The sequence below is a fragment of the Pelecanus crispus genome, chromosome 1 (genome assembly GCF_030463565.1).
Source record: "Pelecanus crispus isolate bPelCri1 chromosome 1, bPelCri1.pri, whole genome shotgun sequence".
Lineage (NCBI taxonomy): Eukaryota > Metazoa > Chordata > Aves > Pelecaniformes > Pelecanidae > Pelecanus > Pelecanus crispus.
This window is the reverse complement of record NC_134643.1, coordinates 67938171-68082349: the sequence shown is the minus strand read 5'-3', so window position 1 is coordinate 68082349 and position 144179 is coordinate 67938171. Positions and strand designations below refer to the sequence as shown.

At 39.5% G+C, this 144179-nt stretch overlaps 3 protein-coding genes across 6 annotated transcripts; 2 read left to right on the top strand and 1 right to left on the bottom strand.

The window, feature by feature from the left end:
- Positions 1 to 33192: 33192 nt before the first annotated feature.
- On the top strand, positions 33193 to 65076 carry FGD4 (FYVE, RhoGEF and PH domain containing 4). 2 transcript variants are annotated; one of them, XM_009493607.2, is made up of 16 exons: positions 33193 to 33299; positions 36248 to 36734; positions 43802 to 43891; positions 45997 to 46142; positions 50687 to 50843; positions 51991 to 52129; positions 53042 to 53100; positions 53741 to 53887; positions 55398 to 55570; positions 58407 to 58437; positions 58596 to 58691; positions 59100 to 59225; positions 61139 to 61279; positions 62928 to 63068; positions 63252 to 63429; positions 64919 to 65076. In XM_009493607.2, exons 1-16 carry the CDS (start codon positions 33208 to 33210, stop codon positions 65074 to 65076), a joined length of 2361 nt encoding a protein of 786 aa, XP_009491882.2. In that variant the 5' UTR covers positions 33193 to 33207. The 2 variants fall into 2 exon arrangements, with proteins under 2 accessions (XP_009491882.2, XP_075571585.1); XM_075715470.1 differs by lacking the exon at positions 64919 to 65076 and having other exon boundaries at positions 36263 to 36734; positions 63252 to 63509.
- Positions 65077 to 78225: 13149 nt separating this feature from the next.
- Positions 78226 to 119053, top strand: DNM1L (dynamin 1 like). 3 transcript variants are annotated; one of them, XM_075728078.1, is made up of 20 exons: positions 78226 to 78364; positions 89884 to 90031; positions 97226 to 97264; positions 98465 to 98511; positions 99623 to 99694; positions 100269 to 100355; positions 101152 to 101314; positions 103279 to 103399; positions 103989 to 104120; positions 104423 to 104629; positions 104829 to 104949; positions 106319 to 106474; positions 106597 to 106686; positions 107671 to 107763; positions 109341 to 109397; positions 110610 to 110687; positions 112999 to 113166; positions 113837 to 113946; positions 116455 to 116614; positions 118173 to 119053. In XM_075728078.1, exons 1-20 carry the CDS (start codon positions 78263 to 78265, stop codon positions 118227 to 118229), a joined length of 2208 nt encoding a protein of 735 aa, XP_075584193.1. In that variant the 5' UTR covers positions 78226 to 78262; the 3' UTR covers positions 118230 to 119053. The 3 variants fall into 3 exon arrangements, with proteins under 3 accessions (XP_075584193.1, XP_075584192.1, XP_075584194.1); XM_075728077.1 differs by lacking the exon at positions 97226 to 97264; XM_075728079.1 differs by lacking the exons at positions 97226 to 97264; positions 110610 to 110687.
- Positions 119054 to 124849: 5796 nt separating this feature from the next.
- Positions 124850 to 131739, bottom strand: YARS2 (tyrosyl-tRNA synthetase 2). The gene is made up of 5 exons (XM_075725019.1): positions 130922 to 131739; positions 129777 to 129944; positions 126018 to 126173; positions 125514 to 125684; positions 124850 to 125019 (listed from the first exon to the last, which is right to left on the bottom strand). The coding sequence occupies exons 1-5, from the start codon at positions 131722 to 131724 to the stop codon at positions 124860 to 124862; spliced, it is 1458 nt and encodes a 485-aa protein (XP_075581134.1). The 5' UTR covers positions 131725 to 131739; the 3' UTR covers positions 124850 to 124859.
- Between the last annotated feature and the right edge of the window lie 12440 nt (positions 131740 to 144179).

Genomic DNA, 144179 nt, shown 5'->3' with positions numbered 1-144179 from the left:
ACACCCCAAGTGAATTTTCAGACTTTTTTTTTACCTTGTTATAGAAGTATATGTTCAAAACTACAGTGAATAGTATTTAGCAAGTTGTGTGCTTTGGAATTTTTTTTTTTAAAGGTATGGTTTATATCCAGCCTTTTTCATAAAATAACTTCTTATTGATTTTAGACTACCCCAAGAATCATGAAAAGGGCAGCATATGGAAGGTCTGACAGAAGTGGAAGTCAGTTTTGGACGAGGGTGTGTGGTGTCTCGGCAGCTAATCCTATAGCACTAAGAATAGCTGGGAGCCAAACTGATTGAACCCCTCTGCAGACTGCTGCTGGGCTTTTGAGAGAGGCTTTTACAGCACCTCAGAAACTATTTTGGGATAAGGAGAAAGCATACTCTTATTTTTTTCCCAGGACCAAACTGCTGTGCTTCTGAAGTACTGGGATGTACAGGAGAAGGAAAGGGGGTAGATAACAGTGTGAGTCAACCATACCATAAGGGAGCCCTGTGAAAGGTGCCTTTTTAGTTGTTGTGGTTTTATGTCTCTCTTGGACTTATTGAAATGTCTAAAGATCTCTCACAGGGGAAAAAAAAGCTAGGGGTTTCTTTCATGCAGAGCACTGATATACTGGAATTCAGAAGTGTTCGTGCTGTGTTCTGTGCTAGGGCAACATGTCTGTTACTGATCCTTTGGATGGGACAAAAATCACTTTTTCTCCATCAATGCCTTGCAGAAACTTCATATCCTGTCCTGATGCAGCATCCTCCATAAACCTCTTTGAACACTTTGTGCCTGAAGTGAGTCTGCAGTAACGAGGAGCCAGCTGAAGACAGCCATACTGAATGCTAGGCTGTGATTCACTGTCACATGAGATAATTTGTTTTTTGGGGTGGGGGGTGGGTGTGTCAGTGTGGCATGCTGCCCAGGTAGCTCTGTAATCCTTAGTTCAGCTTTCCAGGTTTCCTAACAGTAGTTGTATTCATGTGACTTCATTCTTAACTCCAGCTTAATCACATGAAGAATATTCAAATGGGTCAGGTACATAATTTGAGCCCCCTTATCTGCAAAATAGGGGAAGTACTGAGAGACAGGTTGTGATGTTTAGCTTGAAAAGTGCACAGTGGTGGTGAACAAAGTGAGTGCAGTGTACTTACTGCAAGACATTTATAAAAACATTTAATTACTGGAGTGATGAAGTCATATGATAAGCCAATAATTTTGATTTGAGATAACTTAGTTTCATAAAACTTACCTAGTCTGCTGTGCAAGTCTCTGGACTAAGAACATGTTGGTTTTAGTTTGAATAGCTCTCTTATTCATACTAAATGACAGCAACTACTTGTCTTAGTAGTACAACTTTACCCACTAATGAGAATGTTTTATTTAACTAGTTGTTCTCCATGCCTCTTCATCTGCTTTTTAAGATAAATTTAATAAAACTAACTTTATTTTTTAATTAACTTGTCTTTAAAGTTCACAGGCATGTTCTCATGATAGGGAAGACATAGCTGTACCTCTTGATGAGTTTTCAACTAATACTTGCCAATATAGCTTTAATGCGCAGTTTGTACTTTGCACAATTCTGCTGTTAGAGTAAGCAAAGTTAGCTATAAAGCTCAGTGAAACTAGGGGAATAGGTTAATGAGATGTCCTCATTGTATCAGTTTTAATCTCTCCCAAATCCCCTTATCTGCTAGCTAATCAAATAGAGATAAAACAATTAATCTTTTACCTTTTTTTAAAAAGGAGGAGTTAAGCATGTGTTTTGAAGGTGGGCTTTGGAGACATCTTTATACTTGTTTTAATGTTGCTCTTTCTGGAAATGAAATAAAATAGAATCCAATTTCCTTCAGGTTTGTAAGATTCCTTCTCTCTCCTTGAGCAGTAGCGGAGCTGCAGTTACTTTCTGTGGGCTGTTGCAAGCCAGGGGATTGCCTGCATGGCCCAAGGTGAACCTTTTGGCGCTGGTCAGAGCTCTGACCTCTCGCCTGTTCTCTGTGTTGTCCCCTGCGGCAGGGACGGAAGGAGACCAGAGTCTGGTAGCTCAAATGTCATCCCTCCCACACGTCACATTACAAAGTTTGTAACAGTTACTGTGTAAGTTTCCCCAAAAGGAGGCTTGGTTACTCATCTGGCCCCTACTTTTCCTTGTGTAACCCCTTCCCTTTGCTTACTATGGTTGTGTAGATGCTTATCTGAACTAATTGCTTCTTCTATTTATTATTTTGTAGCTGTTTGTCTTACAGTTTTCCAACCTACTATGTTGCTTGTGTGAAAATTGAAAACTTTATTGCTGATCCCGTCTGAATTTAAAATGTCACTTGTATGACAGGCATTATCAGTGTTTTTTTTCTGGGTTAGGAAGAGTATATGAGGCTGTAGAAAGGCTGACAAAGCCTCACTGGCAGGTGGACAAACCAGGCTGGTGGGGAAAGTGGTCTGTTTCAGATATGGCAAACTAAGCAGATAATTTCTCTTCCCTGCAAAGGCTTTTCTGGAGAGAGAAGGTGTTCTGTTGTAGATGTACTTTGTGTGGATGCCCAAGCAAGGGGGCAAGCTTGAACTCTTGGAGGTGAACTTCGAGATAGAAATGTAGCCTATGCATTGGAGTTCTCTTAGTCTGGTTATGAAACTCAGTTACTGTTGTTTTTTGTTTTAATGATGCATTGATGACCTGGGTGAATAAAATTTGTATGTGTCTTTAAGGAGCCTGGGATTACCTACTAGGAGTATGAAGGATGGGGAATTGCAACTTTGTAGGCCAACAGTTTAAAAATAAATGCTCAAAACAAAAACAACACATGCAAATCTTGGCCAAAGTGCTAAAAGTGGGTTCCTTTTAGATTTCAAATCTGTATGTGTGGAACTTGCATCTGCTCATCTCAAGAAGAAAAATGCACCGAAGTTTTGAAATAACTGGCGGAAAATAGTTGTTTTTACTGTTTTTTTGGCAAACACCTCTCTGTTCAACATCTGTAATAGAAAGGAAATAATTAGCTGCCCTATTCCAGAGAGCTGTCTCCTCAGTGAAAAACAGATATTCATAATAATGGATTGTTTTGCAAGTGTATACCCTGTAACCCTTGGTACTTGTCCTTCAGAGTAGCTCTGCAGTGGCGTGCTTGAATGTAGCCTTGAATGTGAGGACTAGGAGTGGCCGGTGGTGGAAGGGGCTGCAGGGAGCTGTGGTTTGGACCAACACAGTGATTGAAGATGACCTCAGCCGCAGCGAATGACAAGCTGGCTGCTTTATTCTGATTCATATTATCTGAACTGACAGGGCTGGATTTTAAATCCCAGTTTCTTTCTCCTGGATGAAAGTGTGCCAGCCAGGGATCACATGGTATGAGAGCTGTAAACAATAAAAGAAAGTTATTTGCAGTAACTTCTTTTTTCAGTTAATCCTTTCACTTTTTAAAAATGAGCATTTTCACCATTCAGAATTCACTGTGATACCTTTGTATTCTACCCTGGATCACAATGTCTGGTTTATACCATTTAAAATTTGATTTTAATTTATTCTAGTGAATTCTAATCTGTGCCAAATAAGCTGATATTTTCATGACAATTCTTTAATGTAGACTTTTTTGGTCACTGCTCCGGTATCCTGCATGTTGTGTTTACTTCATTCTGGGCGTAAATTTAAGTACAGATTATGCAATGAAAAAGATTATTAGAAATGGGCATCATATAGCATAAAGGGAGAACAAAGTAGCAACCAGAGAAATGTACTTAACTTGTCCTTTAACCTTGATACTGCTTTAATTTCAGAGCAATGCAATTAATAGTGACAAAAGTTTCGTAGTAGCTGAGGCATTAGACAAAACAACTTACAGTAGTCCCTCCTCCTCCTCCTCCTCCTCCTCCCTCCAGTAGTTTGTAGGTTACATAAGCTGATTTCTTTGTTTTTCCTCTTTACTAGTGAACAGGCTTCACTCTCTTCTCTAAGCGGACTGGTTTGCATGCTTACGTTTTTCCTCTCAAAACAGGCTTGCCTTCAAAGAGGGAGGAGCATAGTGTAATTGAAAGACCCAGCATGTAAACTGTCGGCATATACTGAACATCTGGTGAGAAGTCCTTTCTGGCAGCTTATAGGTCTTGTAAATAGGATATGTGAGCCTGTCATAGGGGTATTACCATTGCAAAATCAATTGCTCGTGCGGTGGTACTGGAATATATTTATAAACAATGTCTTCTGAACCAGGTAAGACAACAGGATGTTTCTGTTAAATCTTCATCTCTTCAAGACTTGGGGTGTATTTGGGTCCAGAGACACCAAGAGTTAAACTTTCTAGTTTGAAGCAAACAAACCGGTGAACATCCAGCTGCCTTGTGATGCAATAGGGCTGGAATGCTCTGGTGGCTTTTTCCTCCTATTCTCAGTAAATGAGCTTGCAGTGTCTTGAACCGCTTGCCTAATACATCTGCCACACAGAGAACTCTGCTACTTTTGGCTGGTTTTGCTGCTGCTTTCACCAGCTCAAGACTTTCTTAAAAGCAAATCAGTTTTGTGGTGTTCATAAGTGGTTTCTGCTTCTGGCTTATTTGCCAGATTCATTGAGCTCTGTTTATAGCTGCAAGGTTTCTATAGGACACTTCTATAAGTTAGCATTGGCTCTAAGAATTGTTATCTGTCACTGTTTTAGGAAGTAGGTGTACGCTTCTGACTTATGCTCAGCTTCTCGCATATAATGTTGCAATAATTCTTTTAACTGATGCTTAATGCTACATTTAATGTACAGAATTGGCTTCTAGAATTAAAGAATGTTTTCTGTTATTGCACCATCCAGCGAAAGGTTTGGATTTTTTTCCACTGCGAATATGTTTGTAACTGAGTTTTTAAGAATACTATTGAAAATACTGCTTTACTTGTGAGTGAGTGTGTTTTTCAGTTCTGAGAAAAGTTCAACTTAAGGTAAGTTAAATTAAAAGGCTTACCCAACCTGAACAGTTTGATATAAGACAATAAATATTCTGAATTAAGTTTTCCACAGAGAGATAGATCAAAGAGATCCGTGGAAGGTTTGGTTTCAGAGTGCTGGTGTCCGTCTGGAAAACATTCTGAGACTAAATTGAGGGAAGGGAGTCGCTGGCTGAGTGAGTTTGAGTTGTGGTAAAGAAGCTTGGAGTAGATGCATGCAAATAGCTCTACCCCAGCTCTCCTGATTTCAGTATTTGTGGGCGTCTGATTTTTCTTGGGTACAAAGAATACTTGTTTTAAAATCATTCTGTTGGCTCCTTATCTGTTTTATGGTCAATTTTGAAATTGCCCTTCTCCCTCTAGCTTTTGATAATCAACCAAAAGAATGGGAATCACACAGCTTTCCTCCCACTCTTTATGTATCATTTTTCTGTATCTTGAGAAGAATCTACATGCAGACTTTTTTTTTTCCTTATCTAGGTCTTAAGAGCTATTTTCTAGGATCTGTAATGCATATTCTTTTCCTGTAAATGTAACATTAAACCCTTATGGATTTTCAGGAAGCTCAATGTGGTGCCATAACTACTATTTTCGGTATTACAACTAAACTTCCCTCTTGGTCTTTGGCTTACTTTGGGTTATCAGTTTGCAGAGGTCTACAGTACGCTTACATATAACAGTTGTGGTTAGCAACTTCAGTTAGAAGTTGTATGAAAGCAGTTAATGCAGGAATGGACCATGGTGCAAATACCTGGCTTGAAGAGTAGGAAGGGGTGAGCTTCTACCAGCCTGTGGAATAGCATACAGATACCTCCTAACATCACCTTTTCAGAATGGTGTGGGAGACCTACAGATATAGACAGTGCGCATGGAAAAGGTGATGGCAAGTAGTTCCAGTCTGTGTGGGTTTGAAATCGAGTGGACAGATATCCCTGGACACTCCTAAATAGGATCTGAGAGAAGCAGTGAGTTGCTCGCTGAAGCACTGGCTGCCTCCAGTCCAAAATGGAGAGAAATCCTTCCAGTACTGACTGCTGGGACTGGGTGAGAGGGGAACAGCACAGCTGAAGGGACAGTGCCTATAGGAAGGTATAAATTCATATGGCAATTTATTCATTGCTATCACCATGTGCAATGGAGAATGTGTCCAGGTGCCTAAGCAAAACAGTTATAACAAATATGGAAAACATAGAGTGTACCTCTTCTGGAGCTTTTGATGTTTTTGAAGACTGAACCTTTATAGAATTTCTTTTTTTTTTAGTAGTAGTATTCATTGTAGGGTGAAAGCATCACTGAAAAACTGATTTCAAGCAATGTCATTTTGAAAAGTTCAATGATACTGTAACCCAGAAGTCAGTAGTGTTGTTTTCATTAGTACCATCATTAAACTTTGCTTTGTGACTGCAGCACCCCAAGTCTTATGTTAGTCTTTTACATTGTAGGTGATATAAACAGACAGACAGTCTAATGCTTTATGTCAATGCTTATAATCCTAGTGAATTTGTTGACTCTTTACTAAAAATTCAAAATAGTTCCAGAGTGTTCCTCTTCCCCATCTCTCCTTGCCCTGCCCTGGGTTTATAATTATTATAAAACAAAACATTTAACATTAAGAGTTTGGAAATTTTGTGCCTGTGTGTTCCTTACAATTTGACAGGCAGTGCTTGATCTTGAGAAGGGTATGTAGTTAGGAAACACAATCTTTCCTTTAGATTGCCGTAAAATATTTAACACATTGTGATGGCTCTTGCTTGTAAAAAAGCCCTTACAACCATGACCTGTCACTAAAGAAAAAGGAGGAGTGGTAACAACTGGGTTAGGTCATGTAAGGTATAGAGGGATTGGAGTATTGCCGAACCTTGTATTATAAAAGAAATTAAATGTTTAGCCTCAAACAAACATTATATTTCAAAAATAATTTCATAGATTTTATTTGCACTGTGTTTTGGAAAACCTTCTTCCCCAACATGCAAGCCATCAGCTTTTTTTAATGAATATTTTGATACTCTTTCTTCTGATGCCAAAAACTGAGGCTGTTAGGAAAACAGTAAATATTGCATAGGAGTCAGTGAGTCAGCAACATTTTGTTGGGCTGCAATTCTGTGAACAGCTCAAGTGATCCAGTGGGCAGTTGCTGCCAAAAGGCTGCCCAGTCCCTCTTTCCCAGACTTCTGGTCTCATCCACGAGCCAATTCAGCTTGCTCGCACAGCACAAAACTCCTGTGACGAAACCAGTGTCCGCTTGCCTGCTAGCTGCAGGGGGTTACATTGGCCTAGAGAGAAACCCAAAGAGTGTCAGAGCTGGTAAGAAATAAGCAGTGGGAACTACGGGGTTGTGGAGGCATGGAGGGGATAAAACTTTCTCCTCTTGGTGGGGGTTGTCTTACTCTGAGGTAGCTGCGGTATGGGTTTGAGCAGCCTTTTTTGGTTGGTCCTGGGGCCTTCAAATGTTTTCATTTTCAAAACATTTGCAAAGTGATAGGTTGCACATCCTTCAGATGTGTTGGACAAAACTTGAGCTATTACAAAATTATTTCTCTTCCTGAAATGTTGTTGGGTTTAATGTATTTTTACGTTGTATGGCTTTTTTTTTTTTTTTTAAAGCATTTCCTATCCATTTGTACACTCAAAGATAAATATTCATAAGACTATTAAGCTTTTTGGAAGTGTGGTAAATATTCATCAAAGTCTGCATCAAAAATTATTTTAATTCTCCAACTTAAGCTTTATGAAATGCCATTTTAAATTCAACATACAGTTATGTTTGTTTTTTCTTTTTCTTTTTTAAAAAAGTATATTTTAAATGAAGGTCTGGGAAAGACAGGAGAGAGGACTAAACAATAGAATTGTTCTGAATTTGTATCTCTCAGCCAGTTCATAGTAGACAATGTAAAGCTGTTTCAATCTGTATAATGTTCAAGAGACAACTGTACTGGTGTGCAAGTCTGTTAATCTGAATTCTGTGGACAGTGTGAACAGTGGTCATGTCTGGCAATTTGGGGCTAAGGAATTTTTTCGCCTTTTGGATTCCAGGCAACTTGTATTTGACTTTCTTCCATAAGGATGATTATGAACTGATGAGTTAGTGCGAGATGGTGATCTCTCTCTTGTTTCTTACGGACAAGAGCCAATGTAAAAGCTGGCATAATTATGGTAGGCTTTAAAGGGACTGGACAAGGAAGGTACTTCTTCAGTAACTTCACAGGAAGGCCCTAAAGTACTTACATCAGGCTTTTTGTGGCTACTCTTACTTTTTGTTTTCCCAACCAGGTCAAAAGCAGGAAGCACTTGAATTCTTGTGAAGTGTCCAGCTTTGGGTTCTTTATATTTCTGTTTTGGTGCAGTGAGCATTCCCAGGGAGCTGCTTGTTTTTCTGTGTTTCATAGATGATGGTTGTTAATTACTTGGCAGGGAGACTGAAGTGCTCGGGGAGCCTGACAGCAGGCTGCCTGCCCCTGGCTTGGGGGAGGAAAGGCATTTGCCACTGAGCAGCCGGAGTGCCGCACAGCTGCACCGCTCGTGCTGCTGTGAGGGACAAGGAACTGCACGTTCCTCTCCACCCGCACTTTGTTCTTTATCACATTCATAATTTTATATTTATTTGTAATCTTTCACATAATAGGGAGTAGTGCTTGGTAGCCTGTAGTGATGCTGTTGTGCAGTTAATAGCCTGCAACCTGTTCTTTAATTAGGGCATATTGCTTTAAATCTCAAGCCACATATTTTTAGAGAAAAGGTGTTTTTTTGAATTTTTTTCTTTTTCTTTTTCCCTTTCCTTCCCTACTGTTTGCTCCAACCTCATTGAGATGTGATTCAACAGAATTAAGGTTATCTAGTGGCTACTTGCTTCTGGAAAGGGAGTCATGTCTTCCTTTCCCCATCACTGAATTTGCATCTGTGCCTGAGCTCTGGTGCATATAAGGTGAATGAGTGCATGAAGCTGGCTGCTTTTTTTGGCGGGGTTACATTTCTGATGGCTTAACTTTCCCGAACTGCATCCTGGGGCTAAATGCATGCCAGCACTGATGCACAGAAAGTGGTGGGAGCAGGCAGCCAGGAGGAGGGAGGGAGTGGGTGGAACAACTTGTGTCCATGACAGCTGGCTGCTGGATGGGCTTTGGGTTATCAGAGGCTGTCTGGACACACATAGTGCTTCAGCAGCTGGATATGGGAAGCACTTTCCATCTATCAGCGATAATTGTATTGGCTGGTATTGAATAATTAACTTCTGTTTGGATCTTTGGCCGTTTTGCATTTTGGATATATTATATATTCATATCTTTAAATTACATGAATGTTATCAGTGTGTATATTTAAACAACTTCTGCTCAGATCTTCTGAAATAATAGATCGGTTACAGTTTCAACCTTCTGTAATTAGATTTTTTTTTTTCCTTCCCCTTTGGGTCTGTGGTTTGTTTTTTTTTATTTCAGTGTTAGCATCCTGTTTCTAAAAATGCTTTCTCTTAGCAGTCCTTTTATCAGCAGAAGGAGCTGATTTCATGTCTCAAAGCATATGGATATTCTAAAATAGCTCTGAGTTGAGTTGAGATGAATATGAAATAACTGCACAGATAACTGGGCAGAGTAGAAGATGAAAATGTCAGTGACTGACTTGTTAGAGAAGTCTTCTGAAGCAGTATATACTGAAGCAAAATGGTGAAATTTTGTAGTTAGATCAAATTTAGCAATTTTTTTGGAAAACCTGTTAGTATTTGTCTAAAAATCTAAACACACCATTATTTTATAATGGCTTATCAATTACAGAAGGGAAGTAATTGAGTTATCACTGCACTTACATAGTGCATATGTGTTAATATATCATCTTGAATCATTCCAGTGGTTTGTATGAGATACAATCAGCTGCATTTTTTCCAAACATGACCCTAGTGGTGCAGGTGCTCTCCTTAATATGAAGTTAGACTGTGCTGCCCAGCATGGTGTCATGCTGGTTATCTTATATATGGTAACAGGAAGAAAATAAATTATCTTAAGACTTGACAAATAAAGTGAAAGAAACATTTAGGGCTCAGTGCCACAATCCTTGCTCAGACAAGTGATTCTTCTGTGATCAGTGAGTCTGCTTATATAAATGAGGTGTCTTATTTGGTAAATAGGAGCTCAGGACATTCAGAAAATGATGACTGCTATCTGTGCAAAATATGCTGGTGTCAATTAAAAACTCAGTGAAAAAATTTCAGTGTTAAGTAAAATAGTAGTTAAGGGGACATTGCTCACCTCACACAGCTCTACATAGAAAACTAAAGGGAAGAAAGTAGTTTGGGGAAAACTTCGGTGGAGGTGCATCGTGTTCATCTTTTCTTGTGCTAGGGTTCATAATCAAAATGGCCATTAATGCAGCAGGAACTCAAGCAAGCCACGCAAACCTTACTCAACCCCTTCCTTCATCAAGCACGTAGGAAGCTGTAAAGAGCTGTAAAGGGGCGGGGAGGGGAGGAAGCAATCCTTGGGTAGAGGGCTCATCAATGACAGGGAAAGAGGTTGAAGTATGTAGTCAGGATGCTCCTGTGACTTTGTGAAATACTACCATATGAGGAGCAGTTCTTGAGCTGGAAGGTGCCGTCATGTGGTATGGAACTGGTGAGAGGCTGTGCTGACAAGGAGGGAGGAATTACCTGAAGTTACCTGGTGTAGAAATGAGACAGTAACAGCGGGGTAGCTGACTATGGGTACAGGATCAGCTTGCCCTGCTTTCTCCTGGTGTGATGAAGCTGCTGCTACTTACTGTAACTGTTTTCTTTTTTGGTGGTGTGTTGGGTTGTTTTGTTTTTGGTTTTTTTGGGTGGGTTTTTTTTTTTTTTTTTTTTTGTGGTAACCTTGTTCTTAACTACATGAAGCTCATGATACATGGCTTGTAGGGTCAGGAACTGTGGTCACCTTTAAGACTTGTAGATAGGCTTAATAAAAAGAAAGAAAAAATATTGTCCAAAACTGCTGAAAGAGATATTGACAATATTTTATGAAAAACAAGCCATGAAAATGTCTACAAGTAAAAGAACACTATTTCATATTTTCACTTTAGATTTTGGGCTTGATAAGACGTGTTCAAAGACCAAAGTGAAAACAAGGGTTTGAGGGAATGTTTTGTAATACAGGAACTAAGTATGTGAAAGAGCAGTCCTTGGTTCCTGTAAACAGAACTCCTCTTACTCGGAGCTCTCCCTTCAATCATATGTCTTTCTGGAGACGTGGCTTGTCTCTGTTCATATAAGAAACCTCCATTATTCATTAAATAGTTGATGAATGACCACCATCAGCAAAGCCATTGTCCCAGTGTGTATGAGTTTAGGTGACTCATAAGAACCTTAGTGTAATGATGCTGTGTTTTTGGCAGAGGACCAGAGTCATAAGCTACTACTTTCAAACCACAAGCTGTGTGTTGGGAGCTTATTCTAAATCAACATTTTCCAGTCAAGGGAGACGCTGGTGTGCTTTAGCCACTGAGATGGCTAGTTCTGCCTGCTCCCTCCAGCAGCCCTACTCCCCTGTGGTGGGAGGAGCAGCAGTGGCAGGTTTCTGGAGGTCTTGCCAGCTGAAGCAGCTGCTCAGTCAGTAGCAAGACCTGAAGGCTTGCTGCCTCCCCTTCCTACAATGGGGGAAGAGGTAGGAGTAGAAAAACCACAGCAGCAATGGCCAGGAGTAAGGTTGTTGCACGTTATCTCTGTGACTTGCAGCCTCCACAACCTGCTGCGTGAGCAGTGCTCTGTAATTCCACCCCTTGCGGTCATCAGTAACCCTTCAGCTCCTCTATCCCTAAGGTGCCTCTGCATCGATTTTGCCACCAGTAGTCACAAAAACCTGGGTGATGAGAGGGCAGTGGCACTGCTAGACTGTAGACAACAGTATGAAAGCAGTGGTCCAGCAGGGGAAAGGTGTAGAAGATGGTGGCTGGGGGCGGGGCTTGTTCTCAGAAGGCTCAAAACTGTGCCTTTTTAATACAGTTTTAAAAAGCCGTTCACTGCTTCTTTTTCTGTTTTATTTTATATGACTAGTTAAAGACTCCACATGTTGAAGGTGTGTGTGGTTTTTTTTTTTTTTTAACTTGCTTTGCATTCCCATCCCTCATGTTGCATCTCCATATTCCAAAATGTGCCCTCTCTGATGAGGAATGTACTGTAATCAGTGCATGTTGCATGGAGAAACCATAATTACTTCTAAGTAGGTTTTTTGGGCTCAGTTTGGGAAAAAGCCATTTGAAGTCCTGTACTGTGCTTTTTGTTTTATTGGAACAGCACCAGCAGTGCATGTTACACTACTGTGCTAATCCAAAATTTAGACAAATGTTGAAAGATAATTCTATTAATTGCTGACTTACTCATTTTACTGAGACTCGCAGCAGATGCACAGGCCTGCCTATATGGAAATGACTGTTAGATCAGAGCCAAAAGAACAAAGATCACAGCCAGACAGGACAACAGACTAAGGCACACTGAGTCTGCCTGCTGTAGGCAGCATTGGCAGGACATTTGTAGTGAATGTGAAATTCACCATTCCGTCCTTTACTTCGTGTGATGTACAGTATACTGAGAATGGGATCAGGAGATTATTGATGTCAGATCTTATTTTGTTAATATTTCAGTGCTTCCTATTAAAGCTCAGACTTTATAATCTTGAAGCAGGTAACCTATTTAAATGTGGTGGCATCAGTAGCTGGTAATTAGGCAAACTGTAGCTCTTTAGTAGCAGTTACTATAAGCTCTATTTCAGTCTAAAAATGAAAGTTACTGTGGGAAAGGTGGATGGTTTCTTCCAAACAGAACAGCTATAAAGCTTGACAAAACATAGGAGAGGCAACACTGAATGCTTGAGTCTCGTGAATACCCACAAACCAAACCAGTACAGTAATGTCTCATCTTAAACCAAGCAGATATGGGTACATATCTACTTTGAATTGGGTTCTATCACTGATGCTCTGCGTAACCCACCTTAGTTTATTAGAAATTAAATTATTTCAAAAGTCAAAGTTGTTTCTCTTCTTGGAATATCTTTTGTGCATAGTTAAACTTGCTGAAGTTTGTTTTGGTTCTCCTTCTGTATTACTGCTCTGTGTGTTGTTGTATGTGGTTCACATGCTCAGTGTTATACATACCGCAGTTTGGAAACCTCTGCTCTGTGTTACTATGTAAGGTAGCATATCTACCAAGAAGCTGAACATTTTCTTGTTCTTAGCAAGTATTGTGTAGCAAGTGTTTGGCCTGCCAGTTTTAAGTTCAATATTATTTCATCTGTGTAACTTCACCGTCAAATGTTGTAAGTGCATTCACAATGGTCATTGAATAAAAGAACAGTATCAATACTATTTTTGCTGTCTAGAATTTATACCTGCCATATTTATTCGAAGATTTATTTAATCCATGCAATAAATGCTATGAAAGGGAGGATAATACTTGTTTGGTAGTTCCAGGAATGTTCCCGTGCAGTGAGAAATAATAGCCTTATATGCTTTACATCTTCATTATTCCCAGAAAGTGGTCTACCTTCTTCTGTTGAACTTAGAATATTTTTACGTGTGTCTGGAGAATAGCTTTGCAAGAAAAAACCCTACATTTTTGCATTTTGCCAGCATATCTATCTGAACTAATCCTTTAATAGAACCTGATCTGTTTTACACTTTGCCAAAATTCCACTTTTCAAAGATAATTCTAAACCTTCTGATATTTGCCTTTTATTTTTTTAGAATAGTAGAATAAAATCATTTAGGTTGGAAAAGACCTTTAAGATCATCAAGTCCAACTGCTAACCTAACACCATCAAGTCCACCACTAAACCAGATCCCTAAGTGCCACATCCACCCTTCTTTTAAGTACCTCCAGGGATGGTGACTCAACCACTTCCCTGGGCAGCCTGTTCCAGTGCTTGACAACCCTTACCGTGAAGAAATTTTTCCTAATATCCAATCTAACCCTCCCTCAGTGCCACTGGAGGCCATTTCCTCTGGTCCTATCGCTAACTACTTGGGAGAAGAGATCGACACCCACCCCACTGCAACCTCCTTTCAAGTAGTTGTAGAGACCAATTTGGTCTCCCCTGAGCCTCCTTTTCTCCAGGCTAAACACACCCCAGTTCCCTTAGCTGCTCCTCATAGGACTTGTGCTCCAGACTCTTCACCAGCTTCGTTGCCCTTCTCTGGACACGCTCCAGCACCTCAGTGTCCTTCTTGTACTGAGGGGCTCAAAACTGGACACATTATTTGAGGCGCAGCCTCACCCGTGCTGAGTACAGGGGGACAATCACTTCCCTGCTCCTGCTGGCCACACTATTCCTGATACAAGCCAGGATGCTGTTGGCCTTCTTGGCCACCTGGGCACACTGCTGGCTCATGTTCAACCGGCTGTTGACCAACACCCCCAGGTCCTTCTCCGTTCGGCAGCTTTCCAGCCACTCTTCCCCAAGCCTGTAGCGTTGCATGGGGTTGTTGTGACCCAAGTGCAGGAGCCAGCGCTTAGCCTTGTGGATCATCATACAATTGGCCTCGGCCCATCGACCCAGCCTGTCCAGATCCCCCTGTAGAGCTTTTCTACCCTCAAGCAGATCAACACTCCCACCCAGTTTGGTGTCATCTGCAGACTTACTGAGGGCACACTCAATCCCCTCATCCAGATCATTGATAAAGATACTAAACAGAACTGGCCCCAATACTGAGCCCTGGGGAACACTGCTTGTGACAGTCTGCCAACTGGATTTAACTCCATTCACCACAACTCTCTGGGCCCGGCCATCCATCCAGTCTTTTATCTAGCAAAGAGCACGCCCATCCAAGCCATGAGCAGCCACTTTCTCCAGGAGAATGCTATGGGAGACAGTGTCAAAGGCTTTACTAAAGTCCAGGTAGACAACATCCACAGCCTTTCCATCATCCATGAACCAGGTCACCTTGTCATAGAAGGAGACCAGGTTGGTCAAGCAGGACCTGCCTTTCGTAAACCCATGCTGACTGGGCCTGATTGCCTGGTTGTCCTGTACATGCCGTGTGATGGCACTCAGGATGATCCGCTCCATGACCTTCCCTGGCACCGAGGTCAGAGTGACAGGCCTGTAGTTCCCCGGATCCTCCTTCTGGCCCTTCTTGTAGATGGGCGTCACACTTGCTAACCTTTTGGCCAGCACCTTCTTGCAGAAAGAAAACTAATTTCTTCAGCGAGACAGCGCTTCTGATGTAAGCAGAAGGTTGTGTTTTTTTTTTTTTTCTTTTTTTACAGCATTAGGTTGTCAACTGTTTGCAATGTTTGAGCAGTGGCTCACCACAGTAAAGGCTGGCCTGATGTTTAACCTTTAGAACTCATCTGCACAGAACAGAATATCCGTATGAAGTTTTTGTACTATTCTGCAGCTGTAAAGTATTCAGAAGTATCACCACTGTGATGGAAGAGGTAAAAATATATCAAAACACAAATATGTAGTTAACTTGAGAGGATAGCATTTAATAGAATTTGGAGGAAGGTAGATTTTTTTTTTTTTATGAGAGAAACTCAGACCTCCAGACTTTCTACTCTCCTCCTCCATACTCCTAATTCTCAGATAGTTTGGGCTTAGTCCAGTTATTCTGAAAACATGTTTGGGTATGCCCCAGCAGTATAAGCCTCTTAGTAACATGTAGGTTCCTCTCACAAAGAGGACAAACCTGTGGAGGGCAGGTACCAAGTTACTAGGAACTTTGTTTTGAGGGCAGGTTTGGATGCAATTGTGGGCAAAATCTGTCACCTGATTCACTAGATTTCCTGCTCAGGCCTCAACAAATCTGTTGCTGTAACTGCCCGGGTGAGGGGCCGCTTTCTGCCTTCTTGTTTGTGCTCAGGAAGCTGCTCACTCTTGTCCTGGCCTTCCTACAGCTCCTATGGTGTTTGGTGAATAAGTGGTTGTGTTGAATTAGTCTCTTGTAGTGTTAGTGCTACTTAACACTGTTCTGAACTGACCAGGAGATTTTATGGCTAGGTTACTGTGGCTAAACCAATGCTTTGGTAGATAGACTGTTAGCTGAACCTCCACGAATGTCCAGGGCTGAGTAGGAAGGGTGAAGCTTTGCACTAATCTTACATGAAAAGGTCTAGCAGTAGAACATCAAGACCACAACCATTATGACAGGTGTTCTTGGGATGTAACACACTAGGTATACATAGCTATATAATTTTAAGAGAAGTAATTTTGAGACTTAAATTTTGCCTCCTGGCAGTCACGAGAGAATAACCCTTTTCCCATAAACATCAGTTACATCCAGAAATGCTGCATTTCTTTCATTCAGAATGTATGATCAAGAGTGGGATTGCAATGGCAGTAAAAATTAGACAGTGCTGCAACAGTATAGATGCACTATGTGCTATAAGCAGGACTGAAAATAAATATAACAGAAGACCTAATAGTGTTGAGATTGTCTTCCAGAAGCTTATGGAACTGCTGATGGAGGACCTATCCAATGCTAAAACATTAGTTTAACCTTTTGTGAATATAAATAAGCCTTTTTTTTTCATGTTACTGGCATTTCAAGCTGGCTGATTATGTTTGTCTAAATGTTCATGGCTCCAAGTTATTTCTAATTAGAATGCTCTGAAAAAAGAGTTAATACATCACCTAGTTTCAGACATTCTTGCAGATGCAAGTATGTTTGCAAGCATTCTAGCTTCTAATTTCCTTGCAGGTGAAAGAAAGAAAGAAAAAATGCTTATCAAATTTAGAATGTTTATTCCTCTTTTCTGTTAGTTATTTATTAACTCCTCTTTCTCACTTATATTCTTGCCTGCCCCCATTTTAAATTTTTAAAATCTTTCTCCACCTTCCTCTCGTCTTCAGTGTATTTAATCATCCCCAGTTATAAGAGGTGGTATTAATCATATACCGTGAACACAGTAACTGGCTGGTTGTACTTTATTGTGCATTGCATTTCCGACTTGAAGTAAAATTTCTCAGTTCTTATAATGCATAGGAATAGCAGTAGCATGCTAGTGTTTCATTAATCAGGTCAGAAATAATCACAATGGGAATCTACTTCAGCCCAGTAAAAGCTGCAGGTTTTTGCAGCATATCTGACTTTTTGCATATATAATGGAATTTTAAGTTGTACTTACAGGGCCACAACTGTATTTCTAAAAGGTAGACTGTGTTACTGCTTACTTAACTGGTAAGAATTGAGCAGCCCTACTGAAATGCATGCCGCTGATTGTGGAGCAAGTATTTGATATTTTTGTAATGTGCTGAAAATTGTATGTTTTGAGCTTTTGTTATAATACACTTGCATACAATAGACTAGATACAAGTCTGTGGTGAAAATTCCTGTATTATTGCCATAATTTTCTTGTCTACATCACCTGGATATCTTTCACTGGCTAGAAACCAGGGCTCAGATTTCCAGGGGTGTTAAAGGATGGTTTTTATCCAGACAATTTGACTATTCAATTTTGTATAGAAGTATGCTGTGGCTAGATTTCCATTACCTTTTTCCATTCCAGCTTTACATGTGAAGAAAGCTGTTCATCCTGATGTGGCTATATTACTCTTCAAAACACACAGTTTGAGGATATGACATGATTAGCAGAATTACTAGTTTGAAATACAGGTTAAAAGTCTGTAGTGTGTCCATCTCCAGCAAATATAGCTTCCAGACAGGATGAATAATTTGTGTAATGGCTTGTACAACAATAATAAATTTGAAGACATTATGTTTCCCTGCACTCCCAGTGTGCCGAGTTGTTACGTGTGTGAAGCTAGACCATGTCTTGGGTCGGAACACACCTCAAAGCTTTTGTTTTCTGTAAGCAGTTGCAAAAGATCCTGCTACAGAGAAGCAATCTTTTCTGTTGCTTGTGTTACAGTTTTGTATTACAATGGACAAGCTTTACAAAATGGCTTTTACCCACTGAATGCAACTAATATTTGCCAATCTAGTGGGATGCTGACAACAAAATTGATTCTTTAGGCAGCCTAATGTTATTGCATTAAAGGTTTGTTTTCAGCTCTTCCTGGTTTTGCTGGACTTTGTATTAAGGCTGTGCATGTATGTGTAGACCAAGTAGAATCCCAGTCTGAATATCTACTTAAAGGAATGGGGTTGTGTTTAAATGAATGCTTCAGGCCAATCTAAGTAAGGGCTGCTGCTGAAAGGAGCTGTCTTGTCCCCTTCCAGCCATATTCCCAGCTGTCTCCTTGTGCCAGCAGCAATGCTGGGGTGGCCATGAGGTCAAACCAATCTAAAATACACACCAGCTTTCAACTGCATCATTTCTGCTGCGCATCTCATTGTGTGGCTGAACAAGCGCTGGTGCTGGCATGGGGGAAGGAGTAGCCAGAAGCAGAAGCTGGAGCGGATGGTGACGAGGAGGGAGGAGGAGTGGCAGACCACAGAGCTGCCTCATTCTCTGCAGCAGCTCTGCATCTGCTTCTGCTTAAAGTGATCATGAGTGATAATCTTAAACAGGAGTAAGTATGTTGATAAAGTTGCGTGTGTAAAATAAGTTCCTATTCTGAACCCAGCAGTACCTTGTTTTCTTAGGGAATCCTTTTCATAAATAAGGTACCATTTTGATGAAGATTTCCAGCCTTGGCCTGAACAGCTGACAGCAGCAATGCCCCTTACTGAGCTGCTAATTTTGAAGCGTGTTAGCTGTCAAATCTGCAGGCAAAATAGTTTTCAGAAAGCTCTAAGACTTCACACTTTCACCTTCATTGCAAAGTTATAAGATTGATCTGACTGTAGATTTACAAATTATGTGCAGTTGCCTACCTGGCTTCTGCATCGTACTGATCCTGCAGGAGTTAACCCTGTCTTAAATTTGTTTCTGAATTGGGCATTCCCCAAGTGGAGTGTAAACTGCTACAGTGTGTTATGGGATTCTGTAGGAGAGGGAAATTCAGCCTGTTGGCTGTTTGATGGAGTCAAGGAAGACTTGCTGGTATGACCTCCTGTACTATCACATTGGTCTAAGAGCTTTCAGTACTCCCACCTCCATAGGAGAGACAGAAATGGCACTTAAGGTGCCTTCTTAGGCATTGAGGAATGGTGTGGGACAGAGCTCCCACTGCTGTAGTGGGCTACAACTTTTTATGTATGGAGCGATACTCAAGGAAACAGTGCTGAGGAATTTCTGCCTAAGATCGCAAATGTTTGAGAAGCTTCTGTACATGGTGGGTCTTATTAGATTATCTGCGTTGTTCTGGGACCAGCCACCTTTATGTTCTTTGGAGATCCCTTGCTAATTGAACAAAATGGAAGAGGGAAAGATGCCATGTTGCAGCTGCAGGTGTCTTGCATGTGTTGTGATCCAAGTATTGGTGCTTTGGTAGCATGGGTTGTCGATCTCACCGTGGACCTCTGCATGCCTCTATGTTTGTAGAGGCAGCTTCTTGGTGTAGGGCTACTTCAGTGTTTAAAAGGAAAAATAAGCTTCTAAGAAATAAAGCATAAATGCTTAAAAATATTGTTGGAATCCAGAAATCGTTGAAGAATCTTTAAGCAGCGTTGGGCAATAGGTATGGTGTCTCTTTCCACTGCTGTTCTAAGAGCAGACTTGGCTGTTGCTAGGAATGGCTTGATATGATGGATTTTTCCATGGGAGAGGGAGGTGGATTAGATCAGACGGTCTAGACTCTGTAGACCAGTTGTTGTTCAGGAGACATCAGAGGATCACCTTATGAAATGGTTGAGTGGGTTTTGGATTTACTTTGTTTGGAAACATGCAAAGAAAACCCCATTCATGCTTGCATTTCTACTAGTACAAGCAAGCAAAGGTAAAACAGTGGCAAACAATAACAATAAATGGAAGTGTCCAAACTCCACCCTAATCATTTTGTTAGAGATGAAAATAATTATGACAACACTGCAATAAATGATAAATGGGTTTTCCTCCTTTCCCTTGCTCCACCTCAGAAAAAAGTTGTGGATTTTTTGGAGTCAGGGATGAATGAATATTGACCTAAGTGAGATCTCAAGGTCCTTCATATTATTATTTCAAGTTTTTGATTGTGTTTACAGAACCCATTGCTTTCACACCCCAAAACAGGTGCATGGTTTAGGCTTGTGTAATCACATTCTAATAAGTGCTTTTATTACAGTTTCTATTGTTTTGAATATGTTTTGCTTTATATTTTCTTCCAGCTTTCTTACCAATAGCAGCATATTGATCCTCTTAATCAGAATAAATTCCATTCTGCTAGGAAGAAATGAAGTAGAAGAGTCAGCTGGCTTTGTGCCTTTTTTTTTTTTAATACTTACAGTAGGAGCCCTTTCCTACAAAAAAGTTGCAATACATTTAGCTAATTTTTTGGATGCTACCTTCCATAATAAAATAAACTTTTTGAATATATAGCATTTTGTGAACACTTTGAATACAGAAATACAATGGCTGTACAGAAAAGCTGGTTTTTCTGTAGTTCTGTTGAACAAGCACATTGACAATTCAGATAGGAAAAAGTCTGTTAGAGATTGTAATCTTTCTATAGGAGAGCTTAGGCTCGTCATGGTGGAAGTCTTCTTTTATATCCAGCTCTTCAAGGTTTAATTAACATAATAAATTTCAGCAAAAGGCAAACAATGTTTTTAGGATGAGACCATTTTCTCTGTAGAGAAATGTTAGCACTTAATAAATGTGTTTATAGTCATTCTACCTTATATTTAATACTGTTTCTAACGTTTGGGGTTTTTTGTATGTATTTGTTTTTCAGGCAGCAGTATCTGTCCAAAGTCCTTAATATTGTCGAGATCTTGTACAGCGAGTGCCACAACCAGGCTAGCTGAGCAGAATGTACACAATGAAGCGGCTCAGGGAATAAATGGAAGTGTGCCAGTCAAACAGTCCCCACGTTCAGCTTCAAATCCAAAGCCACAAGGTAAGTAGTCTCAAATATTAGTTAGGGAAGTTGTTCTTCATCTCAGACTTTAAGAGAAACAGAGCACCTTGGAAAGAACTGTATTTGTGAGAAAGAAAATAGCGGGGTAAAAGCTTGCTACTGAAATACAGATGTTCTGTAAACGCTTTATGAATCTGTAATTTCTGATAATATTTTGCTGAAAAAGGTTCTCAGAAGTAAAGTTGGACTTACTAATGTTACAAGCACATAGGTCTAACTACACTTTCTATCTCAAATGTCTAGTAATTTATTGTGCATTTACTGCCAGGCAGCAAGTGTTAAATTTGTTCTCTGCCCAAGAACTGGCTAGTAGGTAGAGATGGGAGAACGCATGTAAGCCCCTTGTTTGTATTAAACTATTGTCAAGGCTTATTTTTCAAAAGGATTACTGTATTTGAGCTGGAAGGTTTTGATACTATTCTTGAATTGGAGTGTTTGGCAGGCTGGTTTCAAGGCAGGGGTGATGGGGAAGATACTTGAATTGGAGTGTTTGGCAGGCTGGTTTCAAGGCAGGGGTGATGGGGAAGATATTCAGGGCCTTTGGGGTTCTAGCAGAGCTCAAGAGGAGCCCTCCTGCAGGAGTACTTGGGAAGATGGGACTTCCTGTTTGTGCAGTAAAAGCTGACCAATAATGTCTGCAGAGTAGAAGTGGATTTCCCTTCTTTCTGTCCATAAATAGCATCTTCACTTTTAGAAGCTAAATAGGTCAACTTACATGTTGACTTTATATATTTAAACCTCAAAATATCTTTTTATGTGGTGGTCTTAGTAATATTGATGATTCTGCTGAGGTTGGTCACAACAAAGAGTCAGTATGTTCTGGAAATCTTGGATTCAAAGTGAATCTGGACTGATGTCTTTTAAGAGTGACATGCAATAGTAACTTCATTCATCTCAAAAGTTAAAAAAAAAAAAAAAGTGATTTTAGAAGACTGATATCATGATCCTGCTCAGTGAATTGGATTCTGAGACACAGTGCTGATATGACAGAAACTAGAATTACTTATAGAAAACTAGATCTAAATCACATAGAGAAACTAGACTCACGTAGAGTCGTCATGTAGTGGATTTAACAATCTGTGTATCAATTAATGGGAAAATACATCTTGAAGAATTTTGCATCAGTCCTGAGTTCATCTTAGAGTTAAGGAGGGAAGAAATTTTTTTGGGTGTCAAGTAAGTTTTGTGTACTTAGGGAGAATGAGAGCAAAATAAAGCTGTATTTTTTTTTGTGTCCTTTTTTTTTTTTTTATAGAACTTTTGCTGGTATTGTTCACTAAGATGTTTTTATCAGTCATATGTAAACATTACTGAACTGAGTAGTCTTTCTGCACCAGTTGCTAGGTCTCTGAAACACGTTCTCTGAAGCTAAATTAACAAGAGAACATGTGTTCTTCCTAAGACAAGTATTTTAGAAATCTGTTAATGGATAAACAGAAATGGGCAATCAATAAAAAGATCTTAAGCCTTTCAAAACAAAGCCAGCCCACTGATTATGAATTTTAGCTGTTGTATAAATTAGGGGTTGGATATTATTGGACCCCATTCATTCAAGTAGTTATGCAGCTGTTGTTGCTCTTTCCTAGCCATGACTTCTGTGTTTGTCAAAATTGCTTGCTCCAAAATGTGGCATAGCCAGGAATAGTGTTGTAGTCTAACAAATGCAGCTGTGTAGATTATATTCAATAATACTGTTGTAAATAGTATTTTGTGCCTGTTTTGATCATGGGCCTATGTCTTTCTCCATTTATTTTTATTAAATGTGTGAATCATATTGAAGTTATATAGTGTATCTTTTTGGCCTTTTTATTTAATTGAAGCAAAAGAAAACAGAATGAATGAGAGAAGCATTTGGCAGTCCAAACAATCCAAGCAAACTAAACTGCTCTAGTTTATTGGTTTAAACGTTGTCACTAATTTTGTTTTTTTTTTAAACAGCTTTTCGTATACAGGTACAGAAACATTTTCGGTTTATAGTAGCAGGAAATGTTTTTCCAAGTTGTTCTAGTCATGCAAATACTAAGTGTCCTTTCATAGTGAAAGGAAACAAGGCCCGCAGCATGGGCGGGGCCAGGAGTGACGGCAGCCAAACGCCCCACCTATAAAAGCAGCCCCCAGGGAGCGCGAGCGACCAGGATGGGCAAACAGGGCGTGGCACGTCAGAAGGGCGTGGCGCGTCAGTTTGCGTGGCAATTCGCGCAGGCGGGGCGTGCAGGAAGGCCGAGTGCCCCCGCTCCTAGTTCCAAAGGGAAACTCAGGCAGTGGTCACCATCCGCCCAGGAGAACACCTGGCAGCTATGGTTACCACCCGCCCAAAAGCCGTCACCAGAAGGAATGCGGCGACCCAGAGGGAGCTCCCGCACAGACATGCAGCCGTCCAGGTCGCCTGCTGCAGGGAGTGCCTGAGCCTGTCGCTTGTACTGCAGGGCAGCGGAGACGGCAAATGTCTTCGCTGTGAGCAGGGAGATGATCTCCTCTGCCTGGTGGCAGAGCTGAAGGAGGAGGTGGAAAGGCTGAGGAGCATCAGGGAGTGTGAGAGGGAAATAGACTGGTGGAGCCGCACCCTGCCGTCCCTGGGGCCAGGGCAGCAGGGGGAGGCCCCACAAGGAGCAGAGGATCCCCTGCCCTCTTGCTGGCAAGCAGAAGGAGGGGATCCAAGAGACGGGGGGGAATGGAAACAGGTCCTTGCCCGGGGAGGCAGGCGAATCCCCTCCCGGCCTCCCTCACCTTCCCAGCTGCCCCTACACAACAGATATGGGGCTCTGGGAGTTGAGGGCCAGGCAAGCGGGGAGGGAGGTGAAGGTGAAGGTCCAGCCAGGGGGTTGCTGAGGGCCAGTCAGTCAACCCCATGGATTACGACTGCCCCTGTTAAGAAAAAAAGGAGGGTAATTGTGGTGGGTGATTCCCTCCTGTGGGGAACTGAGGGCCCGATCTGCCACCCGGACCCATCCCACAGGGAAGTCTGCTGCCTCCCTGGGGCCCGAGTTAGGGTTGTTACTAGGAAACTCCCCGACCTCGTGAGGCCCTCCGATTATTACCCATTGCTGGTTGTACAGGTGGGCAGTGATGAGATTACACATAGAAGTCCTAAAGCAATGAAGAGGGACTTCAGGGCACTGGGGCAATTAGTCGCAGGATCAGGAGCCGCAGGTAGTGTTTTCCTCAATCCCATCAGTGGCAGTTAAGAGTGCTGAAAGGAATGGGAAAACTCACCTGATTAACAGGTGGCTCAGAGGCTGGTGCCATCGGTGGAATTTGGGGTTTTTCGATCATGGGGAGGTTTACACGGCACCGGGCCTGCTGGCAGCTGATGGAGATCGGCTGTCTGCAAAGGGGAAAAGGATTCTCGCCCATGAGTTGGCGGGACTCATTGAGAGTTAAACTAGGTTTGAAGGGGGAAGGGGATATAAACGGGCCCACTAGTGAGGAGCCCAGGGACGGCATGGCAACGTTGGGGCCGAAATCAATAGCCCGGCTCAAGTGCATCTACACCAGTGCACGTAGCATGGGCAACAAACAGGAGGAGCTGGAGGCCCTTGTGCAGCAGGATGGCTATGACATAGTCGCCATCACAGAAACGTGGTGGGATGACTCTCATGACTGGAGTGCTGCACTGGAGGGCTATAAGCTCTTCAGAAGGGATAGGCAGGGAAGGAGAGGTGGTGGGGTGGCTCTGTATGTTAGGGAGTGTTTTGACTGTATAGAGCTTGACAGTGGTGATGACAAGGTAGAGTGCTTATGGGTAAGGATGAGGGGAAAGGCCAGCAAGGCGGATGTCCTGTTGGGAGTCTGTTATAGACCACCCAACCAGGATGTAGAGGTAGATGAAGCGTTCTACAAGCGGCTGGCAGAAGTCTCGCAATCGCTAGCCCTTGTTCTCGTGGGGGACTTCAACTTGCCGGACATCTGCTGGAAATACAACACAGCAGAGAGGCAACAGTCTCAAAAGTTCCTAGAGTGTGTGGAGGATAACTTTCTGATGCAGCTGGTAAGCGAGCCTACCAGGGGAGGTGCCTCGCTTGACCTGCTGTTTACTAACAGAGAAGGGCTTGTGGGAGATGTCGTGGTCGGAGGCCGTCTTGGGCTTAGCGACCACGATATGATAGAGTTCTCGATTCTGGGCGATGCCAAGTGGAGGGGCAGCAAAACTGTTACCATGGACTTCCGGAGGGCTGACGTTGGCCTCTTCAGGACGCTGGTTGGGAAAGTCCCTTGGGAGGCAGTCCTGAAAGGCAAAGGGGTCCAGGAAGGCTGGGCCTTCTTCAAGAAGGAAGTCTTAAGGGCACAGGAGCAGGCTGTCCCTGTGTGCCGTAAGACCAACCGGCGGGGAAAACGACTGGCCTGGCTGAATAGGGAGCTTTTGTGGGGATTTAGGGAAAAAAGGAGAGTCTACCGCCTTTGGAAGAAGGGGCAGGCAACTCAGGAGGAGTACAGGGATCTTGTTAGGTCATGCAGGGAGGAAATTAGAAAAGCAAAAGCCCAGCAAGAACTCAATCTGGCCACTGTTGTAAAAGATAATAAAAAATGCTTTTATAAGTACATCAGCAATAAAAGGAGAGCCAAGGAGGATCTCCATCCCTTGCTGGATGTGGGGGGGAACATTGTCACCGAGGACAAGGAAAAGGCTGAGGTATTTAATGCCTTCTTTGCCTCTGTGTTTAACAGCCAGACCGGTCATCCCCAGGGTACTCAGGCCCCTGAGCTAGAGGATAGGGATGGGGACCAGAATGGAGCCCTCATAGTCCAGGAGGAAGCAGTTAACGACCCGCTATGCCACCTGGATGCTCACAAGTCTATGGGGCCAGATGGGATCCACCCAAGAGTACTGAGGGAGCTGGCAGAGGAGCTTGCCAAGCCACTTTCCATCATCCATCAGTAGTCCTGGTTAACAGGGGAGGTCCCTGATGACTGGAGACTTGCCAATGTGACACCCATCTACAAGAAGGGCCGGAAGGAGGACCTGGGGAACTACAGGCCTGTCAGCTTGACCTCGGTGCCAGGAAAGATTATGGAGCGGTTCATCTTGAGTGAACTCCACAGGCAAGTGCAGGTCAACCAGGGGATCAGGCCCAGCCATCATGGGTTCATGAAAGGCAGGTCCTGCTTGACCAACCTGATCTCCTTTTATGACCTGGTGACCCGCCTGGTAGATGATGGAAAGGCTGTGGATGTCATTTACCTGGACTTTAGCAAAGCTTTTGACACCTTCTCCCATAATATTCTCCTTGGGAAGCTGGCAGCTCATGGCTTGGATGGGCGTACTCTTCGCTGGGTAAAAAAACTGGTTGGGTGGCCGAGCCCAGAGAGCTGTAAATGGAGTTAAGTCCAGTTGGCGGCCGGTCACAAGTGGTGTTCCCCAGGGCTCAGTTTTGGGGCCAGCCTTGTTTAATATCTTTATCAATGATCTGGATGAGGGGATTGAGTGCACCCTCAGTAAGTCTGCAGATGACACCAAACTGGGTGGGAGTGTCGATCTGCTGGAGGGTAGGATGGCCCTGCAGAGGGACCTGGGCAGGCTGGATTGATGGGCCGAGGCCAGCTGTATGAGGTTCAACAAGGCCAAGTGCTGGGTCCTGCACTTGGGTCACAACAACCCCATGCAACGCTACAGGCTTGGGGAAGGGTGGCTGGAAAGCTGCCTGGCCGAAAAGGACCTGGGGGTGTTGGTCGAGAGCCGGTTGAATATGAGCCAGCAGTGTGGCCAGGTGGCCAAGAAGGCCAACAGCATCCTGGCTTGTATCAGGAATAGTGTGGCCAGCAGGAGCAGGGAGGTGATTGCTCCCCTCTACTTGGCGCTGGTGAGGCCGCACCTGGAATACTGTGTCCAGTTTTGGGCCCCTCAGTACAAGAAAGACATTGAGGTGCTGGAGTGTGTTCAGAGAAGGGCAGCAAAGCTGGTGAAGGGTCTGGAGCACAGGCCTTATGAGGAGCGGCTGAGGGAACTGGGGTTGTTTAGTCTGGAGAAGAGGAGGCTGAGGGGAGACCTTATTGCTCTCTACAACTACCTGAAAGGAGGTAGTAGTGAGGTGGGTGTTGGTCTCTTCTCCCAAGTAGTTAGCGATAGGACAAGAGGAAATGGGCTCAAGCTGCACCAGGGGAGGTTTAGGTTGGAAATTAGGAGAAATTTCTTCACAGAAAGGGTTGTCAAGCATTGGAACAGGCTGCCCAGAGAGGTGGTGGAGTCACCATCCCTGGAAGTGTTTAAAAAATGGGTGGATGTGGCATTTGGGGACATGGTTTAGTCTAGTCTGCCCTTGATTGGTTTAGTGTGGATTTGGTAGTGTAGGTTAATGGTTGGACTGGATGATCTTAAAGGTCTTTTCCAATCTAAACGATTCTATGATTCTAAGATGACAGACCTGAATTGTAATGCCAATGTATTTGGTTGTCAATGAACTAACTGCCTAACACGCTGTGCTGGTTTTGGCTTGGATAGAGTTAATTTTCTTCATAGTAGGTGGCTATGTTCTGGGTTTGTGCTGAAAACAGTGTTGATAATACCGAGATGTTTTAGTTATTGCTGAGCAGTGCTTACACAGAGTCAAGGCCTTTTCTGCTCCTCACCCCACCCCACCAGCGAGTAGGCTGGGGGTGCACAAGAAGTTGGGAGGGGACAGAGCCGGGACTGACCAAAGGGATTTCCCACACCATATGACATCATGTTCAGCATATAAAGCTGGGGGAAGAAGGAGGAAGGCGGGGACGTTTGGAGTGATGGTGTTTTGTCTTCCCAAGTAACCATTGTGTGTGATGGAGCCCTACTTTCCTGGAGATGGCTGAACACCTGCCTGCTGATGGGAAGCAGTGAATTAATTCTTTGTCTTGCTTTGCTTGCGTGTGCAGCTTTTGCTTTACCTATTAAAGTGTCTTTATCTCAACCCACGAGCTTTCTCACTTTTACCCTTCCAATTCTCTCTCCCATCCCACTGTGGGGGAGCAAGCGAGCAGCTGTGTGGGGCTTTGTTGCCGACTGGGGTTAAACCATGACACCTACCAAAATGTATATAATTAAAATGAGAGATATAAAGATGACTTTGAGGTTGTGTTACAAGTGAGGTACAGCTATTTTTAGTAAACTTAGCTTTAATAGAGTAAATGGAGCTTTAATATTAAGGAAAAACATCCAAAGTCTTGCCCTTGAAGTGAACCCTGGACTCTGAACCTGTTTTGTCTGTACTTGGTCTCTTTCCAAGTATTTGAACTTCTCACAGATCACTCAGGGTAGACAGAGCAAGTGAATAAATTTCTGCACAGAATCCAATATAAAATTGTTTCTCTTAATTTTAATTTTTTCTCCTGGCGTTTCAAGGAGAAAACAAACTAGCTGTCTGATACAGTGACAGTAAAAGAGTAATTTTTGTTCCCCAATAATTCCTTCCATCAACAATATAGAAATTCATATGTGAGATTTCTGTGAGTACAGTTTGATTCATTAAAAACATCGCAAATTTGGAACAAAGCCTGAAACTGGCTGAAGGCTGATGAGGGAGTTAAGCAAAGAAATCAGGACTGTGGAGAAAAGCAGTTGCAGTCTGTACGAGCTGTGAAACATGGTGCTTCACCTTTGCATCAATGCAGTGCATTCTCTGATAAAGCAGACTAATCCCGACTGGAGGTAGTCAGTGGAAATAGCAAAATACGCTACTGAGTTCCAAGGCAAATATGATGCATGAGAGATTGTTAGATAATTTGAATTTCGTTCTTACCTACAAATATTTGGGCGGTGATCTGAACCTTGCAGTAGCAGAATGCATGTAGTGACATGGGTTTTTCTAGTTTCTTCTATTCCCTGTTCTTTGAACCTCTTGCATGAGTTTTATATGATGCCCAATTACTAAATACTGGCCACTGAAACTGTTGGCAGTACCAGGTAGTTTTATTGTAGGATGGAAAATATGTTGAAATGGCAACACCTTCAAAGCAGTGAAGTGTCTTGTCAGCTCAAGACTGTGCATCAGTTACTCATTTAAATTTTTCTAATGAGTGCTTAGGAGTACTTGTGAATCTCCGGCTGAGGTTGAAGAGGCATTTTTGTTTCGGTTGGAGACGATTTTCCACTCCAGAAGATGGCCTGGTTTGGCTACTGTGAAATGGTGTGGACACGAAGCATTCAACATGTAGACTTCAGCAGTCAGTTTTAGCTGACTGTCTACTGTGTAGCATCAATCCTGTCCTCCTTTCCCAGTTGATTACAGTATAGTCTGTGGTTTTGAAGGTATTCAGCAGCCTGGGCCCAGAAAAGCTGAAAGACCTCTTAAAGGTCTGGGATGTAGACTGTACTTCTCTGGCAAATTAAACTCTACAATTAAAGGTGAATTGAACTAAAACCGGGAGCTGTTTCTAGCTAGACTTCTCCAATCTCAGTGTTCCTTTAAGAAACCTGTAGCAATGTGTCTTTTATCAACAAAACTGCTAAATCCCAAACATTTTCTCCAGGAAGAAGATAAATGAGAGAACAAAGGACATCTGATTTATTATTGGTCGTCTTTCTTAATGTATTACTGGAAGATACTTGTTCTGATGTGATATAAAAGTATGGAAATGTACATCTTAAAGAGGAGATGACTTTTTCTCTCTTTCTGCTGAGTCTAGGTTACTAGTTATTTTGTACTGTTCTTGCGAGTCTAAATCTTTAGTATCTATCCAGCTGTGCTCATTTGACCTTCCTGAAGGTGATGGAGCATGCAAGGAGGTGATGAAGGATGACTCAGCCAGGAGAGCTGTAGTTGCTTACCACAGGAACTTTTAACTTTGTATTTTTGTTGAATCAAAGCATAGCAGCATTTTTAACCAGCAGGAGTTGAAAGCATAGAGGGAGATTGAACACATTGTAGTTTCCAAGAGAAGAGATAAATGATCTTTGCTAATGTGCTTTAGAGTCAGCAAAGGTGGTTGTACCTTTTGAGTCATTTCATAGAATCATAGAATCGTTTAGGTTGGAAAAGACCTTTAAGATCATCCAGTCCAACCATTAACCTACATTAGCAAGTCCACACTAAACCAATCAAGGGTAGACTAGACTAAACCATGTCCCAGAGTGCCACAGCTACCCATTTTTTGAACGCTTCCAGGGATGGCGACTCCACCACCTCTCTGGGCAGCCTGTTCCAATGCTTGACTACCCTTTCCGTGAAGAAATTTTTCCTAATTTCCAACCTAAACCTCCCCTGGCACAGCTTGAGCCCATTTCCTCTTGTAGAATTACCTCCCATTTCCTTATGGATATGTACAAAGTGAATGCCCAACTAGGCACTGCAGCTTAAATCTTGATTAAGTATTTTGGCTATCATTATATGGTAGCAGCTACCTGAGTATACTGAGGGGTTTTCTTTGGGCAGAATATGAAGTTCATATGTCCTAAGGAGATCAAAATTCTACAGTATAGAGACTAGAGTATTTATAGACTCAAACAGAGCTCTGTATTATGCAGGGTATTACAATGGGCCACTCTTTTCTTTTTTTTTTTGCTTTAAGATCCTTGCTGTGTGCACATTGAAAAATAATCTGATTAAAACAAAACACTTCAGGAGTACATTGAGGGGAGAATTAATGGAATTTGTTTTCCATAATCCCTGTTAACAAGGTTGACCTTACAGGAAGGTTTGTGGGTTTACTTTACACTACTGATTCTTTTCTTTTCTTTGATCTTGTGACTGTCCTTTTCCTATTGCTCTATTTCTAAAACTTAGAGTAGCTACAGCAGCAGCTGATTATTACAGCAGCAGAGGAAATGCTATCTGTTAGATGGTAATAGGGAGTAAAGAAGAAAATATCTTGCACTAGTGAATTGGCATGGCTGCTTGGTTTGTGGTTCTCCTCTGAAGACATTACAGGGATTTTCAGTATACTGGGATTGTCCAGTTTGACCAGACATACCTCGTGCTTGCCCTACTGAAATGCTGCTAAACTGGGGGTTTTTCAGTAATAGCTGCAAAAGTGTGTGACACCTCCACAGAATGTCCTAGAATTTGATTTTTGTCCCAGTGGATCCAGTATAAAAATAGCTTCCAACTAATTCCTTCTGCTTTATCAGTAGACATTAATTCCCTCAAGTTTAGTAGTTTTAATATATCCTCACAAGGATATTAACGTTTTATGAGATGTACAAAAGAATTGAAGAGATGTATGAGTCCCTTTAAATAAGAGAATTCACAGGACCGCGGGTTATACAAAATCTATTGCAAGAGCAAGAAGTGTTTCTACTAACTAGTGTAGTTAGTGCTGGTCGGTAAATCCACCCAGCGTCCCCTTTCTTTCCACTTCCTCCCCGAGGGAATGGCAGTGCCCACGCTCAGTTATGTGTCCTGCTTTTTCCCAGCCCGCTTGTCTCGCCTTTTTCAGCTGTCCCATCGCCTTTGTCAGCACAGCAAGCTATTCAGTGCTTGGACAATTATCTGATGCTCATTGGCCTAATTCTGCCAGACCTTCTCCAAACTCCCTGAGAAGAGGGAATATAGGGAAAGCTGCTCCACTGCACTGCAGCTGCGGCTGAGCAAATGCATGCAGCTTCTCAGTTACCACACATACTCAAGCAGTTACACAATTTAATATTCTGCTTGTTTCAGGATTGCATTGTAACTATTTGAAAATTGCAGTATTTTAAGTCATCCTTTCTGCACTGCATACTTGTTTTTATGCTTGTTAAATCTATATAACTTAAAGCTTGAAAGGACCAAAGATAAACATATACACAGTAAAAGCATCTGATCTACAGTGATTCTCTTCCTTCTCCCTCTGATTATTTCATTTGTCATCAATTGTAGTTGAAGTGACTGAAGTCTTAAACTTTTTGTGGTACATTCATTTCTTCATAGAGTCCCTCATGGTAATTTCACACTGCAGCTATTACTGCAAACCCTTGTAAGTGCAATTAGATTATTGGAAGCAGAGATGAATATTACCTTATATAAATTTAAGGTAAGGTAGAGATGGAAAGTCATCCGAAATCAAGTGTTCCTTCAAGTTTATCATAGTTTGTGATAGTGTATTTACAAGATTTTTTTCAACACCACTTTAAAATGTCAGTTGAAAGGATTTAAGCTAATTCCTGTGGTGCACAGGTTATCCAGGGTAAGTCAGTAAGCTATTCTAGAGTCAATGATGTGAGGAACATCGCTTTTTCACATCCATCTATTGTGTGATCTCTACTAGTGCTTATTTTTTCTACCATGAGAGTCACATGTGATTCCTAATGCCAGTTCCTGTCCTACTTCCCTTCATGTTTGCTCCCTGGCAGGTCTGTGTAGTTACTGGAGGGCCGGTGCCTGTGGAACATCGGAGCACGATGCCTGTGGAGCAGTGGCCAAGCCCCTTGGCCTGCCTGTTCCACTGGCGGTGCATTGCCTACTCCTGCTGATTTCTGCCTGCCTTTTATTAAAGGGCAGATATAGTCTTTATTTTTCACTTTCATATCAAATACTTTTTCTTCTCCCCACAATATGTTTTGGGACTGTGCGTGGGAATGAACAGAGTTGTGTTCTTGGGAACTAGGGACCTTTCCATTAAGTCTCTCTTTTTGATGCAGCCGGAGGTGTGTTGCTCTGATAGTGGAACACATTCAGGCCCTGTGTGTGAAGTGCTTTTGCTGCCCACAAATGCTGTGTAGTCGCTTGAAGGGATAAAAGTTAATTTAAAGATCCCCCAGCACTTGTGGCTTCATTGTGTTGTGTGTCACCTTGTCTTTGTGTTCTAGCCACTGCTGCATTAAACAGTGGCTGATCATTAACAATCTGATTAGAAGGACTTACAGTAGGGATGGGGAAAAAGCAAGAAGAATAAAAAATATTTTCAGGGTGCCACGTTTTTGGCAGTATAAATAGACAAAGGTTCAGTGAATAAAGGAAGCTCAAAGCTGAAGGCAAATACCTTTTCCACTGACTATTATTATTGAAGTCATGAAGGAAAAAGTAAAGAATGACAGTGCCAGGGTTTGGGGGCAGCAATTTAAATCTCTCTTGAACTCTACAACACAGCTAGATCCTCTGATTATGCTTAGTTCTTTTTTACAATAAAAACTGCATTTATGGAGGCCACATGTGTATACTACAGTACACTATAAAAACAAACAAACAAAAACCAAAACAAGAAAACCCCCCAATATTCTAGCTTGCTAAAGTAGTATGTGGTTCGGCTTTTATCCAAGAAATATAACAAGATGCCTGATACCAGACAGTGCATAAAAAAACCCTATATGAAGTCCCTGTATTGATAAAGCAACTTTAAGGTTAAGTAAAGCTGAGAGCATCTCTTCTTCATTACTGTAGTAAGTTCTTATGCAAAAATCTAATATATGTTCTGGCGGTTCAAAGAACCAGTTCATGAGTGATTGATTATTCTTCTTACTGTTGTTTGCAGTGCCTCCAAAGCCAATTCATCTGCAGAAGGTGTCACCTGTTATATACCAAACCCCTAGGCATAAAGCTTTATCAGATTGGAAACCAAGAATGGAGGAAGAGACACCCACCCCTGTTTCTAGTGTCACAAAGGAAAAGTCCAGTAAAGTGTCAGATCTCATCAATCGTTTTGAGGGAGGCAGGTATGTAACAGAATTTGAATTGGTTTGTAACTCTGTTGTGTGTGGATTATTGGAACTTGAACCTGTGAGGAAGAAAGTTGATACCGAGGTAGTGCTCAAACCGATCGCTTCCAGATGACTTGATGGCAAAACTGCACGTGTTTTGAAATAGTGCAAGCCAATTGTATATTTGGCCTGTACAAGGTGTGCTTTTTCATAAGGTGCTAGTCTTAATTTTTCTTTAAAAAAAAAAAAAACAAAAACCAAACAAACTTACAGAATTTTTAAAACATCCTGAAAAATGTCAGTAATTTGAAATAAGTGCTGATTTTAGAATGAAACGTTGGAGCTAATCTTGAATTCTCTTGTTCTTGCAGGAAAAAACATTTACTTTTATCAGGAAATAGGAAAACCTGAAATCCTGATTTTCCTTTTACACTGACGTAACCTCTTCAGATCATTCACATGAAGAGGGTGAACTGTATCAGTTATTCGTATTGATATGGCATACATTCACTAAACTGTTTGCTTAGTGATTTTCAAACTGTACTTAGTGATTTTGGTGGAATATCTTGATGTTTTTGAGTTTTGATACTGCCTTTTACATGAAACATTTGGAACCATGAGAAACACAAGCCACAGTGAACTCTGCTTTCACAAGTGTTACTTGTGTGTCTTTAATTAGACGTGCATGACAAGCATTATAAGCTCTGAAACAGAAGTTGCGGATGTATCTGGTCTGTATAAAGAGAGCAACCTTCCAGAAAGCCCATGACAGATGAACAGCTCAAGAAACAGTCCAGTGACAGTTGAGCATTGCAAGTTTTGAACATGGCTTTCTTGTGTTTCCTCGGGGTACTGATGTTCTGAAGGAATGCCCCCTACGGGAATGAACGCATGATGTACCACAGAGCATGTCCTGAGGAGCCAGAGTATTAAGACTTTCATTGAAAGAATTCCCCCTCAAGATAGGGAAGATTTAATCCTTTACACAGAAGCAGCTGACCATTGCAAAAGTACATTTGTCTAGTGGAATAGAAATCATTTCAGAGCTTCATCTGCGAGAAACTTCCGTCATTAGGCAGAGACTTAATTGCACTGCTGTCATGACAGCTGCCAAAAGATGGGAAAAAGAAATTCCTGCAGCACTGGAGGTCCTGTGAATTCTTCTAGCTCAGGTCTCCAGTCCTGTTATCACTTTGTTTCCCAGTCATCCTCCAAAGTGTCATCCAAGTCTTTTTAACAGTATCCCTAGAAAAACAATTTTATCCTTTCTGAAAGGAAACTCCTCAGGTTCATCGTGCCCTATGCCAATGAGCCCTACATTTCTACCTCCTAGGTATGCCTGCTGGTTTGTACAAGAACCTGCTGGTTTGTTTTGTAAAGGAAGCTATAAAGAGAGCAATGAAATCTTTCTTATTTGTAGACTTTGAAAAATAAGGGCATTTTTGTTTTGGGGGAGTAGGGAAAGCTGAGTTGCTTTTTGGCCACCAACATTCATTAAGTACACCCAGTAATGTCTGTCCAATGATTAAATTCTACTCAAATCTATGATCTCTGCTTATGAGAAACTTCCATAATTAGCATCCCAAATTCTGAAATATCCTGCTGTGGTTGAGGAAGCAATTCCTGTTTTTCAAATGAGCTCAGCTCACAAAATGTCTTCCGTGAAGATGAAATTCACTTGTAATTATTTGTCTTCAAATGACTAGGTAGCATGTTCATGAACTGCAAACTGTGATTGTCAATTCTGATAACATATTTTCATTAGTCTCTACAGACCACAAACATGTAAGCATGGCAAAAAGTTAATGCTGTGTGCATGAAATTGAAAAATGTAAATTAATTCTATCTTGGAGTTAAGCTTATTTTTTAAAAAAGGCATAATCTTTACACAACTAAAGGAAAACTAATTTAAATTTTTTTGTTAGGTGATAGAAAAAGATGAAGATAGTGTAAGATATTTTTTGAGTTCTGTGTATGAAAGTGCAGAATATGCTTACAATATTTGTGTAAACTGTCCTATAAATAAATAATAAACAGACAATCTATAAGCAATCTTCATCTTTCCAGAAGATTAATTGTCCATACGAGGAACAATGTGTTAGAAGACAGTCATGATATAATTTTGCAAGTTGAATATGGCTTGTTAAATGTACTTCAGACAAAAATGTATACATTTTATTTTGGTTCTGATTTTTTTTTTTAAACTATAATGAAGCCAAGCACTTTTACAGAGTAGGCTAACATTCATATTAGTCTAAATTTCAAAATCTCAAAAATAAAACAGAGAAAGAGATAGCGAAAGGTACAAACAAGGGATAACATGTTTTAAGTGGAGAGAAAATTTGGAGGGAAAAAACCTTCAGAAAAGATGCAGCATGATGAAAGGACACTGTTAAATAAGGAAACTGAGGGAAGAAATGGGATAAGAATTTTCAGCTCCTCCTGCAATATGCTGAACTAAGGAAAGCATTGCTAAATGTTCTTGGGCGTTATTCATGCATTTTGTATAATTCAAGGGCAATTCAGGAAGAGGCTGCTTGTGAGTTTAAGCATTGGGCTGGGACTTGGGAGACCCTGCATCTTTCTCCATTTCTGCCAATAATCTTCTGGGACACTTTAGGCAAGTTGCTTCATGTATTAGTGCCTCGGTTCCCTTATCTGTTACATGTAGCTAATTATACTGACTTCCATTTTACAAATGAGATTCAAGACACATGAGGACTTAATGAATCAATATGGATGGCACTCTGTTTCCAGTAAGAAATGCATGTTTGTGTGTGTTTTAATGGAATAATGCAGTTCAAGTCTTGATAGCCTGAACTTCCTAATATTAACACAGGAAAAAATTGTTTGGGAGGAATTGGTTATAAGGTGCAACCCTCCTACTCCCTGCACCAGGGATTTGCTATAACGCCATGTTTAACTTTTCTCTCATCTATGTTTTCTTTCTTTGGTGCTTTTAGCCCATTAAATCCTAGTGATTTGAAGAAAGATTCCTCTGTTCTCCACATTTCTAAATCTCAAGGAAGATATGGGTCAACACCATCACCTCAGCCAAAATTCCTCTCCCAGCACCCACTGCAAAAACAGGGAAACAGTAATACCGACAAAACTCAGGTTGCACAGCTACACACAGCCAACGGAGTGGTAGCGCAAGACCAGACGGAAGATGAGGACGGGAGATTACCTGATCATGGCTCCACTATGTCCACCCCTGTTTCGGATAATACCATCAACAGCAGCTTGATAAATGGAGAAAGAGAAAGTACTTCTAGAGAGTCATTGCAAAGTATGACTTCTTGTGAAGGACAGATGCTTAACAGCTGCTACAGGACTCCAAGCAGTGATACACTGCTCCCATCTGAAAATGAAACTCTAGGAATTAATACTAACGTGAAGGAAGACCCAACTGAGGAAATCAATAAGCAAGATCAACCTGTAGAAACAAAGGTAAAAAGAGAAACTGTTTCATTCTTGCTATAGTACTACTTTTGTGTATTTTCTCTAGGTTTTTATTTGCAAAAATAAGAGTAGGTCAGAAAGTTGAAAATCTTCTGGTTATTTTTCCTCTGAAAAAACAATTAAAAAAATTTTTGCTTTCCTTTTCCCCGCCTGTTTTCCTTTTCCCCCATTAGCTATCTGAGGTTTAAAAAAAAGTGAAATTGAAATATGTGTACATGTTTAGCACTGTGCTTCACCTGTGCCAGACTACCAGAGACACATGTTAGTGGTGTATATAAAATAAAATTCCACACGTAGTAAACTGCAGTGACAGGGCTTCACGCAGAACTGTCATGTGAATCCTTAACTTGGATGCAGTTGTCAAGTCAAAGCTGGAAAGGCAGTGGCAGTCTGCTAGCTATCAGATAGATGCAGGGTTCAGAGTATACTAAATATATGCCTCGTTAACAAGGAGAACTTATACTGTGATGAATTTGAGCTTCCTCGTAGAGAAGGTTTAAATAATTAAGGAAAATAAGTGGGTGGAAGAAAATCTGTCTTGGGAAAATTAACTGCTGAAGAATTGTGCATATTTCTGCTTCTAAAAATTTGATTATGCAGTTTGCCTTCTTGTACTGAAGCACTGATGGCCCGTGAACATCATTAACAGTTCTGGTCCAGCCGTGCTATGTGTGAGTCATGGCATAGGGGGCTGGACTGGACCCTCCCAGCCTTCCTCTTCACCACAGAGCCAAACAGCTGAGCGCTGATAAAGCCCTTCACTGCTTGTCAGGAGTACACCTGCATCAGTTAACTACAGCCCTCTCCATGCCCTTGAGTTTGGTTAGCTAGGGGTCGTATAGATACATGCTTGAGGGTAAATTCTGTGTGGAGGAAAGGTGGGTCTCAAATTCTTGTGTGTTGCAGGATAAAATATCCTAGGTAAAGACAAGAAAGTGCTGGGGTGTGGGGGTTTTCTTGTTTGTTTTGGGTGTTGTTTTTGCCAGTAATGAATGAACGTGACGATCCCCGTCTAAACATAAGCCTGGTCATGGTCCAAAGCACCTTTAACCTGCCACGCCTCTCATTATGTTTCTATCTCCTGTTTGGTAATGCCTGTTTCCCCTCTCTGTGCCAATAAAGTGTGGAATGCTCTGTGGGCAACGATATTAAGCTTGAATCCAAGTCACACAGTAAGGTGCTGGCAGCATTTTCAGGAAAAAGCAGAAATGGGAGGCAGTCCTGTTGTAAAGTTCAGGAAGGAACTGGGCAAATGCTAATGGCAGCAATCTCATCAAAATCTGTCTTTGAGCTGCTGGGACTAACACGTGTGATCTGTCCTATACAGTCCAAGAGTCAAATTGTGAGGTGTAGAGTAACTGTTACTAGGTGTATTGTTTGCTGGTGCTTACCCTTCAGAGTAAAAAAAACAAACCAAACCCATGCAGGATGACTCTTAAGTCAGCATCGGTGGAGAACTGAATCTGTGAAAACTGAATTGGATCACAGCAGCACTTCCTGAGGTACCAGCTTGCTTGTGATACAAACACATCCCCGTTATTCTAGTGAGAGTAAGAAGCATGTCTACCACAGACTGACCTAAGGGCCACACTTGACAAAATCAAACACTGATTTACTTTGAATTAATGCAAACTATAGATTGAGATCAGTCCTGTGGAGCCCTAAGTAGCTGCTGCTGTGCTGTCTGGAATAGGGGGAGGGTGATGAGGAACAGGAGAGGTCTGGTAGAGCTTTAAGCTGTTTCTCTGTCCAAGCAGGCACTGGGAAGAAGTAAGAGCATTTAGACAGTCTGTGATTTTGCTAAGCACCCACTTAGTCAGTAAAGAATCTTAAAACTGGGATGCAGTCCAGTTGAAGTTGCACTGCACTGACTAACAGCACTCTTCTGCCCTTTTTAATTAAGCAAGTGTAGGTACAATTGAGTAAAAGCAATAGGAGCAGATGCATGTGAGTCATAGACAAACTTTAAATTATGCATCTGATACTTTGCATCAGTATCAAAATATATGTATCTTCTTTGTCTCTTGCGTGCCATATTTCCTAATTCAGGGAAGAGAAGAAAGTGGTGCTACCTCTTTGTAAATGCATACGTGTACAGCAGAAGTAAATTAAGTCCGCTTCTGGAAAGGGTGAATTAAATTGGAGAATGGTGCAAAAACAGAGCAGAAATTACTTTTTGGACTTGGAAAAGAAAGCTTATTTTGAAATAGTGTTGCTCTTAGAATTATTTTTTTTCCCCTTATCACTGTAGATCTGACTAAAGTAAGATTCTTGCCAAGTTCTGGAAAAGTTTTCCCCAAATGACCAGAGTGTGCTTTGTTTCTTATATTTACTGAATAAGTTTGAAAGTCACAAACCACAGGTATCACAAGCAAAAAGACAATTAAAAGTGAAAAGCTTCCTGCCTTGCAGCAGAAGCACCTTCTGTCATAAAATTTGGTCTGCCTAAAACGTGGAGGCTGAATAGTACAAGAACATCCCAATCAATTAACTTCCTGAATAACATCTTGTGAGAAATCTGCTGCTAGAGCTAACTGAAGACAAGAAGACAAATGCTTTGGTATTTGTTGTGAGACGGGTAGGAAATAGGCATATAGACTGCATGCATGCCACAGATGGAGAACAATCCATTACGCATCTTTATTAAAGTCCTTACTTGATGTCTCCTTCTAATGGCAGTGTTGGGGACTCTGGTGTTTCAAACGCAAAACCTGGTGGAGATCTTATATTTCTACATGTAAGGTGAAGTTTTGATTAGATAGGGTGAAACTTTGTTGCTATGTTAACTTTCTGCCAAGAAATGTTTTACTGTTGCAACACTAGAAAGGTTCTACCAGCTTCTTCCTGGCTGTACAATTTATGGTAGTCTGTAGCAACAGTAAATCATGAACAAAGATGTGTATTTAGTACCCAATATAAATTCATAAATCCTCTTGAGAAGAATCGCTTCTTTAGGTATACCAGGATCTTTACTGCTTTTCTTGGTTGCTGCGGAAGAAACTCACCCATTATTTGTGCAATGGACTGTTGTATAGAGTTAATATGCCAGAAGGTGATGGTAGCATTCAGGATTTTCATTGCAGGTCTTGCAAAATTTAGTGCTTTCCTTGATTTTGGAAACTGAGGACTCAGGAAATTAAAGGAAATCTTAAATTCTCCTGGAAATTTAAATTTATATTCCCAATACTTAGGGAAGAAACTTTTGGATCATGAAGCAGGTATGACACGAATGGTTTTAGAAAAGAAAAACCCACTCTGTTACTTTAGACCAAACTCAGCATTACAAACAAACAAGCACAACATAGATTGAATTATATGTGTTTATACTCTACGTCCCTCACCCTGTCTGTGTTGCTTAATATATTACTGCAAAGCCCTTGGGCAAGGGCTATGCCTAAATAGGATTGAATCATAACAGCATCACTGTCATGTTGGTAGGTATAGCCTTCTTGATAGGAGATGGCTCCTGTTTGGTTTGGATAATAAGTTATGGCTCTATTGGGATTTAGGTTTATGTAAAGCCTGCTTTAAATTAGCATAATTTTTGGAAGTTTAGGATAATGGAAAAACAGTGTTAGGAAATATGAACACAGATGCAAAAAGTTCATGCTCTCAGCAGCATTTTTCATACCTCTTCTTAATCTCAGAGTTCAGGAACAATTTAGGTAAAAATTACTTGCTTTTATTTCTCAAGCATCCATAGCAATGTAATGATTCTAAGTATGTGCAACTTTGTACTAAAGAATATATAACTAGGTCCAGGTGAAATACTTACTGTAAGTAAGAGATACAAGTTTGCAGTCCTGCCTGATGCACCTACTGCTATCTCACACTTCTGATATTTTGATCAGCAGTTGAAATCCTGCACCTCTTATGTGAACATTCTCTATATACCACACTTACAATTTCTGTTTGTTTTTATACGTTGAGTTGCCATGTGTTATGGATTGTCACAGAAGTTTGAAATGTTCCCTGAAATCATTGAGAAGTTGTGCTTGAAGTGATAGAGTATGTGTCCAGGCGTACCCTGTAGTAAATTTTTGTCTTGGTATTTTTTGTTAACTGCAAAGAACCCAATATAAATACTGCTGTACTAAAAGCATAAAGAAATCATAGGAGATAAATATAAAACTTCTCCAGAAAAAAATATGTCCATTTCTTTCATTTCTGTTATCTTATTACCCTACTTGTGAAGAGAGATGTGTCCATTTATGGTTAAAAAAATAATGCTTAACTTGTAACTTAAAAGAGAATTCAAATTCCATTTTACTCTTAATTGTTAGATTTGCTATTGTAGTTCTTTAGGGAAGCATTGAAGTTCTCAGAAGTTGAATACTAACTTAATGTTGTCCATGGTTTTTAAAGTTTGGGTTTTTTTTTTTTTTTTTTCTTTTAAGGATTTTCCCCCATTGTCTCTACAAGGCTTTTCAAGGTGTTTTGTTGAACTGCTCTAATAACAAATGGCTCCATGTGATTCTCACAGTCACAAAACATCATTCAGGATTTATTTCCAAATTATGTTGTAAGAGTTGCTTCCTGCTACTTGGAATAGCCAAATTCGGGTCTGCAGAACCTGAGCCCCTTCTTGGGGTCTGCCTGCCCTGAGCCCATAGCTTGGCCACTCCCTGCATGCCTGCTCCAAGGAAAGGTGGGTGGGCAGCTGGGGCTAGAGGTGGAGCGTGGCGTGGTGTGTGCCATGGAGGAGCTGGGATGGCTGCAAATGAGTTCTCTGAGAGCAGGAAATTTGGCTTACGCTAGCTGCAGCACTGGCTTCACGCAGTGATGAGTCTTTCCACCAAATGTGTAGCATGGTGCTGCCAGGACCCATGCGCCCACCCATGCATCTGGTTCACCTCTTGTGCTCAGGACAAGTGGCTGCCACTTCCATCAAGAAAAGCTCCACAGGAGATGGATGCCATGACTAGCAAAATAGTCTGTGACCTGTTGTTTCCAACAGGAGAGAAGCTAGAGTGACCTCATGGAAACCAGGTGTTTTTCTTTGTATGGGATGCTAGATAATACATTGAAGTGGGAGAATGAGTAGGAAGGAGGATGGAGATAGTAATAGAAAACACAGCTGGGAGTTCATGTAACGTGGGCAAATATTGAGATGGTGAGATGGGAAACCGAGGACTTCCCTAAAAGAAAACTAGCAATACAGTTTTGTGGTGTTATTGCACTGATCTAACCCTGTAGATCGGTGTTCTTATGCTGGAATAGGTACATGCCACTGTGATTAAAAGATAGTTCATCTGTGGTGTGTATTTTTTCCCACATAGAAGATTCCTGAGTCAGGCAGCGTGATTGATGTGGAAAGGAGACTGATGTTCAAGAATTAGGAAGATGTGTAAGGTTGATATTGAGACGATGGGAAAGCTGGGGTCAGAGTATAGTGGGAGGGAGAGTAAGAAGGATTTGCCCTGACTCAGGAGCGAGGATTTTTCTGAATTGCTCATTGTGCGTGATATTTTCGAGTCTGCTATGCATGATTGTCCCTCTCTTAAGTAGTTCAAGTAATTTTCTGAAAACTGTGAATTGGTTCTGTAGCCTTTCTTCAGGGAGAAAGTGGGGTTTTGAGGAGAGGAAAAAAAAAATGCCGAGGAATCAGTAGCCTCCATGGTTTTGCGCCTCAAGTCCACATGTGAGATCCGTTGTAAATGGCTGCACTAAATAGCATGCTGTAGCTGTGATAGCTAATCCTTCAGCTCCCTGCAATGTCTATTGACAGCACTTAAAATGCTGTTCTGTAGGTTACTGTGGTTGCTATGCTGATTTAAACAGATTTAATGAACAGCTTTGAAATCACTATTGAAAGCCTGTATTTAGGGAGGAGGCTTGCCGTGTAGCAGTGTGGCTGTTAACACTGCAGATTAGAATTGAAATGTATTCAAATTTGGAATACTTATTGAATACTGAAATGGGGAAAAAAGCCACTGAAGTCCTTTAAATGACAAGACTGTACTTTAGCGTTCAGTATTCTGCAAACTCTCTTTATAAATGTACTTGTAAATGTTTATCGTACTCTTGTGGAAGGTAGTGTGCGGTTTGGAATTGGAAATAACTCTTTCAAGCTCTCCTTTTTATTTTTTTTATGAAGACTTTCTATGGTTTGTCTAGAAAATTACCGCTTTCCCATAAGTGCCGTGATAAGACTGCCATTTACTTAGGAAAGGCTCAGATGTCATTAGATGTGAACACTTTTCAGTGCTAGCACTAGATCTGGAAGAAAAATCTTGTAGTGGAAGTGTAATTTTGTTGAACCTGACACTTGTGGCCATGAGGCATTTCCCTCATGTTTTAATGTTTTAGAAGGCTGTTCTTCCATTGTTTGTTTTGAAGTAAGTTCTCATACCAACTCAAATTTTATATTCTAACCTATTTAGTTTAATATTGAAATTTGAATGAATGTTTTAAGTTTCCTTTCAGCAGAAGAATCAAAAATATATTTTGTGGAATGAAAGACTTTAAAGTGAAAGCTTCCCTTAAGATGCAAAAGTGAATTCCATAAAGACCTAGCGAAGGAGCCCTCTAATTGCAGTCAACAATTAATCAGCAATGAGTGCACGGATGAACATAAAACATTTTGTACGGTATTTTTCAATAATTCTGTTGTGCAAAGAACATGCAGTTCAAATAACTTTTGAAACGGGGGTGGGGGCGAACACCGACTAATCCCATCTGTTCCCTCTTACTCTGCAAATCAGTTCTTCCAGCTCTGAAAGGTCAGTGGTACTCAATTACCAGGATGTAAGCTGATCTGTTAAGTAGGGAGTTGGTACTTTGGCAAAGATTCCCATACAAACTGAGAAATACTAAATGTTTTAGGCTTTGAGATTTACTCAGCAGTTTGATTTTTATCCTCCTCTGACTTTTGTATTTGTTGATTATACCACAGGAAAGTTTGTATTTTCCAAACTGGGGTGACTATTACTAAATGTGAAACTTAGATTCCAGTTGCGTTTTGGACTGTAATGTAATCATATGTCTTTTCAACGCTTTTTTTAGTATTAAATTATGTTTTCTCCAGTATCCTAAGAGTTCTTATTTTTCTCCAGGAGACAGATGAACAGAAACGGCATAAAATTGCCAGTGAACTTCTGCAAACAGAAAAAGCCTACGTTAGCCGACTTGACCTCCTAGATGGGGTACATTTTTCTTTAATTTATTTTTATTTTCTTGCCTTGAATTCACTTGAATGGCTATGCATAAGTGTGTATATAAATTATATTAAAAGGTGGTATGTTTTTCACATTTTGCTGGCTTTTTCAGTCAGACAGTTGCAGTTGCCACATGACTTTGCCTGCATTTCTGTTCTAAGAACATTAGATTTTTAAAAGTGTTAGAATTTTGTGGATATGAATGCAATAGGTTCTCTGTGCGTAAACATTCCAATAAGCAACAGTAGTGCAAACCTCATACTAGTAGCCCTTCTAACAAAGGGGATGGATAATGTTATGCTCGCTCATTTCTTGGCTTTTGGTGACACAGAGAAGAAGGGTATCATTTTACAATACTGAAATTGCCTGCCTACTAGAAAATTACTAAATCTTTCAGATCTTTGAGACACCTGAACAGAATTTTTCTTTAGTGTCAAAAAACCTAGGAAGATGCCCATTCTAAACTGTGTATGCCCTATTTTCCCCACTGTGTGTTTAGACTAAATCCTATTGAACAGAAATTACTCTTCTCAAACTGATTATTTGTTAAATGTGGAAGTCCATAGCTCTTGAGTATTTTCCTTTTTAAGCCTTGTTTACTTTCTCACATAACACCTACATCCATTTTACCAGGATACCTATAGCTATGCATTGCCTTACTCCATGATATTTTTCTCAGACATCTCTGTTTAAGTTTCTCAGGTCTAACTCATAAGTCTTGTATGCAGAGTTGAGGAAAAAGTAAACTTTTATCAGTAAACTGATATAATAATTGTTCAGACTGGTTGGGGATCTAAGTAATCATCCTCAGGAAAGTGGGTGCACCTTGGTGACCCGCATTGGGACAGGTATGATGTATGTTTTAAAAGACAAATAATTGCAAAAAAAAAAACCAAAACCAACTTTGATTCAGAGAAGTTTAAAAATAAAAAAGGAAAATGTTTACTTAGTTCATAGGGTTTTTTTTCTGATGGGTAATGTACAATTATTTTCCTTGGTGCAATCATAAGTGCATTACTCTTATGTCCATTTTCCAAATATTAACTGGACAGAGTTCTGAAAAATGACTTTCAAGCACAGCTGCTCAACTGCTGCTAATGAGAGGAAAGCAGAAGACTGTGAATGGACTGTTACGTTTCTAAACTTGGTTAAAAAGTGACATAACCTTTATAATCTTAGAAGTAACTTGTCAAAATTAACTGACTGTCCTCTCAGAGATGCAGCAAAGTGAGCATGTTTTAAAGTATATGTAAAAGTATATGTTTTTTTTCTTTTTAAGACACCTTTGCTGTCTCAGTTGGGATTATTAAAGTTCCTGTCTTCAGACTCTTTTCCTTTTTCTCAAGCCCTTTCCCAAACTTCTGAAGCCCTTTCTAGGGAGAAACAGTCTGTTCAAGTATGGGAGAGGGAGACAGAAGGACCATAGCTCCCCATAAGCACTGTTTTATATAATGTGCACGCTAAGAGCTGCACATGTGTCTAGCCATTTTGTAGCTGCATCTAGTCAGGTAGAGCCCACTGATGGGGAAAGACAGTTTGTTGGGGTTTTTTTTGTTTTTGTTTTTTTTAAAGAGACTACAGTAGAGTCCAGTCTGAAACGTGGGCCCCTTTTGTGCTTTAAATGGAATGTTGGGACCGCTCATAGTGTGCCAACTACTTTGATTTCAAAAGGGTAAGGGGATACAGCATACAAGGAGAGTGGTTAGGCTAATGGTGATCAGACATCATACTAACTGAAGAGAAAGCAAGAGTGGAAAATACGACTGGAAGACTAGGAAAGCTGGGATGATGTAGCTGTTAAAACAGACAGGATGCCTGGAGTCGATCCAAAATGGCACTACTTCAGTTTGGCTTTCTATGTCTGCTCCGCCTGCAGCGCTTTCCTGGCTCACAAGAAAAAAAGTGGGGCATAAGGGGGGGGACAAGCTTTTAACTTCTGGTGAGGGAAAGACAATAAATGAGTTTGTCATTACCTGTCTGTATTATTGAAATATTAATCTTACCTCAGTTGGAGTAGGAGGGGTGGATAGGTGGTCTTCCATTGATTAAAGATAATGGGCTGATAGGTTTGGGGTTGTTCTTCTGTATTGCAGGTATTCTATTCCAGACTCCTTGAAGAAGCCAACAGAGGTTCATTTCCAGCTGAAGTAATTAACAAAATCTTTTCTAATATTTCATCGATAAATGCCTTCCACAGTAAATTCTTACTTCCAGAACTTGAGAAAAGAATGCAAGAATGGTAAGAGACAATTCACTGGTTAATATACTACTGAAACTGTTTTCATTGGATCTGACTCAGTAGAGTCAGACGAGACGTCATTTGCTCAAAATAAAGGACATGTATCTTGCTGAAGCTGGTGAGGTTCCTTATAATTAAATGCCTTGCTGAATTAGGGATTCAGGCTGAAATTATGTGCTACCTGATGAATTCATTGCACAGAATACAAAATTGAGATAAATAGCATGTATGTGTTTTGTGCTACCTGTGTAACACAGTAACCTTTGTCATTATTGGTTGCTGTAATAAAGTGGGATATGTTTTTGTTTTTCTGTGGTTTGGTTTTCTGTTTGAAATCCACATCCAGGTCAGGAATGTTTTGGGGATATTTTTTCCTCAGCTCTTCTTGATAGGAGCAAGCAAGAAGGATAGCTGAGGTGTAAATATACTCTGTAATGATCATGTACTATTGTAGTATCTTTCTCCTGCTTTGGTGTACACTATTCTGGAGATATTAAAATATAGCCATGTATTGTTGGTCTCATGTAATTGTCAGGGAAAAAAAAAAAAAGTCCCAAACCATTGCTGCTTCCCTAACTTTTTTGGGAAAAGGGGACACCTCTTTAAAAAACAAACAAACAAACAAAAACACCTCCACCCCCCAAGAAAACCCTCACCCAATAAAAATTTATGAATATTGTTTCATCCAGTTGTTTGTTGTTTCACCTCAGCACCTGTTTGGTTGCTGTATTCTGTTTACCTGGGGTTTGTCATGAAGAATTCTAGTGTTTGTCCAGGTATCATTTCCCGTTACAGTTTCATATAACACCTTAATTGTCAAAAATCACACTAAAAAAAAAAAAAGAAATAATGTATTCTTGTGACTTATATGAAAAAAATCTCAGACCACATGGTGGTGTTTTAGACAACAAGCTATATATCTCCTGACTATGTAAGATGATTCCCCTTTAAAATGATGATACTTTAAAATAGAATAGTTACCATGCACAAACACATGGTAGCCCTGTATAGTCTGTAATGCAAGAAAGTAAATAAGACCTAAGCGTCATGGAATGGAGCAAAGTTTGCACCTTAACTTATGTTCCTTGCAGAATGACTGTGTAAGATAAATCCACCCTTTTTTTCTGATCAATTGAAAAAAATCTGATAGGAAATATGAGTGCCTGGATTAAAATAGAGCACATACTCATGAGAAATGGAGTTTAACTTAGTCCAATGATGTTTAAAAAGCAGCTTACACTACATTATGTCAGTGCTGCATATATTTGAAATGAAATTTGTGATGTGCTCTTAAAATTTTGCTCTAGACACTTTGTACAGCACAGATGAGTTGCTCTACCTATGTATTTGCAAAATGCTAAATTGCACACTAATAATATGTATATAATTACATAGTTTCAAAGGTTAAAAAGTACTTTTGCAGATGAGCTTTGACTATTAGTGCAAAACTAATAAATTGCATCATAAGGATATTATCTTTCCCACATTGCTTGGAAACAACCTCTGTGCTGTACTTGAGACAGCCTATTTAAATGTCCTTAAAACATTATGCTTTTGGGAGGAGTCAGAAGAAAGGCTGCAGCTGAAGAGAACCATTTCTGATCGTTGCTGAAAGAAAAATCTGGGGTAATTTTCTATCCCCATCACCAGTCTCTGAAATTGTCTGGCATAAGAGCTTCTGCCAGATAAAGAGTTCACTTTCCTCAGCAGTTCCCTTAATCAGACATAGAGAATACTTAAGTATGTTCTATCAGTAGGTTCATGCACTTCCATTGTTCTTTAGCTTCCAGTAAAAGTAGCTGGATAAATATTTCTGACACTTTCCCTGAGTTGTGGTTTGTTTGGAAAACTTAAGGTAAAAATATATAGTTTGGCAACTGAGAAAGCCGATCAGAAACAGATTCTTTCTTAGAAGAAAAGGTAGTGTCAATCTAAGCTCATCGGGTGAAAATGAAATTGGTAGTTGCATTTTGAATAAGTTGAGCAACAGCTGGAGCTGAATATCAGTTTTACAACATATGGCTTGAAAACACTGGAAATAGCTTTGTTGCAATACGTTTCCCATGAAAAGAGCATAACATTTATTTGATCCCACATCAAATAAAATACCTATCTAACTCTGTCTTTTGTACCTGAGGATGACCAATAGCAGATACCTTGGGAAGAATATAAGGGCACAATGTGATAGCCTTAGGAGGCGGGAGGGGGTTGTTGAAGAAATTATTTCATTCTTTCAACCTGAAGTTTTGGAGTCTGTGGCAATTACAGAGCTGACCTACTCATATGATTTGTTTTGCTTTGAAACTGCAACTTTCAATTTTGTTGGATGTCTGTTAGCTTGTATACTGGAAGAGAAAGCAGCTGTTCTATAGTCACCTTTGCTGTGCTGTGATTTTACAGACATTTGCTTAATTTTCTTGTAGCCATGATGGTTTTAAATGAGATGGGACAAATCATGATTAGCAAGTCAGCTATTTCATGTTTGAATGTTTAGAATGCAGATGTGAAAACCGTCGTGGTCTGATAACACAAAAATACGGAGTGTTTCTGTACCTACGTTATAAAGCGAAGTCCTATTTCTTGACCCACGTAATGATGCTCTCTGTTGTCTGTCAATAGTGCAGTGCTGATTTGAGTCCATGGTAATAGTTCCGTTTCTGCTCTGTCTATCCAAGAGAACATTAACTGTCCTGGACCTGACAGCATTTAGTAGAACTTAATATTTTGGCTCATGGTGTGTAGTGTTTGAATATGAGATGAACTAGTCATCTATACTTGCAAGTTCATCAAGGGAAGACGCTGTTGTGAGAAGGTTCTGCTTTCTGAGACTTCCCGTGTCTGTCCTAATCTTCTGGAGCATTTTGTGTGACGTGGACCTTGTCTTTCTTACCCCAAATAATGATGAATTTGTGCTTTTACAGCCTCAGAGTCTTTGGACGTATAACGGCCTTGCATGAAAAGTAGTTTTGAAAATCTCAAATCTTCAGAGGCAGTGAAATTGCAGTGCTCTGTGTAAATGAGCAGCCATAGGTATCCAAAAAGCAGGCATAGCAAACTGTTCTCAATTCTTGGTTTACAAAAGTTTTGAGATTTTCTTTTAATGTATGTCTGGTAATAGTTGTGAAACAGTTAAGTATTCTTTTTTTTTTGTTGTTGTGCCTATTTCTTCAGATACAATGGATTGCCATGGTCTTTTCTGCTTTAAGGTTTTTTTAATTGCAAAATTTTATAATTACTTATCTGTTAAATTTATCAGAAAAATTTCATGTCTGTGGGGTTTTTTCTGGTGACCTTCAGAAATGTATTCACATTTTCTTCGGTTCTGTTGGAATTGGCATGATTTATATTTTGTTTTCAGTTAAAAAAATACGCTGCTACATTGCAATAAAATGACAATCCAGGGAAATAGCATTCAGTGACTCAAAGGAGTGGGTTTTTGTTTTAAATTGCTAGCTTGCCTTTGAAAGCGTATGTGTCTGCTTGCATGTAGAGTGGTTGAACAGATATGTGAAGCTAATTAAGGGTGGAGAGCCTTGGTGATTTCAGAGACCAACTTCCCACTCTGTCTTGTCCACTTCTCTAGTTGCCAGGCCCAGCAGTAGCTCAGATCTCTGCCAGGTTGTACACAGGTACCTTCTGGGCGCACCCCTGCCCCACCCTGCCGAGGGAGCTGGAGCAGCCTTTGCCACTCCTGGCATTATTTGCTATTCAGATAACATTTCCTTTCTGCACAGCTTTTCTCTTGGAGAAGTGGTGTGTTGGAGTAGACTGCTGGAGTAATTGTAGTAGATTGCTTCACTTTAGACCACTACCACAACAGTGGTTTCAGACTTTCAGAAATCCAGAGGTACTGAGTTTCTGAATCTGTCCTTGAAAATGAACTGTGAAGCGTGTTCCGTATTGTAGTTCTGGGAGATGCATGTGTGCCATTCCACTTTCTTTGTGTTCATCAAGAGTGCAGCTTCTCTCTGCCTCTCCATCAGTTTCTTCACTACTCTGTTTTATTTGAAGATGCTGTCAATAATTGGGAAAGATGTGGGAAAGTTGTCACAAAAGACTGGAATCCAAGGGATTCTCTCTAATTCATAGGTTTTAGATAAATAATGACTTAAAATTTGTCAATAGATGTACTTATATAAGGTACAGAAGTGCAGCTGTACAGTATGGATTTATTCCTCAATCAAAACCATGTTAGATATTTAGAGGGTAGAGTATGCTCAAAAGAAGATAATGTAGTTTTAAGGAACTGCAAATAAAATAAATTAGGTCATGTTTTGTAAACAAAGCCTTTCAAGTTTTTCATTATAGGTAGCTTTTCTCTCTTTAGTGCTCTACGTGACCTATCATGCTTATACATGATCAAAGAGGATACAAACAATCTTTCCATGTTAACCCAGGTCAGTTTTAATGGTTATGCTGGAACCTCTGTATGAGGCGATCCAAAACAGAAGGATTCTCTGTTAAACGCTTGAAACGGTTTTATAAGCTTGTGTGACTTTTTTTCTTTCCTGTTTGCTCTGAGATTCCACCCTCTTACTTTGCAGGACTACCACCCCCAGAATTGGAGATATTCTGCAAAAGTTAGCTCCTTTCCTCAAGATGTATGGAGAGTACGTGAAGAATTTTGATAACGCAATGGAATTGGTGAAAACGTGGACTGAACGGTCACCTCAATTCAAATTCATTATTCAAGACATTCAGGTAATGGGGAGAATAATGTAGATCTCCAAGTAATACGAGCATATATAAAAACATAGATTTGTGGTTGAAAAAAGGATTAAAGAGAAAATTAAATACCAAGTCCCTTAGAGTGAAGAGTGGTTGTTTTTGTCCACTTCACACCGCGTTCTGTTTCTTCTCCTTCTCCCTTCACATGTGCACAAATACCCACATAAATCCAGCCTTTCCAGTGCAACATAGAGGACCAAAGTATGAAGACTGAAACACGAGAAGACAAAAAAATACAACGTTTTGTTGTAGATACCAAAAGTAAATACTGTTTTAAGATAAAGTGACCTATCAATGCAAATATAGATCCTTGCACTGAATCTGTAAGTATTCCGTTGGCTCACACCAGTGCTGTTACACAGAGCACTATGCTTTGGAAGTAAGTATATAATCCTAAATGCTGAGCCACAAAAGGTAAAGAAAGCTTGACAGTTAAGCAATGCACCATTCTTTTCCAAGGTGTGTTTTATACCCTCTAGTGCTCCCTGTAGGTTTCTGTGTGAATTGGCAGGTATGTGTCTTCCTACTGCAGACTGAACAGCTAGAAATAAGATAAGGTATTCCTACTTAAATTTTACTGCTGTATAGAGTCTTATGATTCTAAGCCAGGGAAGACAGCTATGTGTATTTTAACGTAATCTTTTAATTATATCTAAGATTACAGAAATGAATATACATCTTAAACACAACTGAGAGGTTTTATATTATAAATGAAACTCAAAGAATTACTCCCCTCTCAGATAGATAAATGAGCTATAAAGGTATATTTTAAGAGTTGTTTTCTAATACGTGGCCATGAACTGTTCTTATTAATTAAGTTGTAATTCTTTTGTCTGAGTTATTACAAAACAAAGTTAAAATACACTAGAGTTTGGGAGCTTTTTTGGTAGGACTTTTATTTATGAATTCTACTGGATACTTGGAAAACTCTTTTTACAATTATTTTTAGGAAAGAATTTCTAATTATTTGGTTAGATGAAGTAGTTCTATTTTCTTTCAGAAGCTCTATCATGCATGTTTCAAAATACATTATTTCTGTTTTATCAGTCATAACTTTTATTTTACTATATGCTAATAACATTTTTGCCTGCTACATTGAAATACGTTTACAATTTTTTAGAAGGAGAAAGTGTGTGGAAATTTGACATTGCAACATCACATGCTAGAACCAGTACAACGCATTCCACGCTACGAGATGCTTCTAAAAGACTACCTAAGGAAACTGCCTCAGGATTCCCTAGACTGGAAAGATGCTGAAAGTAAATATCTTCTAGCCATTAAAAGAGCTCTAATAAGATATTAGTAAGAGGATACTGTAAACTAAGGATATTTTCAGGAAAAATAAAGTGAAGAAGCAAAGTTCCTTAGAAAAGAATGATAGAAAAAAATCTGTTTGAATAGTGGATAAAGTTAATATAAAAACTGTAAAGCCTTTAGCCTTCTCCTCCTGGAGTACATAAGTTTTGCTTTAGTTTTGGAACAGCGCACAGGTTTTTGTTTGTTTGCTTTGTGGATGGTTGGGGGTTGTGGTGGGGTTTTGGGTTTGGGTTTTTTTTTTTTTTGTCAGCATTTTTGTTTGCTTCATGCACATTTGGAAGTTTGGAATCTATGTCTCTTGTAAAAAAGTGGAGTTACTGTATTTTTAAGCTCCTGTAGGGAAAAAGAACAGCCCATTTTAAAACTGATTCCTCTCTGTATTGACACAAGAACAGTTGAAGCTATTTCCACAGATTGTTCAAAATTACTTGCCAGATAATTTTCTGGAATATTTCATTCTTAGTACCATTCCTGTAAATATTTGTAATGTGAGCTGTTTCAACTAAAAAACATAGTATGACATTCTGGACTACTTTGAGAAAAGAGGAGAAAGAACCATGACTGTTCATGTCACAAAAAATTCTAAGTGCTGAAGCTCTAAAGTAATCTGCAATACTCTTCTGATCTTTCCAGATTATAATTTCTTTTTGCTAGCTGACTTTCTTGTGCCTTCCACTTTACCTTGGTTAGTTTTTAATGATAATTTAAGAAATTTATTGTAGTGTTGTAATTTAGACAAAAATTACAAACTTTTTGTAGAATTGTGTAGAATGATCCATTTTTCTTCTATGTAATATATAAATAAGTAAAAGTGCAGGGTTTTGGTTTTACTTTTTTCTTTTTCTTCTGTCTAGAATCCCTGGAAATTATATCCACTGCAGCAAGTCACTCTAATAGTGCAATAAGAAAAATGGTAAATGATCCTTGTTTCCTTGTTCATTTTTTTTTATATATTATATTTGAGTACTTGGTGAAGCTAGGAGTGTGAATTGCAAATCTTCCCTAAAATGGCAAAAATGGGTTTCCTGGGTCCAAGTGATTGCTCCTGCTTAATGTATTTATACAGCTCCTGGGCATGGTTGACAAAATTTGGCATTGCACCTAATTCTCTCGAATGGAAAACAGGACAGACTAGGCTATTCTCCTGGCTCAAATAGCTGACCCTATGTTGGACTCTTAACCTTGTTTCATCTGTTTCTGTCACTGGAAAGATAATGTTTGTAAAGAGTAGTTACTGTTTTGCTAACATATTAGGCTGGCATGATAAGGTGCTTCATTAAGTATGTGAGATACTTTCGACAAAAAATAACACAGGTTGTACGGATCACTGCATTTTTAAAATTACCATGGAGATAACATTTCTAAAAGTACTTGTTACTGTATCAAGTCTGTTAATCAATCTGCATGGCTGACCATACATACCAGGCATATATCTATGTTTTTCAAAGTTAACATTATCTGGACTTACACAAGTTCCCATCATTTCATGTAAACACGCTTAAAGATCTATGCTTTTAATTAATAAGTTTTATAACTGTGTTTTCACTGTAAAGGAGAACCTAAAGAAATTGTTAGAGATATATGAGATGCTGGGAGAAGAGGAAGACATTGTGAACCCTTCAAATGAACTGATAAAAGAAGGACAGATCCTTAAACTCGCTGCTCGCAATACATCTGCTCAAGAACGGTATCTTTTCTTAGTAAGTATGGTGGCCTGTGTTTGCAGGAGTGGCTGTATACCTTCTAGACTTGAAAGAACTACCAGAGAGAGGGAAGTCCTCTCTAGTTGATGTCAGTGCCTTTCCACTAGTGATTTTAGAGCATGAGTAAACCTTGTACTGCTTACAGAAAGGCTTGAAAACGCCATTTAGAACAGAATGCATGGTTTTAAATAAATGGAACCAGTGTCCAGCAACTCACTTCTAAATAAGTGGCTGCTGATTATACATGCAGGTCCTAGAGCACGAGAACTTTGACATTCTCATGAAACTGAAATGTAAAAGCTTAGGATTTTAGTCCTGATAGATTATGTGTGTTGAGGTCCCAGTAAGTCTCATGGTCCTGTGGGAGCTTGTTATTGTGGCAGGTCATCCTCTTGTCAGGTGCCTGTGTCCTGTCTTGGAACTAACAAACTACAATCATGCTCCCTTACAACTCCCTTGGAAAAAGTTTGATGTAGTTCATTGCTTCCCATGCATTAAAAATTGCTAATACATTTTTCCTTATGGGCCTCTGGCATTACATGTCTTCTGGTTAATAAAGACTAGTAACGGGTTGTTGAGGTTGTTGATAAACTCCTGTTTATCTGTGCTTCAAACAAAAGGAGAAACCATTGAATAGTAAGACCAAAAGGGGCTAGACAGCTGATTGAAATGATATGCGCTTCATATGAGAGGTGACAAGTTCAAATGTGCTCTACCTGTAATACAGACTAGACAACAGGCTAGACAGGATTTCTATGAAATATGACTTAACTGAAGCAAGTTTCTCATTTTAATAATTAATTGTGAGAAAATGTGAGGGGGGAAAATGTGCGGAAAATTAAACACTATAGATCTATAACTGCTTCTAGGCTGGGACTTTAGACATTTAAACATTATTAAAAGTTCCAACCTTTAATAAAGGAATATATCTTTGTCCTACTCGTGTATTTTTTTTTTTCCACTGTGATATTGAGGGTTTCAGTGAAGAAAAACTGTTAAGACAGAAATGCTCTTCTATCATGGAGAAAAGACAAATAATGTCCTGAAATAATATTAGTTACAACTTCTACAAAACCAAATGTTTTTGGTACAGGGTAAATATAAATGTATACACTGAAGAAAAGAGTTCTTGCTCCACAGTTTAGAGTAGTTTTTGTAGAATTGGGGCTTAAGAATGTTTTTTTTTTTTTTTTTCTAACAGAAGGTTTACAATGGTATAAAATACCTAGTCTGAGTATAGTTGGTAATAAATGCTGTGAAGGTTGCTGCATATACAGAGCAATTATTCTTACATCCACTGAAGCTGTCCGTTAATCTTATTTCTAAACAAATAAGAAAATGGAGTTGTCTTGTGTGAGAGTTTTGGTCGTCTTGTATACCAACTGAGCAGGAAAGAACCTGCTTTCTCACCCACTGAGTCCAGCTTTGCAATATTGTCTCACATCTCTGTATCCATGTTTTTGTTAATGCAAAGCCATGTGGTGTGGTGTTTTTTTTCCCCCCCCAGTTTAACAATATGTTGCTCTACTGCGTCCCCAAATTCAGCTTGGTAGGATCAAAATTCTCAGTTCGAACCAGAGTTGGCATAGATGGTATGAAGATTATAGAAACTCATAATGAAGAATATCCACACACTTTTCAAGTGTCTGGAAAAGAGCGAACACTGGAGTTGCAGGCCAGGTAAGCAAAGTCTTTTTATCTAATTTTTTGAGGATTACATACATACACACAAAAGACTGGACTGCTAGATTTGGAGAAAGATGCAGTGGGCTTCATCTTAATATCAGTGTTTTGAAAATAGCCTAGGCTGCCAAAAACATAAATTACCAATCCAAGAATGTCTTGGAATAGAAGATGCATCTACAATATATAGTGCATTGCCTTACCTTGCAGAAGTACCTAAGATAGCTGTGAAGGGGCTGGCTGGAAAATTGAAAGCAGTGTACCTAACTGATACAAAGGCAATCTGTCAGACAAGTGTTTTGGGACACTATGTTAATCTGTGGGCAGTGCTGCTGCCTTTGGTACATGAGCCACCTTGGTAAAAATGGGTCTGTTCACCTCAGGGCATGTCCACCCAACAAAACTCCACCCTGGTGGGGTTATGTCCACAGAACATAGTTTTCTACAGTGGTAGATGGGCACCTGCTTTCCTGCATTCCTCAAGCCTGTTTCCAGTCTACTTGTTTTCCTCCGGTCCCAGGTATCAACCTCACCCTGGAAGGCAAGTTCTCCTTTTAGTTCTTGGGTCCTTTTCCTCCAGTTGCGCTCTTCTGATGGGCACTTTTCTGCTTTCCTTATCAGTCCGCCTATCCTCCTCTTGCTGGGTTGCTCCTTTTTGCATTGCCTACACTAAACCTTCCCTGTCCAGACTGCCCCACTTCAAATAAAGTAGGGTGTTCCACCTCTCCTTTTGGACCCACTTAAAGATCCTGTTCTTAGCAGTCAGGATTTCATTGCAGAGAGGCAAGGATTACATAAGCAGGAGGATGTCCATGGTGGATACAGTTCTGTGTTAACACCATGTGTTTGGGGACAAACCATAGCTTGCTAGCAAATGAGGTTGCAAGGTACTTTCCTTTATGGAAAAAAAACCTTGTAATATTTAATGAGAGTAACAGCAGTGAATACAGAAATATAACAGCATATAGAAATTTACCTACGCTATCACTGAATTTGAAATTAAATATAAACTTGAAAAATGACAGGAAAAAGCTTTCCACTAAGCTCTGCAAGACTTCTGGGGCATGTTTTTGGCTATCAATCACACCTACTGTAAACTGCTGTATGATGCCTTGCTGAGTATTTGGCAAGTTGTTATACCATATGTCCTTCTCAATGGTGAAAGATGGCATCTTGCTCTACTGTTTTTGAAGTACTTTTTAATTGGAAGTAAAATGCTGCAATAAAGTAAGTTTATTTTGTCAGCTTTCCCCAATTATCAGTAATTAAGTTTATTGCATTAGTTTATTTTAAGTATGAGAAGAACACATTTTCACATTTTGTTTTGTTTTACGAACATTTTTAGAATGCATTGTCTGTACAAAATTGTGAGGGAGTAAGTACCAAATGAGATCTTACTCAGTTATATTAAAATATGCATACATTAATTGAGATTATTCTATGTACCCTATACCTTAATGTCCTTGATTCATGAGCTTGTATTAACAGTGTTGTAATGTTTAGTTTACCCTTGGGTTTTTCTTTATGGGTAGGCTTCTATTTATTTATTTATTTTTCAGAATACCATTCTGAGTACATTGTCAATCACTGGTTTTAAACAGCCGGTAGATTTTTTTTTTTTTTTTTTTTGAGAGGTTGCTCATCTGGTACTTCATTTAATAGCTCAGCTTTTGTTTTTTAATGTAAACAGGTAGGGAGAATTATTTTAGCCGTTTAGACAGGTTTCTTCTGCCTCATGCAGGTGGTAGGTGGGAAGGGGAAGCACTTGTTTAGTATTCTGCTTGCTTAAAAGTTTACTAATACTGCAAAACATTTGAGGAGCCATTTTTATTGAGATGCTGTAAAAGCTCTCTTTCACATCCTTCATAGCAATCTACAGAAAAATAAAATTTTGCATGGCTGATATTGGATGGCTACAGAAGGTTTGTTTTCCACGTCAAGGAGGAAGCCACTTTTGAAGAGCCAGATATACTGTGGTGCTAATTCTCATCTTTCTGACTTAAAGTTTGAAGATAAACTGTATGCATTACCAGCACTGGCCAGTAGTTTCTAGTAGTAGTATTACTTGTGATATAAAGTGTTTTTTCAAAGACTTGAATGTCAGAGTCCTGCTTTTTAAAGACAAAGCTGTCATACAAGATCAGATTTGAATATGCTTCCTCTCTCATCTCTGTCTTGTCTGTATATCTCATCTGTACTTGCTCTTAAGGCATCTGTATCTGCCCTAATGCACAGAAGGGAAATTCCTGCTGTTTGGTTTATATTATTAAAGCAGAGTTTTCCTTTTGTTTTAGTTGGATACTCTTCTTGCTACTATACACAAGTTTAAATAACAGCAGCAAAAAAAAGTGTTAAGGAAATTACTTTGGGGAGGGAGGAAGATTTAAGAGATACCCAGGAGAAATGTGTGTTAACATGTGAATTTAGCAGTGCATGAAATGAGAGGAGAAAAAAAATACCTACACCTAAATTTAGCATTGTCCTCTTTTCCTCTCTATCCTGTTCTCAAAAAAAAAAAAAAAAAAGTCTAACAATGCAAATACTATTACTGCTTTTAAATGCATTTATGTTTATCTTTCAACTTGAATTCGCTGCTTAGTTGTTGCTAACTTGTGAAGCCTGAAGTCATACTGTTGTTTTCTGGGTTTTTTTTTGTTTGGTTGGTTGGGTTTGATTTGATTTTTTTTTTTAAGTTGGACAGTTAACAATTAGTATTGTTTTAATTTAAATTCCTGAGAATTACTTCAGAGCTTGGCTTTTGTAAGAAGTTGTTGATAGTGAGATAATGTTTCCTGCACTAGTTTTGGACTAATGTGTCAAATATTTCTTTTAGTTCTGAACAAGATAAGGAAGAATGGATAAAGGTAAATTCATCTACATTCTTTATTTTCTAAATGCTTTTTCACTGAAGCAATCAATATTTTCAGGCTCTAGCTTCTCTCTGCTAATCAATAAATAGTCAGAATGCAGAGAGTCCATTTTAGTACAATATGTTTGAGGAATTTCTCCATTGTTTCCTTAGGCGCTTCAGAATACTATAGAAGCTTTTCAACAGAGGAATGAAACTTTCAGAAACGCTATTGCTAAAGAATATGAAGACATGCCTGTTGAGGTTTCTGTAAGTTGCTGTTATTCCTTTGTAACCTTCTTAGTACCCATTTTGTTCTTCAATGACTGGAAAAAGTTTGGCAGAAACTTTGTTTTCAAGCTCATCATTCTTATAACAGAAGAATTAGAAAGTAGTCATCTTGTTCGTAATTGTTTTTCTTCATAATGCCAAATCTCATAAACAAGCCTCTTTTTTTTTTTTTTTTTTCTTGAAATGCATAACAGATTACCCTTTCAGTGATGCATAATGATTTTTGACTGGGTTCTTTGTTATTTCTTGTATATAGATTTCAAAATGAACGTTGAGCTGTGTTTTGCCATTTCCTTTCCAGAGGAAGAGAATAATTATTTTCTCTATTTAACGCACTGTGCAACTTTTTATACTGGCTTTTTTTATCCTCCCCCTGCCCCCCTTCAGAATGCTGAGCTTGGGAAGAGAGCACCGAGGTGGATACGAGACAACGAAGTAACCATGTGCATGAAATGCAAGGAGCCCTTTAACGCACTGACAAGGAGAAGGCACCACTGCCGAGCATGTGGACACGTAAGTGCAAAACCCTAGCTGCTGTAGCTGGTGAGCAGGTTTGGGAACAGGTCTAAGCACCTACTTCTGGTGGCTGCTTGTTATGCATCTTGTTATGCTGCTGAGTTGGTTGCTGTGCTTGTGGCTGCAAGCAGAAGCTGTGTATAGCATACCACAAAGGATCCTCTGTCTGCTTTAGTTGTCATGGTAAATTTGGAAGTAATTTACAGCAGATGATGATGCACATTTTGTGTAAAATGTCCCAAGCCCCTGGACATACTATACTGTTACTCCTGAGTGGCCTTCACTGATCTCAAGTTTCAAGACCACGTTAAACTGGCATCAGCCAGCGTTATCCCCGGCAGCACCGGCTGCCTGCTCTTCCCATTCTGCTACCTTCTCTCTCCTCTTTGCAAGAAGACCATGAAGACCTGCAGGTAGAACTTTTCCAATGGGTTAACTTAGAGCTGTTCCCAGCTGGGTTCAGTGTGTAACTTTGTGAGCATGCTTGAAGCGTCAGGGGAGGAGAGAAGGTTAGGAAGGGGAGAGAATATGACTGCTGCTTCCCATGTATGATGCTATGGTAATGTATGCCACTTTAAAGTGACTATGAGACGGTGGTATGACTTGAGAGTTTTCAGAAATTAATAAAAGAGCAAACATACTGTGCTTTCTTTTCTTGCCAGCCAGCAGCTATGCCTTTCGCCAGCAGGTGGTAGTGCAAGCCCAGGTTTAACTTTTGTTTTACAGGCTATCTTGTATGAATTCTTTCTAATGTTTTTATGTGGTAATGAAGGCTTGCTGCGTTCACACCACCACTTTTGTACTTTGCAAGACACTAGAGACTTTTTCAGAAGTTCTGAATTATTGATTATACAGTTGTCATCTGGGTTTTCTTTTTCCCAGATCATTGTCTTAAAACTCCTCCATTAATCTTAAGATCACCTCCTTCCTTTTTATTCCTTCTTTTGTTTAGACTCCTAACTACTTCCCTCTATTGTAGTTCTATCATATCTCCTTCCACTTTAATTTTAAAATATTTTTTCATGGGAATTAATTTGGGTCAGTGATAGTGTCTTTCCAGCAGTGACTAATTCAGAATATTTAACTAGTATTCTCTAGAGATACTAGTTGAAGGTAGTGATCTGATTAGTACTGCAGAGCTTCAGTCCACAATAAAATTTTGTTCAGGTGTTTGAGTGGTTCAAGTCCATTTGTCTACCTTTCTTTAAATAACTACACTCACTTTTTATGCAAGGCATCTCTTTCCCCTGAAAGAACATTTCTGTGGAAAAAAATTTCTAATGAAAGAAATTATCTCAGCTGCTCTTGCGTTTCAGTTTTCTCTATATATTTTGTGAAAAGACAAAAGACAGTGTGACACTGGCTTACATATTCTGTGTACTCATGAACAGATTCTGAAACTGTAAATTTAATATTTCTTAGGTTAAGAAATTAACCATTTCTGATTTTATGAATTAATCATTAAAATTGCATCTCAGTTGTACATTTCTGAGGGTATGTAGAAAAGAAAATGGTAAGTGTATCTTTTCAGGTTGGCATCTAAAGAAACTGGAGGATTTTCTTCCTGCAGCATGGTTTGTGCTATATTCTGATTCTATTCCTAACTTTAACCTACAGATACAATTGAAAGCCTAATGTGATTTTATACAAAGTACAAAGCTCCCACCAGGTAAATAGTAAAAAGCACTTCTAGTTAAGAAGCAGTGGCACAAATTTAGAAAAATCATTACTTTCAATTAAGTTACAGTTGACATAATAGCATTATAAAGCAATTACCTTTCTCATTCTGTATAATTAAAAAAAAAATACTAATTAGATATAATAATACTAATTTTAAATTAAATTCCATTTCCATAAAGTTTTATAAATACTTAAATTTTATATGTTTGCTTATCTTTTTTGTTTCTAAGGTGGTTTGCTGGAAATGTTCTGATTATAAGGCACATCTCGAATATGATGGCAATAAGTTGAACAAAGTCTGCAAGGACTGCTATCATGTTATAATAGGTTGTACAGACAGTGAAGAAAAGAAGAAGAAAGGCATCCTGGAGGTATGCCGCTTAAAAATACTGTATGTGCGTAGTTGCAAACAGTTTCGACTCATCAGTAGGTGAAAAATGGTGGCATTCTTGCAGCATTATTTTCTGTTTCAGAAATATGTATGTAGACCAAATTCATCCTATCGAGTAGATTTGGGTTTCACCATTCATCTTTTACAACACTACTTTGTTACTTACAACTGTTTTTTAACGGGGGAATTATGAACCTTAGCTTGTTTGCGTCTTTCCAGTTACATCAGCTGATGTGATAAAACATTACCTTTCCTTATAAATCTTCAATTTTCTTCTTCTGCACTCAAGCTGTCATAGCAACAAAAACCACGGCTGCTACAATGATTCTTGAAAACATACCCAAACTGAAAGAACTGAGGATGGAGGAGAGGGGAGTGGGGGAGAATTTTGCTATTCAGAGTCTGAGCAGTGAGATACTGTTTTGATCAGTGTATGCAATGTACCTTTAAGTCATCAAGTTGCTCTCAGCTTTTGACATCTATAAATTCAAGGTCTCAATCAGACAATAAAGACCCATGCTTCTCTTATGATCGGGGGAGAAATAGGCATCTTAGAATTGCAATTAACCTTCACATTTCTATAAATCCCCCTTTATAGGTCCTTTTAAAACACCTGATATACATTAGAGAAATATCGTCCTAACTTTGTCAAGACATATATTTATCTTGGGATGTAGTAGAGAAGGAGTGACCCTTGAGCTAAATACCAACAGAAAAAGAAGGCAAAAATAAGATACAGATTGTAATTCCATATACAGTTTGTAATCCATGTTGGCTTGACTACAGTTGACTATACTCTCGTAAATGAGAAAGAGTACGGAGCACAGAACTCCACTGGCTTCCCTTAGAGTCAAGAAACTGCTGTTCCTTGGCATGGTGGCTTTTTTAAGGTAGCTGAAGGAGCCATGGAGTCTCAGAAATGTCTGTCTGTGTGCTGGGTCTCATGACAACGGAGTGGTTGGTACCATGTTGCAGCATCCAGACAGCATCACTATTGGAAGAGGAAAAAAATTGATGCAAGAAAATTTTAACACATAGTCATTTTGTGTTCTTTCTGTTCTTCTCAGAATCACTATTTAACCCAAGTAGCATGTCACTCTGTCTTCAGATTTTAAGCAATTCACCTAATCTTTTCTGTAGGTTTAGTGCCTGCATTCTTATGTTATTCTTAGAAATGTGTTTGCATCTGATTCTGTCGTAATATTTTGACTGCCAAGAGAGAGTAGCTGTTGTATTGGATAGCTAGTAGCACTCAAATGCCTAACATAATGTTGTTTTAGAAATCAGACATTGTTGTAGATACTAAGATACAGGGAAAGGCTAGCTGTGGTGGCAAAATGAAATTCAGGGTGATCTAGAAGTGTATAATCCAAAATTATTGATGAAAGAAGGAACAGATTGCACGTTAAGGGAATATACATTGTGATTGTACGTATGTAATATGTAAATATTCTCCATAAATCCAGTCCTTCATGATCTTACTTTGGGTATTTGCTCAAGCTCTTTTGCAGATGCTATCCAAGATTTGTTATGAATGGTGATGAATTTCTGCTTTTCTGTTCTGTATGTTCTTAGTCGTTATTTAAGGAAAGCTTATTTTCCTTTTTACGCTTTATACTATCTCCTAGATTGAATCTGCGGAAGTCTCTGGAAATAGCGTCATATGTAGCTTCCTTCAGTACATGGAAAAATCAAAGCCCTGGCAGAAAGCATGGTGTGTTATACCTAAACAGGAAGCTCTTGTGCTGTACATGTATGGTGCTCCACAGGTATGTACAGAGAAAATGGAAAAGATTTTAGTAATTATTGTCACTGATGTCTGAGGAAGAGAAGTCAAATAGCTTGGGAATGGAGGAAAGACCCAAGTGTTTTTTACTAACCTGTATAGTAAACGAGAGGTAGCAGGCAGATTAGTTGGCTGTTCTTAATCAAGAACTTTTCCTTCTTCTTAGGATGTTAAAGCTCTGGCTACAATTCCACTTCTGGGCTACACAGTAGATGACACTCCAAGAAGTGCTGACCTCCCACACAGCTTCAAGCTGACCCAGTCTAAGTCTGTGCACAGCTTCGCTGCAGACAATGAAGAACTGAAACAGAAATGGTTAAAAGTTATCCATTTAGCTGTCAAAGGTGAGACACCAGAATGTCAAAATGAACTGCAAGTGAATTCAGAAGAGCAACCTGAATCTTCTAAAACATCTGAATGCTGAAGCTCAAGAACACGTGGTATTTTTAAAAGATTTCAGTTGAATTTGTGGTTAACCTGTGTGTTAACCTTTCTTTGCTCAATCAAAGTAAAAAAAAAAAAAAAAAAAAGAAACTTCTTACTACCGTACACATCTTAGCACTTTATGTTTGGGAAGAATTCTGGTCTTTTTAGGGATCTTTTTCTTATATTTATGTTCTGTCAATAAAAGTGATGTACAGGTCCATTTCAGAGACTTTTTAAAAAAATGTGAATGCTATTAAAAATACTTAACTAACTTTACTGTTGCTCTTCGGTTAACGTTTGCTACTTTCATTAAGAATACAAATATTGAAGTTTCCTACTTACATGTTAGGACTTGCAACAGGATAAAAGATATACCTCCACATTGCCAAAATAGATCTGTAGTTAAATATGCAGGGACAGTTTGGTTTAATGTATGTAGTTTATAGATTGAATTCCACAGATCTGTACATATGTTGTATTCACTTGTCTCTTTTTAATTAATGCAAATTGCTTTCACAGGTATATTGGCTTTTAAAGTTTCAATTTATCAAGGAAACAATCTAATGACTTTTCAATCTAGAAATGAATACCTTAAATATGAGAAAACAATATATAATATATGTACAGTATTAAAAATGTACAATACTTGATTTTTGCTTTGATTTCATGATACTGGGTTCCTATTAGTGAATAATTTATTTAAAAAGCATGTTTTCTATTTGAAATTAAACACAGTCCTAAATTAACAAATACTGTTCAGTGATTTGTTTTAATAGCTGACACTTAATGATCTTGATATTTTATGCATTAAAAAAATAGCAGTAATGTAAGTGGCATGCAATGGACAAATAAGTTCCAGTTGTGTTTAAAAGGGTAGTCGCTTTTCTTCAGTGTCCTATCACTGTTATCTTTTAAGAGTGCAGTAGTTCATTACTAAAATGCAGTATGTGGTTTGAGAAAAGCAACAGATTCTAGTAACCTTCTAGGAATGTGTATTTTTGCTATTATGGTTACTGGAACAAAATAACATTTTGAACTTAAATCTTTTATTTTTTGCAGAAGATTAGATACTGTAATACTTATTATGACAACAGTCTTTGAGAATTATTGTTGTAAAGTGGCACCTGCTTTATACAAATCTAGTGTGAGGTCTGAGCCTGCAAATCTCAAGTTGCATTAACTGACATTATTTGCATTCTGCTTATGGGAATAAGGACTTGTGGGCTCTGCAGCGTTAAGTCCCTTACGAACTTCCATTCCTATTAGGGTTTTTATACATAGAGGCAAATGACCTCTCTAAAATTTTTACTGTAACATCCTTGGATGAAGTATGACAAATTCAGAGGTAGTGATTTACTGTCAAGTAGACAAAATCATTGCCATCTTTCCTTTTCTGACCCCTCAAAGGAAGGCAAATGTCTAACTTCTACAATCAACTTGTCGGAAGAACGTTCAGGAGTCTTACTTCTCCATATAACTGCAATCTCTATTTTAAATCACGTCAAGCTGAAGAGCTCAGGTTCAAGGCCAGTTTTGCTGGTAACATGAGGGCAGATTTAAATTGACACTTTTATAATGAGACTTCCAGACAAAGCATTCGCTGAACTCCCACTCCCACTTTACTCTTTTTGCAACACTAGTGGGGGGAAAAAAATACTTATTTAGCCTTTAACAAAGGATTGTTAAAGTAACCTCTGTTTTTAGTGTCAAGCGTACATGAGTACACAGTGTCTATCATTCTTTGGTAAGAAGAATGTCATGCAACTTAGTGTTAGTGGGCTGGATTTTGCTCTCACCTGCACAAATCCAAAATCTACCATGGCCTTTAGACTTCAAAGCTTTACACGAGTGTTAGTAATTATCAGGCATGGCATTGTAGAGCACTGTCTCTACAACTGACTTTCTGCGTGTCAGTTCTGAATTCTTCCTTGGGTGCTCCATGTGTCCAGATGATTCTGCATGTAACTCTAGTATTACTTTTATCTGATGTGCAAGCTCTTCTGTAATTCTCTAAGAGATTTTAAGTTATTTCTACTGTTAGCTGTATTTATCTTTATTTATGGGCAGCTCAAGCCCGTTTTGATCCACGTTGGTGAGTACCATCAAATCTTTGCCTGGGTCTCCCTAGCTAGTACGTGTCATCTTGTGTATACCTGGGCGAGGGATGGGGAAAATTCAGGTAAGCAAGAAGAACTCGCGGTGGCTAACTTTCTTTGGTGGTCATCTCTTGAAAGTGGGTATCTTCTGAAAGAGCCTCAAGTGCAGTTGTGGGATCTGGAGGGTCATCTTACCACATCCTAATGCATAAAACCACTGTTTTCCATCTTCAAGTTACTGCATGTAAGGGGAGAAGTTGCCTTAAAGGAGTCCCAAGATAAGACAGACTGAGCTGTTCTGAAAATAATATGATGGTATGACTGTAATCATGTAGTACATTCTGTTTTCTAAGGTCCTGCAAACTTAATTCTGAGCCACATACAAAGACCTGTTCCAGCTAAATGATTAGGGAAATGATTAGAAGCAGCAATTTCTGGGCTGCCTTATTGTTATAATGGTATTGAGTATCTGAAGCTGCTTGAATGATTTCAGCATCTCCCAGAAAAAGCCTGCATTTGGGTATAAACAAATTGAAATGAAGTTACCATTGGGAGTTATTTATTTGAATGTTAGCCTCATGTTTGCTCTCAGACATTAAAGTTTATCTAGCATGGAATACTTTATTTACCCTACTGAAACCTATTTCATGTTCTCATAATCAATTGCTTGGTTGGAATTGTTCTCCTCAGAGTCAGAATGTCTTGGCACTCAAATGTACGGTTCTGTGTGTATTTTGTAGGAAAAGTATGTACCACCAATATTAAAGAAGAGCAGAAGATGGAGAAGTTGCTTCTAGATTTAACCACCCTAACTGTTTTATTCCATTCTCCACAGACAAGGCCCCCTCTTATAGCATGCAAAACTTTTTTTCCTTTAACTTTAAATTGTAAATTGTGACCACACAGGAACAAATTCAAAGTAGTAACTCCTGCAGCTTAAGTATCATGACCAAAGCAGTCAAATTAAAACCATCTTTCTAACAAGGTATAGGCTGTTCCCATTTCAGCTGTTAAATTATTTAAAAAAAAAAAAAGGCATTAAATGTATTGGCATAAAGCTGTGTGTGTAAGGAATAAACTATAACTGAGCATTCATTCATAATACATGAATGTATGTGGCTTTGCTGAATTATTTAAGCTTTTTCAGTTCTTGTGTTCAAGAAATGCTTGTTTCTCACTTCAGAAGTGATCAGTCTTCTGTGCAATTTAAAGCAGATCAAAAGTTATTTTGTGTGTGTTTTACCTGTGTTCAATCAGAGCAATGGCTCAATTTTATCATGACATCTGTTTGGAACATATTAATATATTTTTCAAAATGACTTAATATTTTTCCCCTATCATGGAAAAGTAGTGTTTCATGACATCTGCATGTCTGCACCATTCTTCCAGATCCTTTAGAAATTGTTTTCTGGTATCAGGTACTCCTGCTTGGTTGAAGAGCTGCTGTAAAATCTATAGCATCTAGTACTTTCAGATCCCTTTCCACTGAGTAGTTTTGTTTATTCCAAAATGTATTTAATTTTTATGTGCAAAATAGATACTGAGAATAGAAAACATTCTCTTCTATTTCAAGTAGACTATAAAACCACTTTAATTGCATGTAATATATAATGGCACCTTTTTATGCAAAACCACCTCAAAGTGCTTTATAAATCTCCTCAAAGATTCTAAATCCATTTAATAGAAAAGAGGGGTTTTATTCTTCGTATTTTTAAATTATGGATGAAGCCAAGGCACTGATTAGATGTAGAATAAATACACTACCACCTGAGTAAGGTTTAGATGAGGTTATAGAAGTATGCTCTAAAGAGTTCCCAGTGGTGTCAGGAGGAAGAAAAAATAATATATGGGTATATGTAAAAATAAGTGGGAAAGATGTGGAAACACTTGACAAGTTCTTTGGGTTTTGTTGGTTTCTTTTAAACCCACATCCAACCACATAGCTAGTATAAAAAATGGTTAGCTTTTCATTTCAAGACAAGGCTAAATAAAATGAACAGAGGGTAGTGGTTCCTTATACTGAAGGAAAGACTTTCAGGAAAGAAATAAACATTCCATGTAGAAATAATTCTAAGCAATAAAAAAGGAGCTTTCTCCATAAATCTATTTAGAGATCTTTAGCTGGTGTAAACTAGCATAGACCTGCTGGAGCTATTATACCTTCAGCGATTTCAAGTCATGTAGAATCTGCCTTATATAAAGACATGTGTGGAAAATCAAGATTTCACCAGTTTGAGAGCTGCTGACTTACTATGTCTCATCTGGAATCACAGTGCTCGGTGGAACTTCAGATGGGTTTCAGCTGGAGATAATTGAGGTAGGGGTGAATGTAAACAGCTGGAAATATATAATCCAAAAATAGAATATTGAAGAGAAATAATTTTGTGGCAGAATTGACTATCCTTAAGATAAATCCATTGGTGAAATGGGCATAATTCTTAGTCTGTGGCATACTGTTACTTGAAATCTGAAATAAAATATATGGAGTTACGTTGTTGTTTTCCCTCTACTCTGTGACCCTATTGGTGTGAGGAATTTACCTCGCTGGTTCTCACCCATAGGACTGTAGTGAAGTATGTTCCTTGGATAGGCGTTTTAATCTGCTAGTCAGATTGTTTCCTAAATCCTTTTCCTTTAACAGAACATAACAGTAATTGGTGATTGTATATGTGTGTATATATACACATACACATATGTATGTGTGTGTATATGTATATATGTGTATATACATATATGACCTGTTTTCAAGCAGTATTTTACAATCAAAAAATACACTGCGTTGCATTCAAAATATAATGTACATTGACTGTGTTGAGTGTGCTTTTCAGAAGCAAAAATCTACAGGAATAGATCTACTTTTGTGGCATGTTTACTATTTCAGCCTAGTTTAAAAAAGCAAGCAACCAACCAACCAAACCACACTAAATTCAGTAAGGCATTCAATCCGCTTCCTTTAAAACATCATGATTAAGTTTCTTCCCAGACTCACTATGGCATTTTGCTTTCACCCCTTCCTCTTCCTAGCACAAGTGAATGTAGAATGTGTTTTTTTCTCTCCTAAAATCTTCAAGCAGGTTTCTTTGAATAAAACATTTTCAGCCACTGCATAACATCAACCCTCTTCAGTTTATAGTTCATCCTTGTAGATTCATTAACTATTTATGGTGAAAATATTCAGAAAAAGGGGGAACTGTGTCAAAGCATTTTTGCATGTACGTGCCCTAGTATTTTTAAGAAAGAAGCTAAATTTGTTGCATATAGGGAACAGTTTGCAATAGAAGTATTGGTTTTTTTCTATTAGCATGTTCTCTGTTCTGCAGCCCTCAAGGCCCCAAGGCAGATTAATACATTACAGCTCATCCAGCTCCCACTAAAATTAATGTTTGACATCAGAATTACAGGCTACACACTGTTATTCCCCTTCATTATGGAAACATTTCTGGGTTTAATTAAGAAAACACTTTTTTTTAAAAAAAAAAAAAAACTATTAATATTTGGAAGAGGTGTAAATTTGTTCTGGTTTTGCAATAAAGTGAAGAATATTAAAAAGGCAAAATTTAATACCGTTGTAAGTTGTGCAAATTTAAGTGGTCATTTTTATGGTCAAGAAATACATGAATGTAAAAAATTTGCAGATATTGTATATATTTTCTGTAATATATGTATATTTAGTCATAAGGTGGGTGGAGAATTGTAAAAATTAAGCACTTTAATTCCTGTTGAGTACTTAAAAAGAAAACTGTATCCTGTAAAATAAAAGCATCATTAAATACGCATTGCTGGTTGACTTTTGTTTGGTCCACCTACTGTTTACTTTCTCTCCCAATGAAATCTTTAAATGCATTTCCAATTGTGCAAGTAACTATAAGGACCGATCTGTTGCTGAAGTGCTGGCTACTCACAAGTACCGCTACGTTGGTGGAAGATGTATTCTGAGCATGTAAAGGCCTGTATATAATGCTATGACATCTTAGATTGGGAAAAGATGCAATCTTTCACAGTTTAGATCCATATTTCTATAATGGGAATAATAATGTGTTCTTGTGTGACCAGGATGTTATGAGAGTACTTTTTGGGCTTCTACATTGCCATCCCCATAGAAGAGTCCAGAAAGAAAGGAGCATGTTCAGTGTAGCCCCACACCTTCCTTACTATTACTCAAGCACTGCTCTGAACAAAAGGACAAAACAAAACATGGAGCAGCTGCTCAGTGTAATCTCTTGTGCACTGAATTAAAGTGGTGCTGTGAAGCAAAAATGATCAGGTAATTAGCTGGATCATGATCTTAAGCATAGGCAAGTGATTCTTTAAATTCATTTGCTAGCTAAGCACATATACAGTTTATGGAAGTGACATTTAAACTGTAGCTGCTCCTTTTCTAAATATCCTTTAACAGGCAGAACTATCTGCAGTTGCCTTCAGCTTCCATCATCTGTATACAGTAAACCTGTTTTGATTGTATCTGATTTATTCTTGGTATTCTTCTGTAGGTGGGCACAATGTTGCAGAAAAGACTTCCCCCAAAATATACAGAGAAAAAGTTACTCTATTACTTGTTAGTTCCTGTCTGGAAGAGGTTGAGTGCAAGAATTTTCTCTAGTTTCTATTTTTTTTTCCCCTCTGCAAACACAGTAAACAAATCAGTATTTGAAATAAGTACTGATTGAACCACAGAAAGTAATGTTTCCCCTCTCCATTTACATAATTTTTTCCACTAATTTTTCTGATCCCCCCCCCCCCCCCCGTGATTAACTCTGTTCCAAAACCATTATTTTCCTCATTAAACACCATGTAATGCCTTCTGCATGGAGACAAAAAACCCAAAGAATTTAGCCTAAAATGTGCTTTAATAAGAAAACCCAATTATAAAATTCAAACTACAGGAAATCCATAATCACAGCTCCTACTTAATTCCTTTATATAATCAGGTTTAATAAGCATGGATATTTCTACTCAGTAGCAAGCTGTCCAGGAACCCATCAAGTACAGGGTTGGTAAGTAAGTGGTAGGTGCCGTCTCCTCTGGCTCTCCATAAGAGCCTGACTAATAATACTGCCTCATGACCACAGAATTGTTCTTGGCGTTGTATGAGCTTCCTGACATGAGAGAAATGGCATTGCCTGCCTTTGGTAAACACGATACCTTGAGCTTGTTTACTTTAAAGAAATTGCTCTGGAGAGTCCTGTGGTGTCTCTAATGACGAGGAGGGTTGTGACCTGTTTGTCTTGGAACCTCTCACCCTCTGCCTCCTTGGCCCTGTGTACTAGGCAACTATGACAATATTAAGCCTCTTCAGACCCGGTTCGTGTGGTGAATCGGAACACACCTGGCTGAGTTCATTTGCTTGAGGTCTACCCCATGTCTGTGTTGCTAGTTTCTGTTTTGATCTCAAAAACATAATGCTCTGGTGTCATGAGCAGGATGTGCTGCTACCTGCTCGCTGTTTCAGACAGACACATTTCTTTGAGTTACAGCATACTTTTCAAATTAGTTTCACTGATTTCAAGTCTTAAGTTACGGAGAATCTATCATATACCCTGGTAACTTTCCCAGCTACACTCTCTGTAGGTGGGTTTTTTTGGTTTGTGGTTTTTTTTTTTTTAACTATTCTTATCACTAGTCAGAACTCATGTAGCTTCCAACCATCAGGACCTTATCAAAAGCATTCATCAAGAATTTCAACCACCAAACCTGTGCTCTCTTTTGAGTATGTTTTGACATAGTATGCCCAACTTATTCTTCCAAACTCAAGGCAAGGGTCCCTGCTTAAGGAAAATGGGGTTTGGAATTTGATTGCTACTGAATGGAGGAGCCTTCCCATAGCGTGAAATTGAATTAATAACCCCATGATGGAAGAAGATAAAATTTCAGCCATAATTCTGTTTAGACCTATTGCCTAGCTATGTAGAACTACCTGCTTTGCCTGTTCTGCCTTACTCGCACGTTTCTTAGCTTGCAAAAGGGAATCCAAATCTTTTAGCTCAAGGCTTTGGCATGCAGCATTTACAGACGACCTACCTTACCTACGTTGTATTTTGGAATTCGATTTTGGACTAGCACTAAGCTGGTCCTGTTAACCGAATGCTCTTCAGTGGCTGAAGTGCATCTTGCAGTTCTGTTTCACATAAAAAGACTTGCATCCATGCGCTCCAAGACAACTCTGCGATGCTAAGCAAAGCGTGGCGGGTAAGACACCATGTATCCACTCCAGAACCGCAACCTTGACCTGAACTGAAAAGCTTAAAATAGATGTGCTTGAAGTATCTGTTAGTCTTACACGCAAATTGTGATGTTGCAAATCGCATCCACTCGATTGTTATATTTCCAGTTCAAACTGAAAATTCTGCCAATCATCATAAAAAGCAGCATGTACAAGAAAACATATATTATAAAAATAAAAATAAAAAATGCTCCTCTTGGCATACTATTTTACCTTAAAGATAACACAGGAGATGATAGCCTCATTTAAAATATTAGATCCAGAAGCAGAAGATACAAGCTCAGTTCCTCCTGAATGCCAGCAAGTTTGCTGTTTGCTACTTCCTTGTTTGGGGGAAGGTTTTTCCTTTTCCTTTCTAGTTATATTGTCTCAGCTGAATGCTAACTAAGCATGCATTTTGTTTTCCAATAAAAAGTTACTTTCTTGATAGCAGACAGGAGGTTATTGCCTTTATTCCCAAAACCTTGGTCCTTTAAAGTAAAAGGTCTTAATCTTAACATTGGACTGCAAACCATTCCTTATGCAAGCAGCAATTATTTCATATTTTCTATCAAATTTATTGTTATCTATTGGTGTCGCTTTAAGAATACACCCGGCAGACTCCATAAGAAATTTACCCAGTGGGTATTTCCATATTTAAAATTACTTTTTCAGCTCCGTTAGGCAGTATGTGATCCATGAGATTGCTTGACTTAAGTCGACAAAAATTCTAGGGGAGAAACCCTTGGGTTTCACACCACCACCACCACCTGTTGATTCCTCTGTTTATTCAGTGGCACATGGTGTACAAGATAAGCAAAAGACTTCTATCAAAAAGTTATAATTAAAGTATCTACAATGATGTGGAGAAATACCAAGCGAAAATTTCTGGATTTTCTACACTAGACTGCATAATGAGAGTGAGAAACAGCTTATTTATAATATCCATCCTTTGACTAATGAAGTCCTGTAATGGATGTTGAGGTTGATTGTTCGTGAGCCCATCGAAGTGCAGGAGGAAAACAGAAATCTGCTGTCTAGAACTTAAGAGGTTAGTAACTTAGTATTCTGCGCTTGCACTTTGTATCACCAATCAATGCCCAGGCCAATGACAAATTCAGTAACGCACCATCACTGGAGAGGAAATGAGCTGCTCAGCTGGGATACATCTAACTGTCCAGTTGCCACTGGGGTGGTGACAACCATTCACTGAAGCAACTGTTACTATTGTGTCTGGTATTCCAAGAAGTCTGACCCACCCCAGTTGGGTGGTCAGCAGTTCAGAGCGGTACAGAGATTATTTTCATCTCCAGCCAAAGCTTTTGTCTCTACTGGCCTTGTTAGAAACGCTGATGTCTTACAAACACCTACCAGAATGCTCGGGCTTTGTTCCCGACTGATGAACTTTGACTGCCGCATTTGCCCTGTGGCTCTTACCCTCTGTGCCCTGCCCCTCCCTTAACTTGAAACCTGCTTTCAGTTCGGCAAGCATGGTTCATGAGAGGTTGTGTGACACACCAAATATTCAATTAATTTGGTTAAATAACTTCCCTGTGAATACAGTAAGGGAATATAAGGAACTCCCAGTTGTTTTGCTTGTCATATTGCCCAGCAAAGTTGCATCCCTGCCCCAGGATTATTTTGTTTTGCCAGAGACTGGGTCTCAGCACAGGTAACACGTAACTCGGGGATTCCCATCAGCACTGTGACCTTCTTACAGCCAGCTGAAGTGTGTAGGCAAGCTCACTTTGCCAATTCAGCAGAACCCCTGGACTATGGATTCAAAAACTCTGATTTCTGCCTCTTCTGGAAAAAGACCAAGGTTTAAAATCTGCCAGTTTGGAAACACTGTGTAGAACATCCAAACAAAGGGTCATTCCGTCAAGGGATTTCAGGAATTTATTTATCTCAGCTTCTAATCGTGTTTGCTGTGCAGATGTCTGCTCTAAGTGCTATGATGATGAGAGAATCTACATCTAGAGAATACAAAAACACCATTCAATTTGGCTTCACATAAAAATCAGGCTCTGCCAGACCCATATAATTGCTGTATTACATGGTTCCAAAAGGTGACATTACCAAGGAATGATTTACAAAAGTATTTTACTAATACTGTTTGTGCAGTACAAAGTAGCATGACTATGTATGCAGCGCAAATGTTATGTTACATACTTGATACATTCCAGCATGGTAATCAAATATTTCTTTCTCTAGACAAATACGATGGCAAGGAAATATGCTTTACTGAGGTGCTAGATTGTGGTCTCCTTGCCCAGCATAAATTAACTAAATGGTAAATGACTTGTCCACTGCTGTCAGTATGTCAACATAAAGAGACTCCAGCTGCATGAGCAAAAATGGGAGCAGATGATGATGCAAAACTATGAAGAAATTCCTATCTTGGAGAAGAAAGGCTGGAAGTTTTGTTCTCCTGAATTCAAACATAAAAAACAAGGAGGCTTATAATGAAATTAGAAAATGACAAATTTAAAACTGACACCAAATTGATTTTTTGCACTATGCATAATTAGATCATGAAATTCACTGTCACAGGATGTCATTGGAGCCAAGAATTTAGCGTGATGGGACAAAAAAACTACTATATGGTAAATAAAGCAATCTAGTTTCCAGTAACATAAAACAGAAGAAATACTGAACTGTCTACTTCAGCTCTCACAGCAGTATCAAAATTACTTAATACATAGTTTTGGGATTGGAAGATCTTATTACTGCATTTTTATGTTTTCCCCAGAGCGCTGGTGCTGGACTGTCTTAGAGATGAGAGTCTGAGGTAGATTGATACCAGGTCAGATTCAGTGTGGCAGTTCCTGTTTCCTCATGTCAATTAACTTTTAGTAAATAACCTGTCTGACTACTACTGCTTTTTATCAGATCTTTGAGTTTCTTGCTCAGTACAATGTAAGTCAGCCATGGAAAGTTAGAGTTAGAGCTACAGATGACCATTGCTCGTTAAAATGTTTATTGCTTTGGCACAGTCCTCAGCTGGGCTAAGTGCTGGGTTTTGTAAGCTGGTGCAGAACATGACAGTTCATAGCAGAGGCATTTCTGGCTCCCACTTTTTAGCCAGAAATACACAATGTGGTAAACTTGGCATTCTGATGTTTCCTCCTCTTGTATCTTCTTCAGTCCTTTCTTCTTGCTTTCCTTCATTAATTAGCTTCCTCCATCTGTGCTCTGCTTCTCCATTTGGGTATTCCGCCCTTGATAGGCCTTTTGACAGCTCTGCTGGGCAGGCTAGGTTATCTCAACTTAGTTCAGCAACTGATATTTTCTCTGTGTGCCTCTTGAATTATTATACTGATAAAATTCTCAGAACAGCCATACTGGGACAGACCAAAGGGCAAGCACACACAGTGCTCTGTATGATACTTTCCCAGCTTCCAACCATTGTCAGCTCAGAAACATCCAGAGCTAGATTTGCTCCCTACATAGCTATTTGTTTACATGCAATACATTTCTCTTCCTTAAACTTGTCCAAACACCATCTGAATCAATTTAAACTTTTACTGTCTACAATAGCCTCTGGCAAGGAGCTCAAAACCCACCCAGGAGGAGCTATTGTCTTTGTTTTGTTGACCTGGCTCCTTTCTAGTTTCATTAGATGCTCCCACAATACTTGTATTGGAAGGGAGAGTAAACAAAACCGATGCTCGTGGACCAGCTCCAGGCTGCTAATGATTACACAGACCTTTAATCCTCCCTACCCCTTGCCATTTCTTTTGTAGAGTGGAGACTCCTAGCTTACTTAGTCGGTCTTGATATTGAAGCTGTGCCACACCTTTCATCATCCTTGTCATCCCTCTCTGACACTTTTCCAGTTCTACATTCTCTCTGAGATGTCCCACTTCTGGTCTAAATTAAAATATAAACCAGGTTGCATTTGTTCCATTTCACAGTGGTGTCCATGAGTTCATATGGCAAAATGAAAGCGGCAGGAGAAAAGAGATTCCTGTAGAGAAATAAGCTGGTGTTATCTACCTACTTGAGGTGCCTGCAGCTTCTATTCTTGTGCAACATGGGTGCTTCTTTTTTTTTTTTTTTTTTCTTTCTTTCTTTTCTTTTCCTTCCAGGAACTGAGGGAAGGAGAGGAGATGAGGATCCATGTTAGACAGGGAATGGCAAACCCTTTAGAAAGAGCATTTGCTGCGTCAGGTGTACAATGTGGGGAACGTTCGCTGTTGTCCAGGAAGCAGGAGAGGCAGATGCCAAATGGCACCCTGGTATTAATGATCTCTGAGAGCAATCGGCTCCAGCACACTGAAAGCAAATGCCTGAATCCGCTGGGTAATCATGCCTGTATGGCTGTGACAAGAACCCCTCCCCAACAGGTCATTCAGGACCTGTCTTCACAAAGTTTTACATGCGTTAACTGTATCTCTCTGTGCTGAATACACTAATTTTTGAGTGTTTCAATTTACTTTGCCATCTTTATGCTTTTATCATGAAATACTAGTCCTCTGACAAGCAGTGTGAAATTTCCTGGGTAAGAATCATAGAATGCGATCATAGAATCATTTAGGTTGGAAAAGACCTTTAAGATCATCCACTCCAACCATTAACCTAACGCTACCAAGTACACCACTAAACCAATTAAGGGTACAGTAATAATTTCATGTTTCCTGGCTTGGTGGCTGAATGAAGATCAGACTTTACAACTTTGTTGTAAAGATATATAGATAAGAATGTATTTCTTTTGTATCTTCTTTCTTTCAACATTTGAGGGTTGCAAGACACGAAGACCGGAAACGACTAATTTGTATAGAATAAGAATATAAGTTCTAATGCCATCCAGAACATGAATTTTTTGGAAGCATTTTTAACCTGTTGGTTTACAAGAAAGGACAAAGCCAGAATTCAATTCAGTGCTAGCATGTTCATAATTTGTCTTTGAGAAAATGCACTCAAGGGAAAGACATTTAAAGAGCAGACAGTTTATTTGTTGTGATCTCGCATCAGAAGTCATCCTCTGGTTTCATTCTATCTTTTCATATAACACAGCTGAGGATTAGCTCTCACAGAGTTTCCCACTTCCCAAGCCCTGCCCAGACACCTCATCCAAACCTACTATTATGCACCTGAGTTAGGAAATTGCACACTGAGATTAGCTGACTCACAAACAAAAATATGCACAAAAAAAGCAAACAGAATACAGCAGTTTTAAATCTGTCCATTATAATTCTTGATATGTGAATGTAAGTGGGAAAACATTTTTTTTTTTCTGTACAGTTTGCAGGACCAGATATTCTCCAGGTCTTTTCTCCCCATGAAGAGACCTCCATAATGCCTCCTCCCCGCCCCCAGTAGTTTTGTTTTCCTGCTCTGTTGGCTTTGTGAGACCAGATGCTGACAAGGTCTAGCAAGTTGCCATTCAGCACCTTTCCTTGAGGTATTTGGGCAGCAGCGACACACCTCACGAAGCAGTGGTGAGGGCGGTGGGGGGCACCCGTTTGGTGGTTTCCTGCTTTTCAAGGGTTTTCAGAACACGGTACCTTGAATAAATGTTGCCGCTCCCCGCTGCTTGCTAAAAACTGCCTCCGGCAGCCACCCTGGGCAGCCATGAGGCCGGCCTCCCTGACATGGGCTGCCTGTGGCCCCTCAACTCGCGGCCTACGCCACTCCTGGTGATCATAGAATCACAGAATGCTTTGGGTTGGAAGGGACCTTTAGAGGTCACCTAGCCCAACCCCCCTGCAGTGAGCAGGGACAGCTTTAACCAGATCAGGTTGCTCCGAGCCCCGTCCAACCTGACCTTGAATGTTGCCAGGGATGGGGCCTCCACTGCCTCTCTGGGCAACCTCTTCCAGTGCTTCACCACCCTCATTGTAAAAAATGTCTTCCTTATATCCAGTCTAAACCTATTCTTCTTTAGTTTAAATCCATTATTCCTTGTCCTGTCACAACAGGCCTTGCTAAAAAGATTCTCCCCATCTTTCCTGGATGCCCCCTTTAAGTACTGGAAGGGCTCCCTTTAAGTACGGAGGGGATGGGCTTTATCGTCCCAGACTAAAACCTGGGAATGGCTTGTCACACAAGACCACCAGCGACTACACGCTGTCTGGTCTTCAAATGCTTTTGGCCCCTGGGCGCTCGGAAAGCAGACATGGGGGGGGCGGGGAGGAGGGCGCGTACCGTTACGCGGCGGCGGTTGGCAGCAGCCCCCAACGGCCGCCGCCGGAGAGGGCGCCCGCGCGCGCCCTGCCCGGCGCCTTCCCCCCCCTCCCCGCACTACAACTCCCATGATGCCTGGCGGCGTTTGCGGCGGCGTTTGCGGCGGCGCCGCGCCCGGCGGGCGCGCACAGCCTTCTGGGGGTCGCGCCGTGCGCGGGGGCCGGCGCCAATGGCGGCAGGTGGAGGGGGCGGCTGACGGGAGCCGTTGCCCGTCGCGCCCATTCATCGCCGACGCCTTCCCCCGGACCTTGCCCTCCCCCTGCCGCTATGGAGGCGCTGATCCCCGTGATTAACAAGCTGCAGGATGTGTTCAACACGGTGGGGGCCGACATCATCCAGCTGCCGCAGATCGTGGTGGTGGGCACGCAGGTGAGGCGAGGCGAGGCGGGGCGGTGGGGCAGGGTAGGCCGGGGTGGGGGAGAGGGCCGAGCGGGCCCTTGCCGCCCTGAGGGCAAAGTCGAGGCGTCCATCGCGCCTCCGGTGCTGCTGACCCGCGGTCGCCTCCGCCAAGGGCACGGGGGGACGAGGGCAGCCGAGGGCGGCCGGGGCGGGCGGCCCGCCCGCCCCGGCCGCCCTCGGCTGCCCTCGTCCCCCCCCATTCCTTCCCTGGGCTCCTCTGCTTCCCCACCATTTGCAATGGGAGTGCCTCTTCTGCCCCTCTCCCTCCCTTTGGCGCTTTTCGGTAGCGGTTTGAAGGCTGAGGAGCTCTCCAGGGCTGCCGGGAGTGCCTGCCCCATCTCTCCCGTCCCGTGTCCCCCCCCCCGCCCCCCCCCCGCTAGTCGGTGGCTTCCCTTCTCTGACAGCCGCCGTGAAGCGGAGGCTGAATATAAAAGGATGTGGTAGCGGAACGGCATCTTGCAGGCGTGGATCGTTTTTCCCTTGCTGCGATTTCTTCTCTGCCGTTTAAACCTCTTTGTCTCAGCTGACGATGGGGAGCGAAGGTGAGGGGCGAAGCCAAGCCTTTGTGGGCTGTAACAGTTACAGCGGGTGTGTCTCGGCCGGATAATGCTGCTGCTGGGGTCGAAGATAGCTCAGACCCTTTCAGGTCTACTCAGATGGGATGCCGTTCTTCAGCAAAACTTTTGGCAGCGGAACATGTGTGACCAGAACTGCAGCAGTCATAAGGGAATTGAAAATGAAACGTGAAACACAACTAACACTTGAAGTTAATGGATCTCTTTTTGTTTCTGTGAAATTAACAGTGTTTATTGACTGTATGATGTTACTTGACAGTAGCATGCCCACCTGAGACAGTAATACCAATTACTCTGCAGTCAGGGATTTCATTATAGGACTTGAAACACATGGGCTGTATGTTTAAAGCTTGCACCTTGCCGAAGCATGGAATAGGTTTGCTCAAAGTCAGCTACAGTGTGGAACTGGTTGTGAGGCATCCAGCTGTCATTCTGTTTTACCAATATAAATCAGATAGATTAATTGACTTTATATTAGCCACTTTATAAAATAGATCTAAAATACTTGAATTGGGTGGGAGGGACTTTGCACGGGTAAGCTATATTAGGTACTTGCTATTTTTGTAGCTGACAGGAGTCTGTCACTTTATGAAGACATTTAATCCCCTTTACATTAAAAATCATTCAAGAAAGCTATTTTTTGTTTGGGGTTTTTTTTTTTTTTTGGACTTTCTTTGGTTCTGCAACAGAAAGTGCAAGGCAGAGGTGTGGCGTTTTTCTGTGTAAAATTAATAAAGTGGTTTTTTCTGTGAAAAAAAATTTCTTCATGAAATGCATTGAAGTGGCTTTTTTAAAATTATTATCCTTTTGAACAACTTTGTGCTAGTTAACATTTCATAAGTGTGTACAGTAGAACTGAGACTTAAGACAGTGTTGACATGCATTTGACTTCAATAGTCTACTCATCAGTATTAATAAGCATTCAGTGCTGTATTCAGTATATTCATACAAAAACCTTGAATTAGTATGGTATTTCTTAGCATGCCAAAACAAAGTCCTTTACAGACTCCAGGAAAATATATAGCAAAATGTCTAGCAAGCTGTATCTTGGGGTTTTTTTGCGTTGTTTTTGGTCAGGGTTATTGGAAGAAATAATTGTCTTTACTGACGTGGTAATTCTGTAGGTAGTATTTTGTGCAATTACTTTTAAAATAATTTAAATAAAATTTTATTATTTTATTCAGTAGAAATTAGTTTATTGTAGACCAGATTTTTGGAGATGTCTCAAATATGCTCTTAGAGCTGATAGTTTTGCTGCTGGTAGCTTGCTTCCATGGTTTTTGAATGGTGCCTTGAAACAATGTTGTTTCTTGAGATATTTTTAGTTAAGTGCTCTGTGGCCTTTAAGTTTGTTCACACAGTTGGGTTTTTTTGTAGCCTCCTGGCATATGCAGTCTTTACTCTTTCTTCTTTGAATAATATTCACAAGCAATTTTGAATTTTGTACCTCCATTTTTCTTTCTGGGAAACAAATGCTACCAGTTAAGATTTCTGTAACTCTCTGTTAATTGATTTATGCTTTTTTTTCTTCCAGTTTGCCTGTTGCTTTTCTTAAATGACCTTTCTACATATTCAATGAAGAGAAGAAAAATGCCTTTTTAAGTAGCTTTTGCTGATTATTTTCCTCACCTGTCTTCCGTATCTCTTCTCTACCCTTTTGTTGTTTTGTGCTTGTGTCTTTCTTCAGTTCTCATTTATTTCTACTGTGCATCAAGTTAATTCTTTCCTTTCTAGAGTATGTAGAACTAGAAACTGCTTATAATCCTTAATATAGCTTTGAAGGTTTTCTGTTTCCCATGTCCCCTTTGCCCCTCCTCTGTTGTTTTGGGATTCATTTCCTACTGTCCTTATGTTCTGAGCAACTGAAGTGTCTTAATTTTTCCTCTTTCTAGATGGATTTTGGTACTAGTTACAAAATATTTCTTGGTAAATTTTACACATTTAGATGGCCTCTCCCGCTTCTTTTAGTGGTGTTCTTATGACTCGGTCATATGAGAATTCCTTCTCATTCTCCACATAAGTACTGTGTAAGTTATTTCTGTAACCTAGTACAGGATTTATTAAGAAAATTGAAGACTCTGTTTGCTGCTGATAGAACTTGGAGGACAGACACACTCAGACTGCCAACTTTTCATCACTATTTCAGGGCTTTTTTGCCATTCCCAGAAAGGTGTTCTATTTTTTTTCCCTGATTCAGGATTTCAGTTTCATTTTTAGAACTGTATTACCGAACTGAAAAAAAAAAAAATGCCCAGGCTGGGAATACTATATAAACAATATTTGTTCATAATACCCAACTGTAATACCTAACCTTCTCGTGTGTTTTATACAAATGCTTTGTGATCCATACTTGTATGGGATAACAAGGTGGTATTGAAGTGCCTCAACCAGACACATTAAAACTATAATATATATAATGTAAGGAGGCATGGGAAAGAAAAGAAGTTTGATTAGTTACGGCCTTTTGTGTGGTTAAGGGCATGTAGATGCTATCACAAAAATGAAATGCCTATGCTACGAAAGTGGGCATGAGTTTTAGAATAAATTTAAAAAAAAACCAACCAGCATCTCTGCCTAGAGATGTGTAAAACTGAATCGCCTTTATTTCTTTTAGGTCCTTAATTCTTGGCATTTGGTTTGGGTTTTTAGAAGTCATCAACCTAGTTATGTACAAACTTTAGTGTCAGTTTTGTAGCAAAGTTCTTCCAATACTGACATTATAAAAACAAGCTGTGGGCTTTACTTGCACTTGGTAGTATTGATTCTAGTAGAGACATCACGGTGAAACTGATCTAGCAACTAATGAAATTCACAATGAGATTTTTAAATGACCTTTCAGGTGTACATTCAAATAGTACTTTTGCTCAGTCTTCAGTTAATGCTATTTTGGGACTTTAAATGGGGAGGTGTACAGTATTTAACACAGACTGTTCTGTTGGATGTTTCCATCTGAAAGAGCTGTTTCATTAGCCTCTGTGATTGGCTCACAGCTGAGCATTACATTTATTTCTTTTTTTGCTGTTTGGAATAAGTATCATGTTTGATATTTCAATGCTAAACCAATTTTTTTGCCAATGAGGAAGGTTTCTTGATCTGAGATAAAAGATAGCCTGAGCATTTGAATGTGTATAACTCTAGAGTCTGTTAGGCTAAACACTTAGGATGGTAATTTGCCTGTTAAGAAGTTGACAGCAATGGGAAGTTAATGTGTGGTCCTGGCTACTGGGATGAGGACAAGAGTCTAGTGGATGCTGTATCAAAGCATCTGGTTTGAGAGAGACTGGCATTACGGTCTTAAACTTCAAATGCTCTACAGAGCTTCTGTGACCTTTCCCTCTGTCAGGGAAGGTCAGTGGAACAGAAGTTTAAGCTTAAGCCACTTCAGCTTATTCATTTTATTCAATGTATCATATGTTGCATTGGCAAACAGCCAGTTTCAGATGATGGAAACTCCAGCTTGTACCAAGCAACCGGAAAGCCCCATGCCAAGCTCAACTCAGGAATGTCTGCCTTCCCTCTTCTCTTGGCTTTTTTTTTTTTTTTTTTTTTTTTTTTTTTTTTTTTTTGGGCAGTGATCTTTCCTGGGATTTCAGGCAGATGCAAAAAGACATTTGTATCTACATTTGTAAAAGGGGGTGTAACTACAGCATGGCTTCAGTGCTGGCTATGCTGGCTGGGGAGAGCTTGGTTTTTCTCCTGAATGTTTTGCAAACTTCCTGGTTTGTTTTTTTTGTTTGGTTTTGATATCTAACATTCACTGTATCTGGCTTTGGGCATTACTGTTTTCCTTTTTGCCATCCCTTCCTCCTGTCAAATCATGCCCTGACTGTTCTGGTGTCTGTTTTAGACAAGGAGCAAAGTGAGGCTGACATTAATTAGCTGTTTACATTTACCAGACATAACATAAATTTTGCTGCTAAAGTTATATAGTGCAAACAACATTTGCAATTGTGCTGTTTCTTTTCTCTGATGGGCCCTCTCAGTTTCTGAACAGCTACACTTCTTATGTCCTGAAGGTTTTTGTGATTGGAAGGATGGCATTTTCACTGTGTTTGTGTGCAGACTTTATATGAATTAAAATAAAATTACAGGTCTGATAACTGTGGTTGCCTTATCCTGCCTTGAATCTCCGCAGATTTTTAATATGAAAGCAATATTAAGCATCTTTTAAATGCAGATACTGAGTTGATTGTTTGCAAATGCCCAGTTATTTTGGAAGAGTGGAGAGAATACACAGTTGTAGAAGGATGTGAATGAAGGGGTAGCCCCCTATCCCCCGCCCCAGTTTTGTGTGCTTGCTGCCAGGTTCCTGTTCGTCTTGTGAGTGGCAATTGTTTTTCTTGGAAAACCTGTATTTTAATTAGAATGGATGGATCTTGTATCTTGCCCACAGGGGACAGTGCAAAGGAAATATATTTTCAGGAGAATGAAGGGGAAGAGTTTTAAAGCTGAAAGCCCTGGTGAATGTGTTTCAGAATCTGGAGAGAAAATGACTGTGTAGTTCATGGAAGAGATGAGTTCATACAGTAGCCAGAAGGTTGACTGGCATTCTCTTAAAAAAAAAAAAAAAAAAAACCCAAACAAAAAAAACCAACCCCCAAAAAACCAACCAATCAAATTGTCTCTGCTGTTTAGAACTTCTTTAATTTGAAGATACAAATTGTCTTTGGTTTGATTCATTTTACTGAAACAGTAATGAATATAGTAGCATAAGCAATACTATGTAAGGTCAGTTTATATGGCTTTGGAATGTGGATCTTCAAATACCCCGGTTCCACGATCTAACTTAGAGAAGTTCTGTACTTGTTGTTTCTAATTACATGAGGTATTTTTTTGTTAAGTGAATTATTGGAGGACTTTGGGAATTGATGTATCAAGAAAGAATACATCTGCAAATCTCTTATCTATTTGCTGTTGTTTGGCATGTATCTACATTTAGGTATGGTGTAAATACAGAATTCTGGAAGAATTTTGACTGAGCTGTGCAAATTCTGGCTTTCCTTACTATTTGTACCTAACCTGTCTTTTGTGGAGGGAGTTCCCGTGGCTTCCAGTTTCTTCCTGACTGAATCAGGAAAGCACTTTATTCGAGTGAATGGGGAATGGCCTTCAGGAACAACAGTCTTGTAATCCAGACAAGATCTTTCCCAGAGAAAATATATTTTGCAACAGCCAGCAGTGCATTATGCTGGTTTCACTGCTTTCTCAAGTTAGGATCAGCCTGTTAGCTCTTCTGCATCTTTCTAGAAGTATCATTTTGTTTCAAAGAATGTCTTACAGTAATTAATCGGGCCTGCTTATAACTTCAGAATTCTCTTCTGCTTAGTTAATATGTTTTTAAATTTGTTGGGTGTTTAGAACCAGCCTAGCTTGAGGTGTCTCTAGTTCACATAGGAAAATCCTACCACAATAGCTGTTCCAACCAAAGCAGTTTCCTTGTGGAACTGCTCTGGAATTGCACTTGTGCTGACCTTTTATGTCAGAATAATTCATATTTGCAAAACAAGGAAAGAAAATAATCTTGCTGCTCTTTAGTTATAGCATGCTGAACTCTTCCAGGATAGCTACTACAGAGAACTGCTTTTCAGAGCACCTGTCTAGGTGATATTGCTATGGATGAGACCCCAGCAAAAATGCATTAGCTTATATTTCCCAATAATAGAAATAAAATTTAGTAAACCATATATGTATGTAATGCTAAGAGCATGATTTAACCAGCAGAACTTTTATAATTCTTGTATGGCAGAAACTGCAAAATTGCCACCTTTCTGCCTTGGGTGTCAAAGTAGATGCATTGCTTTTCTTAAGAGAATTCTTCAGGAATTATGTCTCGCTGAGAAATCTCTCCTACTTCTCAGTTCCTTACTGCCATTCTCAAATGTTTGTTATTGTGCCACTGAAAAAGTCATAGGGAATACGGACATCACTGCCTTTTTATTTTCTTGTGCTGTCTTGCAGTAAATCTGTATTTGTTGCAGGAGTTCTCTGCAGTTTTTTCCAATTTGGTCAGATAATAAAAAAATTATCAGTTTGTCTATCAAAAGCAATGAACAAAGTTTACACCCCTTTCAGCAAATTTTCTTGTTGGAAATTCCACAGTAGCTTATTGGACATATTTCCATATACAGGGTTTTTTTTCCACAGATGATTTATCTTACATTGGCTCCACAAAGCGATTATGAAGTCTAAAGATAGACAGAAGGAAGGCAGCAGATTCTTGTAAGACGACTTGAAATTTGTTGCAGCTGTTCAAAGTCCATTATCATTTTAATAATACTTGAAATATGCAACACTGAGCAAATGACTGTAAAAAATCTCATGGTTCTTGTCCATCAGTGAGACTCCAGGTGAGTCTTTGCATTTATTGCCTTCTTGTTACATGGACTTCCTAAGAATAAGAGCAGACTTTGGTTTATTTACTGAGCTAATTGGTGGGATCCAGTGAGTCACAGGACAGTGAAATAAGTGAGGACAAGCTTGCTCAAGGATATAAAAATACTGCCTGCATATGCAAAGATGGTATTAAGAAAGCCAACATTCCACTAGAGCTCAAACTGGTAAGGGACATCAAAGGCAACAAGAAGAACTTCCAGCACTGCATCAGCAGTTAAAGAAGAAAAGAGAGAAATGAGGGAAATACAGGCTTGCTGCTGACTGTGACGGGTGATTTAGTGACAGTAAATATGGACAAGGCTGCGGCACTTGGTGCTTTCTTTGCCTGGGACTTCACCATCAGGGTCTTCTAGGCCTTTGTGCCTATAGATGGGGCTCAAAGTGGAGGGTAACTATCAATAGTGGAAGAGGATTGGGTCAGGGTTCTCTTTTGGATATGGAGAAGGCATCTTTGCATGCTGTTGGCTATTGGGTACAAGTCTTAGGAATTAGGAGTTCTAATGGGGACTTGGAAAACTAATAAGAAAGCCAGTGAAGTAAATGTTTGGGATGAATGTGAAGGGTTGTTCATAGTGTTACTTCAAAATTTTCAATACAGAGTCTCTTCTATTTGGCTTCTCAACAACACTGAAGTGTTCTGAAAGTCACATCTCTTGTTGTTAATAAAGCTGGCGAATTATAAAGTCATGCATTTCTGTCTGCTGCTTCTGAATTCCTGAAAAATGTGGTTAGTAATACAGCAGGTTGCAAACCAAATTTTCTCATAAGAATTAGCATAATGGATGGGAGCAAATGCTTTTTGATACTTAAGGAGTGCACACAGCTGAAATATGCAGGGGCAAGTAAAGAAGAAATGAAGGATAGGGAGGCCAAAGCAAGATCATTAGGACTGCTAAACAGTAGAGATGCTGGCTGTTCGGAGTGGATCACAGTTCTTGCAGTTTTCAGCTTTTTAATTTGTGAGAGTAAGTACACAATTGTCTCCCTGTTATTCTGCCCTTCATCCTCGATTGTTTTAGATTAACCTGAAGGTGGTGTTGACAATGATGAAAATATAACTGTTAAGGAGGCAGTGAGAAAGCTGATAAGATTTACATCATACATACTGTCAGTGTGTATTGAAATAAAATATTTAAGTCCTTAGGTGCATCATCTCTTCTTATCTTAGTACTTCTAGGAAAAATGGTTTTACCATCCACCAAACTCAGGTCCTTATCTGTAAAACTGATGATGTTTAACAGAGCAGTGTGTTAAATACTCAGGAATGGAAGTTTGACGTAACTGTTAAAGAAGCAACAGACAGCAAGGTGTTCCTGTATTTGCCTTTTTTTTTCCTGAGCAACCTATATAAAGTTCCTCTAGATATCACAGCTTATAGATATTTCAAATTAGGATCAAGTATAGGTCCAGAAGAAAACCTGATTGATTTGCCACAAAAGGTTAGAATTTGTTAATGCTTTTCTATACTTGTCATGAAATGAGTTTATGCATTTCAGTCCATGCTTAGAATTGTGACAAGCATTCCAATGAGATAACAAAATAAGCGTGATGCTGCTGCTGCAGACTTATTCCTAAAAATTCTGTGGTACCTTTGGTCATCAGTATTAGTCTCTGTATACATCTGTGGTATGAAGGACTGGCTGAACTGAATTTGTATTCTGAACAGACGCCATATCTCTCACCTCCTGCCACTGGCAGAAAAAGATCAGCTTTGTGTTTACTGCTTTCCTTACCATGTTCTTAGACAATTCTTGGTAATGGACATGCATGGGGCCCAGACTAAGGAGTGCATGATTAGGTACTGCATTCTGTTCCAAGAACAGATTGCTTTAATAAGGGGGAGTAATGCAATTTGAAGCAAATTTCCTGATGTGTGGAGTACTGCAGTGTCTCATCTAATGTATGACTTTACATTTGCAAAGGATCCAGATCATTCCTTCTACTTCCAAAGATAACTGTGGGAGAGGAAGTCTAAACACTAACTAAGACATAGCGTTTTAGTTCCATATGTAGTTTGGTGTGTACCCATCTCAGGTGCCTGCAATACCACTCTTTTGGAAAGACTGAACAATGAGCAGTAGTGTGCGGCAACTTGTCCCATGGATTTTGGTTTCCTGTCTTGATGAGGTTCTTGGTAAGGACTTGAGCTGTTTATTACTATCTCTTCTCTACTTGGGTTATATATTCAGGAGAAACCATTTCATCTAAGTCTCACCTCCAGCCCTTTGAGACTGAGTGATCATTCTACCCATGTGTAAGAAATCTTGCTCAAGAGATGTTCAAAATATTTTTAATGAATGAAACCCTGGTGGTTTGTTTTTTCTTTTTTTTTCCGCAGTGCATCTGATGAACCTTTATTATGTCTCATCTTTTTGAGCAGGCATTTCACTTGTTTTAAATTATGAAGTTAAGAAGTGGTTTGTTTGTTTTGTCACTCTGAAATTTATGTGTTTTCGCATTCTGTAATAACAGTAATTCTTCAGAAGTGTACTACAACGGAGCTCTCAGGGAGGCTTCCAGAGCTAGTTTGTGCTTTGGCCAGATTGTTCTTCAGTTACTCTTTGGTAAGATTTCAGTGCCCAATATCCTGTCATGAGCTCCATGCATGGAAGGTGCCCGAAGTTGATTGAAGAAGGTCAGCTGAAGAAGAAAGTTATTAACTACTTTCTAAGGGAGTCTTTTGAAGCAAAAAATCTTCATAAGGCTATCTTTGTTTCCTGTCACCCTGTCCTTTTCCCTACTCTATCTGGACAGTTGACCTCACTGCCATCAAATTTGACTTAGATTTACTTTGAAAAATGTACACAGTCTACATTGGTTTATTATTCACCGGTTGAGACAAATGACATTTTTGATAAAACAGCATTTTTCTGTGCCATAAAGCATAGTTATACAGTAAAGTGTTAAAAGAAAAGAAGATTTTCATTTGTTGTCATTGTTCAAACTTTCTAGGGGCTTGGCCTTGTATTTTAATAATTATTTTGTGCTTCTGCATACAAGTCCTACTTTAATAGGTTCTAATGCTTTCATGTAATATGTTCCTGTCTTGTCTTATTGCACAAGTAGAAATGTGCTGTCTGATAGTGCTGTGTTGCTTGATCTCTGCTGATCTATTTTTCATTTTTAGAAAAGTCACCTGAGATGTCACTAAATGCATGATATTTAAAAGATATTCAGCGCTGCTTTTATTTCATGTTATGCTAGGTTATGTACTCATTTTATGATTTACTTGAAGTCTTGAATCTGTTCTTTCAAAACTGGTAAGCTGAATTGAGGTTGTAAGCAGTAATGCACATTCTAGCTGTCAGAAGCATCTGCTTTTTTTGTTTTGTGGGGTTTTTTTAAGAGAATTGTTTGGTAGTAGTATTAACATAGAAACGTTTCCTAGCTGACAGCAATGATTGTCAGAGCAGGTTTTCTCATGACATGCCCATGTTGAATTTGCAGCTGCAGAAAACTGGAAGAGTTTAATACAGTTCTATTGAAAAGACAAAATCTTATCGGTCAGACTTTCAAAGTATTACTTTGGCCTATCTGGGCCTATTGTTTAGTGTTAGTTTTAACGTGGTAGTAGTCTTGAATCACTCCTAAAAAACATGTATTCACAGCTGCTTAATTGGACCATGTAGCCCAATTCTGCATTTTATACAAAAGTGTTAGAGGAGAAGATTTTAAATGTAGACTCTCAAAGTGAATTTGTAATTTCACAACCTTTAAGTATTTCACAGCTTCTTACGGTTTGTTATTACGTAGACAAATATTTGCAGTCAATTCAGTTGTAAATACTTACATAGACATACCCACAGAGCGGGAGAGACAGTATAAAACAATGTTGTTTTATTTATTTAGGGTATAAAACAATGTCTGCACTTATGAAGCTGATATAATTATACAAAAAAAACAAACTGAAGGGGATAAGTTTGTAATAGCTTAAGGTACTCAAGTGTACATAGTTTATATCTTTTTGTATAATGCACCTGTTAGTATTAACATGGCCAGCCCACGTTAATACTAACAGAAGGTTAAATTCCTTAGTCTACAGGGTGAAGTTTTACTGCAAGATGTTAGAAAATGACAGAGTAGAAGACATAGAATTTCCTTCTGAGCATTATAAAGAAAAATAATTTTTTATTTTCAAAAAATGTTTCTGGAGAGATATATTTGGGGTAGAAACTGTTAAATAGGATATTAATTTTTCTGAAACCTATTACATGTTTAATTTAGCCTTAAGAGATAGAAAACACATCTGCCTATGTGGCTTTTGAGTGTCCCATGGCTTTTAAGTATCCCAAGCAGGTTTAGACAGTTAACTGGTTTATAGCAGACTTGAGTCCTTTAGTGCCTATGCAGTGTGATACCACTGTGTTAGATGCAGTGAGTCTATCAGATGCTCCTTTGGGCACCATATAGCAGAGGACAGAATAGAGCACTGTTCACAGGAATGATGAAAGCAAGCTAAAACTAAAATATTACAGCATTTTGATGTTTAAGAAAATCATGTAGCTGTATTCCAATTTTCAGAGCAGTGGAAAGAGTTCTGTGTTGGAAAGTCTTGTGGGACGGGATCTGCTCCCACGAGGTACTGGAGTTGTCACCCGGAGACCCCTTATTCTGCAGCTGGTGCATGTTTCACCAGAGGATGGTCGGAAAACAGCTGGAGATGAAAATGGTAAGTGTGATCCAAGAGTGTGTTTTGTCTAGTAGGAAAGAGGCTTTTAATCTTGTTCATTTGACTGAAAAAAAAAGTTCTTGTAGTCTTAAAACTCTAGTGTGCTTTTTAAAATTTACTTGGAAGAAAACACAGCTGTTGTCACATCTGTCCATTCAGCAAATGTCGCGAAGTCAAAATCTTCTGGATATTAAAAATATATTCAATGTTTTAAGCTTTCCTGTTTGTTCTTAGGAAATGCTTTTGAGAAAAGCAGGCCAAAGAAAGCATTTCAGTGATGATAATGATTGTCATGATAATGATTATGATAGTGAGTGTAGAGAACATGATTTTCTTGTGTGTGTTTTTCCCCTCTTCTTTTGCTGTATAAAAAGGTTTTTACTTCAGAGGATGAGTTTGTGACTTTTTAGAAGGAGATTAGGAAATAGATAAGTTCTGAATAGAGCAGAAAAAGGAGAAATGAAAACAAACTTGTAGTAGATGCAAACAGAATTTGGTAGACACATTCTGTAGCTCACAGATGCTACCTTACTGGGCTGCACTGAGAGATTCCAAGTGCATCAAGAACACCACTTTAAATGTTCTGAAGCTGTCTAGTTTGAAGCTTGTGTCTTCTGGAGTGTTTCTATATTATAGAATCATAGAATCGTTTAGGTTGGAAAAGACCTTTAAGATCATCCGGTCCAACCATTAACCTAACATTACCAAGTCCACCACTAAACCAGTTAAGGGCAGAGTAGCAATTTCACGTTTCCTGGCTTGGTGGCTGGATTATTTATAATGAAAGTAAAAACTAGGAATCATTAAGGTTGGAAAGGACCTCCAAGATCATCGTTCTAATCATCAACACAACATCACCATGGCCAATAAACCATGTCCCAAAGTGCCACATCTGCCTGTTTTTTGAACACTTCCAGGGATGGTGACTCCGTCACCTCTCTGGGCAGCCTGTTCCAATGCTTGACTACCCTTTCCGTGAAGAAATTTTTCCTACTATCCAATCTAAATCTCCCCTGGCGCAGCTTGAGCCCATTTCCTCTTGTCCTATCGCTAGCTACTTGGGAGAAGAGACCAACACCCACCTGGCTACAACCTCCTTCCAGGTAGTTGTAGAGAGCAATAAGGTCTCCCCTGAGCCTCCTCTTCTCCAGGCTAAACAACCCCAGTTCCCTCAGCTGCTCCTCATTATCCTTCAGCAGATCAAGAAAGTAATCTCAGTTGTCCCTTGGGAGTTTAAATGCTCATTCTATACTAACTAGTGCTCTTGATCTTATGAAAGAGCAGCAGGGGCATATCCACCTTCTGATTGTAAGATAAATCTTAGCTTTTTGATGTAGACAGTAAAAAGTACACAGGCTTTTGATGGCATGATAAACTCGGGGCTATAATTATTAATTCTCATTGTGTTCAAATTTTTTGGAATTTATTTCTAGCAATAGTAAGTCAAGGTATCAGAAGTTCTTTACAGTATTTGTTTTCATGTAATATTTATAGCTTTGGTTTCTGAAGAACAGTTACTAATATTGTGCAGTTTAAAAGGTTTAAGCTCCAATTTTCATTATTGCCGCAAGCAGAGAACACAATTCGGGTTCATAATGATTAAGAATTTTTAGTGTGCAGTTCAGGGTGTGCTGGACTGTGGGAGACTGTAGGACAGTTCAGGTTGGAAATGATCTCAGGAGGTCTCTAGTCCATCCTCCTCCTCAAAAAAGGGCCAACTCTGAACTCTAAGACCAGGTTGCTCAGGACTTTATCCAATTGGGTCTTGAAAACCTCCAAGGGTGGAGAATTCAGAGAGTCTCTGGGCAACCCTTTAGAAATGGCACACTTGATCTCTTTAAATGTGGTTTTATGTGACTTGCACTGTGCAATATATAGTTTCTAGTACTTTTCAGAATGCTTTGATTCTGAGTTGTAGGATAAAATATGATTTAAGAGATAGCAGACGCCACCTGGAGTACTATGTTCAGCTCTGGGGACCACAACTTAAGAAGGATGTGGACCTGTTGGAGCAAGTTCAGAGGAGGGCCACGAAGATGATCAGAGGGCTGGAGCACCTCTGCTATGAAGACATGTTGAGAGAGTTTGGGTTGTTCAGCCTGGAGAAGAGAAGGCTCCAGGGGGACCTTATAGCAGCCTTCTAGTACCTGAAGGGGGCCTACAAGAAAGCTGGAAAGAGACTTTTTACAAAGGGCTAATGGCTTTAAACTGAAAGAGGGTAGATTTAGATTAGATATAAGGAAGAAATTCTTCACTATGAGGGTGGTGAGGCACTGGACCAGGTTGCCCAGAGAAGCTGTGAATGCCCCATCCCTGGAAGTGTTCAAGGCCAGGCTGGATGGGGCTTTGAGCAACCTGATCTAGTGGAAGGTATCCCTGCCCATGGCAGGGGGGTTGGAACTCGATGATCTTTAAGGTCCATTCCAACCCAAACCATTCTATGATTCTGTGGTTTTGTTCTGCTGTGCAACTTTACAGGTATAAATACGGTTTTGTAATTAGAGTATTCTGAGTCGAGGCAGAGTCTTTCTGTTGCAGTTTGCATTTGATCTGTGGATTCAGATTTTAAATTTAAAATGGGATAATGATATTATTGCATAAGGATGTTGGGCTAAATTAATATTTATAAGGCCCATTTAGATCTTTGGGGAAAAAAATCAGTATGTAAGATATACATGTTTTAATCTCTTCTTGATGTTCCTTTGAGAGAGATGTGGGCTTGTTTGGTAAGAACAAACAAACCTTTATGACTTATCAGTTGCATTTGAAAAGCCTCTCTTCTCCCTCCAAAATTCAGGCAAATCGCAGTCTAAATGGTTTTGTCACTGATGTGGTTTAGCGTATGTACAGATTGTGGTGTTACATCTGAGAAGATGGGATCAAGTAGCTTAGAAAGAAAAAAGATGGCAACCTCTTATCCTGGCTATGCTGTCAGACATTGTAATAAGTCACTATACTATTACAGGTCATATTTTTGTTTGTTATGAGGTGGATGTTGAGGTAGGGTTGAATATGTGTTTGGGATTTCCCAGAGGGAAATCTAGCCATAGTCGTGCAGAAAAGGATTTTCTCCAGACGAGGGGTTTCTTCTTTACAAACTGAATATTGGACAAGAGAATATCAGTCGCGGCATGCTGCTTTCTGAATGTGCTGGTAATGAACTCTGTGTGCACAGATAATTTTATGCAACTGCTCTTTGTTTTGTGATTTGTCACCTTTATCCATCCTAATGCTTGCTTTAGATATGTACTAGTGTTATATATAAATACATCTGTTTAAAAATAGTACTAGTCTGTGATTCTTACAAGCTTAAATTTTACCTCTGAGTGTTTGCATCCAGGAAGCTTCCCTGTTTTTAACACAAAGCACTTTGGATTGCTGTGGTATTCGTTTAAGCACGGACCATTGCTGTGTGTCTATGACTATGAAAGAAAAAATCGTCTCTCTCCAATAGCTTAATTTTGACATCTTGTGATGCATGTGAGCTGCCAAAGAATATCAGTTCACACCAATTCAGAGTTTTTATTTGGTTGGCTTGGGGTTTTTTTGGTTTTGTTTTGGGGATTTTTTTTTTTTTTAAATTTTTTTATTTGATTCTCGGGAGCACATTGGGAAAGATTGTTGAGAAAGAATTGCAGCCAGGCATTTGGACTAACTTCTGATTTTCTAACATGCAATGTTAAAGATCATCTGTGCTGTTCCTCAAAGTCACTGATGAGCTATGTGATACCCTCCTATAGTGGTCACTGCAATAAATCAAGATAGCCAGAAAATAGCAGAGATACGAATTTTCCATTAAATATGAAGAAGTGCTGTGTTTTCATAACATGATTATTTCAGACTGATACATATATTCTATAGAGATATGTGTGGTTTGGTGTGAAGGAAATGTTCTCATTATGCTTTTGCTGTTTATTGTTAGCCTCTAGTGATTCAGCACATGTGGTGAGTTTGATGTGGTGATACCACGCTGTGGTGTTCTCTTATCAAATTGCAAGAGAAGAAGCATTTACAAGAGAACTGGGCCTGGTCTTGTGAATTATTAAATTGGTCTTGTAGCTAAGACCTATTCTGGTAGCTTACCCATTTGTTAGGAAACGGAAAAGAGGAGGGAACATATGAATGGTCAATTAGTAAATGTTTATAGGTTTTTTTTTTTTTTTTTTCCTCCAAGATAGGAAGCTGAACATTGTTCAAATTTTGAACAGATAGAATTGATATGGAACACAGGAATAATTAATACAGATCTGTTGCTTGCTAAATCAACAGTGTTTTGTCAGCTTTTTGCTCTCTACTTGAAATAGGAATCTCTTACCCCTAGCTCCCAAACAGTGTGGACTTCTTCATTGTACTTAGCTTTGTAGAAGCACAAGAGAAAAAGAGCTTTCACTCAAAAGATTTTGCCATCTAGTTAGTGTCAAGGATGGAAAAAGTAGTACAACATACAGAAGGAGTTGGAAGATGTGCACGTTTTTTTCCCAAGTTGGGGTTTTTTTTTTTATTTAGAGAGAGACAGAGCTAGGAAAGGAGGAGGTGATGGGGGAGGAAAAGAGAGCTCAGATGGTAGTCTGCTGGGTCCAAGAGCTATGAAGGTATGGGAACTAGCAAGCTAGGAAAACAGGTAAGATTCTTCATGCTTTGCTGATTTTTGTCATTTTTAGTATTTAGGAAGTTCTTGTTGCTATGCTGCAAGAAATCCTCTATGGTGGTAGCCTTTTATGACTCTGAACAGCTTCTTCGTGCTCCCATTGTATATGAAGAACATTTCTACTGCTTTAGGAAGGGAGAAGAGATACATGAATAACTGAAGTCAGTTAGCATTGTACTGTATTTGAACTTCTTAAAGGAGCACTGCAGTGTAGGAGATAACAAGTAACAATGTGGTGGAAGGCAGTCCTGAGAAAAATACTGTAATCATGTCTAGTTTTCCCATATATTAATTAAAGTTTTCAGGTCTCACTCCAAGATATGAAAAGCCAGAAAAGCAAACAGACTGTTGCTTTATTCAGGAGATTTTTTTTTTTTTTTGAAAGGCGGGATCTGTTTGTTCTTAATAGCTGCTGTTTTAATAATTTCTTATAATCTGTAACACTTGATTTTATAATGACTGAAATGTCATTTCTGCACACTTTTATCTAGCATTGAATCTTGAATGTAATCAGGTGATTAATTCACCTGAAAGTTTTGCCCAAAAAGCTTCCAGAAAGTAACATAACCAGCGGAAGACTGATTTGCCAGTGAAACTAGTGGTAAAAACACCATTCTGCATGTAAACCAGAACATTGGGTTGTTAAGTGTAGGCTAATTAAAATATTTTCTCCTTGCTTTGAGCATCCTTGCATTTTGAGTAATGCAAATCCTTCCTCCATTCCTAAAAACTCCTTTGCATTAAATTAGAGCTATTGGGAAATTTTTCTCAAATATTAAAGGGGTGTCAGTACAGACTTCCTCAGAAGAGTGGGGCAAGAGTTTCCCCGCTGTGTAAAATGAAACTTCTCAAAGGTTATACTTGAACCAGATGAGATTTTCTGTACACCTCAGGAAACTGCATTTATTCCTTAACTTTTTTTCTTTTTTCTTTTTATATACACCAAGGCTGAGGTTAAGACTAAGCCATTTATCATGGCTTCAATCTTCTCTTGTGTTATAGATAGCAAAGAAAACTTGCGGCTTGTTAAAGCTTAAACGTTTTTCAGTCTCCTTTGATCTGTAGATGCTATCAAGTTAAAATGCAATGCCTTTGACTAGAATGCATCTTTTTTTTATGTATTTTAGAAAGTTAATAGATCATACTAAAACAAAACGTTTCCTTATATAGAGAACTAAGCCTAGTACCTAGCTGCAAATTCCTATGCCACCACAAAACCAGTAATTTAAGACTAAAACCAGTGTGTCCTAAGAGGACATCATCTCCCTAGGAGGGACATAACAGGAGAGTGCTTGGTCTGTATCTTTCAAATGTAATGGTGGCAGTATCTTGCTGTATCTTTTTCTTCCTGGCTTTATGCCTATCTTTACTTTCTTAGATTCAGTTTTTAAGACAGGATAAGCAATACAATCTTGAAGATACTGTAGTTTCTTCTCATATGTGCATTTTGCTTCATTTCCTCTGAACTGTAAATAATCTAAACCTGTTTAATAAACTGGAATTAACGAGCCCTTTCATTTTACACTTATTTTGGAGACAGATATGTAATTTTGCCTGTTTACGAACCAAGACAAACAAAAGCTGCCTCCTAACACTAGTTCATAGTGTTCATAGCTCATGTGCCTGCAGAACAGTAAGGATAAAAGTAGTTTGGTTTTTAAATTTTTTTCCTGAATGGATCCAGTCCATCTAAATAAGCATGTTTCCATTGATGATAAACCTTTGACTTACCCACCTGAGCAAGACATTAAAATAATTCCCCAGATGTACTAGGCTTTCCAAACTGATGAATTTATTGTTGCTGTGCTACTTGCATTTTATGCCAAACAGGCATGTGCAGAAAATGTCTTCACCAGTTTGTTTTGATTCTTGCACTTCCATGGAGCTGTACTGGCATCACATAAAAATATGGAGTTGTGAACTTAACCCCTCAATAAAAAGTCTTTTTTTGTAATGGGATTTCCATAAATATTTTGAGAAGATTAAAAGTTGAGAAGGGTGATAGCTAATGTTGTCTCTTCTTAAATCTCTCAGAATTGCCGTAATTGGGTTTTTAATTGAGCATTAGAAAGACTGATGCAAAACCTCAGACTTCTTTCCCATACAGTAATATGACTTCCAGTGACATTAAAAATGTTTCCTTACTCTTTCTCGTTCTTGCCATGAGTAAATGATGAGAAACATACTCCGCCAAAGAAGTTCAGCTTTGTGGGACCTAATGGTGCTGTTTTCTGTGCTCAGATAAAAATATTGTGAGCTGTTGGAATTAGATGAGCAGCAATAATAAAGTCATCATCAAGTAAAGTTTGTGCCGTATAAAATATCTGCTTAATATGCAACATTTATCAGTGTTTAGTTAAGATCTTATTTCTATGCATATTGTTAATGTTACACATTCTCATAAATAGTAGAATAGCATGCACATTTGTCTGCATGCATTTGTGATCTTTGTAATACAGTCTGGTACTGAAAGTTAATAAAATGCTATATTAAATATGATTAAAAAATTTTAAACATCATTCAATGCTGTTTCTCTTTAACTGCAGACCCTGCTACATGGAAAAATCCAAGACACCTTTCTAAAGGTTGCCTTTATCCACTTGCTTTTTCTCCCTATGCATAAAGTGCATGCTTATATACACTAAACCACATACATTTCATGCCATTTTATTGTTGATTACACTTTTACTTTTACACTTTGGCTACTGTGTTGATTGATTGTTTTGCTGAGTCTTGTGATCTGGTTGGAATTTTTAGTTTTCTGACCATGTTGCATTAGAATGAGATAATTTTTGCTTTTCTTCTGTACTGTTGCTGCTTCATAGAATTTCCTGCACTTTTAATTCCCAAATCCTTTAAAAAAAATCTCTATTGGTCAGTATCTTGAAATTCAACTTGAGTGGAAAAAATGTTTTGAAACATGACTTGATTGTAGGTAAGCATTGTGTTTGCCACATGGCCAGATTTCTTGTAGACTTTTCTTCTAGAGCAGATTACTGTGTTGGGGAGCAGAGGGGAAATGACCACAAACTAAAAATTTGAAGTGGAACTTACCACTAATACTTGGAAACCTAGTCGTGGAAGTGTGAGTATCTCACAGTGTGACTCAAACTGCTGCCTACGCTACAAAGCAGGTATTGACAAAACCTCCTTTGCTGTTTCTGGGACTGCTCTTGAATAGCCCCCAAGTAATTCCGGACACCAGTGGTGACTGACAAGAGTTGAGATGTTTTGTCCTTGACAGATTTGGGAAGAGACATGTTCTCCTAAGACTTCATTGTTATGCAGAATTCTTACGTATTTTCTGTTTGGTTGGTTTTGGTTCTACAGGTTTTTCTAACTTTTTCTTTCAGCTGTAATTTGGTCTCACTTGCATGGTAAAAGAAGAGATGCTAAAAGTTGGTATTTTTTTCAGGTTTTTTAAGCTATTGCTAATAAATCTTTTGTTTTCTGTTGCAAGCTGATACTTCATGGACTAGACCATTTCTGAAAAATGGTAGGATAGCTATTGGCTCAGTCACAATTAAGAAGGTGGACCTTGTGTAAGAGAGACAAATTAAAAAGAGTAATGAGATGCAGTGTTTAAATAAGCAGAATCATAAGCAGAAGCATAAATGTATTTGTACTGAACTATTTAACATCTAACAGTAGAAAGCAGACTAATTTATTTTCTCTTGCTGCTTGAAAAAAAAAATCACATTGTAGTTTTCAACAAACAGGCTCTCGGAAAAATGTCATTAAAACATCTGCTTCCTCTTCCTCATGTATCAATTCTTTGTTTTCAGAGATAGATGCTGAAGAGTGGGGTAAATTTCTTCACACCAAAAATAAGGTATGTTTACTCTGATGATGGAGTAGCAGTGTCATAAATACACTATCATATATACACTTAATTCTATATCTCTTCCCTTGACTTTCCCAAAGATTATTCTACCTGCTATATGATACGCCAGAGTTGAGGATTTTCTGGTTTGCTTTTTATGAGTAGAAAGCTTCTGAAAACAGTCTTTTAAACTGAAGACAGAAAGTTTATCAGTGGTTCTGTTGTGTGGGTCATTGATTCTGCTGAGTTATTTTTCTTAATCCTTTTTGTGTTATTTTGTTGATTTTTCTTTTTTGTGCATTGGCGAAATTAGAATGGACATTGCAAAGACAGGGAAATATATATTCACAAGGCATTTCAGCCCACTGAAGAACTGGCTACTTCAGAGATTTATTAGAAAGCTATGAAACAGAAGAACCTGATGTGCATCGGGGGAGAAGCAGAAACTGAGACGACCTAGGACTTCAATGAGAGTCAAAGCTTAATTCTTTGCTTGAAGAAAGTCATCTTTTTATTGACAGATGAATTATTTAAGTGTTTATTAGTTTAAACTGATTTCCTCACCTTCTAGGCAGTGCTAGAAATTGAAGGAAATCTAGAGAGGAATGTAGAGGGAACCTGTGCAAGGGTAACTCTGTGCTAACTTATTTTGGATTGGTGGAAGCCAAAATGAGAATAGTTTTAACAAGAGTGGAAAAATTTTTGAATGAAACTCTGTCCTTGTTCTTCGTCCACTTTGAGATGAGAATAGGTTCAGGCTACACGTTGTTTATTAACTTCAAAGGATTGCAACTAAATTAGAAATGGAATTAAGTGTTTGAAATTCTCTTTAGGTGAACCCTATTTTTACCTTGTCTGACACTGATGGGGTAATAAGTGCTAATACCTGCCATCTCACTGTATTAATCAACAGATTAAATACCAAGATTCCAATTTCTGTAATTTTTAGTACTGATGATTGCTGTTAGCATTAGTGTAAGGGCTAATAGTAATTTTTATTTTTTTCTCACCTTCTGTACACTTAGTTACAGAGTTTTTCACTGTCTCTGAGAGCATTATTTTGCAATTAGCTAAGTGGATGCTGTCCTTGATTTTTAAATGTTTTTTTCCTGTACTTCAGATCTATACAGATTTTGATGAAATTCGTCAGGAAATAGAAAATGAAACGGAGAGGATTTCAGGAAATAATAAGGTAAATGTTGCACTATCCATCTTTGTCTTGCTATAGATTCTCTTGCTGCTTAAACCTTTCTTAAACAGTTTTGGCAGCTAGAAGTGAAAAGCATTGAGCTATTCTAATGAAGAAAACAGTAATGCTGCTTGCTATCTTGAGGTTTTTTTTTTTCACTGTGCTCATGAGATAAATTACTTCAGCTAAAAGAAAATGCAGAGAACTGCTGTTGGTTTACTTCAAAGCTTCTGTAATAATAGTGCAAAAAATAAACTTTGAGATAAACTTGCTTCCATTTTTCCACATACATGACTTTATGTGTAATTATAAAATCAGGTATTCTATTCTTGCATATCTATGTAATCACTGAAATATAAAAGCTTTTATGCATTATGTTGAGAGGGCAAACAGGTCTGCTTCCAAAGACAAAGGAATTGGTTGACAGATGTGGCTGGCTTTTCTTCCTCACCACGTAGTTGTAAGGTTTATGATGGAAAAAAGTTTCTGTAGCATGAAACAACAGCTTTTGGCTTTCTAAAGGTGCATTTAAATAATCCAGTATTGTGATTAATTTTTATTATTAATGTATTTGTAGGGGATCAGTCCTGAACCTATTCATCTTAAGATTTTTTCATCTAATGTTGTAAATCTGACTCTTGTGGATTTACCTGGAATGACAAAGGTAAGATGCAGAAGGCTTCTCTTCTGACTCACTGTGAACAGTATATTTTGAAACAAGGAGTGTACATTCACTCTTGGGCATTATTCTGTATTGTTAGATCAGCTTTCCTCAGGTTTAGTTGGTTATATAAATTTGAGATGTCACTGTCCTCTGGTGTAATATTTGGGTTTCTGGTGCTCTTTGCTGTTTTAAGAGGTAGATTTGCTTAAGTTCTTCCTCTTTCTATATACAACTGAGGGATTGGAAGTGTGCAAGTTGCATGCTCTTTTTAATAGAAGAGGTAGCACTCAAAGTTTCGAAGTTATACCTGCAGATAGATGGGTAGTTGACGACTTTGAAAATGTTTTCTCCGTTGCTTCTCCAGAAGTTGCTATGCCTGTTTTGTGTAAGAAGTTGTATAAGGTGAGGATAAACTAGAAGAAATGTTCAGGTCCTGTCTGTTTGGGTTTTATACTGAATAATTTTCTGTGGCACGAAGATGACAAGATGATTTCTTTCCCTGCCTGAGCACACACACACACCGTGCTCTGCCAGTTATGCAGGTGGTTCTTGGATACAAAGTCTTTTTGACAACAGTATCAAATAATTTGCATTGTTTCTTACTTCTGTAAGAGTGTTTTTGATTTTTATACCTTTCAAGATCTTCCTTTTCTTTCCTGTTTGTTTGTGAAGGGGGAAGGAAAGGGCTGGAAAACTTTTCTTATACCATGGCATAGGGTATGTACTTTCAATGAGTGGTCTCATACAGGCATAAATATACAGTTTTAAACAGTTCTACATTGGTTTTGTTCTCTAGGTGCCTGTTGGTGATCAGCCTAAGGACATTGAACTTCAAATAAGAGAGCTAATCCTTCAATTCATCAGCAACCCAAATTCAATTATTCTGGCAGTCACAGCTGCTAACACAGACATGGCCACTTCAGAAGCACTTAAAATTGCACGGGAGGTAGATCCAGATGGTAAGCAGCAAGAAAAACTGGATCCTGTAATTCAACTTCTTTTTTAAATTAAATCCTAAAATAAAACTGAAGTTGTTGGGGCAAAAAGTGGTGAGGGAAAAAAAAAAAGTATTGCATTTCCTAGAAAATACAATTATTGCATTTGCTTAAAGACTTCCTGCTGCAGTCTCTGCAACTCAGACAATGCTGTGATGAATTAATATATAATAGATTTCTGGCTTATGAACAGGCCAAGTAACTACTTTAGTAGTCATAGGAGCCATTTCTGTTTCCAGAGCAGTAAAATGGCATTACAGAATGTTGAGGGTTTTGAGATTTTTAGTAGTTTACAGGGGTCTGTTAAGATGACTTCATGCTTTACTACAAGAAACAACATTGGACAATAGAGAAAATAGGCCATCCTGCAGCTAGTACTTGACTGTCTAGCTGTTAGTTTAGTGACTTTTACTAAGAATAAAATTAATGTATAAGGTCAGTATCCATTTTGGTGCCCTGTATTTATGTGACAGAACTGACTGATTTGATTTAATCTAAAAAGAGGATTATAATTTTATATTTACCTAATGACTTTGAAACAGATCTGAAGCTACTGGGTGCCTGCTTCTTTTTTATGGAAAGTGCTGTCGGTACCATTGACTAACAAATGGCACTGTGTGATTTGAAAGAATATGGAAGAGTATACTTGGAAAATAGGTATACTGAAATTAAGCTAAAATTTAGTGTTGGTATGCTTTACCCTCAAATTCTTCTTCCCATAAAGTGTAACAGGTCTTGATTGGTTTCAAACTCCAACTCTGCTTTAGCCTGTCTGCCTAAGCCTTTATGGGTTCCACAGCCATGTAACCTTAAGAGAGAACCTCTTCTGGCAGTCTTTGCAGTCAAATTGTCCTGGTTCAAGGCAGCAGATCCTTTCCTTTTAATCTACCCCTGCAAAAATGATCAGCTGTGACTTTTGGATCACTTCCCAAAATTCTAAACCTTAAAGGTCTGGAGTGGCAGCTCATGTTGCAGGTTCTGTAGCAATAATGGTATGTAATGAGAACCTGAAGTACTAAAGTAGGTAGACTCTCTGACTTCCATTAGTCTGAAAATTTCAGGACTCAAGAACCTACTGATTTCACTGAGGTACTGGTTTATTTTGAGATGTGAAAAGTGTGTTCTATTTTAAAGAAAAAGTTCTTGCCATATTTTTTTCAGACCCAAGAGCCTAGGAAATATTAAGGTCCCAGACAAATCCTGTGCATGTTAGCCTACCTGTTTAGATGTGCAGTATTTACCTATTTAATGAATTTAGGTCACTTGTTCCTCCACAGTGTCCAATATGAAACTTAGTTTTAATTCAGAAAACAATCAGTCACATATTCAATAAAAATATGTTTCATTAGCAAAATTAAATCCCCTAAAGCTTCTTCAGTGGATGGATGTCAACTATTCAGTCTCTTAGGGCTTTCAGCTATGTGTTTGATGCAGCATGCTGGAAGTGGGCCTGTTGCCTCCTCTAGCAGCTTCTCCACTGGGTAGTTGTATTTCAAATATAATTCTGAACAGATTGCCATTATGTCTGGTCTTATCTATAAGCTAGAAGTATGTTCAGTCCACTCACATTTGTGAGTCCCCTGCCTGCCTTACTTAATCTTCTCCACAAGTGCTTAGTAATGCCTCTAACCTCATGTAGTATGCAAAATGTTTGTTGCAATCAGTGATGACTATAGTTTCAAACTGCATGGTGACTAAACCTTTTTGTTTAACCAGATCTGCGTGGGGAGCAGTACCTGCCAAACACTTTCTTACACTCCCGTTAGTAAGGGGCTCCAGACAGGCTAATACCACGTGTTCTTGTGCTAGTCTTTGCTGGTTTGCAGTATTAAACTTCATGCAGCTGCCTGAGGAACTTTTTCAATGATGAGTTTTAGCTGCCCTGATCAAGACAAAACATCCCTGTGAGTGAGTTTTCCTTTTGGTAGGTCGAAGAACCCTTGCTGTTATCACAAAGCTGGATCTCATGGATGCTGGCACTGATGCTATGGATGTGCTCATGGGAAGAGTGATTCCAGTCAAGCTTGGCATCATTGGAGTAGTCAACAGGTCTGTCTGGGCACATTAATGCTATTTTTAAAACTTTGTTAATATGAAGTAATGAGGCTTTTTTTATTAATATGGTTTTAAGAATAAGGTGATTTGATGTTGAAATAAACTTCTGAATAAGCAAGAGAGAAGCTTGTTGCTCACTTTTCAAAAGCCTGTCTGTTCTTCCACTCAAACAATGGCTAATTTAGGAAGGAGTAGGGACACTTCTGCAAGAACTGTAGTGTCACTTCTTTCCACTGTTGTTTTTTAGCTTGAGGGATGCTTCTGTTCAGCTGTTCACATTAGCACTGATCCAGTACAGATCTTGTATATATTAGTGCTAACTGCTTATGGCTATAGTACTGTTCACTTCATTTTTTGCATTAGGTAGGTCAAAACTCATGTAGTTTTGATAAAAGCATTTGTTAGTCTGTGTATAGCTGCTACCCATACTGATTTGTTGACTATGCTGCATGGAACAACAAATAAAACCATTTATTGTTTAAGGAAGATGAGTTGTTAGATGTCCTGTCCACAAAAGCAGAAGTGTAAATTACTTTTACTTTGCATGTATTAACTAGTGTGTAACTCTGCCTTTTAACTTCAGGAGTCAGTTGGATATTAACAATAAGAAGAGTGTAGCTGATTCCATTCGTGATGAGTATGGTTTTCTTCAAAAGAAGTATCCTTCCCTAGCCAATCGAAATGGAACCAAGTATCTTGCTAGAACACTGAACAGGTATTACACATTATGTAAAATAAAATAAATGTGTGCTTTTAAAGATACTTTAAGATATAAATTGGTGTGTTAGAAAAATATTTACACATATATTTTTACCTTTGCTTTTTCTTTTGCTGCTGTACAGTGATACACGAAGGAAAACTCTGTTTGGTTCCAAATTCAGTTTCTGAATTTACTGTAATTTTCCTGATTAAATGTTTTCCTTTGGTGATTATTTTCTGCCTCTTCTCTGTTTTGATGGAAATGATAAAGCTGAAACTTTTTCTCCCTTCTAATGAGGGACTGTTTTCTGTTTTTAGACTACTGATGCATCATATCAGGGATTGTTTGCCAGAACTGAAAACCAGAATCAATGTTTTAGCTGCTCAGTACCAGTCTCTACTAAACAGCTATGGGGAGCCTGTTGAGGACAAAAGTGCCACTTTATTGCAGCTTATTACCAAATTTGCCACAGAATATTGTAACACTATTGAAGGAACAGCAAAATACATAGAGACTTCAGAGCTGTAAGTACCAAATGGTTTTCTAGAATATTGATGGAGCAGTTAGATTGACCCACTGGCTCTTGGTGGCTTTCATTCGCAATACTACTACACTAGAGCTTAACATACTCAAAATACGTTTGAATCCAAATAACTGCAAAAAATGTTTGCAATGAGAACTTTTTTCATGTTTTCTGCTTCAGTTGTTACTTTATTCTTTCAGATGCGGTGGAGCCAGAATCTGTTACATTTTTCATGAGACCTTTGGAAGAACTTTAGAATCTGTTGACCCACTGGGTGGCCTTAACACAATTGATATTCTGACTGCCATTAGAAATGCTACCGTGAGTGTTCTTCTGTATTTCTAAGAGTTGTTGCTATATATTGGATTTGAAGATAAGGTTTCAACAAATTTGTGCTCCTTCAGTCCTGTGAATTAGTGATCTCAGCTGAATGAGTTAAAATTAAGAGGCTGAATCCTGCTTTTTGGTATTTTAAGTGGAAAAATTACAATATCCAAATTTGCAGCCATTATCGGATATGGATTGAGTTTAAGGTGAATGCTTACCTCTCATTACTGTTATTTACAGGCTGAAATAAAGCTCAGGCCCAGCTTTGGCAACCCTATGCTGAAGCTATTAGATATTACAGAAATTGTGATGGAAGACTGCCTCTGTATTCATTTTGCATTAAGCACTTCTGTTAGTTATGAAGACTCGGTCTGAGATGTATGGGCTAGGACACATTCAGGTATTTTAATTCTATATAAGGGACACAACTCTTCAGTGGTTCAGTGTTTACATGACAGATTTGGTTTCTTGTGAATATGGGAATTGGTGTTGCTAAGAGTTAACGGAGTAAGTTCACTTAAATTTTGCAGTGTATAGAATGCTCACTCCTTAGAGCTTGACTTTGGATGTCAGACATGTAAGTCTGCTTTTGTACTGTGTTCTTTTGGGTGCAGATAGTCAGGTTTCTGCATGGTCAATAGTTACTCAAACTTCGGACGCATTAGGTACTCTGTGCCAATGATCTGTGTGCCTGCTCTTATCCTTCTGTAAATGTAAAACACAAAACAGCATTTAGTAAGAGGAGAGATGTCTTGCTTTTATATGACATATCACATCTTTGTGTTTCTAAAGTGTTAATTAAAAAAGGAAATTTCAGGTAAAGAATGTTTTATGTATAGCTAAGGATTGGTCTGTATGGACATAAATGAAATTATCACAAACACTGTAAATCAGTGACACTGTAATATGATTATACTTAACAGAAAACCCATCTACCTTGCAGCAAGAGCTGTATGCCCACGACTGTCAAATAAATAATTGTAACTTGTCTCTATGAAGTTAGGAGGAGAATGTCTTTGCCTTCATAATAAATTTCATTTAAACTTGAATCCACAAACATGAAAAGAATTGTTCATAGTTGTAAGCCTAGAGTGACATTAGTAGGTAGAAATGAAGATTCTGTAAGGATGCTGGTTAATCATTATTTAACACAAAGTTTGCCTTAAAGGTAATAACTGTATTTTATAGCTTTTATTTTTAAATATTCTTGTAACATATTTTATTCTTAAGACCTCTTCTGAGTGTTCTTTTGGGTGCGAGCACTGTGACCTGATTTATTCTGGGCTTCATGAGCTACTACTTCTTAGAAATGCATATTGTTTTAATACACAATTCAGCAGCTTTTTCCCTCCTTTTGAACTAGGGTCCCCGTCCTGCCTTGTTTGTTCCTGAAGTTTCATTTGAATTGCTGGTAAAAAGGCAAATCAAACGTTTAGAAGAACCTAGCTTGCGCTGTGTGGAGCTGGTTCATGAAGAAATGCAGAGGATTATCCAGCATTGTAGTAATTACAGTACACAGGTAAAAATGCACGTTTTAGAATTATGTTTGTAATTGTTGGGCTTTTTTTCCCCCCACTTCCCTAAAAAAATCTGGAAGTCTCATCAGTAAATTGTTTTTTGTTTGTTTTGTTTTGTTTTTAGGAATTATTGAGGTTTCCTAAATTGCATGATGCCATAGTTGAAGTAGTAACTTGTCTTCTGCGTAGAAGACTTCCTGTCACAAATGAAATGGTAATTTTCCATCTATAATTTTGCTGGAAAAAAATGTGTGTTTTCTGGAGTCTTTCTTGATGCTTCTGATTGCTCTGTAGTGTCAGGAACCCAAATTCCTAAAGGATTTTTAACTTATATTTGTTAAATAGCTAGGTATTTAATATCTACATGGTTTGAAACTTCTTCTATATTAGAAGATAGATACAGAAGAAACAAAGGGGTGGGGGGAAGCTGCTTCAGCTTATTGTCCCCTGTGTTTCAATTTCCATAGAAGAATTTTACTAAAACTTGGATTTAACATCTCCTGGTCTTTCTCACATAGGTATATTTCCTTCCCTTGTAACAGAAGCTGTGCATTTACTGTAAAGTTTGGGATACAGTGGTGAAAATGTAAATTATAATCCTATTCTGTGTGTTTCGGAGATGAAAGCAACACAAAATGTTGATTTTGCCCTTTAACTAGAGAGAACTAAAAATTCAACTTCTGGCTTTGAGGAAATATGTTTTAATATAAAAGTCTGCTTTGGTTGCTTATTGGGGAGGAAACAGTGTTTCAGTTACTGACTTTGCATATGTTTGATGTGAAAAGCAAAAATTGTTCTGTATGCTCACTCCCCCATAGTGAGCCATCTCTCACTGGTTCAAATGTTGTATGTGGCTTGTGGCTGAAGGATGACTCTATAGCTCACTTCATTACCATACAGCTTATACTCATTAAATTGCTGAGTTTTGTTAATTTATTGCTGGAGAGGGGTTAGCTTGATGAAGCTAACAAGTTACTGATGTAACATCCAAAATGCCTGAAGGTCTGAATGTATTGCAATGAATGAATGAACTCCCTTCTTGCCTTCTGGATCAGAACTTTAATGTCTTTGAGGCAGGAAGAACCATCTTTTGCTATGGGCAGTTAGACTACGCTTTCTAGCATTGTAGGTCATTGCTCTTCACTAGCATTAGATTCACTCACTGAATTCTTGAACTGTGAATGACATTGCGTTGCAGGTTCATAATCTAGTGGCCATTGAGTTAGCTTATATCAATACCAAACATCCAGACTTTGCTGATGCCTGTGGTTTAATGAATAACAACATAGAGGTAAGAAAATACATTCTCTTAAAGTCTTTTGACTCCTTTAAGTGAGAGCCTAAATAATTGGTAAAAGAACAAATGCTTCAATTTCTTTCATTGAAGCACGGTTCTACACTTTGAAGTATAAAAATGTGATATATCACAAATATGGTGTATACTTTTATTTTGCGATCTGTTGATTTGTTAGATTTATATTGTGTATTACATTCAGGAACAGTGGTTGGTATTACACTGAAAGCAATTCTGCCTGTATTTCTGTCTGGAAAGTAAGATGGGTACCTAATTGAGTATTTGCTATTAAATGAAATTTTTGGAAGAGAAACTTTAAATAGATAGTAGTTAAATACTCTTTAATGTTGAAGCAACTGCATTTTGTCTCCGACAGCATGTATCAATAGCTATAATGTTCCTCTCATTCATCAAAGGATAATACAAGTATTGTTTCCTCTATTCAGGTTCTAGTTTCTGCTTCCTTTCGGCATTGTTCTTGAATCTCTGTGTTACCATGCTTCAGTCTCCCTAAGACAATTTTCATCATCAATCTCCCATAAGCCTTTTCCAATTTCAGTAGTCTTTCTGCTTTTCAAGCCCAGCTTTGATAATATTTGTTGCTGTCATCATCCTATAGAAGCAGTTGTTCTACAACTGATCTGCTCAATTCTTTCTTGCAGTCTGATTTTGTTGCAGTACTTCATCCATCTGGCTAAGAGCTTGCTAATATCCTTGTGTTCCTCTGCTTATCTAACACATTCTTTCATAGTAGTGTTCTTTTTTTAAATGCTTATGTTACCATTTCTGCTTTTTAGTTCTAACCTTTTACTTTCTTCTATACATAAATTTTGTATTGACTAGGTATGCAATTGAATTTGCCTTGGTAGACTGCTCTTGAATCTAGTTCAGAAACAATGTGTGTGCAAACTGTTGTGAATACAAAAATTAGGACTTTGTGAAGTTGAACAAATGAGATTATTGTATTATTGTGTGTTACTGAAACTAGTTCTTTCCCAACATTTTCCTGAACAGGACACTGAAATATTTGGAGAAACAAAGCACGTAAAACATCTTACCTTTATTCAGTGGACAACAATTCTTAACTTCAACAAAAATCAGATTTTTGTTTGTCCTGATTTGCTTCAAATTCTGTTTTGCTATAAAGTGAATTCTGCCGCCTCCTTCTTCCTTTTGGGCTAATCATACTTAACCCTACTGGCCACAGAACCAAATCCTTTTAGATTACTTTGAAGATTTAAAGCTTAATGAGGGCTATAGGGTATCTATGCTGAGCCAAACTGTGTAGCTTTGATATTGTTTTTTTAAAGGCTCTAGTTTTGATTACGGAGTGTGTTGCAAAATGTTTTGCAGAAGTTTTTATATTGAGAATTTATTTTTGACCAGGTAATCAGAGTAGTTTTAACCAAATAACTGAGGTTTTTGTAGGATCATAGTATGACTACATGACACTGGATGAGATTAAATTGCTAGTGTTTGTCTCTAAAATGTAAGTCATCTGTAAAATATGAATCTTGCATATGTGTTGATACAGAGTAATACGTAATTGAGGTCTTGCTGGATTGTTTTTAAAGGAACAAAGGCGTAACAGGTTAGCCCGGGAATTGCCTTCTGCTGTGCCACGAGACAAGGTAAGTAAATGTTGATTTTTATTTATTTATTCATGCAAAGTTTAATGCATTCTTCTTTGATCCAATCTAAGTATTGGAAACTTTGGTATGCTGCCGTAGTAACAGTCTTGGGAGCTTCCAGATACTGACTTTTTTCTTTCAATTTCATAAGATGGAAGCGGAATGTTATTTTCTTCTTCCAAAGATGCAATTTTTGGCAGGTTTTAAATCTGGGATTTTTGAAGACTTGCCTATAAATTTACATTAATATTACACTTATTACCTGATGGTCATCTGAGGTAAGGCTTAAAATGCCTGCAGATGTCAAAGAGGGAGTCAGAACCTGCATCCTTAAATTTATGGCTGACACACACTGATTTCAAAGGGTAAACAAGTGATTTAAAATATTCAGTGTGACGACATAGTGACTTGGTGGTTGGGTTTTTTTTTAGGTCACTCTTAAAACTGCAATTTATTGCAGTCTTGCTTTCTTTGGGAGAAGATGGTGGAGGTGACATTTTCAGTTGATCATCATAATCCAGTCGTGTATTCTGTCTCTGGAGCTTGTTTAGTTTTACCGGGTTTTGGGATTAGTTCAATGACAAGTAAGTACATGGGTGGAAGAAGCGGTGTCATGGAAAACACTGCCTGGCTGTAGAAGTGAATGGTCTGACAATCAGCTGGAATTTTAGACAGTTAGGTATTTAATATTAGGTGAAGTATTTAGAATCCAAATGTACAGAATACAGTTTAAGCTCCTCAAAGGTTGTAACAGGAGTTAATACAGCTGATAGAAATCAGTTCATTAAGTTTGTTAGCTTAAAAAGTGAGACAAAGTCCCAGAATGGATCTAATATTACTGCCTTTCATCAGCAGAAGCCAGCTGATGAATGAACTGGGAATTTAAGGTACCTGTCTAGAGAGTGCTTTCAGTGCTCTTTGATCCTTCTTTTTATTGACTTCATGTTTGTCGCCAGTGTAGGAGCTGAAAAGAAATTGAAGGCCAGATAAGCCAAAAGTCTCTTAACTGTCTTGGAGATGCTTTTTTTTTTTTCTTTTCTTTTTTCTGCTTATTATTGCTGTTTTGCTTGCAAATTCAAAATATTTTCTTCTCTGGATTTTTAAAGAAGCTAGTAGGTAAAAGTGTATGAAATTTGCTAGGTAGATTTGGTGGTCTTCAGTTGAATTTTTTTTTTTTTTTTCCCCCTCCCTGCATTTTTTTACCTTCTTTAGTCTACTAAAGCTCCAGGTGCATTGACACCTGCTTCCCAGGAGACTGTTACTGCTGCTTCTGCTGAGGCTGATGGCAAGGTCTGTCTTGATTTTTCCTATAAGCACTGCATGCACATTTCTGTTGTGGTGCACCGCAGATACTATGGAAAGCAGTTTGTATTTAGTGCTCTGTCACTGACACAGTATGCCTTACATAGTATAGGCTACTTGGCATTACTGATTTTAGTATGTGCAGTGGCAGGTAAAGATGTGCCATTAGGTGGCAAAGTCACTGCTTTCTGTTTGAACTCTTGGTTGCAATATATTGTGGTGTAACTGCAGCACAATTTGCCTCAAACTGTAGTCAGTAGGTTGTTTGGTGCAATAGTATTGTAATCAAAAGTGTTCAGCATGGTTGTTAAACTGCATGTTTTTAATGTGTTGACAGTTAAAGGAGGAGGACAGAAGATAAACTAAAAATGCGAGTTTCCTGCTTCCTACAGGGAATCCTTACAGGCTTTGTTCAGAATGAACCTCCTTTTTGTTGTTTCACATAATCGTTCAATCCCTGGTTTACTTATATTCGTGAAATGTGTTCTGCAGTGTTTTGTTTTGTTTTTTTTTTTTTTTACACCATGCTCTCTCTCATGTTAAAATAACAGCTGATTACTGTAAAGACTGTTTTGCTAATTGCTTTCACTTGGAGTCAGAAAAGATGGGTAGTCAGAAATTTGTGTATTGGGAGTACCAAGAGGACTCAGGCTTTCTGCTTCATTGCATATGCACATCCAGCTCCTAGTGCAAAGCTGCCATTTCTGTCCTGAACAAAGTAGTTAGTCAAAATCTAGTCAGTAGTAGAATTTTAAGTATTATTTTCATCAGAGTTTTAGAGGTTCTGATATGCTGCAAGCATTAAAAAGAAATTCGGGTACTGTGAGGATGCCGTTGTGACTTAAGAAGTTGCAGGAAGCTGCCAAAGTTGGTTTAATTTGTGTTTCCCACAAAACGTGTCCTTTATTAGGTGGTACATACTCAACACACTTTTTCTTGTGAAAGAATGTAGCTTTGTTTCTGAAACTACTTTGAAGATAGAGGAGCCTCCACAGTAATACTGAATGAGAGTGGCATAGGGATTTTTGCCATTTTGAATAGCTGTCTTGCAATCAGAAATAATGTAATGGAGCTTTCCTCATCAATGGTTCTCTCTTATTAGCAGAGGTTGATGTGAATTCTTATAGTGTATTTTTTACAGTGCCTCTGAACAGTTGTGCAATTTTAATAAAATTTCTGATGTGCACAGTTTAGCTGGGTTTCCTCCTAGTATGGGACTGTTGGTATTCTGTTTGCCGTGCTTGGTTTCTCGCTTTTTTTTTTTGACTCAAGATCAGCCTGTGGTGTGTTAATTGTAAACACAATAGATAAATTTAGCTTATTTCCTCCTATATCTGAAACAAGACATGAGTAGTTAGTAGTTCAGAGCCTTGAATGGCCTTGAATGTTTTTCAAACAGCAATAGATTTTTAAAGCAGATTAGTAAATAGAGTGGATACTAGGCTTATGGAAGGGTACAAAATAAAAATTACCACTGTTCTACATCAAAATAAACTCTCTTTTTTAAAAAAAAAAACAAACTAATTTAACATGTGGTGGATACCATCTACTAATATTTCTTTTGTTCAGTGATTCCTAATGTTTAAGAGTTGGGTGTTTATGTCCTTTTCTCCAGAGATTAGTGAGTCGTTCTTGTCTGGAACTTCCTAGAAACTCTGATCTTCACTTCCAGAGGATGGAGAGTTTTTTTTTTTGTTTTGATTTGGTAGAAAAAAAGCCTTCTGTAAATTGAGGTCTAGCTGCACAAATATGTTCATAGCTGTGGCTACCTGGAAACATAAATGTGCATTACTGTTACAAAGCTGTTACTTTAAGAAACTTCAGTTTATATTTAAATAAAATACCAAAGAATTGAAATTCAAGTCCTCCAAGAGCTGTGGCGATCTTCAAAACGTACTTTCAGAATGGTCCTGAAAGTATAGGTTGTATTGCTCCAAGTATGTATGGTAAAAGTGGTAAAAGCCACATGATTCAGGAAGACCATTCTGTATTTCAGAAGTGATTTGTAGACCCTTAAAATGCTGGAGAGCTTGTCTATGTGAGGCATTTTCATACCATTGTTAGGAAGAATGTGAGTTTTACAAGCTTTCATTTTACTGGTACTTTGTGTCAGCTGTAAGCAGCAAAGGGGGAACAAAGGTAGGGAATGTGAAAAATAGAATGAAGGGAATATAGATATGAAAGTCTCGTTTTTAGTGAGTTTTACCTGTAGCTCAGTAATAGCAGATTTGATCAGACACTGCTTTGCACTGCCCAAGTTCTAACTCTCCAACGTTTCTTCATTGTGCTGTTTGTGCAGACCGCTCCCGGAGCAGGAGATACATCTCAGGAGCCTGGAACAGGCAACTGGAGAGGAATGCTGAAACCCTCAAAAGCGGAAGAGGCATCGGCAGAGGAAAAATCCAAGCTAGCTGCAGCCCTACCTGCTAGTCCTCAAAAAGGACATGCTGTAAACCTATTAGATGTGGTGAGTCATGAAAGACGAATACCTTCTCTTCGTAGTTCAGGCTCAGGAAAGGAAACATGCGAATTCCGTGTCTTGCAACTTCGCTACTAATACACGGTATCTTTGTAAATAGTTACCACTATAGGGACAGGGAGCTCTAGCCAGTCTCTTCTGCTTTCCTGCTTGCCCAATCCTTCATCTTTCCCCCCCACCAGTTTCACCATATGATTTGGGATAACTGGCTTCCTTTGACAAATTCCCGTGCAAGTGAACTCCTTGTCTAGATCACTCTTTGTACAGAAACAAATCTCAACTCATGTCTTAACTTGAATTCCTGCTCTTTTTTGCTGAAGCTGGGATTTTTATATTAGAGGAAAAGAATCATTAAAGACGAAAACCTTTTAAGTTAAAAGTAGATGGAGATCCTTTAAGTGTTTGAGAGTTTAGTTTCTTCAGTGAGCTTTTAAAAAAAATGTAGTAGTGGTGCCCTCTGACCTTTTTTCCCAGATGGATTTTGACATGTCTCTTAATTTTATTTCTGAAAAATTACAGGTTTGTTGCAAGACAGGTTACATCTGTCAAACTATCAGACTAAAAGAGCAATAGTTTATTTTAGACTCCACAGTTTGAGTTTTATTTACTTATGCAAATGAGCAGAATTGGTAAACTGAGGCTTTTATTTTTTACATAGCCTGTACCTGTTGCACGCAAACTTTCTGCCCGTGAGCAACGAGATTGTGAAGTGATTGAACGACTTATTAAATCTTACTTCCTTATTGTCAGGAAGAACATTCAGGACAGGTAAAACAAAACTTCCTAGAAATGTTTAAGACATACAAATGTTGTGGTATCTCAAGGGTCATGTATACAATCTTGTTATTTTATCATGTTCTTATGTTTGTAAGCAGGGAGAAAATACAATTTTTTTTTTTTTATATATATATATAAGGGGCAGCAGCAGTAAAACTTAACCCTTTATAGAATTAAGTGTGAAGAAGCACTTATTTACTCTAATGGTTTGAGTTCTGTATTATATTAAGTGAAAGGTTTAATTATTTGGGAGATGCCTGCTTTTCTGGAGGATACTGCAATTCAGATGGATTATTTGCAGCAAATAACTGGAATGAACTCTAGGTGCTGTGTTGCCCTGACAGAACTTAGCTTTGCATCCTGTTATTTCAAATGGGAAGGTCAAATAAGAACCACTGCAGCTAAATTTTCTAGTACTTAGCTATAAGGATGGAAATAGCATAAAAGTGATGTTTCTGCTATGTGCAGTTATGGACAATGCCTTTGCTTTGCTTAGGTCTTTGTGGAAAGGCCTAACTTTATATAAATATAAATATATATATATATATATATATGGGAAATTTTGGGAGAAATGGGGGAATCCAGAGCCCGGGGTTTAGGGCAGATTAGTGCAGTCATAAAAGTTTTACTCTATCCAGTAAACTAATATTCTCCTCAATAAAATTTTTAATATTTCGTGGCAGGGAATTGCTTTGTTTACCTTAATTTTACTGCAGTGTTAGTACTAGTAGTGTTACCTCCTTGTGTACTCTAAAGAAACCCTTCACATTCTTTGCAGTAAATATGCATATGTAACGAAAAAATAAAATGCTATCTTGAGCATTATAAATTTGTTGTATTAGGAAATCCTCACCTAATTCAGAAATATTTTTAGGAAATACCTCTTGAAGATGGTACTCATGTCCATCCCATATCATACTTGCAGAAATAATTCGGCCTCTTTTTTGGATGGTTTGGATGGTATCTGTACCCACACAGCTTTGAACAAGAGTTTTGGGTTGCTTTCACTCTTAGCCACGTGACTTCTAAAATATTCTAGGCTTCTTTCGTAAGCTCTTCTTTCGGTAGAACTTGCAATATATTGGCTTGAAAGAAGAATGTAAATTGAACTACTTGAGTACTAATAGATCTATGTGGTCTCATCTTGATTTCCCAGAAGTCCTCCCACAACTGGGTAGTGAAGAACCATAAAGCAGCAGAATGTAGTGGGAAAAATTCCCAGCCAAACTTGGGAGTGTGATTCCAAAAGCTCAGATGTGTTGATGGATCTTGGTTGATCTTGGGTCTGGCTGTTTAGAATTACATGGTCCTTGTCAAGTTAATTCTGCAGTGACAATTGCAGCACTCTAAGAATGAGCAAAAACTCCTTATCTGCCTTGATTTAGACTTAGGGCTATGGGCATATGAGAAGACTGATATGGTCACTACTTAATGAGTCAGTACTGATTATACATGAACTCCCAGTCCACTCTAGTTCCAAAATACTGCTGCTAAGAACTATACCAACATGGTTGCCTAAACTAATATGTTTTATTTCTCAGCTGGGAATAACCATCAGTATTTTTATGGTTAGCTACTGTCACTCTGATGAAATAACCTGAGGTGCACTAATTCAGTTTTTGATCCTGTGTTTATATCCCCAGATTTTGGTACTGCATTAGTATGCAGATTTTGGTACTGCGTTAATACGATGATTTGATTTGTGTCAATACTCATGTAAATATTTCCCCCACTTTTTCAAAAGAGTACTGCTACACATATCCTAACTCTTAATGAAAATCAGGTTCAGCTAGATTCAATACTTGGAATCTTTTTCAGGAAGCTTAGTGGCATGGAAATCGGAGCTAAGACAGTGGTTTCTTTCAGGTGTTTGAGCCTGACATAAAGCTGGAAAGTATTGCTCTACGGATTCTGTAGTGTCTTTCTGATGGATTGTTCTTGATTCTCATTGGTTGCTGCCTGCGTCCATTCCAGACAAACACATTTTTCGTACTTTAACTCCATTTGCAGTTTTAAATTGCCCTCACATTATGCTCTCTGATATCAGAGATAATGTGGCCCAGTGTTTGAACAGTGATTCTGTTTTCAGTTCATCTGCTAAGATTGGATATATGAATTCTTTCTTTGCTTCTTTCTCATTCACAAATTAAGATTGATTCTAGGGTTGAAATAGTTAGCTTTTTGTCATGCCTAGCACAGTGGAGACTCAGGTTGGTCTCTAGTGAGCAAAGTAATTTATTCTTATTTTTTACACTATATATGTTCATATTCTTTACAGTGGAGCTATCCTATTTGGAAGAAATTCAACAGCTCATAAATTGCACGAGCTACTGCATTTATGTGAGAGAGAGAGTGTTTTTATTTATGGTAGCGGTAAATTCCTGGTAGTCTGAGCCAAGGTTGTGTGTAGGCACTTTCTCATACTGTGCATTCTTCAATCTAGAACAGACCTGGTTTTGAATAATTCTTTCTGAAGAAACAATCTTTATGTGCTTGCAGTGTGCCAAAGGCAGTGATGCATTTTCTGGTGAACCATGTGAAAGACACTCTTCAGAGTGAACTGGTAGGCCAGCTGTATAAATCCTTGTTGTTGGATGACCTTCTGACGGAATCTGAGGACATGGCACAGCGCAGAAAAGAGGCAGCTGACATGCTAAAGGTATTAAAAAGACAGGACCTCATGGGAGTAGTTAATTAAATTGAAACCATATAAATGTGAGATTTTTTTTGAAAACTTACCTGCCTTTTTTCTTTGCTGCTTTTTAAGAGTATGTCAGTGTATTATTTCTCTCTGCTAGAGGAATTACAAACAATATGTGACCAGAAAGTATTATGTAGATCGAGTAGTTGGGAAGAGGTGACAAACTGTATTTTGGGTGTAAAGCTGAAACTCTAATCTGCTGTTATTTTCAATTACACATTTGGTTTTAATAATTTGCTTTTGTTTAACTTTATAATATTCGGCAGTTCTCTTTAGGGGGATTAAACTTCCAGAGTTTTAAGTGCCGTTCATGTGTATGCTTCACCCAGAGCCTACTGGCAACGGCTGGTGTATCTAGACAGTACCCCATAATATCAACAGTGGGAATGTTGGGACTCGCTGATGATGACCCCTGTGTACATCTGTATGACAGTGCGTCGGTGACATGTCTGTGTTCACAGAGCTCTTCATTTCTTCATTGTTCAGTTATGTGGTATATCAGAGTCTGCTACAGCTGCAGCAGAAATACGCTGCTTTGGATTGAACTGCATAGAAGAGTCCCTCTGCCAGTTCAGCTCACTGAAAAAGTAGCAAGAGGTGCTTCTCTCTTGTATGCAGTGTGGTCACACAGTGCGTGTTTGAGGGATTGGATACCCTGAGATACCGCTTGTCCACAACTACCTGCAGCAAGTTTAATCTTTGCTATTATATGATCAACATTTGAGTGAGGGGAACTGTCTGTTAACAGTCTTTTAAACTGTGAACTTTGTAGGGCCAAACTCATAGCTCAGATTTCCCCAAATTGGAGTAGTACTTTAAATAATTAGTTTTAGTTGGTATTAAATTACTGTAATTTATTTATTCTAATTTATTATTAAATTCTAAATAAATTATTTCTTTAAATTATTACATATAAATTATTAAATAATGAATATTAGTTGGTATTCTGAGCTTTTAAATTTGCAAACTTTAGCATGCTAGACTAATGAATGCATCAGAATGCTAAAAGTTATATAAAATACGTACAGTTTCCCTTTTATTTTGAGGAAAGTTTAAACCTGTGTGTGGTGAAAAAGGCTGCCCTTCTTGACAATTTATTTATAAATACAAAATGTTAAGACAAACATAGGTGTTACTTATTGGGAACACTGAGTATGTAAAAGTTGCTTAAACGATGGCACTGAGCTCTTTTTGCTTCTAACTGGAAGTTCAGCTTTCAATTAACTTTTCATCCTTATCTCTCTAGAGAAGTGATTTAATGACACCTGTGCGAAGTTTTACCATTACCTGTTGCTTTGTAGTATTTTCCACTTGCCTAATCTTTTGCAGATGTAAGGAGGCTTCAGAGTTGTTTAATCACTGTTGTTGTAGGTCATTACTACTCATTTCATAATGAAAATTATTAGCTTTAATTTGATTTTTAACATCACACCTCCTAGACTGCTGCTGTTCTCTCTCTGAGAACTGTCTTCAGAAAAACTAAATACCTTTGGCTTTTCTGTCTTTCTGTGTGCAGGCCCTGCAGCGAGCCAGTCAGATCATTGCAGAGATACGCGAGACACATCTTTGGTGAAGACTGTACCAGCCACACTATTTATATGCATTGGAGGTTACATTGACTTGAAAATTGCTAGGCATGGTATACGGAGTAGAACTTTTATTTATGAACTCTTATCTGTGTACTGCAACTGTGTAAATCTGTCATGTAAAGACAGTCAGTTTGATTTGCAGACAGAAAAATATGCTGTATTTTGCAAATGAGTCGTATTTAATCCACATAATAAATGGCTCTAAATGTTTCCTTACCAGCTTTCTGGTGCACATTAAAGCAGACCAAGTCTACTGTCTCAGTGACAGTCTCATTTGAACTTGGGGAAAAAACGTTAAAGTTCCAGTGCCTGACTTGCTAAACAGGTTGCCTGTGGTTAAGATGGACGGTGTAGTCTTGTGGCATAGTTTTAAGCTGCTTTTATAATAGAAGTTTAAATACTGTGAAGAGAAGAGAGCACCGAGTATTTTCTTTCATGAATATATTGCATGCACTATGACAGATGGAGGTATCAATTTTATAGCACAGTAGAGATGTCTACCGTATTACTATGTATGTGTCTCCCCATTTTTTTTCCCCAAATGTTAAAACTGCAGACAAACCTTTGAACTTCATTTAATGGAACATCATGTAGGAAGAATTAGCCTGGAGCTTGCGAACAGTAACAGCCTACTAAAAAGTGGGTGCAAAGTTATTCATGTGCACTGGAGCTTGTGTATAAATGTTGGGGATTACAATCAGGTACAAAACCACCTTCCCCTTCTTCCCCCCTGGGACCAAGCCCCTGGACCATCCAATAGTAAATTTGTTCTGGCAGAACTGAAAAATAAAAACAGATTTCAAAACTGTTACGGGATATTAAGTGTTTCTTTTAAAAACAGATTAAGTTGGCCAGGGAGAAGGGGATCCCCACACCTTCTTCCAGATTTTGGAATGTATGACAGTATGAAAGAAAGTCTATGGGATTGGAATACTTACACCAGAAATTACAGTTACTTTTGAAGAGATTTTACTGTGCTGTAAGTAGCTTTTTTTTTTTTTTGAGGACAATCCCTAAATTCCATAATTACGGAATTTTAGGTTGGAAATAAAGTTGATGAGTTACTTTATTCTGATTATAATTCATACAGATAAATAGTGATCACATTACCTTTAAAAAGTAAACATTTTAATTTTTATGAATAAAAATATATTTGAACTGCAGCTAGCACACTTGCATGTACTTTTCAAGCAGATTCACTTTTCTATAAAGTAAAAATGTTTACTATGGTGTTGCTCATATTTTATATCTTTAACAAAACTTGCATGAAAAACAGGATGCTGCTGTTAACATCCGTGGCTTGCTTTTATGATATTGGGCCAATATAAGTGAAGTTTTTATTACCATATTCAGTCCCTTCCCCATTTCATTGGTTAAGAGAAACAGAATTCTTTTTGTAAGCTGCTGAAGAGTGAAAATTTAAAGGCTGTTCAGACCTCAGTTGACAAGAAGGTCTGCTTAAAAGTGTATTTTTCTCATGGTAATCTTTCCTTTGGCACCAATATAAGAACAAGGAGCTAAGTCTGACAGATGCAACTTTTGGATACTTCTGTGCATGATCTGAACTCATTCATGCAGAACACGGAAATATTTTCTGTGGTTTTAAACAGCCTGAAATGTCATGAGGCATGCCTTACGTGCAACGAATATGAAGGGAGTAATTTTAACTTCTTGCATTGTGTCCAGGGACGGTAGTTCTCGGATGTAAGAAATGGGACTGTAGTGGAGTTGGAATTGGGAGCCGCTTTTCACATCAGTTTTGGTGAACAGTGAAGGCTTTTAATAGTTTTGTCAAAATCATTACCTTTCTGGTTGGAATTCACTTGATACCTCTCTCGCTTGGACTTTGGACATCTAGGAAGTATGTTTTCAACAAGGGAGAGCCGTCCATAAGTGACCTGCTAGCTAAGCTTTAACACCCAAAGCTCAGTCCACGCTCTTTTGTGCAGAAACATCCCAACTTGCAAAGTTTTGCAATGCTGCATAAAGGAAATGAATTCCATTTATGAAAAAATTCCTGCAAGTGATAACCGTCTCTGTAATGTCATGTGAAATTTCCACCGTGTTGATTTGTTTTTTGAAATGTTGGGACTTTTTTCCTTTAAGTTTCACGCAAATTTTCAATTTGTGAGTGCCGAGAAATGACCTTGATTTGTAATCCTTAATGCAAGTCTTTCAGAATCCATGCTGTAACAATGCTGTTATTAAATAAACAGATTAATACACAAAATTAATTATCCCAGAATAAAGTTTTGACCTGACTTGTAGTTCAGGTGGCAGGACTTACATGCTGGTACAAGTCAATAGTACAACTACGTGTATTTGTACAGCCTCACATATATTTGCACTTGCCCACATGCAGTTCTGCGCTGTGAGTTCTTGTAGAGTTGCAGAAGTAATAGCGTAGACAGGCTGCTGGTGGCTATTAATGGTTTTTAAGCCACCTGTTGTCTGGATTTGAACTAAAATACTCAAAATGCTACAGTTGCTGCCACCATGAAAAGAAATTACGTGGAAACTATGGAAAAAAGCCTAATGAAGGCAGCAACTGAAAAATTCCCGGATTAGGCTGATGGTTGACAAATGCCTTCTCGTTCCCCTTATTTCAACTAGCAATCCTTCTGTCATCAATGCAGGAATTTCAGCTGACTTAAAAGGACTTGCATCCAGTGAAACACACAATCATGGGGGAGAATAAGCACTGTAGCCAAGTTTAGATTAGTACATGTCTGACATTAATACCTGACCTATGTGTGGTGCTACTGTAAATAAAGCATGGTATCCCTATGTGAACAGAGTTTGTCAGTAAGTTACTTGGGTTTTTTAGTAGTTGGCTTTGGATTTCAGTTAGTGGAACGGATGGGTAAGGGGTGTCCCCGTGTGCTTCAAGCTCTATTCTGAAGTAAACACAGCACAACTTATGTAAAACTTGCCTTTACCCTATGCTTTATGGAGGATTGGCTTTGAAAGATGCCAGATTGGATACTGCAAAGTCAGGTCCCTGCTTTATGGAATACAGCAGTGGAAGCAGCTTGCTAGTCTGCTGTGCCCCTGTTGGTAACTTGAAATGAATTATCTTGAGGGTTGGTTTGGTGGTTTTTTTTTTTCTGGCCGTTAAATCCTTTAGCTAGGAGAGCACTTGCTAGCTTGTGTTTTCTGTAGATACTGAAGATCTCAAATGCATCTTCTTTTTGCCAGCTGCACTCTGTGCTTTGAGGCGAGAGCTAGATGATTAGTACTTCAAAGTTTAAGAGAGTAGACCCCCGCATATGCTTTTATGCCCCGTGAGGCTGTTGAAACTAGTGAAGGTGCGTGCTTTCATGCTCCCAGAGCTCCCTTTTAGTTTACCTGCTGCACGCCCTTTCACCCTTTACCTTTTCATTGCCAGCTGCCACAATAAGGTCAAGTTTGAGTCCTGCAGTTTCTGCTGTCCCTAGATGCTGTACAAGTGGTTTGTTTTTTGTGTGTTTTTTTTTTTAAATATCTGTCCCAAATAATTACTTCTCTTCTTGTGCATCCAAATCACACATTTGTAGACATATTAAAGACTTTCATATTACTTAGTGCTTGTTTACGTTGGAACAAGCTATGTCTGGGATTACCTGAGCATACCTGGGTTTTGGGTGTATGAGACATGCGACCAGGCTAAGAAAGAATACTCGATTTTTCGGTCATCCTTGATTCTTGGCCTAAGCGTTCAAACGCGCAGTTGTGATACCCTGTGCAGTCATGAAAAGTAGTGGCTGTGTCCAGCTGCTCTTTGTGGAAAGAGTCAGGGAAGGGTTTGGCTTGCTAGGAGTTGGTCTAAAGGAAGCACAGAGTAAATTTCTTGGGAGTTTATGGATGTCATTAAAAAGCTTGTGTGCAAAGAATTTAATTGCCTTTTTATTTTGTATTTGCAAAAAATAAAATCCTTTGAATACTTGATCAAAGTGGGTACTAATGCTTTTTAAAAAAAGCTGAAATTTGTGGATATACGTCTGTCTGCACCATTTGGAGATGACGGCAAAAAGGCAGGTGAGAGATCGGACATGAAACCTGACTTGCTCTACTCCTAGGAGTTTATTTCCTGCAAGCAGAAAGTAACAACTGTCAAGCTGGATCTGTTCCCTTTCTCTGGAGGCTGACATGGGTGCGTACTGGTACATTTTGTTGCCAGGTGCGTGTTTCTGTATTGCTGTAAGGGCTCTGCCATTGAAGGAACAAGGTGGCGATATTAAGTGGAGGAACTTAACTTTCCCTTTCGTTCTTCTACCCTTTTTCACATCAAAGTTGTAATTTTTTCCACCATATGCTTTCTCTAGGCTAGCCCTGATCATTACTGCAGCTTAAGGCACAGTAGCAAGCACCAGAGACTGGTCCTGAGAGCTAAGAGGGTATGCAGAGCTTTTTTTTAAGGTAGGAATGTCTCACCTGCTTTTCATTTTTCTTGATATAACAACAGAGATTAGGGTAGAGAGATCTCATTTATCAGGCAGATAAGTGGGATCTAGAAACTGAAATTACTACCAGTAACTCCATGTGGGGAGCTACAGAGAGTCCTACCATATTACAGTTTAATAATCTGAAGAAACGGTGATGTATAAGCAGCAAGCCACTATAATTTCTTATCATTAAAATCTTGATTGACAGTGCAAATAAAGCCAACATCAAGTTGATTGCATCAAGTTGGTCAAGGAATAAAAAAAAACAAAACCAAATATGACCCACCTAAAAATAAAACAAAACCCAAACCAACAAAATCTCCCCACCCAACTATCTGGATTCTTGAGACTTACTAACATTTCTTATAATTTCCCCATTCTTCTCACAGGCTGGGTGGTTTTCAACCAGCTGAAATACCATCTCTTTTTCTAACAACATAAGAGATGGTGATGAGTTACCACACTCAGGTACCTGAGATTAAGGCCTCTCCCCTTGTGGCTGCTGTGACTGCAAAACTGGATTGTCTAGGAGTTTCATGGACTAAGAAATGATTCTTCTTGGCCTAAGCATGAGGATTACCCTAAACCTTGAAAACGATGCTGCAGCCAAGGCCCAAAGCAATCAATCACCTCATAAATCCGACTGAGGGTTTCCTATGTGTTTGCACTGGGGCAGGAAAGGTCCCCAAATAAAAAAGTTCTCAGCCAGGCAGCTACATTACTGTATTCTAAGTCAATGAACCAGTTCCAGGTCATTAAAATATGGGCTTGTACTACAAATAATCTTGGTAACCACATGTGGGTTTTGTTGTTGTCCTGGTGAACTGGCTCTTAAGTACTGTGGCACCTAGATTGCCTAAGCAACCCAATCCCAAACCCCACCATGAGAGGGGACTTCAGCAAGGTGTTATACTTGCTTATGTGATTCCAGGCGTGTAAGCAGCTGTAGTGGCTACTAATAAAAAAGCGTGGTGCTGTTTTGGAGCAATAAAGTAACACTTCCTTTAAATGCTGATGCTCTCCTACCTACTCTTGAAGTGCATTCTCACTTTTATGCTGTCTTTACAAGAGAACAAGGAAGCTATGATCCCAAATCTTGGCTAGGCCATAAGCAGTAGGATCACCTTCTGCTCTTTCATGAAGAAGTGCAGCTGTTGCATGTTGCCCCATCTGAAGGGTCTGCCTTTCTTAATTGCAAAAGGACTACAGCTTCCCTCACGTTTCCTGGCCCAGATACCCTTGTGCTGCTGTTCACCCACAGCTCCTAGACTCCTAAAATTAAACAAGCTTTCATGTACATGCTTCAACTCTTCTAGTATGATATACTTACCATCTTGCAACTGACTGCAGAGCCCACAGGACTAGCACCAGGATGTACCTTCAACAAAGATTCTAGATAGCACAGATGCATCCCTGTAATTCACAGGACTGAAGAAGTGGAATGAGCGTCACCCACACTGTAAGTCACACTAAGCACACAGAAGGCATAAAAGGCATTCATCAGGCTGATTTAATCTTTGAAAGGCTCTATACTCTCTTAGGTCTCAAAAAGTGAATTTGCTCTGTATTACCACATGAAGGCTGGAAAGCTTTTTTGCAACATGCCCCCATACATAACCAATAAGAAGCTTACATATTAGGGCTTAATCATTCTACTCATTTATTGTGAATCTTCTGCAGCTTCCTTCAAAGCAAACCTGTTCTGAAAAAAACCATGTTGATCGTAGGTTTGTTCTCCTTACCCACTTCTGCAGGTTTCTCCGTTAGGTTGAAGTCACCCAGGACAGCAGCATGCATCCCCTGTAAGCAGTACTGCTTTCGAGTATGCTTTTGCTCGTCTTGCTGTGGATTATGCCGCAGAGTACCTGGCCACTGTTCTCCTCCAACACTGAAGGTTGTTAAAGGAGGGGAACAGCATCTCTATCTTTGGACTCTGAAACTAACCTTTTCATCTTCTTGTGCATATCCTCTTATGAACAGTGCTTTGAATAAGGCAGAGTATCTAAAAACATCTCCTCAGTGGTGTAACTTGGCCGCCTTTATTTGACTTCTGTTGGTGTATTTTGAGAATGAAACTATGGTACTGGGCAGTCTGTGAGCTGCGTAGTAATGCACAGTGCAGAAACATCTTCAGGTTCATTTTTGAAAAAGAGTCGAAATGATGCATCGTTTAAGGCAGACGTTCAGTTGTCACAACTGCAGCCATTTTATAATGTAGTAATTTTTCTTTCCAATCCTAAGCAATGATACTCCATTCTTGAGAATATGCTGTCCGAGAATAAGAACAGTCTCAGGATTAGTTACTCGAATCCCATTTATTGAAACTCCACCATCTGTAATTTTCTGGTACCTAAAAAAAAAAAAAAAAAACCAAACAAAAAAGCAAACAAACAAAAACCCAACAACCAGTAATTGCAAGAACCACTTATTTATTGCTGTTAAGTATTGAAAATTCAGTTAAGGGTTTTTCAATTGGATCCATAATTGACTAAATTTTAATTCTCTTGAGCTTTACTTTAAGTCCAGGTCAAGAGTGACTGAAATTAACCTTAGCCTCTGCCACTCCCATTCTTTCTGAGAGGTACAAGGAAACTTAGGCTGTTGGCTTAGCCTGTCCCTGTATCAGGTGTACATTTTACACCTAAGGTACATGAGACTGCATTATCCTACACTTTCACTTCAAAAGGGAATAAAGCCACCTGGTCGCCTACTCTTCACTGCCGGTATGTGGATGGGTAGCATGTTTCTACTTGATTCGGCTGTCCCAATCGTTTAACTTCTGAAAGCATACCACTACAACCTGTTTACATGAGGTGTTACCAAAGCGCACAGGTGATTACATACCCACTAGGTCCATCTTGAATGGCATTGGCTTTGCGACACAAGTCAAGAACGTTCATTCCAGGTTCAAGCATCAATTCGGCTGAAGGAGCTTGTTTAAAAAGTTCCTGTAATTCTTGGTCAGACATGGCTTCCAATGCCTCCACGCTGCTGTAGTAAAGGGCCTTAGTACACCTGTGAGAACAAGGATCATTCAAAATACAGTGCTAGTCTCATCTTCACACAAAGTGCTACTCAGCGAATCAGACTGCCCTCCCCAACTCTTCTGAGGGTCCACACAGTAACAGAAATACTTGAAGCACACCCCAATGTGGTTTTTTATCGTAACCCACTGCACTGCAATCTTTTTTGATATTGCTGATGTATTTTCAAGTCTACAGAATTACTACCTTTTTCTCTTTTAGCAGCTGAGCAACAACTAACTGCCTGAAAGTAGTCCCTGAAAAGCTATGGGTAATTACCATTGAATAAATCGGAAAGAAAACTGCTCGACAAATCAAACTTCACCTCTTAGCAGATTCTAGCCCCTCTCTACCATGAACAAGCTTGGTTACTTCTGCGGCAAGTCGTTTCTGAGGGCCCCATTTTTCAGGTTCTTTAGCATGCATTGCCATGATGTGGTCAATCTCCTCAAGAGGAAGGAAGGTGAAGAGTTTCAGGTATCTACGAGCAAGGAAAAAAATGATTTTGTCTATATAGCCATTGTTACAGATTTCCTGCCTTTGTCATTCAAACTTCATCAACCATGCAAAAATGACTCTTAATCAATTTAAGGAATCCGTATTACAAATATTCTGTCCTTTCAAACAAGGCTTTGGTTTTGCCCACATGCTTCAGCTTACCAGGATAACTCACGTTTTATTTGATGTTCCACTTAGGGCAATGTCTTCAGACATGAGATCATGTCAAATGCTTTTGTAAAGCTTGTATTGCAATTGACAGCTTGGTTTTGTCTTGAAACATTTCCTTTATAGCCTTTATAGGATTTATTGCCATTGTGCGTCAACTAACAAGGTTTTGTGGCATTTCGCATCAGCATATTGTGCAACTACTCATTTATACGAGTATCTCAACAGAAGATTATTTAGGATAGTCAAGAATGTAAAGGTGCGTTATCTAAGCACAGTCCATTTTAATGGACCCGCAGTAGTACGACATGTAGTATATTACAAAAGGTACCTTTTCTGTTACAAAGTCTGAACGCATGAAACATTTTAATGTGAAGCACCCACACACCCTTATCAGTCTGAAAAGCGCTGTGGATGCAGAACCTACATTTGAACCATCAGGGCATAAAGCTTTGAGAGAGGTAACTGAGTTTCGAGGCAGGTCACGCTATGAGAGGGAAGTACATGCCTGAGGTTTCTGAAGACTGCGATTTGACAGTAATCTTGGAGTTTAAAGAAAAGCAGATTTAAAAGAGAACGTATAGCAACTTACTCAAGTTAACATAATGCCCTGAATAAAGCTATTGGCTCTTTATTTTCAGCTGCCATCTAACTGGCACACCAGCATGGACGCTAGCCATTCAAAGGCTGCAACCTGTCAAATGGCATGTCTCGTATTTTTGCTACCCTTTCATCTTCTCATTGTATGATTTTAATATTTCTACAGTGGTCAGTAAGAATATGAGTTATGTGCGGTTGACGTGGATTGAGAGGTAGCACAATGAATCCAAGCCCAGGTTTTGGTCATTGGAATTGCTCTGTCCTAAGTAACGGTAAGTTCAGGATTTTGTCTTTGTCTGTGCTACAGCTTTATGTAGTAGTTGGGCAGTGTAACTGTCTCCTAGGCATGTTTTTATCTCGACCAGTGGTCTCCAAAGTGGGGTGCCAGCACCCCAGAGGGTACACAAGATGATCCACTGGGGTGCAAGAAGAAAATGTTCGAACTTCAGTAGTGCATTTAGATAACCTGTAAGTAAATATACATGTATTGGGAGTGCATGCTCAAAATTTTTCTGCCGTTAGGGGCGCATGATCAAAGTGATTTGGAGACCACTAATCTAGACAGTTAATACAATCATAAATAGAATCATAGAATTGTTTAGGTTGGAAAAGACCTTTAAGATCATCCAGTCCAACCATTAGCCTAACACTACCAAGTCCACCACTATGCCAGTTAAGGGTAGCATAATAATTAATTTCATGTTTCCTGGCTTGGTGGCTGGATTATTTTTTAATGAAAGTAAAATCTAGGAATCATTAAGGTTGGAAAGGACCTCTAAGATCATCAGTCCAACTGTCAACCCAACACCACCATGTCCACTAAACCATGTCCCAAAGTGCCACGTCTACATGTTTTTTGAACGCCTCCAGGGATGGTGACTCCACCACTTCCCTGGGCAGCCTGTTCCAATGTTTGGCAACCATTTCCGTGAAGAAATTTTTCCTAATATCCAGCCTAAACCTCCCCTGACACAGCTTGAGCCCATTTCCTCTCGTCCTATCGCTAACTACCTGGGAGAAGAGACCAACACCCACCTCACTACAACCTCCTTTCAGGTAGTTGTAGAGAGCGATAAGGTCTCCCCTCAGCCTCCTCTTCTCCAGGCTAAACAACCCCAGTTCCCTCAGCCGCTCCTCATAAGGCCTGTGCTCCAGACCCTTCACCAGCCTTGCTGCCCTTCTCTGGACACGCTCCAGCACCTCAATGCCTTTCTTGTATTGAGGGGCCCAAAACTGAACACAGTATTTGAGATGCAGCCTCACCAGTGCTGAGTACAGGGGGGATGATCACTTCCCTGCTCCTGCTGGCCACACTATTCCCGATACAAGCCAGGATGCTGTTGGCCTTCTTGGCCACCTGGGCACACTGCTGGCTCATGTTCAGCCGGCTGTCAACGAACACCCCCAGGTCCTTTTCGGCCAGGCAGCTTTCCAGCCACTCTTCCCCAAGCCTGTAGCGTTACATGGGGTTGTTGCGACCGAAGTGCAGGACCCAGCACTTGGCCTTGTTGAACCTCATACAATTTGCCTCGGCCCATCGACCCAACCTGTCCAGGTCCCTCTGCAGGGCCATCCTACCCCTGAGCAGATCAACACTCCCACCCAATTTGGTGTCATCTGCAGACTTACTGAAGGCGCACTCAATCCCCTCATCCAGATTGTTGATAAAGATATTAAACAAGACTGGCCCCAAAACAGAGCCCTGGGGAACACCACTTGTGACCGGTCACCAATTGGATTTAACTCCACTCACCACAACTCTCTGGGCTCAGCCACCCAGCCAGTTTTTTACCCAGCAAAGCGTACACCTGCCTACGTCATGAGCTGCCAGCTTCCTTAGAATGCTGTGGGAGATGGTGTCAAAGGCTTTACTAAAGTCCAGGTAGATGACATCCACAGCCTTTCCCTCATCCACTAGGCAGGTCACCAGGTCATAGAAGGAGATCAGGTTGGTCAAGCAGGACCTGCCTTTCATGAACCCATGCTGGCTGGGCCTGATCCCCTGGTTGACGTGCACATGCCTGTTGAGTTCACTCAAGATGAACCGCTCCATAGTCTTTCCTGGCACCGAGGTCAGGCTGACAGGCCCGTAGTTCCCTGGATCCTCCTTCTGGCTCTTCTTGTAGATGGGCATCACATTGGCAAGTCTCCAGTCATCAGGGACCTCCCCTGTTAACCAGGACTGCTGACAGATGATGGAGAGTGGCTTGGCAAGCTCCTCTGCCAGCTCCCTCTGTACTCTCGGGTAGATCCCATCCGGCCCCATAGACTTGTGAGTATCCAGGTGGTGACACAGGAACTTCTTGGGTTTTTTCCTAACGAGGCGCTATTTCAATTTGCTTAGGGATATGCAGTTTTTAATGTGATGCAGTTAAGTAGCTTGCAAATAGAATATGGTGTTTCTGGATACGTCATACTAGGTAAAAACTTGTAGTAATTGCTATGTATTAAACTGCAGTTGCTTATTACTCAGCAGGAGAGATTTCATACAATACTGTGATGTTACGTTACTGAAAGTAACAAGCTTCATAAGAGAAAGTCACCCCACTGCCAGAACAAAATGTGTTGTGCTTTACTTGTTTGTTCATCCGCATTCTAATTTTATGATGCATATGCCAACATACAGAGACAGGTTCCACTATCCTGTATACTTAGGAACCAGTCATGCCTGTTTATTTAATGAACGTATAGACATAATTAACACATACTCCTACAAGGAGGTTACGTTGCATGTATCCACACAAAACAGTTACAGAGGACAGTTAGGATCAGGTTTTATAAACAATGACAAAAAGCAAGATGAAGAAAAACTACTTACTTTTCAACTATGTTATCTTGTTGTCTGACAAAGAACTGATACAGCTCAAATGGAGAAGTCTTATCTCTGTTTAGCCAAACTGCATTGCCAGCAGTCTTTCCCAGTTTATCTCCAGTAGTACTGGTAATAAGAGGCACAGTAATTCCAAACACATCTGTTCCTGTCATCCTGAGAAGAAGAAGAGTCACTACATGTTAAAAAAAAATAAAACTAATCACATCTTGGTAAAATTGAGTAAGAGTCAGGCATTCTGTAAGATTCTATCCTCGATATAAAGCAGTTAAATAAAGAGTGCTTTAGGAAAAAAAAAAACCTTGAACTAAAATAATTTAAGTTCTTTTGTGTGTAACAAATAAGTTTGCATACTTTAAATAAGTAGTTTCATGAGCAACAACGCTAGCAAGTTCAAGCGTCCTGTACGTTTTGTCTTCTGCTCTGAGCACTAACTGAAGCTGCTTGTGTGGCTGGGACCCTTGCAAGGCTTGTCTTCCGTGCCGATTCTCTAACATCGTGTAACAGTCAAGCACGTACTGAAGCAGAAGCCACGTACTCACTCATTTGCTTGTGTACTTCTGCGAATTTTGTAAGAGTCACACCAGATTTGGTGGATAAGCAAAAGCTCATCATCATCAGGTTTCATTTTATTCCCGAGAGAAGAAACGCAACCACCTTTGCCAACACACCACAACTGCCGCTACCTGGGTGCGGTTACGCTCGAATGCGTTTGCCAGCAGCAGACCTGCCCCGATGCTGTCCCGGGTTTCAGGGTATGCGATTTCGGCTCTCGGGCAAACAGATGCACTAAACCAAGAACCCACCCCTCCTGTTAAAAACTCTAATTAATGTTTGATGGAAAAGGCTACCACCGCGGCCCCTATGTACGCGTGTGCCAGGCTCACGGTCAGGACAACCGGTTTTCCTCATCAAACCCCCCACTTTTGCCCAACGCCAGCTCTCCGAGGGGCGACTTCTCCTCCGGGCGCCTTCGGGACGGCCAACACGAAGCCGGGCAGATTTAGGCCCCCCGGCGCCCCGACCCCGCTCCCCGCCGCCGGGGCCGACGCTCCCCGAGCCGGAGGGCGCCGCCTCGCCCTCGGGAGGGGCCCCGCCGCGCCCGCCCCCCGCTCCCCCCGGCCCGGGCGTACTTGGTGACGAGCTCGTAGCCGGACATGATGTTGCCCATCTGGTCGGCGCCCCCCAGCTGGATGCGGCAGCCGTGGCGCCGGTGGAGGTAGAGGAAGTCGTAGGCCTGCAGCGCCGGGTAGAGGAACTCGGCCAGGCTCATGCCCTCGGGGCTGCGCAGCCGCGCCTGGCAGCTCTGCCGGCTCAGCAGCGTGCCCATGCGGAGCCGGCCGCCCGCCCCGCCGAGGAAGCGGAGCAGCGGCTGCCGGCCCAGCCAGCGGGCGTTGTCCAGCAGCGCGGCCCGCCCCAGCCGCCCGCCGCCCGCCGCCCAGAACAGCTCGCGGTGGTTCTGGAAGAGCCGCCCCAGGCCGGCCCGCAGCCCCCGCGCGTGCGCCCGCACCCGCTCCGCCGGCAGCGGCTCCCGCGCCCGCTCCCGGCCGCTGGGGTCCCCGAGGCGCGCCGTGGCCCCGCCCACCACGGCGATGACGTCGTGGCCGGCCCGCTGGAAGTGGAGGAGCGCCATGACGGCCAGCAGGTGCCCGACGTGCAGCGAGTCGGCCGTGGGGTCGAAGCCGCAGTAGGCGGTGAGGGGCGGGCGGCCCGGCTCCAGCAGCGCCGGCAGCTGCTCCTCCGCGACCTGCGCCGGGAACACCTCCTGGAAGAGGCCGCGCTCGCACTGCTCCGCCAGCAGCCCCCCGGCGCCCCGGGCCCGCCGCGGCTGCTCGTGGGCCCGCCGACGGAGGGGCAGCGGCGGCGGGGCCCGGCGCGGGCCGCCCCACAGCCCCGCCGCCCGCCCGCAGCACCGGCCCAGCGCGGGCGCCGCCATCTTGCGCGGGGGACGCTGGGAGCGGGGCGGGGCCGCGGGGCGCTGGCGGCGGGCGGGGCGGGCCGGGGCTGCCGGGGAGGGGCTCCCGGCGCCGCCCCCGCCCCCGAAGCGGGACCCGGGGGGACCCCGGGCTGGGTTAGGGCGGTGCGAGTGTGGCCCCGGTACGGTGGGGAGGACCCGGGGGAAGGTTTTGACGGCCGGCGGCGAGGGCGGGGCAGGCCAGGCCTGTGCGCCGGCTGGCGGCGGTCCCTCGGGGTATCAGGGAAGATGCAGACGGAGAGGCGGTGTGTTGGCTCCTCCTCCGCCTTTTGCCAGCCCGACGTACCGGGCTTTCAGCTGCTTTCGGGCCAAAATACTTGCGTTGGCCGTCAGCCCTCCGGCTTTGACACGGTTTGCATGAAAAACAGGACGCTGCTGTTAACATCCGTGGCTTGCTTTTACGATATTGGGCCAATATAAGTGAAGTTTTTGTTACCGTATTCAGTCCCTTCCCCATTTCATCGGTTAAGAGAAACAGAATTCTTTTTGTAAGCCGCTGAAGAGTGAAAATTTAAAGGCTGTTCAGACCTCAGTTGACAAGAAGGTCTGCTTAAAAGTGTATTTTTCTCATGGTAATCTTTCCTTTGGCACCAATATAAGAACAAGGAGCTAAGTCTGACAGATGCAACTTTTGGATACTTCTGTGCACGATCTGAACTCATTCATGCAGAACACGGAAATATTTTCTGTGGTTTTAAACAGCCTGAAATGTCATGAGGCATGCCTTACGTGCAACGAATATGAAGGGAGTAATTTTAACTTCTTGCATTGTGTCCAGGGACGGTAGTTCTCGGATGTAAGAAATGGGACTGTAGTGGAGTTGGAATTGGGAGCCGCTTTTCACATCAGTTTTGGTGAACAGTGAAGGCTTTTAATAGTTTTGTCAAAATCATTACCTTTCTGGTTGGAATTCACTTGATACCTCTCTCGCTTGGACTTTGGACATCTAGGAAGTATGTTTTCAACAAGGGAGAGCCGTCCATAAGTGACCTGCTAGCTAAGCTTTAACACCCAAAGCTCAGTCCACGCTCTTTTGTGCAGAAACATCCCGACTTGCAAAGTTTTGCAATGCTGCATAAAGGAAATGAATTCCATTTATGAAAAAATTCCTGCAAGTGATAACCGTCTCTGTAATGTCATGTGAAATTTCCACCGTGTTGATTTGTTTTTTGAAATGTTGGGACTTTTTTCCTTTAAGTTTCACGCAAATTTTCAATTTGTGAGTGCCGAGAAATGACCTTGATTTGTAATCCTTAATGCAAGTCTTTCAGAATCCATGCTGTAACAATGCTGTTATTAAATAAACAGATTAATACACAAAATTAATTATCCCAGAATAAAGTTTTGACCTGACTTGTAGTTCAGGTGGCAGGACTTACATGCTGGTACAAGTCAATAGTACAACTACGTGTATTTGTACAGCCTCACATATATTTGCACTTGCCCACATGCAGTTCTGCGCTGTGAGTTCTTGTAGAGTTGCAGAAGTAATAGCGTAGACAGGCTGCTGGTGGCTATTAATGGTTTTTAAGCCACCTGTTGTCTGGATTTGAACTAAAATACTCAAAATGCTACAGTTGCTGCCACCATGAAAAGAAATTACGTGGAAACTATGGAAAAAAGCCTAATGAAGGCAGCAACTGAAAAATTCCCGGATTAGGCTGATGGTTGACAAATGCCTTCTCGTTCCCCTTATTTCAACTAGCAATCCTTCTGTCATCAATGCAGGAATTTCAGCTGACTTAAAAGGACTTGCATCCAGTGAAACACACAATCATGGGGGAGAATAAGCACTGTAGCCAAGTTTAGATTAGTACATGTCTGACATTAATACCTGACCTATGTGTGGTGCTACTGTAAATAAAGCATGGTATCCCTATGTGAACAGAGTTTGTCAGTAAGTTACTTGGGTTTTTTAGTAGTTGGCTTTGGATTTCAGTTAGTGGAACGGATGGGTAAGGGGTGTCCCCGTGTGCTTCAAGCTCTATTCTGAAGTAAACACAGCACAACTTATGTAAAACTTGCCTTTACCCTATGCTTTATGGAGGATTGGCTTTGAAAGATGCCAGATTGGATACTGCAAAGTCAGGTCCCTGCTTTATGGAATACAGCAGTGGAAGCAGCTTGCTAGTCTGCTGTGCCCCTGTTGGTAACTTGAAATGAATTATCTTGAGGGTTGGTTTGGTGGTTTTTTTTTTTCTGGCCGTTAAATCCTTTAGCTAGGAGAGCACTTGCTAGCTTGTGTTTTCTGTAGATACTGAAGATCTCAAATGCATCTTCTTTTTGCCAGCTGCACTCTGTGCTTTGAGGCGAGAGCTAGATGATTAGTACTTCAAAGTTTAAGAGAGTAGACCCCCGCATATGCTTTTATGCCCCGTGAGGCTGTTGAAACTAGTGAAGGTGCGTGCTTTCATGCTCCCAGAGCTCCCTTTTAGTTTACCTGCTGCACGCCCTTTCACCCTTTACCTTTTCATTGCCAGCTGCCACAATAAGGTCAAGTTTGAGTCCTGCAGTTTCTGCTGTCCCTAGATGCTGTACAAGTGGTTTGTTTTTTGTGTGTTTTTTTTTTTAAATATCTGTCCCAAATAATTACTTCTCTTCTTGTGCATCCAGATCACACATTTGTAGACATATTAAAGACTTTCATATTACTTAGTGCTTGTTTACGTTGGAACAAGCTATGTCTGGGATTACCTGAGCATACCTGGGTTTTGGGTGTATGAGACATGCGACCAGGCTAAGAAAGAATACTCAATTTTTCGGTCATCCTTGATTCTTGGCCTAAGCGTTCAAATGCGCAGTTGTGATACCCTGTGCAGTCATGAAAAGTAGTGGCTGTGTCCAGCTGCTCTTTGTGGAAAGAGTCAGGGAAGGGTTTGGCTTGCTAGGAGTTGGTCTAAAGGAAGCACGGAGTAAATTTCTTGGGAGTTTATGGATGTCATTAAAAAGCTTGTGTGCAAAGAATTTAATTGCCTTTTTATTTTGTATTTGCAAAAAATAAAATCCTTTGAATACTTGATCAAAGTGGGTACTAATGCTTTTTAAAAAAAGCTGAAATTTGTGGATATACGTCTGTCTGCACCATTTGGAGATGACGGCAAAAAGGCAGGTGAGAGATCGGACATGAAACCTGACTTGCTCTACTCCTAGGAGTTTATTTCCTGCAAGCAGAAAGTAACAACTGTCAAGCTGGATCTGTTCCCTTTCTCTGGAGGCTGACATGGGTGCGTACTGGTACATTTTGTTGCCAGGTGCGTGTTTCTGTATTGCTGTAAGGGCTCTGCCATTCAAGGAACAAGGTGGCGATATTAAGTGGAGGAACTTAACTTTCCCTTTCGTTCTTCTACCCTTTTTCACATCAAAGTTGTAATTTTTTCCACCATATGCTTTCTCTAGGCTAGCCCTGATCATTACTGCAGCTTAAGGCACAGTAGCAAGCACCAGAGACTGGTCCTGAGAGCTAAGAGGGTATGCAGAGCTTTTTTTTAAGGTAGGAATGTCTCACCTGCTTTTCATTTTTCTTGATATAACAACAGAGATTAGGGTAGAGAGATCTCATTTATCAGGCAGATAAGTGGGATCTAGAAACTGAAATTACTACCAGTAACTCCATGTGGGGAGCTACGGAGAGTCCTACCATATTACAGTTTAATAATCTGAAGAAACGGTGATGTATAAGCGGCAAGCCACTATAATTTCTTATCATTAAAATCTTGATTGACAGTGCAAATAAAGCCAACATCAAGTTGATTGCATCAAGTTGGTCAAGGAATAAAAAAAAACAAAACCAAATATGACCCACCTAAAAATAAAACAAAACCCAAACCAACAAAATCTCCCCACCCAACTATCTGGATTCTTGAGACTTACTAACATTTCTTATAATTTCCCCATTCTTCTCACAGGCTGGGTGGTTTTCAACCAGCTGAAATACCATCTCTTTTTCTAACAACATAAGAGATGGTGATGAGTTACCACACTCAGGTACCTGAGATTAAGGCCTCTCCCCTTGTGGCTGCTGTGACTGCAAAACTGGATTGTCTAGGAGTTTCATGGACTAAGAAATGATTCTTCTTGGCCTAAGCATGAGGATTACCCTAAACCTTGAAAACGATGCTGCAGCCAAGGCCCAAAGCAATCAATCACCTCATAAATCTGACTGAGGGTTTCCTATGTGTTTGCACTGGGGCAGGAAAGGTCCCCAAATAAAAAAGTTCTCAGCCAGGCAGCTACATTACTGTATTCTAAGTCAATGAACCAGTTCCGGGTCATTAAAGTATGGGCTTATACTACAAATAATCTTGGTAACCACATGTGGGTTTTGTTGTTGTTCTGGTGACCTGGCTGTTAAGTACTGTGGCACCTAGATTACCTAATCAATGTAGATGGGTCGCCTGTTTCTACTTGCTGTCCTAATTGTTTAACTTCTGAAAGCATACCACTACAACCTGTTTACATGAGGTGCATTGGCTTTGCGACACAAGTCAAGAACGTTCATTCCAGGTTCAAGCATCAATTCGGCTGAAGGAGCTTGTTTAAAAAGTTCCTGTAATTCTTGGTCAGACATGGCTTCCAATGCCTCCACGCTGCTGTAGTAAAGGGCCTTAGTACACCTGTGAGAACAAGGATCATTCAAAATACAGTGCTAGTCTCATCTTCACACAAAGTGCTACTCAGCGAATCAGACTGCCCTCCCCAACTCTTCTGGGGGTCCACACAGTAACAGAAATACTTGAAGCACACCCCAATGTGGTTTTTTATCGTAACCCACTGCACTGCAATCTTTTTTGATATTGCTGATGTATTTTTAAGTCTACAGAATTACTACCTTTTTCTCTTTTAGCAGCTGAGCAACAACTAACTGCCTGAAAGTAGTCCCTGAAAAGCTATGGGTAATTACCATTGAATAAATCGGAAAGAAAACTGCTCGACAAATCAAACTTCACCTCTTAGCAGATTCTAGCCCCTCTCTACCATGAACAAGCTTGGTTACTTCTGCGGCAAGTCGTTTCTGAGGGCCCCATTTTTCGGGTTCTTTAGCATGCATTGCCATGATGTGGTCAATCTCCTCAAGAGGAAGGAAGGTGAAGAGTTTCAGGTATCTACGAGCAAGGAAAAAAATGATTTTGTCTATATAGCCATTGTTACAGATTTCCTGCCTTTGTCATTCAAACTTCATTAACCATGCAAAAATGACTCTTAATCAATTTAAGGAATCCGTATTACAAATATTCTGTCCTTTCAAACAAGGCTTTGGTTTTGCCCACATGCTTCAGCTTACCAGGATAACTCACGTTTTATTTGATGTTCCACTTAGGGCAATGTCTTCAGACATGAGATCATGTCAAATGCTTTTGTAAAGCTTGTATTGCAATTGACAGCTTGGTTTTGTCTTGAAACATTTCCTTTACAGTATTTATTGCCATTGTGTGTCAACTAACAAGGTTTTGTGTTGTATTCGTAGTAGTTGCACAATATGCCGATGCGAAATGCCACTGCTGTTCTGTGGTGGTCATGGGACAGAAGTATGCGATGTATTGACAAGTGAGTATCTCAACAGGAAGATTATTTGGGATAGTCAAGAATGTAAAGGTGCGTTATCTAAGCACTGTCCATTTTAACGGACCCGCAGTAGTACGAACTGCAGTATATTACAAAAGGTACCTTTTCTGTTACAAAGTCTGAACGCATGAAATGTTGGAAGGTGAAGTACCCACACACCCTTCTTGTCAGTGTGAAAAGCGCTGTGGATGCAGAACCTACATTTGAACCATCAGGGCATAAATTTTTGAGAGAGGTAACTTGAGTTACAAGGCAGGTCACGCTATGAGAGCGAAGTATATGGCAGGGCATGGGAAGCTGAAAAGTCCTTGCCTAGCAGAAGCAGTACTTAGCAACAACTAAACCATGAGCGTGTTATCAACATTCTTCTCATCCAAAATCCAAAACACAGCACTGTGCCAGGTACTAGGAAGAAAATTAACTGTATCCCAGCTGAAACCAGGACAAGAACTTAAAAACTCCAGAATTTATAAACTTGAAAAGTCTGAGGCTGTTTAAAACACTTTCTTGGTGGGATTTAATACAAAATTGGATTCAATGTCTTCAGGTGTATTTTACTTGCCCATGAACTTCCTTGTTCTTCCCAGCTGTATTGTTAGTTAAGTAAATCACTTCTGCTCGCATTGCAGCACAGAGAGAGGGCTTGCACCAGTCACCTGCCACTTCAAGGAACTGCCAGTCCAAGAAAAACAATGTTCGTGTTGTTATTTTTCTAGCATTTTCCAGAACTGTTCACTTCTCCTTTTGACTGACTTCCTGCTTCAGTACAACAAAATGACGAGTCTACTTCAATTTAGTAAGAGTAGTAAAAGATGCTGAAAAAACTTTGGAAATCCCATATGCTTGGTGTGCTTTGATGCTTCCCTAAAGCACTGTAGTAGGAGGAAGTCAGCAGTAACTAAAAAAAAAAGGTGTGAACAGCATGTTTGAGTGTGGAAAGTAATATTAACTCTTTTAGAGAAATGATATTCTATGATTCTATGAATTCATATGATTCATAGAACTATGATTCATAGAAACATAGAATCGTTTAGGCCGGAACAGACCTTTAAGATCACAAAGTCCAACCATAAACACAACACTGCCAAGTCCACCACTAAACCATGTCCTTAAGCACCACATCTATATGACTTTTAAACACCTTCAGGAATGGTGGCTCAGCCACTTCCCTTGGTAGCCTGTTCCAATGTTTGGCAACCCTTTCCATGAAGAACTTTTTCCTAATATCCAGTCTAAACCTCCCCTGGTGTAACTTGCGTCTGTTTCCTCTTGTCGTAATACTTGTTACTTGGTAGAAGAGACTGACACCCACCTCACTACAAGCTCCTTTCAGGTAGTTGTAGACAGCAATAAGGTCTCCCCTGAACAACCCCAGTTCCCTCATACAATTTGTGCTCTAGACCCTTCAGCAGCTTTCCAGCCACTCTTCCCCAAGCCTGTAGTGTTGCATGGGATTATTGTGACCCAAGTGCAGGACCCAGCACTTAGCTTTGTTTGAACCTCATACAATTGGCCTTGGCCCATCAATCCAGCCTGTCCAGATCCCTCTGTAGAGTCTTTCTACCCTCAAGCAGATTAACACTCCCACCCAACTTGGTGTCATCTGCAAGCTTACTCAGGGGGCACTCAATCCCCTCATCCAAATCATTGATAAAGATATTAAACAGAACTGGCCCCTTATAACAAGCTCTTCCAGTCTTGGACAGTCCTGCTTTGTATATTGATTACATATGTAAGTATTGGCAGACTGTGTATTTCAGAGGTGAATATACATCATAAAATAGGAGGTATTTAGATTGTCCAATTACTCTTGAGTTCATACAGCCCAGAGAAGGTGTTTTATTAGAGATTTGAGCAGTGCTAAATAATAATACCAGTACAAATCTATCTTTTAATTCATCACTTTAAGTTACGGGAGAGCATTTACATGTGTGTAGTGGTCATAGGTCAACATCTAGTTGTCCTGGTCAACTTCTCCAATTCACCAAATTGATCTCCACATGGCATACAAATATTGACAGGGTGGGTCCAAGGTAGTGTCAAAGGCGAAATGGAGCGTGCATGACTGTGAGTCACAGGAGAGAAGGAAGATATAAAAGCATCAGTTTTGCCACTTGAAAGCTATTCCTATTGAAGACTTCTTGCTAACAGACCTGCAGGTAAGTGAAATATGGAATCGTTCTGTTATATCACGTTGGGGATAAACATAGAATCATAGAATCATAGAATCGTTTAGGTTGGAAAAGACCTTTAAGATCATCCAGTCCAACCATTAACCTACACTACCAAGTCCACATGATGGAAGAAAATCAGGTTTTGGTGGAAAATAATGAAAGAAGGAAAAAAAAAAAAAGTCCATTAAGCATTGGTGAGCTAATCCTAAAGTGATGAAGTATCTATCCATGGGAAATACTTAATGCTTGCACTGACGGTGTTTTATAAGAAAAGGTGCTGTGAAGTACTTTGTCATTGGACTGGTAGTTGCATACTTAACAGGGATGGTATAAATTGTTTTTGTTTTTCTGAAGATTTATTGTGCTGGCAAAAAGAAAGGGGATCAGCAATAAAAGATACCAGATTTTCCTTTACATTTTGTGTGTATTTATGTGGGGTAAAGGGTGTTTATTATTTTTCAAACATGAATAAACACAAACAAGTTACATGTTTATATATACATACAAACACACACATGTACATGCATATTCTCTTTTACTACAGTACTTTGCTTCAAAAGTAAGTTAAGAGGAAGAGGGTTTTTTTCCCCAGAAGAGGAGACCTTCTGGAGCTGAGGACATGGAGGACGGTTTGTATCTCTTTGCCCTGGTTAATCATCTCAATATAGTCAACTGAAATGGGCACATCTCAGGAAATAATACAAAAACAAGGCATCACAACTGAAGTTTGACTACTTCTTTGTAGGTAGAATGAACAGCAGGAGTTTAACCACAGCCCAGAGCTTTTCTTTGAGTATTAGTTTCTGTAGGGTTTGTTAGATTTATTGTTTGCATGGTGGTAATGCTTTATGGCTGTTAACCAGCTCAGTGCTGCTTAGCAGTAAGCGGCGCACTCCTTAGGCAACACCAGCACAAACCTTCCTCCGTCTCACATCAGTGTATTTTCTGACAGTTAATCTCTATGTGCACTATATAAACAAATATGTCTTCTGCGTTTGTATGTTTTCCTTTATCCAAATACTCTGCCTTCATTCCACATATTACCAAAAGTGTAGCAGTCAGCAGTGTGTTTTCTGTAACACAAACCTATTTGATTTGCTTACTAATTATGACCTCTTTATTTGGACCCATTCAGAGAGCCATCCATGCATACGCTTAGAAAAGAAAGATTTGTGTATGTTTCTAGCTCGTCTTATGGAAGAGTCTCCAGAGTGTCAGGCCCCATCTGACCAGGTATGTAACAGGCTATCATTGCTAGGAAATATTTTGGCTGCTTATTTTACTGAGAATTATCCTTTAAAATACCTAATGACATCCATCAAACAAAACATAACGTAAACCTCTATTGTGTGATTGCTGCTTTTGTGGTGGAGTGAATCTGATGAGTTAGATGGTCCATTCTAGTCTTTTATTTTAAAAGTTGCTGGTAATAATCAATGCTGTTAAGTTTTTCACTGTAATCTAATAAAGTTACATAAAGATACTGGATTCCTAAGTATCGATTAATACAATTTTTTTCGTATGTCGTATCTCTGAGGCATACCAACGTGCCCTAATTGTTAATGAACCCTGTAATGAAACGGGAGGAGATTTCCATGGAAAAGTGTCACCGTCTTGTGTTTGCTTTCCCTACTTGAAAGATGGGGATAAAATGATGTTCAGTTGTTTACATGTAGGCATATTGCGAAGATTATTTTGTGTTTACCTGTGGTTTAAAATAGTAAATCATTTTGTGATACGGTTGTTGTCCTCCCTCTGTCCTTCTTGTGGGTACTGAACCAGATTCAGTTTCTGTTCCTGATGATCCTGATGATGCACATAGTTTCAGACATTTAGTCAGAGCTGTCATTGCTTTTGGGAATGGCACAAAGCAGGTGAAACACCCAGATAGAAGAATATTCATATATTCAATTGACAGCTTTGTCAATAACTAGAATGATACTAGACCGTATGGATAGTGGTAGTGTTTCCTCCTTGGAGTCGTTATTAACTCAGGGAGTACAATTCTTCATGTGAATGTCTCTGAAGACATATTAATACTTTGTCCATTTATATTATGAGAATAGAGCATATCACAGGTAGTAGCAAGCCCAGCATGCAACTCTGCCTTTTGCGTGCCAGACTTTTTCAGTGTTGTGAGTCTTCCTCAGCTGCATCTCAGCAGAGCTCTAGGCTGTGAACTCGTTATGTAAGGAACAATTTAGGGATGACATTCGGTAGGTGAGAGGAAACAGAAATCTTTCTCTGCGCTAAGCATGTCTGTAGCAGTGGTAGCTTGTTAAGCAAAGCTCCTTAATCCTTTCCTTACAAGATGAGAGTGACAGACTTTGCAGTTCAGGTTTGGGCGGTGCTTTAATGATAACTGAATCAGTCCCAGGCACTCTAAGGGCCATTGCACTTTTCTGAAAGAAGTCACTGAAACTCCCATTTTATCATTTATACATGTTCTCATTTCCACAGTGAAATAACATCCTAGCTTAATTTTAGTTGTGACTATGAAAATATTAAATATTTTATCTTCAACTCCACACACTGTTTTGCTTGTGTAGAAAGCTTTTCCTACTCCAGGTTATCTGAGAATGGTTTATAAAACTATAGGTTAAATACAACACAGTAATTAAGTTAGCAGATCACAGTAACAGCGATGGTTATACTTTTAAAAACTTTAAGAACTACTTCTTAAATATTACTGAATGTATAAACAGTTGATCTGATATGGGATCTAATAATAACAGCTTTGAATGTGAAACAGTGGAATCATAGAAATGGGCTGAAATAATCTAATCCATTTTATTTCAGTGCAGCAAGATTAAGTCTAATTACAGCACTCTTACCAGATACTCGTCTAACCTGATCTTCAAACCATTTTATAGGAGCAATTTCTCAATCTTCTCATGTCAAGCTTCAGTCTTTCTCCTAGATTTTTGTTGTGTTTTTTTCTTTTTTTTTAAACCTCTAAGGTTCGTTCCCTGGATTCTCCAGTGTGCTTGCATTTTTTTTAGAGTAGGACAAGAACCTGATGTGACAATCCTTCAGATTGAGTAACTACAGCCGTACTATTGCTGTAAACATCTATTATACATGGAGGTCAATAATAACGTTGTGTTATTGGTCTATTGAACTGTAGTTCACAATAGTCTTCTGACTCTTTTGTGACTAGCAGATATTTCTATATTGTATTTGCTGCTTCAGTTTCTGTTTCCAAAGCAGGAACTTGCTTTGCTTTGGTTTGGTTTCATCTTGTTTCTCAGCAACTTTTTTCTGTATTCTTGTTTGCTCTCCTTTCCTGTTATGTAATGTAACCATGCCTCCCTTCATTTTCTTCCTGTGATTTTATATATGCCCTTTTCTTTTTGCCTTTTGTATCCTTTGCTAGTGAAAGCATCTGTATTTTTTTAAGTAATCTAGTCTTTCTAATTTTATCTGTACATGCTATACTATTCCTTTATGCTCATTCTTCATATTGCCTTTACTTCTTTTCTTTTTTTCTGATTCTGGTTTTGATAAAAATCTGTTGGTGTAACCAAAATGGTCTCATGGTGACTTTTCCTTTGCATCAGGATATTTTACTCCCGTTTCTTTTCTACTAAGTCAGACTCTCACAGTCCTTGGATTATTTTTCTAAGATACATCCTAACAGTTCCTTAATTTGCTGATATATGTCTTTCTGAAACCATTATCATTATTCTATTCTTACAACACCCTTTCCTATGTATCACATCATCATAATTTTTATTGAAATTTCTTTCCATTTTCAGATTTATGGTAATTTCTTCTGTGTTAGAATCAAATGTAAAATACCTGTTTTTGCATTCATTGCTGTAATGAAAATAGGCTATGTCATGGTCCCAGAGCTGTGGGTGTATCCTGAACGTATTACTTTTTTAGCTGCTATCTCCAATAGTTAATCTGCCATTATCAAAAGGTCCTTGAATGTATCAGATGATTGCTTAAAGGATTAAAAAAAAAAAAAAAAAAGGCACTTCCTCCTTTTACCTTTTGGTCAGATGGTCAGTAATAGATCTCTGTTGATATCACTGATACTACTTTCTTCACTCTTGCTTTGCTTAATGCTATAATTTATTTGAGAAATTTACAGAAATACATTTACAGTCTTTTTGAAAGATGTTAGTGAATCCCAAAGCTGCTGTTCGTTTCTGAAAAATGGCACAAGGTATTCAATTCCCATGCAGACATCCATCGGGGCAGGAGGAGTGGTCCTGCATTCAGTGAAACATTCCCTGTAGGTGTTACTGAACTTCAGAACAGTTGAATCCATAGATGATCACCTAGACTAGATTATTCCAACTACTTCTGTGACAGGGAAGACAAAACCTGTTATCTAAGTGAGGACTGAATAACCTGATCTAATTTTGAATTTGCTCCTGCTTTGAGCAGGGAGGTGGATTAGATAACCTCCAGGTTTCCGTTTCATCTGTTACTCTGTGATTCAAATTTGTTACTGTGTAGTGTGCATCTACTAGACTTGTAGGAGGGCTGTATCAAGCGACAGTATAATTTACTTTTTGCACTATTGTAGCAACAGTGGGCATTAGAATACCTGCCATTACATGAACGTATAGAAGATTTAAAGAATGTGGACACTGATTATTAACTTTAATGCTATTGTCTTTTTCTTTTTTTCCCCTACCATAGCTAATATAGTGTTTATAAAGAGCC

Coding starts and splice junctions, on each gene's coding strand:
- YARS2 (XM_075725019.1), bottom strand. CDS start 131,724: ATGGCGGCGCCCGCGCTGGGCCGGTGCTGCGGGCGGGCGGCGGGGCTG. Junction 129,945..130,921: donor GGCTACGAGCTCGTCACCAA/GTACGCCCGGGC, acceptor TCTTCTTCTCAG/GATGACAGGAACAGATGTGT. Junction 125,685..126,017: donor GGGCTAGAATCTGCTAAGAG/GTGAAGTTTGAT, acceptor TTGTTCTCACAG/GTGTACTAAGGCCCTTTACT.
- DNM1L (XM_075728078.1), top strand. CDS start 78,263: ATGGAGGCGCTGATCCCCGTGATTAACAAGCTGCAGGATGTGTTCAAC. Junction 103,400..103,988: donor ATCATTGGAGTAGTCAACAG/GTCTGTCTGGGC, acceptor TTTTAACTTCAG/GAGTCAGTTGGATATTAACA. Junction 109,398..110,609: donor CTGCTGTGCCACGAGACAAG/GTAAGTAAATGT, acceptor TACCTTCTTTAG/TCTACTAAAGCTCCAGGTGC.
- FGD4 (XM_009493607.2), top strand. CDS start 33,208: ATGGAGGAAGAGACACCCACCCCTGTTTCTAGTGTCACAAAGGAAAAG. Junction 59,226..61,138: donor ACTGCCGAGCATGTGGACAC/GTAAGTGCAAAA, acceptor TTTGTTTCTAAG/GTGGTTTGCTGGAAATGTTC. Junction 63,430..64,918: donor TATCCATTTAGCTGTCAAAG/GTGAGACACCAG, acceptor GACCCCTCAAAG/GAAGGCAAATGTCTAACTTC.